The sequence below is a fragment of the Passer domesticus genome, chromosome 4 (genome assembly GCF_036417665.1).
Source record: "Passer domesticus isolate bPasDom1 chromosome 4, bPasDom1.hap1, whole genome shotgun sequence".
In the NCBI taxonomy this organism is placed as follows: domain Eukaryota; kingdom Metazoa; phylum Chordata; class Aves; order Passeriformes; family Passeridae; genus Passer; species Passer domesticus.
Window position 1 is genome coordinate 57342388 of NC_087477.1, and position 116869 is coordinate 57459256.

The following is a 116869-nucleotide window of genomic DNA, read 5'->3' on the forward strand; positions in this document are numbered from 1 at the left end:
GGAAAAAAAATACCCAAAAAACTTTCACGAAAACTCAGAGTGCTCCCAAATTTCATGAATGAGTCTTCCCTCCTCAGACCCTCCAGGACGGTGGCTCGGGCGCCGGGCTCGATGTCCACGCTTACAGTGTGAGTTTATGGATGGGGAGTTTGATTTGGAAACGAATTCGCGGCTTCCTCGTGTCCTTTGTACACCGCTGCGCTCGGGTTTGGGCTAGAAAGCTGCACGGACGGCCGTGAGCCAGCCAGGACCAGGAGGCACAGAGAGACAGGGGGAAGAGAAGAATCACTAACATTTATGAATGAAAGACACAACGAAAGGTAACCTTCGCCAGGAGCCAGCCTCCCCAAAGCCCGCAGCTCCGACGGGACCGAGAACACTCTTCTCTTCGCCTCTGCCTTCGCTTTGCCCTGCTCAAGCAGACCCCAGTAATACCCAAAGCAGGGACACGACAAGGGCCGGAGGTGGCGGCGGAGGCGCGGGCAGCGCACGTCCGAGCCCGTCCTGTTCGAACACGCTCCAGACGGAACTTTGATCCCCGCCGGGCAACCAGCGCTGGGTATCTCTGCTTTGTTGGCCGTCGCTATCGCTGGCGATAAGGGGCGGCCGAGGGAGCCGCCGGGGAGCTGCCCTCGCCGCCCTTTCGCTGCAGGCTTCGTGCGGAGCGCGGCGAGCGCGGCCGGCGGGCGCGGCGATGCGGCGGCCGCGGGAGAGGGGGCAGTGCAGCCCCAGGAACGGAGCGGAGCGGAGCGGGTCCCTGCCCGCCGCCTGCCCTCTGGGGAGGGCACCGGCCCCGCCGCTGCGTGCCGGGGCTTCTCCCGTTTCCTTCCTTCCCCAGTCCAGCACCACCACCATCCGCACCTCTTTCTCCCATTTAGTATTAAACAGAAATTTATTCTCGAAGTCAAGAGTCAGGACCCAGGTTTGTTTTGTTTTGGTTTTTTGTTCTTTTCTAAGCAAGGGAGAGTTCAGCCTCTGAGACGAAGATGCCCCGAAGAGAACGGAGGCAGAAAGGAGAACCAGCTCCCAAGGATGTGCGCTCAGGGCTGAGGTACCCCTAGCTGGGCTCTCAAGGTTCCCGGCGGCGCTCCCGGCCCCTTTGCACGCCCTCCACTAGTGCATCCTCGGCTCGGGTGAGTGCACAACCCCGCTATTGCTTCCACATGTTCCTCCAGGAAATCATCGGAGTCAGATCTATGAGCAGCCCCTGGTCGGAATGCTAACAGGATACCGTAATGCTCGTGAATAAACAACAGACTCCCAGTGAGTCAAAAAAGCATGGAAGGGAGGGAAAAAAAAAAGCCAAACCAAACAAACAAACAACACAGGAGAAAAAAAGAGCCCACACCGCACCCTGGAACTCTCCATCTGAGAGGGCGAGCACACCCAGCATCCTGAACCCCTTAATTTGTCGAGAAAATGGTTTATCATTACTTGGAACAGAGCTACAGGCTCGCAAATTTGAACCCCTCGAAGATGAGCATCAGCTGCCTGTGCGCCGGGGCGATCCTGCAGGGCTCGGGCCGCGATGTACCGGCGTGAGCGTGTCTGGTTCAAAAAGCGGGCTGATTCCTGGCAAAATACCATCAGGATGGGACGTAATTTGAGTTACTCTTTCGAAAAGAAAGGAGCAAAAGGAAAGGGGAGGAGGCGCCTTCTGGTTGCAATTACCTGCCTCATTTGAATAATGCCTTTGTCGTGATCATTATCGAGAGGTCGTTAACGGCTTCCACGTGGGATTTCACAAGACACAGTCAAAAATAAAAATTGTAAACTGGGCGACTGGCAAGGCTGCCTGCTAGGCCAGTCTGCCCTTCGGCGGGGGCCCGACGGCTCTGTGGAGACAGGGACGGAGGCGTCCCGTCGCTCAGGGACCCTTTGGGGAACGGTGACGCTTTCCCCGACGTAGCTTTCCCTTCCCCACACCAAGGGCCGCCCGAGGAGCAGCGAGCCGGCGGGAGCTGGGCTCTGCTCTTGGGCCGATCCCTCTCCGCCGGGCCGGCGGTGCCTGTGGATCGCTCCCGCGCAGAGGAGCTGGTAGTTAAAATAAACCCTCCAGGACGGCTGCTGAGCTCTGCCGCCCGCCCCGTGCGGTGCAGGGGGGTCCCGTCCAGGGAGGCGAGGGGGACGTGGGGTTAGCGAGAGGACAGGCTGGGGGTGGGGGGATTTTTTACCTCTCCCCTGTCCTCCCGCCTCCCCCTCCCCTGAAGGGCTGGAGCGTAAAGCATCCCGTTAGCTTGTGTTTATGTGGTAACAGATGGAAGCTGCACGTCTCGAACAAAGTGCGGCGCCCGGGCTAGAGCCGCTCTCGCCTGTTTATGCTCCCAACTTGCCCCTCGGCGTGGGCAGGGGTGTTGTGTCCCCCTCCCCGGGCCCGCGGCGCCGTCAGAATTCGGGCAGCGGGAGCACCGACGGCCCGGGTTATTGCGGGAGGGTCTCTCCACTCTCAGACGCTTCCAGGGGGGCTGGGAGCCTTGGAGGCTCCCTTTCCTCCCCTCTCCCGCTCAGCATCCCCCTCCCTGGGGAAATCACAATTTGTTTCAAGTAATAAATCCTTTCCTGCCGCTCTCTCCCAAGGGTGAGCCGGGGAGCGGTTAACGGGATCAGCCTATGGAACAACCTAAGGTGGCTCGTGTGGCACCGGCGGGACTGGGCAGGCCAGAGGGGTGCCCCGGGCCGGGCTCCGCTGAGGGGCCGCAGCCTTTTGGCTGCCCGGGAAGGCTTGTCTGGGTTTGATTGTCGTTACCCACGTTCCGCGATGCACGGAGCAGCAGTCACCCTTTGTACCTCTTAGAGCAGGAGTCCCTGCCTGAAGAGCAGCTACAGCCTGGAGCAGAGACCCCCTCAAACCTCTGAGGGAGGCAGAAAGCAGAGCGGCCTCGCATCTGTGTTCACATCTATCGCCTAGGGAGGAGAATACAGCGGTGAGGGCTGCCTCACCTGGGAAGGAGAACTAAGCACGGGAACGCCAAGGGCCCGAGCCCCTCTGGGAAATGTGTTCTGGTGGCGGGAGGGTCTTGTGTACATTTACAGTCCGACCAGATTTTTATTTCTTTCCATCTTTCCACGAGTACAGATTCCCTCATTTTGTTTGTTCAACAGAATTTGGCTCTGAATAGCAGGGATCCCGTGTCACTGGGAGGACAGGCAGCCAGACAAAAGAAATTAACTTTGCCCAGCCTGCCCTCCCTAGCCTTTATTTTTATTCGCCACATGGCTGTTTGAGGTAGCTCCCCGCACCCGTCGTTTTCCCTCCCCATGTCCGTTCTTTTCACACCGACGCTGCTGCTGCTGCTGCTGCCACGACGTCGAGCTGTTTTGCTTTCATTGTTGCGTTTGGCTTTCGACATTAAAAGATGCCAAAACAGCCGTGGAAGCCTGATTCTTTGAAAAACAGACTTTGTTTTTCCTTTTGCTCCCGCCCTGACTTTTTTGACTACGACAGAATAAACAGCCCGCTCCGGTCCAGAAGCAGGCTGAACGCAGTTTAGGGGCGAGGCAACGCGAGGGGAAAGGGGCTGTTCCCCGCGGGGCCCTTCGCCGCCGCCGGGCTCCGCTCCACCGCACCGACGGGCGGGGAGGCAGCGCGGGCACCTCCGGGTGCCTTCACCGCCGGCCGAGGGCGCCCGGGCAGTGCCACCGCCGCCCGCGACACTAGAGGGCACCGGAGCCCGCGGAGCAGCGGCGGAGCCCGGCAGGGGCACCGCGCCCCGCCAGCCGCTGCTGCCGGCGGGCTGCGTCCGCCACCGACCGGCCCTGGAGAATACGGAGAAGAGGGGCCGTCCCGGGAACATAATGGCTCCAAGCCCTGTTGGTCCAGCCCCGTCGGTCCAGCCCGAACCCGGCTCAGCAGCTCGGGGGATGTGGCGTGTTGCAAGTAAAGCAGAGAGATAAATTCCTCCCGTGCCACAAATGATAAGTTTTCCCTCTGAAATCAAAGGATCGTCTGCTGATTCAGCCCAGGTTTGACTTCGGTTCATAACTCCCGAGACCATTATCTGTGCCTTTGTTCTTTCGAGCTGCAGCAATTAATGGATTACAGCAGGACAAAACCACAGCCAGACCAAGCTGCTTTCGTTCTGCAGCTATTTACTATTAGTACCAGCTTTGCTCCCCTCGGGCTACTGTGCTGGGGAACCCAGCCCTGAGTTCTGCGCGGGGGAGCTGGATGGTGTGGAGGCCACCCTGGATGTCCCTGTCGTGGTCACTGTGAGATGGTGGGCATGTGCCAACATCTGTGTCAGTGTCGGTCCCCACATACTCCTGGGCTGACCGTGTCTACCATATGTGATCGTGTCTACCATGGGCACAGAAGAGCCAGGACAGGCTGAGCATCGTGAAGTGTCAGACTCAGGAGAGAAACATATCTGTTTACTGAGTACCTGGAACCACCCGTGCTCCAGGCAAGGGATGTCATTTTTCTGCTTCATCCCACAACAAGTTTTCTTCTGACGCTTAGTGATTAACACACCCCTTTGGGGTGATTTGTTGTGGAAATGCTGGAGCTACAGCCAAGGTTTATTAATTGTAATTAGGTTTCTAAAAGGATCCCTCTCCTTGCCTGATCTTTCATGCTCCAAAATACCCCTGCAAACAAAACATTGTCTCTCTTTCTATGGCCTGGAGTGTTTGTGAACATGGATCTGCTGCATCCCAAGGATTAAGAAGATGGAAGGGCATTAATGCTTCCAAAGAGCTTGCAGAATTGAGGTTTGTGTGGAGCCACCACTAGGAGCTGCAAGAGTCAGTATCCATGTTGTCACAGCAAAAAGTTCCAGACCTGGAAATGAATGTAGCCATTCCTCTTAGTCATTGAATTTGTTCAGTCATTTTACTCATATTTACCAAGATTAGGTTGGAGGTATGTCAGCAGAGGCACAAATCACATTTCATTCTTCTTTTAGCACTCTGTATCTCCTGTACTCAAGGTTCCATGGCCCTCATCAGTGATGGAAGAAATCAAGCAGGCACCAATCACACCTCAAGCAAGTCCAAGAAGTGGCCAATGCCCACGTCCTCATTTTTCTTTCTTTAGTTCAGAGACAGGAGAGACTGAAACTGAAATGTCAAGGGAAACAGTTCTTCTCTTTTTTTATTACTTCTCCAAAAGACTATTTGGCCTTTTCCCCCGAGATCACCTTGTTTTAGTCTGTACCTCATGTAATTCTGCAGAGAGCACTTTCTGCCTCACTTACATGACCACTTGCCTGTTTGTTGTTGACAGTCCTCCAGAGAACTCAGTTATATGCACTTCTCTTGAACAAGGTGGTTGTGGAGAGAGAAATGAGAGAGTGAGATGAGAGGAAAATGCAGGTAAAGGTTCCCATAGCCATGCATGTGAAGCTACAGTTCAGGCTTTGACAGAAAAGCTCCGATGTGGCTCAAGAACAGAGGATACAGCAGCATTTAGTTATATTATGATCCTTAGACTGCTGGCTTTTTTTTTTTAGTCAGATATTTTGCTTTTTAATCTAAATTATCTTTTGAGAAAGAGTCTAATGTGGAAATTGGGCCAGATTCTGCTTTGTGTAAACCTGGTGTAACTCTAACTTCAAGGGAAATATTCCAGATTGAATCTGGTATAATTAAGATTAAAAATTGGCTCTGGAAGTCTTTTCTTTGGCAATAAAGTTAGAGAAGTTCTGCAAAGAAAAATAATTAAAACCAGGACTTCATTTCAGTGCTCTTTTAAATAACATATGCTATAGACACTTTGAAGGCATTTGTTCTCTATGACAGCAGTATTTTAAAACTTTCACTTAGGTTCCACTAACCAAGTTAACCCTTGACAAGCAACTGTGCTTAAAATGTTACATACAGAAACTTTTAATTTTGCAGGATATTGTCCAAACAACAACAAAAAAAATTCCATTAAAAGGATGCAAATGCTGCTGTGGCAGTTGCAAGCTTCTGCTTGCTGTTGAAGTAATGAATTTCACTGCTCTAGCCACAACACAAGCACTGAAATAATTCTGAATTTTTACCTTAATCAACATGTTTTTGGGTTTTTGGTGATTTTTTTTTTAATTTTTATGATGCAAACCTTGTTATCTGACTGCTAAACTCAACACATTGAGAAGGAGCAATTGTCTAGCTCCTTAGTATCCCTTGGAAAGCCAACTCTGCAAGGAGTTCCTAGAGGAATGCTGAAATACTATAAATTGCTACACAATTTTCTGTGAGGAAATGAGATGACATTTAACAGTTTCTGTGTCCACTATCTCTCTGTTTGTTAGGCCCATGCCCATCGTAGAAAATATTTTTATCACCATAATTTGATTGCAATTGGTGAGAAAACGCTGATCAATTTTTGTTAGGTCTGGCTTTCAGCCCCAATGAAATCACAAGGACATTTGTCATTCTCTTGACTGGTCCCAGATTTTCATCATGGATTAATCAGATCTCTCTTTAGCGTGTGTAGGAAAAGAAGGGGTGAAGGGGAAAGAGTCAGTTATCTTTGATTCCTTGTGGGGTATGAAGAATATGTATTTGGAAAATGTATTTTGCTCTTTTTAAGTGGGATTGGCATGTAGGAGGAGTCAAATCTATTTTGTTATGTCAAAAGTACATGAGTGTCAAGCCTTGTTAACCTTCTTTTTTGATTCCTTGCTGAATCATTGAAAAAAGACACCATGGTGAAGCTGACTCTTTCACAGAACAATCTTTTAATCTCTCTGCTGAGCAGGTTTGTAGAATTAGGAAGAACCCTTAACACATCACATCACATCACACAACCTCCTGTAGCAATGAGCTGATCCACCATCCTTTCTCTGCCCTGCATGAGTGCCCTGGGAGGTTGCAGGAAGCAAACATGGGAGGAGAACCCGGACTGTAGCTTTGAAAGAACATGTACTGGAAGAGCCAGGAAGATGGAGCCCATTCTGATTTTACACATTTGAGATTTCTTTCAGAGAAAGGGAATTGTGGAGTAATACCTCACCAACCTGGCCCCTATTCCCATCCATGTTTTGTTTCCTTTGTCCCTTGTTAACAGGCTAAGTGCTGAAGGAATAGCAGTAAGGATACAAAAAAAATATGCCCAGTTCAGAACAGTTCTCTTTGTCCATCAGCCATGGACACCAAGAAGAAGAAACAGGCACAGGTCACTTCATCCCTGTTTTTTATTTCATAGTCAAAGGAAATACAAGCATGCTCTTCTTATTGTCAAGAGAGTATAGAGTATTCTCTCCCTCTCTTTGCAATAGGAGAAAACATTTGTAAAGCCAACATAAATCCAAATAAATTCTTGTAATTTCTTTCCATCACTAAACTTATATTTTTCTTTTCTTAGTTTTTTTTCTCCCAATGCTTTATATACTACTGTAGGAAAAAGGTATTATTGAAATCCACACCTCTATGAAACTTGGTTAGGAATCTCTTGCTAAGCAAGCTTCAAGCAGTCTCTGGTAGTCTGAAAGAATCTAGGAAGCCTGTTCAGATTATCCTTTTCCAAAACATTGTAGGATTTAGTCAACTTGACAAGATGAAGGGTTGAGGAAATGCTTTGCTCCAGAAACATTAGCAGCTGTACAGCTGGGGGCTGATCAAAACAGTGCTCAGAAGTATAACCATAGCCTCTGCCATTAACAGGGATGCTGGAGGCATGCAGCTCTGTTTAGGGGAGGTTAAAATATATAGGCAGTTAGAGAGTTGGAGTGGACAGAAGCCATTGTAAATATCTGAGGAGTCTAGTGCTTTTTTTTGTGGGAGACAAATGGTCCCCCAGCCCACTTAGCACCTGCCAGTGTCTCTCTGCTGCCCTTTGCCCTGTGAGGCTGCTTGTTCTGAGGGCTTCTGCAGCTCTCCTGGCTTCAAATTCTTTCTCCATGTGTTGGCCTTTTTCACTGCTGCTTATCCTAATATTGACTTAGGGAAGAAGGAGAGTTAAAAATAGCTGGCTCCCCTACTGTCTACAGACCTTCTGCCCAGCTTTGCTTTAGGCCTGTGAATCACAAACATTGGTTTAAACCATCATTAGCATCTGAATGAAGATAAAGGGACAAGGGGAGCGAGGGTAGGCAGTCACCTTGTGTAAGTATCACTCCTCAATTCTTTTGAAGAGCAGGAGAGAAGCAGCATCACAGTGGAGGATGTTTGCTTCCCATTTCAGCAGTGAGGATTATTTGGAATTAAGGATGTAGCAAACTGTCTTTCAAAAAAACATGTTGGATCCCTCAAAGCATCCACTGGAGCCTGAGTAAAACCTGCTGTCATTCTTGGGTAGCTTTGTTTCCTCCCTGCTCTCTGCCATCATTGTTTCTAAACTGCTCTGCCTGCCCAAACCCAGGAGAAGCAAGGATGAAGCCCCAGGTCACAGGGGTGTGCAGTGTGCAGGGGAATGTGTGTGACAGGGGGGAGGTGGTCATATTGCAGTGGGTGGCACAGTTTTGTGAAGGTCAGTAAACCTCAGCTCCATCAGACCACCAGAGAGAGTGGGTTTTCCAGCTGGAATCACTCAAACATGTGGCCCTGCACTGAAAAACACCCTCGCTCCAGCCTCCAGGAATGCATCTCTGCCATGGTTAGTAAAAGTGTCCCAGAATATCTCAGCGTCACAGTGTTACAAAAGAAGAGAGCCAGACTCTGAGAAAGACACATTCAAATTGGGATTGAAACCAACTGCTGGCTTCCCACCCAGAAGCAAAAATAAATGTAGCATAGACTGTAAGCACAGGCACCATGGGCTCCCTCCACCCAGCTCCATGGCTTCGCCAGCTTTGCAGCTCCTGCAGCTTCTCCAGAAACCACAACAGAAAGGAGACACCACAAAAGTCAAACCCAAAGTAGTCTGTGGTCAGGTGTCCTTTCAGGGAGAAAACCTTTCAGATCTCTACAGAGGTTAAAAAGTGCCAGGGGTGATGGTTTTTAACCTGTTCAGATAAAAAAAAATAACCCTTTCATTATGAGAGCAGGTAATGAATCCAAAATAAGGCAGCACTATGGCTTTGGTAAGGAGTCAGTGCTGAGAAATATGATGTCATCCTGATGTCAGTTTGAATGTGTCTCATGGGTATGGCAATGTAATGACCAACTCCTGTTGACCTTTGTCTCTACCATTTGCTGAGGAGGCCCAAGGATCAGTCCCACCACATCTGAGCCCATAGATGTGGCCAGAGGAACAGGAGAGTAACACACTGGAGGACAGGCTTTCTGTTGGAAAAGATCTGGATGCAATCTGTGGTCTCCTGAGGTCAGGGATTATGCTGCGACCTGGAATCAGAACAGGACCACAGTGCAAGAAACGCCACAAGCAGAGGGTACAGGCAGGGTACCTCCTGGTCTTTAAGGTGGTGTCTCCAGGCATATTGAAATGCACTGGTGCCAGTCCTCAAATCCTCCATTTGGATGGAGAGTGGTTTTGCTGATGATGAGGTGATTAGGTCCACATTAGTGGTATGAGTACGTCTCCAGCAGGGAAAATCTAGGGCAGACAGAGCAGCTAAGCCTGTGGAGAAAGCATAGGCAGAGCCCTGTGCCCTCATGCTGGCATTTATGTTAATTACACACTTAGCATTCACTAAAGCAGCTACAAGGCTACAAAGGTGAAAGTTCAGACCACCCAGTATTTCTGTTCATATTAGTTTAGAAAATTTTGGGCCCATGCATACCAACACACGAAATACCCTTTGGAGTTATGGTCCAAAAGACTGGGCTCAACCAAGTGAATGAAATGGATCAGCTCATGTTAATGCTGGTTGTATAGGGAGTAAGATCAATCACTTCACACTGATTACAGTAACTTCACTAATGTAAAAGAGGTAATAATGGTTGAAATCCACAGTTACAGTGAGAAAAGAACTGGACCAAGAGGATGTCTTTTTTCTTTGAACTCATAGTGACCATCCATGATTTTTTTCACTTTTTGAAAACTGATATGGTAAATCAGAAAATCTGTAAGGACAACATTTTATGTAATAGGCTGTACCTACAGGGATCTGTTAGAGGTCTCTCAGAAAAATCAGTATAGGGGAGGTGGGATTCTAAGAAAAGTTTTTAGTATTTCTGTCAGGAATATCACCAAAAGACTTTGTTTTGGAAACAATAAAAACCAGAGCCAACTTTCCACTTCCAGCATCTCCCATTCAGAAGGAATGTGCAGAAGACCTTGATATGATATGAATTAAAAGGATTCTGCTTTTGCCAGCCCTAAATTCCAGGAAGTGAGACACAGCATCCTCATCTGCTCTTGCAGGCAACATTTGTTTTTACTCTAGCCTAAATACCAGACTGTTTCCTAAATCTCAAGAAGCTGACCGTTCACTTAGATTCCTCAGCCTCTCACAACAGAGAGCAGGCTCTACACAGGCATTTCAAGCACTCTTGCATGCCATCCAAAATTGACTCCTGCCCCTGGAGATTTAGAGGCGCCTCTGGAAGAAACACAACGGGATTCCAGTGTGTGCAGAGCTGGTGGGACAGAAGGGCCCCAAGGCCCCTTGGTGGCAGTGCACAGGGTGATGGGGCCAGGAGATCCTTTCCTATCTGCAGCCAGACTAACACGACAGCTCACAACCCTGCAGGGGAGTAGATTTGATGAAGCAGATTCAGAGCTTATTTTTTATTTAAATCATTCCATAGCTCTGTAAGGGATGCTTTCAGATTTTGCTTCTTTCCTTCCTCTTCGTAGCGTCTTTCATTATTCTACTTTTTGTTCACAGGCAGCAGGCATCCTACTAGCTATGCACACATACTCCCAAAAATGTGCAGAAATTCTCTGGCCCCAGCTTCTGAACTGACAGATGTTACCAAGCCAGTCCTTCACTCCCTGCAGATCAGCTGGGCTGGTGCTCTCTGGGTTTGTAGTGCGCTGTGCTGGCAACATCTGACACTCTTCAAAGAGGCTGTGCACTGCATCTGGTGGAGTCACTGGATTCGCTGCTATCATGTAGAGGAAGGATGCAGATAAAGAGGCTTCTGCAGCCACCAGACAGCTATTAAATTTAGAGGTCCTGAATCTGAGGACAACGGGGTCAATAAAAGTCTTGAATTTGTTGGGATGCCTATACCTGCTATAGACTGGTAAACCACCACCCTCCTGCTTCCCTCTCCTCTCACCAAGTGGTGCCCACTCTGGTGTAAGATAGTTTAAAAAATATATAAAAAATGTGTTGTAGCATACTAAATTTTTTACTAAATACTTTCTCAAGTTCCTGAGGGATTTAAAAAGTGAGCAACATTACTCAGAGGTAGTATAGTAGATTTCATCTTGAAATGTAATTTATTAGATACAACAGAATATTTTTGCAAGCATTTCTCTTTCCCTAACATTAAAAAAAAGTTATAATAACTACATAAGAATTAATCAGGAACTCCATAACCCATACCTCTGCATATTTGTACATAAAAAATCTTTCTGCTTAGCCATAATACCTGAAGCCTGAGTTAAGATGAGGGTTCAAAAACTTCAACAAGCTGCACCAATATGTACATCTCCTCATGTCAGGGGTTCTTTTTCAGCATCACTGTGGAAGAAACTCAGCACATTGAATGTAGCTTGTCAGGACAGGATAGATATTCTATCATTAAGCAGGATATCTTCCATTCCAAATTCCTCTCTGGCAAACTGTGCAAAATCACTACTGCAATGGACTTCTGGCAGTTGTTAACATAAATTAAAAAGCTTCAATAAGCCAAAACAGATCCCTGCTTTTTGCTGGAAATTTTTAATAGACTTTTGTGGATATTTTTTCTTTTTCTCTGAAAAATTTCTTCATTTTAGACAAAATTGAGAAGATCCAAATCATAGCCTAGGGAAAAAAACCAACCAACCAACCAACCAACCAACCAACCAACCAACCAACCAACCAACAAAAAACAAACAACAACAACAACACAAAAAAACTATTTAAAACACTACCAGGTTCCCATCTTCCACATTTCTTTGAGTTTAATTTTTCCTTTTTTTTTTTTTTTTCACTCAAAGAGTATTTAAAAAAAAAAAAAAAGAGAAAGAGAGACAAGAATGGGAAACATCCCTGTGGCATGGTGACTCTCCCCAGCTTGAGAGCTGACACTGAACATTGGGGTTATCTCTGCTCCATACTCCAGCTGAACTTGTTTACTCCTTTGTGCAACGATGAAGTTTTGCTGGCTCACTTTCAAGCTCTTGCAACAGTCACATCCTGAGACTCTTCCTCCCTCTCTCTTCAGACTGCAGCACATTCCCATTTATTGCAGCAAGGACAGAGAAAAACTGGGTCAGGAGACAGACAGGTCAGTGCTTGCTCCTTTGTGGCAAAGCCAGCGCCAAGGCTTGGGCTGCGCCTGTGGCACAGGCAGAGGAGATCCCTGCTGCAGCTCTGGACTGAGCCAGCAGACCTGAGAGGGAAGGAGATTCTGGTGGATTTGGTCAACCTGAGGATGCAAGGCTTCTTAAACAATTTTGAGAACAGAGAGTGGAAAAACACAGGAACAGGATCAAAAAAAATGCACACAGTTCCTTTCCAGCCTCTTCTGCCTCCAGTGTCATCTGGTTGAAGTTGATGTGGCTTGCTATGGCTTGAACAGGCAGGGTGATTGCAATCCTAAGTGTTCCTATGGTACACAAAAAGACAGGAAATTTTGAAAAAATACATAGTTTTATGAAGATACTGATAAGTGTTTGGTATGCTGCCTCAAGAAAATGAGATATGCAGCACTTTCAGCAATGCAGGTAATATTAATTTAAAAAAATTAGGAGACTATGATTGCATATAATATTTAGGCTAATTTTTATTTTATTTGACAACTGCTTTGAACAGAAAATAGCATTTTAGAAATATTTTTCATTTCTTATACTTATATTAAAAGGATTTTGAGGTGCAAAGGTCACTCATTTTTTTCTGAAGGGTGTGGTGGCATAGATCAAAAAGTAATATCGTGGTATTAAATTTGCTTCATTACAAACTTTGATCACTATTGGGTTGTTATGATTCTTATTGGAGAAACCCTTTGAAAAAATCAAGTCCCACCAGCACAGTTTTGAAATGCTATCTCAAGCATCTCTTTTGAAATTCCTTTGAAATATTTTTGTCACATTATTTGTTCATACTAGTTTGTTTTCCTAAGCTTTGAGTTCTATATTTTCACAAGGAACCTTTTATATAAAAAAAAAAATTGAATAGCTCCTTCATAAGAGAAAAGGATTTGCCAAGTTTGCTGAGAATATTGTGTATTACTTGCCACTTTGATAGTCAATATGCAGACATGGGCATAATTTCAAGTGGGTAGTGTTACCTTATATTCTGATTTCAAGAATGCTGTTTTGTTTACATGACCTGACATATTCCCATAAACTAGCAAAGCTGTGCAATTCTTCTCCTGTGTTTTTAGCACAGATCTGTAAGTTTCAGAAGAGAAGGATATTGCACCATTTCTGGATCAATGTAGATAACTTCATAAGTCACCTCTTCCAAAGAAAGATTAAAAAAAATCTGTTATTTGATATTCTAACTAATACAGAAACTGCCAAAACCAGCTTCACTACTGTCTAGAGGGAAGAACTGAAAAAATAAAACATAGGGAACCATATGAATAAATCACATACAGAAGCAATTTATTATTGCAGCCTTCCATGTGTTTATATATGCAAGCATAATTTTACCCATCAACTTTCCTAATTTATCTACATTTTCCCTTCACACCTGGGTTTGTTTCCAGCAGTGGCTTTTTTGGAAGTTTTTTTGCAGAATGTAATCAGTCAAGATTAGTATACTTTCATAAAAGATGCTTTTTATATACATGAATGTCTATAAATGGTCTTATATAAATATAGATAAGCCTGTCCCAGAGTCTGCAGTCCCATGGCTGAGAGGCCAAGTGTGACAGTGCTTAGCTCCTGTGTCAGAGTGGTCCCAGTGGCAGCCTGCAGAGCTGAGTTCTGCAGCACTGCAGCTGCTCTGTTCTGGTTCCAGGTGAGAGGGAGATGCTGTGGAGCAGTGGGTGCTGCTGCACTGTGAGCAGCAGGGCTCTGTGCAGGGGGTGATGCTGGCTCTGCACCCTCCAGACACACAGCTGGGGTTCACAGGGGACATTTCAGTTACACACAAAGCTTCTCATACTGTTAAAGTTTAAAGGAAATCAGAAAAGTCCAGGATTTGTGGGCAGGACTGCCCACAAGAACAGCTGTACTGAGCCAGACCACAGGCCCATGGTCAATAGTAACACAGAAATAGAGGCAAATGCAGAAGGAGACATTTAATACTTTGTGTTTAATATTTCCCAATATCCATTAATTTTTCCTGTCACACATTTTACCCCATTAGAGTCTTAGTCCCTGCACATCCAGCATCAAGGTGTTCCTTGGAAAGAAGCATCATTAGAGGCTTGGGAGAGATGAGTACCACACGATGGTACAGAAACTGGCAGGGTTGGAAAGACTCAAAGTCAAAATGTGAAATCACATTTTTGAGATCCTAATAAAGAAAACATAAATTGCAGCCAGTAAATATTAGTCAGAAAATTAATAAATCATAATAAATTTCATAAAGAGAAGTATGAAAATGTTTAAAACAGACAGTAAGGTATAATTTCCCTGCGTTGGAGGGAAGATCTTAAAAAAGGACATGGGGTTTTTCTGGGTCACTAAGGATAAAAGGCAAAACTTAAAATAGACTCAATTGCCAAGAAGCTAGGTGATTTCCTTTCATTTATATTTATCATCAGAAATATACAAAGGTGTCTGCACTGAAGTTGGTCACTTCCTTTGAGAACCATTAGGCCATTTGTAGATGGAAAGGTCAGAAATAGAATTTGCAGCACAGTAAATTTCCAGTTGCAGATGTTGTATATATGTAAAGGCTGTGATGAAGCTCAAGGCTGGATTTGCTGAGCAGCCAGTAACAACATACAGTATCCTTGGTGGCTCTTCCAGGAGGCCAAAGGACTGCAAAGCCCATAGCTGCTCTTCAAAAGCTTTTCTAGAGCAGCACAGCAAGGGAGAGTCTGCCAATATGGTCTATTGGCATCAAGCTGGGAAGAATCACTAGTAGGCAAAAGGACCAGGACAGTGGGCAAAAAAGAAGTTATGGACTGAAGTGAGAGAAATAAGATGAAATCTGGCATAAGAAAGTGCAAGAACATCTTCCAATGGGGTATGAACAGCTTTTGTTGTGAAGATAAGAAAGGCTTCTAGAGTGATGGGATAATTTTGATCTCCTACACACATAATGGTCAAAATAAATTAAATAAATAAATAAATAAACAATTTTTAAAAAGCAAACAGATAACAGGATATATCAGGATAGAAATTAATATCAGAGAGATGGAAGAACAAATGCCATTCTACAAGGCACTGGGTTGACTTTGTTCAGCTGTATTCAAGAATACCCATGAAAGAGAAATCCTAGGTACAGGAGAAAAGCTACCTTGAAAGTGGGAAGATACCTGGAGAACTTGGCTACCTCAGTCTGTCAAACTGAAAACTGAAGTATAAATGTCTTGAAAATTTATCAACAGAGTAAATACCAGAAGGGAGAATACTCTTAAAAAAAAGCAAAAGGAAAATGTGCTTAAAGATATTGGTAAATAAAACATCCATAATGAAGTAAATATTGATGATGCACATGTTTAGGATGATAAATAAAGTGCTTCCATTTTGTCCTCTAAAATGGTGGGCTGGTCACCAGGAGCATTGCAGCAGTCTGAGAGGTGAAAGATCTCTCATGGCCCTAGTCTCAGACTCCATATAATCCTGAAGAGCATCTCTTTTGCCAGAAAGAAGAGACGGCAAAGGTAAGTGGGCATCAACACTCTTGTATCCCATTCCCAGCTTGCAGAACCAAGCTATGAAGCAATGGCTTCTCTTATGGGGAGGAGGCATCTCCCTCTCCAATGACCTCTGCTATATATGCACCAATTCATCCCTTGCTGGTGGCTGCAGTAACTGCAGTCTGATTTTCTAGAGCTTCAAGAGGCAGAGATTTGCTCATGCTAAGAGTTAGTGCTGAATTATGACACTTCATAAAACCCCTGTAGTGCAGATAAGTATATATCTCTTTATCAGGATTTTTAAAGGTCCTAAATAAAAGGAAATCATTAATTGCACTCATTGTTCATTGATTGGCTTGTTGGAAGTTCAGTATTTGCTCAATATTTTCTAGATTACTAGGAAGGTCGTCAGCAAGATTACACCTTTCTGAAGCTTGCAGTATTAGCTGCTAGCTGGAATTAGTATTGAATTAAACTGTTGGGACAGCAGGCAAGAAAAAGACCAGGAACGGAACCAAAGCTGCAACCTGCTAACTTCAGTGATAACTGGTACTCCCCTCTGAGAGCAGCTCAGCACACTGTTAGTGCATCAGCTTGTGAGGTTCCTTCTCAGCACACAGCCCTTCAAAAGTGGTGTGGAGGGCTCAGCATTTCACTAAATACCTCGGCTGTGTGCTGAATCATCTTGTTACAGCACCATGAGTAAAGGAATGCTGTTAAATCAGGCAAAACTGGAAGTCCTATTTACAGAATGATCTGGACCTACCTCATGTTATTTCTATCTGTAAAACAATTAGCCCTTGCACTCTTCTTTCAACACTCAATTCCATCTTCTTTTTGAAACGATAAAGGGAATTAAGTTTGCGGGTATTTCTTAAGTAACTCTGAACACAGCTGCTATCAGTGTGGTCTCAAGGATTTCCCTTTCCTTTTCAGCACTCACCATTGAAGTTTCTTCAAATAATTTTATATATAAGCTGGTGCAGTGCCAGCCTCTTCTCATTTGCTTACACTTGTTGCCTCTTTGCTGCTGACTGACAGAAAAGTAAGATTTTCCCATGGTGGAGAGAAATATTCTGTTCTGCTTGCTCAGGTTCACATGGCAAATGCCATCTTTGCTTTGTGAGTCTCCTTGTCATTTGTTCATCTCCCCTTCGTCTCTTCTGCTTCCAGAAGCACAAATATTTTGTCTTGAAATAAACTTTCTGCATTCCACTTGCTTTTTTTTGAATATGTGAGGCAAATACCTGTTTTCACTACTCTAGCAACCAGCCAGATTTTTTTCTTTTCTCAAAGCTTTGGGAATACTCAGCTGTACAGGGATGCTGATACACCTCTGTGGGTATGACTCACCCTTCCCCTCTGGGGACATCACCTGCAGCTCAGGGAGCAGAGATCTGTAATTTGAAGCTGAAGGACAATACTTCTGTTTCCATACTCACAATTCATTAAGTTTTAGGAATAATTTGTGTCAGGCCCATCCTAAGTCAGTGCCACAACTCCATGAACATACCCACAAAATCTATTAGAAAAATACACAGTTTTATTGCATTGAATGAAAATTCTGCATATTTCCTACAAAAAGTGACAAATTCCAGCATTAACCAAGGGAAAATGAGGTCTCTGTATCAGCACACATGGAGGCAGAAGGGGATTAGAGTCCTTTCAATAATTAAAAATGTATAAAGTTGAGGCTTGACTCAAAGCCTGAATCACAACCCATTGAACTTTCTGGAGTAATTCCAGAGGCTGCAGTAGGCTTTGGATCAGTTCCAGACTCCAAAAAAGAAGTAGGTGAAATTTAATAACCTGAGATATACATGAGCCCACATCAGACAAACTAATAATCTCATTTTGGGCTCCAACTCCATGCATCTTGTCAAGTCTGAGGCATTTTTAGCCTCTTAGAAACAGCTGTAGCATGAATGGACTGAAGAAAACACAAAGTAGATGTCTACACTACACAGCAGGGCATTCTGCAGAGACCCCAGAGCCACTGCTGGCTGCACATTGTCCCCTCAGCTGCGTGGCACCATGCCCAGGCTAATAAAACCTGCTGAGGGACATTGTTTGTTAACATCATAGCAGCTTGGCTCTTGAGCTCCCCAGCTCCTCGCACCCATCCCCACAAGGAAACTCCACCAGTTCCTGTGTCCACACAGCTGCTCAGAGGATTGCTCCCTGATTGGTTTCTCCTAAAATGGCTCAGGCTAGCCAAAATCACCTCGTTAAGCCAATTAAGTTTACCTGGTCTATCTCTGTTGACTATGAAAAAAAGGAATGGCTTTATGGAGGGTGCTCCATGGGCAGATGCAAGAGGGGTGGAGCTGCTTGGAGTGTAAAATGGCTGTGTCAGAACATCTGTCACCCAGCTGCCGCCATGGAGTTTACCCCAGAAATATTGCCTTGGTCTGTCATCTAAAAGTGTCTGTGTCTTTTTCTCCCTCAAAAACAGTACAGCAAGTCCTAAACCTCTCATCCCAGGCAATGCTTGCCGCCTTCCACACTGGTATAGCTGTTTTGTTCTGAAGCAAAGCTGTAGCTCAGCTTGCGGTCAGGAACTTGGGCTTCAACTTCATATTGATAAAAAAGCATCAAATGCAAATAGAGCAATTAAAAATGAAACTGGAAAAGTCCTTTACTGACTTTTTTTGTTACATTTCAGTTCTTATAGGGGAGAAAGCAAGTGTAAAAGGAAAATGGTATTGCTCCATCTGTTATGGGTTTCTAAGCAGAAAAAAATTCCTGCCATCCTAAACACACCAACACAAATGTGTTAGGGTAGTATTTTCCCCAGTTTTGGTTTTGTCAAGTCTTATTCCTTCTTGAGACTGATGATTATGTTTCTATGTGAGAAAAAAGTATATGATTGCTGGTTTCTCACTGGTGTTGCACTTTCTAAATATTAAAAAGGCAGCAGTGACAATTTTGTTCAAAGGAGTTGTGGTATGCAACATTTTCCCACCATGCTTTAAAGTTGCTTTTAAAGTGGAGTGAATCAGCACTGTTTTCCAAATTCCAAGAAGAGGCTATAACTCTTATGAACTCTAGAGGAATGGAAATAACAGTTGGTCATTTTACTGCAAAAAGCAATATTGCTCTAATGCATCATTTGAAACCTTCACACAGTTCATTATAACTATATTTTAAATCAAACTGTGAGGGAGTTAACCCCGTAAATCTGAAAATGGTCTTCTGGAAATGACAATACTTTATTGGTAGGCCAGTTTTTGCTCCACTGAAATGAAGAAAGATTTTTACTTTCCTGGGAAAAGATAGCAAACATTCATGTTGTCACAGCTCAGCCAACTACTTTAAATGACAGCAATGCCAACTGAACATGTTGAGTACTGTATTACAGGGATTTTCTCTCATCAGTCAAAATATTTTCCTGAGCAGTTCAACAAAATATTCATCAGCTCAGCATAAATAGATCCCACTCTTGCCTACGTGGTCCAAATCAGGAGGAATCCCATTGAAATAACACCATTACTGCTCTGATATATGAAAGGAGAATCAGGTAAGAGAATAAAGCAGGTGTACATTACCTGCCAGTTTATATGAACTACTCCAGCACATCACCTGAGAGACTTCCCAAACTAAGCACCTGTTAAAACTATTATTTATCTGTATAATGTGTAATTGAAAAAGAAATCTTTATACATATGTGTTTGTATTTTAAAATATAGATTCTTTCCCATTAAAAAGGTGTCATTCTTTGTTGCTCATCACAAGGAAGTTTCTTTCAACATACCAGATCCAATTACTGGTGTACAGGTGTACAGCATGGATTTCCCAAATTTGTGGTATTGCAGAAGTGCTTCATGAATTAGCATTGTTTAAGAAAAGGAAGCAGAGAATACCAAGAAATCCTCCCAGTCTGGACAATATACATGCAGCATAAATCTAGGGCCCAATACAGAAACTTACAAAGATGACCTGAAACTGAGGTCAGCATCAAAATGAAGAAACAATGTCATTAATAAAAGAGTATGCAATATTTTATGCTGTGTGTGCTCTCTCCATCTGTAACTAATCTACATCATGTGCAAAGGTGCTTCTAACTAAAACTTCACAGAAGTTAAATATTGCATAAATATGGTACTACCCTCTCTTTTTTATCTTATCAAGTTGTCAAAACAGCACAGTAGATCCAATCAGGCCTCTCAGGTTTTTGCCCAGTCTTTGCCTCTTTGCCAGGACTACATGAGCAGCATTGGCTCAGTAGCTCTTGACTTCATGCTGGTGAGACCAGAAAATCCCAGTCCCTGTCCTTTTCTGACATACATGCCATACAGCACCCAAGTGTGAGCTGCTCTGATGAGCTCACTCTGAAGCACACCCCACACTCTGACAGTCCTTGCACAGGTTGGATGGGGATGGAGGAACTGGGAGGAGTGAGGGTCTTGACCTCACTTATTCCATGTTTTCTGGCCAGTGGGTTTAATTTCTTGCCCACCAAATAACTAATGTCTAATCACTACACCAGACTGGCTATTCATCTCTGCCCAAAACTGCTATTCCTAAGTCAAATTATTCCAGATTTCATCTGTTAGATCAAAACAAAAACAAAATTTTGATCCAAAACGAAACGCCTTTGAGATGCTACTACTCACTCTAAACCTTCCCCAGAAAGATCTATAAAAAGTTCACAGAGGTGAAGATGAATATATGGAATGCAGACAGGGCAGGACTGGAAAATAGACCTCCCACCCACATAAAAAAACACCACACCTGAAAAATTCTCCCAGCTCTTTGTACTTACTACCCTGTTCCCAAAAAATATGGGAAAAATGTAGGAAAATCTCATCATAATTTCTGAGCTGGCAGGGAATGCATCCACAATTACTTTGCTCTCAAACATTAAAATTTAACATTTAGTAGTTAAAAAGCAAGTGGGAAGGTCAGCCCAGCTTGTGAGCAGAAGACACCACTGCTGCAGCCTTCAGAGCTGTAGCATAGTGAGCAGCAGGATTTGCCAAGGGAGGGTAAAGCCAGTTTGAATGAGGTTTTTATGACACCAGATAGACCTGGAGAGGAAGACACTGCCTGATGGAACTTGATATATGTGATCTGGAAATGAAAAACTTCTCCTTTTACAGTCCTATCCACCAAGAAGGAACTTAAGAGTGGCCAGCTCTAGCCTTCTACATGCAGTACCCAAGCTGAGCTGGTTGCCTCTGCACTCATGGAAAGAGAGAGGTGTCTCCAGAGAGTGATTCAGAAAAGCACTTAATCACACACTTAACCTCTGAAGTGTGCTCACACAATATTGAATTCTCCAATTAAAAGGGAACGTTTCCAGTGTATAGCCACAGTGATAAGAAATGCAATGGACATTAAATGCTAAGAGCATAAATCCCCTGCTCCCTCTAGTTAGAAACTGCTCTCAAAATTTCTCTTTAGAGCCCATGCCTTTAGCTGACCTAGTGCAGAAGTAGAAGCAGGACCAGGTCAGTAAAGAAATCATCAAATAAGAAAGTATTCTGATCCAAAGGCCTGTTGGGCTTGGTTCCCAAGGGGAAATCCCTGTACACTTACACTGATGAGTGGGATTAACAATAGCACTGTCAACTCATCTTGTAAATCCACTGCAGTACCTCTAAAATGGTTCACTTGAAACACTATAAACAAGACAGCTTTTGTGTTCACAGTGACAGAAATGTTTGCTTACAGTGAAATGTGTGTGTGTCTCTCTCTGACGCTCTGTCAGTGTTTCAAGCTGGAATCCTCTATGCAGTATAATGACTGTTTTCCAAAGACTTTGAATGCACTGCTGAATATTTAAGGCATGTTAAAAGTAAAAATATCCCCTTAACAATGTTGTATATTCTAGTTCACCAAAAAAAAAAGAAAAGAAAAGAAAAAAAGAAGGAAGTATGTGTGTAAATGTAGAGGCATACTTTACTTAACAACATTTTATAATCATTACTTAGAGCAGAGGGTGGGTGGTTGTCTTGTTTTTGACAGTTCTCACATTTTTGCAGTCTGGGGAAATGTGGAATAACAGGCAGCTCTGACACCCTGTAAAATATATAGCATCTCCAATTCTTGTATTTTGTTTTTTACTTCCTGCCAGAGAGGGTTCATTTCGTCTCACTTCAAGCATCCAGTCTAAGAGTTTATTCAAGCAGGCTGGAATACAGTCCATGAAGGAAAATAAATATGCTGAAATGGGCCAAACCTATGCTTTTTACATGTTATTTATTTTTTCTTGTGTTGTTGTGCTTTAAAAAAAAATTGGTTTCAGGTGTATGCTTAAATTATTACCATTCAATATTAACAGAAAATAACCTGCATACACATTTCCACTTGAAAGAAAAAAACAAAACCAGAAAAAAATTGTATTTCCACTGAAGGTGTCTTACTGTATGTAAACTTTTTTTGTATTTTTGGGGGGTGTTTGGATGAATGGGCACTTGCTATAGTGCCTCACCTTCTTCAGAGCAAAGGCTGCCAGTTTTCACACTGAACGTCAGAAATACACATATCTCTCAAAAATTTGTGGTAAAGCTTAGTAGGATACCTGGATCTCAAAGCCAACAGTCTGTTGCCCACAAAATGATAATAAAATCTAGTGTGTACAAGAATTACATGCAAAAATTCTCTCCCTGAGCATTTAGTAAAGCACATTCATTGTTGTTGTTGTTGTTGTTTGAAAATGTAGGGGTTGGAGGAGTAGTGTATGACGGTGCATTGAAGAATATCATGGGAATAGCTGTCCTGTGTGACATGACAATCTGGGGTTTGTATGCTCAAAGTTCTTACACACTCGGTGTTATCTCAGAAACTGGCCCTGCAGTCAATGAAATCAAAGAGTACTTTGTCACTGATTTCAGAGGAGCATGCTCTATGAGAGCAGGCATTCCTCAGAGTGAAACACTTCCTTATTCCAAATCTTCAAGGTAACCTGTAGGAAGACATAGAATACTGGAATGACAATCTGTTGAATGTAAAAAGGCAGGGTGCTCAAAGGTACAAACAAATGCTTCAGCATTCACCAGCGCTCCTTCACACTGGGCTGATCTTGAGTAGTGAGCAACACAGACAACAGCATTTGTAAAACTTGGTCTCTGGTCCTGTCTCTCATTGTCTGTACTTGGTGATGCATTGTTTTCATCCTCCACAAGCAATGTAAGAACAAGAAATGTCAGCAAGTGCTCTCTAAGACACAGAGTGGGGGAAGCTCCAACAAACAATACTTTCTGCAAGAAACTTAAAAAAAATAAAGACAATCAACTACAGCAGGGTAAAAGCAGTGACAGATTTCCACACAATTTTAGCAGAGATCTGTTTTGAATCAAGGGAAAGTTTGCTCTGCATAGCAAATGCAGCAAAGTACTTTAGTTCCTTGAGGTTTAATATTGGACTCATGAAAACTTAGAAGAATAGAAAAAGAAAGCTGATGGAAATTATCCTGCTCTCTGGGCTTTTTTTGGGGTGCCCGCAGCATTGCTGACAGGGTCATTGCTGCTTTCCTATGGATACCTACAATGCAAACATCAGCCTCTTCAGGTTTGCACTTGAATATAAACCTTCAAAGAGAAGACTTTTCACTTAGACAACACATTGAACACTCCTGCTATTTCAAAACCTGCTTATCTGGAAAATTATTTTGCCCTCATGTTGCTGAGATGCACAAATGCTTTGTGATCCATTCAAATGAACACTTGCACTTATTTCAGTGTATATCACTTCCAGTCTTCTCTTGTTCTTCAAAACTTATTCCTTTGACTCAGAATACTGAAAATAAATTTAACATGAGAGCAGTGGCTATACATACATTCCACAAAAGCAGAAGGGCAATAGGGCACTAAAAAGGAGCATTTTAGATTATTAAGTATCAGAAAGTATTGGAAAATGCAAATTAGGAAAAAATAGCTAATTCCTCTGGCATGGATAATTCAAAGAGAAGTATACAAGTACTTTTTGTGTTAGATGAAAGACCCAACTGAGGCCTAAAAGTGAAGCCATCACCCCTCCCATCTCCTTATCTGTAGTACATATCTTTCTTTAAAAAATATAATTTACATTATAAACTTAACCTAGGTATATTCCCTTCATAAGTAGACCTTAAAATTGTCATTTATTTGCTAAAGATGCATAATGCTGGGATTTCTGTGTTCTGATAATATGTGAGGTGTATATAGAGAGATACACAGACATATGTAGTAGTCACGAAATCTTTTAATCGGTTTTTAACAAATTTTGTTGACAAATTCAAATGGTCTACAAAAAAAAATACAATGAGAGTTAGAGAACCCCTAACTGGAGAGACTTGGTTTTCACCTTGGCCCACACTTAACTCTCAGTCCTGCTGCAGCCCTACTCCAAACCTGGCTTTAAGATTTAGCAGCTCTCTGCCGGTCAACAGCTCTCCAACAGTCCCAGGAGGTTTTCCAAAAGGATCTGTTTGACCCTTGCTGTAATTCACTCCTGAATTCCTGCCCCACTTTTCTTCTGGCTGTGTACAAACCCTCCAAGCTGTGCCTACAGACCAGCAAAGCCTTCTCAGCACTTTCCCAAGAGGGTGAGAAATGGCCAACAGCGTGAAGTGGCCCAGGCAAACATCATCATCCTGCTTCACTTTCTAAAATAATTAAAGCAAAACTTTCCTGCTGCTTTCTGCTCCAGCTCGTCAGTGTATGTGAGCAAACTCCCATTTACGTGCACATCCTGCTTTGCTTGTGCAAATGTATGTTTGCATGGACACTTCAAGGTTTGTTTGTAACTCCTGTTGTGTTTGCACATATCTGAGCCAGGCTCGGGGTTTTAAATGTTTGTCCCTTGACCTTTTTTGCCGAGAATACAGTTCATCTTAGCAAAAACATCCCATTTTCAGAGTGCTCTAAGTGGATGGAGTAGGCTGATACCAAAAGTATTGCTTTAGTCACTGTAACATCACTTTAATGATGCTTAGAACAATTAAAACTTTTTTTTTGATTGACATTAATGTAATTACAATGGAAGCTTCTGTTTTCCAAAGATGAAAATGTATTTGCTAATTCGCTGCTCCAGGGCTCCAAGCATGCAGACATTCTAGCAAAGAAACCAGCAAATTACACAAAATAGAGAGCCAAAGGGTGCTAGGACCACACAAGTGTACCTTGTTAGGACTGGAAAGGGTTACCTTTGTGCCGTTCCCTTTCTCATTTACAATCATTGCCCCTAGAATGGATTCATGTTGTGCCATTTTCTCTTCTAGCTACAATAACAATGAAGTTTTCAAATCCCCATCCCCTCTTTGATTTGATGGTCATTCCTGTTCCCTCTTTTATACAGTCTGGCAGCCTGAACAGTAAAATCACCAGTGAATCAAAATACTCCTTTTCTTAGGGAAAACTTTTGTTCTCCGGTTTTTTTTTTCAACTTTCACCTTTTGCTTTCACCATACCTTCCAAAGAGAGCCCAGGGGGGAACCACCCAGCTCCCCTGAACCGACCCTAAACTTCAACCTTTTCTTCTGCCGCAGTGATTGCCACTCTCCATTAGGTGGCATTAGTTCAAATTCTATCTTGGAGCAAATTTGGTCCCATGACAGTTTCCCATTAAAGTCTGTCTCCGAGCTGGCTGGACCATGTCTTCTTTCACTCCTTGTTTCAGACCTGGATGTTGCCCGTCTGTAGAGCTGTTAATTCTCTAGGTTTGCCTGTGTCCCCTGCCAAAAAATGTCTTTGCAAATGTATACTATTTTGATTAGTAAATAATCTTTTCAAATACAAAATTTCATGTTCGTTTCTATAGTTTTTTTCAGTGTGTAGAAAGAACTGTGCATGCGTATGTGCAATAGAACATATGTATATAAAACCAGCAAAAGAACAATAAACCATTGCCCAACATTATTCCCCTTGTTTCCAAAGAGTAAAGATCTTAAAAGGCGAAAGAGAAACATTTCCTTATCTCATTCCTAAATAACCTCCAAAAAAAGAAGGGAATAAAAACAAATCCAGCAAAACCATTTGTTTCTGTGTTGTTAATTCTGTGAAAGACAGCATTAGATAATAGACAGGCTGGGGTGTAATACACCCTGCTTTCTCTGAACATTTTTTTAATTATTACTGCAAAATGTGACCTAGAAGATTCATAAGTTCTCTCAAGATAAGTTGAAACCTGAATAAGATCAAATGGGAAACCCAAAGTGAAGATACAGAGAGACAGGCCAAGACTGCAGCTTTGCTGCAGAGGGTGGGGAAGTTGAAGCTGACCCTTCTAAATTAGGGTAAGACAGAAATAGTTTTCAAACATCTTTATCTCCTGTTTACCTTTTACACAAAAGTCTTTAATTTCAAATATCAAATTTTTCAAATACCCTGGAGTTTGCCTTGGTGGGAAGGGCGTCAGAGAGAACACTAATATGAAGAAAAAAATAGTGAATCTCTTCCATTTCTCTTTAGACTATGGGAAGAATTAAACACAAGACTAAAAGAAGAAAAAAATAGTTATGAAAACAACAACAGATCAGCACTGTCCTTTGCTCTAAATATGCACTATGTTTACTCTCTCCTCTTCCTGTAATTTTATGCAAGCCTTTTCTTTTTAAGTCAAAACCCCCTAGTTCTTATAGGCAAAGGACCACCAATGTCATCTTTATGGCTTCAGGCAGACCATGGTTCCTGCTGATATTCCTGTATCTCAAACACAGCAGAGGTCTTTCTCTGGAAAAAAAACTCTTTCAAAGCCTGCATTTACACTGAAGGTTTTATTTAAACCATATCAACTTTGACCTAGCAGCTATGGGAGTGCAGGTTCTGGCAGCAGATAATACTGTAAATCTCATATTCTAAAGAGGCTAAATTTATTTCAGACAATGATCTGTCTGAACCTTCATCTGTCTGTCTCTCAAGCTTGTCCCACTCACTCAGCCCCACTGTAATTTTGGGTTCTATTAGGCCATGTCAATTAGAAAAGTGTAGAAGTCATACAGATGTACTGATGCTCTCTCCTCCCATGTAGGTGCAGGGCTGTAAACAGGATGACCTGATCACGTCCTCTGATTTTGTATATTTCTCAGTAAATGGAATGAAGGCAAGGGCAGAAGTTTCCATAGAAAAGAAAAAATAGCAAAACATGGGACAGTCCAGAGAATTGTGAATGACCAGAGGCAAAGGCCATTTTTTTCAACAACAACACTGTCCTCTGTCATGAGATTCCAGCATAAACAAGGCTGACACACATCATTCTGGCAGCCTGCACTTCTCAGGATTCACTTTCATTTACTTCTACAGGACTTCCCTCAATGCAAAAAGTAAAATCACCCCCTTTGCTTGTCTGATGGGCACAATGCCTGCACCCTCAGGATGGTGAGCTCCAGCACTGCTGCTCCAATCTCAGCAGCATCAAGAGGCTCAGGTCAGCACTGTGGCAGGGGACACACGTCCTCCCACCCCATGGAGACACCTCCAATAACTGCTGGCCCTCCTATAACTGCTGATAGTATAGACAGTAAAGAAACCCTCCAAGTATAAAGGTGATGATCTCAGCCTTGTTCCTGAATATTCCCACAAATCAAGCTGTTTGAAGGACTCGGTGCCTGTTTTAGAAAAGATCTTTAGCTGGGAGTTTCTTTCCTCTCAAGCTCATCTATAATGACAGCTCACCTGCAAGGTCTGATTTGATTAGTAAATCAAATCCCTAAATCAAATTTCTAGCTTAAACTCATTCTGATAATTAGTTCTGAAGATAAAAAGGTCTGCTCATTTTATCACAAACTGGGAGACTGTCTCAAGAAGCAATCCATTGCTAAGGCAGACTGGTGTGAAGCAATACACATTTGGAACTCAATACATTTCACCTTTGAGTAAGAAAGAAAAAATAAAAAACTTGAGAGATACCCTCTGTGCACTTACTCATAATTAAGAGCAATTGGAAAAGAGAAAAAATTTTACAACTTTACTGCAATTCAACAACTTTTGCTAAAAATCCAGTGCATTGAACTGCCACAATCTATTAAATTGAACATTGCCTAAACCCACTCTGTCCTGCGCTAATTATAAAAGACAAATCAGATCTTGAAAAATGTTTTAGCAAGAGAAAATAATACCAGAACACGCAAAAACTCTTGTGATATTTTCTTAATGGCAGCAGCATTTCAATAACGATTTTAAACTGGTAATATGAAATTGGCAGGTCATGCTGAAAAACAACAACACAAACAATGAGAAAACCACCCCCCCTTACGGCTTTTCATTTGACTGTCAAAAAATATAATTTCAAAACAGAGCTATTGCAGTGGGTGAAAATGATGACAGCAAAATTAAAACTGATCTTAATGGCATTGAGTAGTGATTTTTTTTCTGTTCTCTTCTAGCTCCCCTCAGTGTTATTGCAGATTTTAGACAAGCAAGATTGACTGGCCTGTACTGTTCTCCTGTTATTCGGTGGAGGCAATCACATGTCTAATTGTGACAAATGTCTAAGACACCTTGTGGTGTCTTTATGATTACTGGTTCAAACCAAGCCAGCATAGAATCCCTGTCTATCCACTCCAGAAGATGTATCAAAAGCCAGGACTGGTCTTCCAAGGGAATGGAAACAAAAAAAAAGAAGTGTGTCTCCTCCACAGTACTAAACTTGAGATGTCTACTTGCTTTTCTGTAGCAACACTGAGGATATGAGGCCATGACTGCTCTGAAAACTGTTCTAGAATAATACAATAAGGGTGGTAGGTTAGTTAAAATCTAAACATACTGGAGAAAAAAAGGAGTACCAAGTTTTGTTCAGATGCATTTTACATGTCTTATGCTGCTTGGCTTGATGCTATTTACATTTTCTGCATGTGTGGTTGACCACATTCTGGCTTAAGCTTCATGGTATTTTGAGAAGACTGGGAGCATGGAGAGATGGAATTTTCTGTCATGTTATACTCCTACAGAAGAAAAGGGAGTGATCTGTGCTCACATGTATGCACTGGCGGTCAGGGCTGAAGACTCTGTGGTCCCAAACACAGTTCTGTGTGCAGAGGCAGATAGGTCTGAGCTAAAATTCCTCTGCTATTATAGGAGTCAGATTTTTTAGGGTAAGATGACTACAACATGTAAGCTATTTCCCAGACACTTTGGGAAATTGTGTTTTACATACCAACTACAGCTATGCATATATTATGGCCTGTTGGCTCAGGAAGGTGGAACTGGAAAGCAAATGAATAAATTAATTGTCTGGGTCAATCTTAGCGTTAGGTCTCCAGTATTTTGTCTGGATGGCCTTCAGTCCACCCTGGGGTTTCATGCCCCTCAGCCTGTGAAAGCCCCTTGGCAGCTCACAGCTGACCCCCGTTGAGTGACAATTAAGAAAGAGAGAGAGAATTCTTACAGAAAACCCCCAGCTTTGCTGTACATTAATCGACAGTCTCACAGCGCTGTCCTGCAGCCTGGCAGGCAGCTTTCCTCGCTGCTCTTTGCAAGAGGATGCTCCTGCCGCTGTGAGAGAGCCGGCCCGCCGGGGGCTCCGTGTGCGCCCCGGGCAGCCCACCCCTCCTTCTCCTACCACCCCTGCCACCAAATTACATATATAGATAACGGGAATGACACATAAAACACCAAACAAACATACCCAACACCCAGCCCAGACCCGCCGTTGTTGGTGCTTTTCACCGCCCCTTCGCATAATGAATATATTCGCGTTTCCTCCCACTCTCCCAATGGGCTACCAGCTGCAGAAGTCCTGAATAGCGAGTTTAATTGGGCTTTGTCATGCAGAATACCTCCATTTTCTATAGCAGGTTACAAAGGGGCCCTTGGCAGACGTGGCGGGCTCCTCTGGCGACGGCGGCTCCTGCCTGGCTGCGCCCAACACCTCCGCACACCGCGCAGGTAGCGCCTCCGCCACCGCCCCCGGCCAGGGCCACCTGCAGCCCCCTGCTCCCAGCACAGGGCCACCTGCATCCCACCGCTCCCAGCACAGGGCCACCTGCATCCCACCGCTCCCAGCACAGGGCCACCTGCATCCCACCGCCCCCAGCAAGGGCCACCTGCATCCCACCGCCCCCAGCAAGGGTCACCTGCATCCCACCGCCCCCAGCAAGGGCCACCTGCATCCCACCGCCCCCAGCAAGGGTCACCTGCATCCCACCGCTCCCAGCACAGGGTCACCTGCATCCCACCGCCCCCAGCACAGGATCAGCTCTAGCCCACTGCCCCCAGCACAGGGTCACCTCAGTCCCACCGCTGTCCGAAGCTGCCCGGTGCAGGATCGCAGCTGCTTTTCCTCTGCTCCCTGGGCTGCTCCCAAACACCCCCGGAACACTCCGATCCCGCCGGATCCCTTTTCCTTGGCGAACATGGCAAGAATGTCAGACAGAGTTTATCTCCGACACGACCTTTTATTAAAATTCGGACCTTACGACCAAGTGCTCCGGTTTCATAGGAAATGGTGCAGTGAGAACTAATGGGCAAAACCGGTACTCAAAAGAGATTTGCCATTATGGGCTAATCATATATTCTCTATTTGATATAAATGGTGTGGAGTACGGAGTGTCAATATTCACCGTGAATTACAGCTAATTGCCATTTGGAATCCAAGCTGCTACTTCTGCCCACTGATTGGCATTGTTTTCTTCAGACTTATCTTTCCCCCCTCTTGTTTCTTGTTTTGACAGTTTAAATCCAGGTCTATATGACATAGAAAGCTAATAAAATTCTCATTTCATTGTTAATCTGATTTCATCGCAGTATAGGTTTTACCCTCACACCTGCGTAGCAGGGTGTAATTCCATTAATAATAATGATAAAAAACCGTAAATCAACATATTCACTGCATGTCTTTTCCCTGATGATATATTGTGAGCAGTGAGAGTTGAAAAAGAGCCATTTATTCTCACCGTGAATGAGTCTGCCTGGAACTGAAGACTTCACCTGCCTCCTCAGTCAATTAGGAATGTATCGAAAATTCTACCAGAAAACGAGTTAAATTAACCGTTAGCTAATTTCCTTGTGTCCCTCCTACATAATCCCCCCTTTTCAGCTTGCCCCAGAAATTACCACATGTTGCAAGGTTCAAATAGTGCCTAATGAAACAGTGACTAAATGGTTCTCTCAAACCCACAGTGAAGCCCTTTCGCTGTGCCTTCAAAGCCTGGGGGGCTGCGGCGGTCGGGGGTCCTCATCTTAAAAAACATTTTACATCTATATATGTATATAATAATTATCGAGTTTGGCAGCTAAGTCTCCCCCAGCAGGGTTGCGACGTCTCTCCCTTCCCACCGCGGCACCCTGGCTGTCCCCAGGACACGGCGGGCAGGGCTGGGGACCTGGGGGGACACGGCCACGGAGAGGCTGCGCGTACACGCGGGACCGTGCCCCGGGCAGCGTGGGACCACGCGTGGGCTGCCTGGGGGACAGACACAGCTCCCTTTCCAACCCTCTGTGTCGGTGCTTCCTCCGGGGCTGCAGAAACCGGTTTGGGAAGAGCGCCGCTGTATTGCGGGGCTCTGCCGGGAGGAGCGTTTGTCGCCGCCGTGTCGAGGTCTCCCTTTCGCTTTCTTTACATTCACACGGAGGCGGAGCGTTTTTCCCTATTCCATACAGCGGTTCCACGTAAATTGTAAACCTCGGTTTTACCGAGGTTCCTTAATTTGGGGACGGGAAGAAAAAAAACCCTGGTCGGTAATCTTCTATGTAAAACCCTCCCGAAAAGAAGATTTGCCCCGCAGTTACGAGCTCTCATTTCTGTCTAAAGCGGCTTCACTGAAGTGTCATCTACTAAAACTCGGTGAATTCCGCAAAGAGAGTAGAGTCACTTATTTGAAACGGTAAGGCTAATACAAAGTCATCAAAGCACTATGGTTCTTGTCTTTAAGTGACAACCCTCTTTATTGAACTGTTTGAAATACGCCTCCTGCTTTTCAATGTCTCTCTATCCATCTTTGTCTGCTCTTCAGAAAAGCAGACAATATAAAGCAAAGCCTGGCGAGCTCCCCACGCTCTGGCTTGGGCAGTGCCAACGTTAGCCTTGAAATTGTCACTCCTTCATTAATCTGAAACTAGTTATTTTTCCAGAGCACACAGCACACGCTTCCGATCTCTTTGGGTTCGCTTCCAACAGCTCAAATCCCCGCGGACACGGCGGCTGGGGTCGGGGCAGGGGGCGGCGTGCGGGGGCCGAGGCCGGTTCACCGCCTTGAGCGGGGCCGGCTGGGAAGCGCGCAGGGGGGCGGAGAGGGGCGCGGAGCGGCCCCTGCGTGAAATCGGCCCTTTCACGGCGAGGCTGAGCGCGCTGCAGCGCGGACACACGCCCCGAGGTTTCCGAGTGGCACAGTGGGCTCGGGCTGTTTGTTATTCCGCTGTCATGCGGGACTCCCCGGCAGCTGCCCGGCGCACGGCGCTCCGCCACCGGCGGGGGCCCGGCGGAGCGAGGACGCCTTCCCGGGCCGGGGTCCCGCCCAGCACCCCCGGGACCGGGCTGCCAACCCTGCCCGGGGTTTCTCGCCGCGACCAGGACGCGGTTCAGCCGACGGAGGTGCGCAGAGGCTGCGGGGTGCCCTTTCCGCTATCGCAGTTAACAGGCTTTTCTAGCAGCCGCGAAAACTTATCAAAAAAAAAAAAAAAAAAAAAAGTTTTTTGGCCGGGTTTCTTTCCCGCAGGACTGCATGAGGTCATCTTTAGGCTCCGGATCCAGAATGGGAGCGCTCCCCGCCCCGTCCAAGTCCCCCGAGCTGGTGTCAGGACGCTCGCCGGGGTCCCGGAGCGGTGATAATAGGACTCGTCCCTTCCTGGCCATCTTATCCCCGTGGGCACCACAGAAGCTCCCGTGTGATCCTTTCTGGCCGTGGCCCCGTCCTGCGGCTGTACCGTGGCTGCACCGTGCAAGAGGGAAGAGCCCCGGGCAGCGGCTGAGCCGCCGGGCAGCGCTGCCGCCGGTTCGGCTGCCCCTGCCCGCAAGGGCGGCCCCAGGGAGGCTCTGGGGAGCCGCACCCCCCAACCCCCCTGTCCCATGGGCGTTAGGTCAGCGGGAAGGGCGGGAGTAGGAAATTAGGATAAACTAGGGGCGAATGCAGCGGGATTAGATAGACTGTCCCCTCTCCATCCCAGCTCCAACCGGAGGTACTGAGGAAGGAGAGTTTCACCGCAGTTCCCTGGCCTGGATCCCTGCACTGTGAGCTCTCCTCTCTGTGCGTGCTTGGGGCTTGACTGATGAGGCCCAGCCTGCCCCATATTCCCCAGGGAATGTGCAGCCACACTGGCCAGAACACTGAGCCCGTCAGTCGGGGAATGTCTGGAGTGTACCTGCCACTGTGTCCCAGCTACACCACGTGTGGAAGCAAGGAGCTGACCCAAGGGCCTCCACTTCCCCGAGGCTGGGGTAGAAGTGTGAGATGCTGGCCACAGACATTGTGGCAAGAGCTCAGACAGCAGGGAAAGGCTTCAGCAGTGCCTGTGGGGACATGAGGGCAGGGCTGGAAAGAGCAGACGAGGGAGCATGGTGTCTTCAGCACTGCAAAGTCCCAGCAGCCCACGGCCAGTGCTGCCTGTAGGCTAACACATCAGGACATGGGAGCAGGTTCAACCAGGGGATCCACAACCAGAGAAGTCAGTGTTGTGAGTCTGACCTCAGCCATGAAGACCAAGGCCAGAGAAACTCCTCAAGATGGATGTTTTCTTCTTCTGATTTTTTAAAAATTTTTATTGAAAAGAGTTAAGTAGAATTACTGTTAGTAAATAACTATCTCAATTGGAAAGCTTTTCTGGAGGGATGCTAATGCAACAGGTTACAGAAGGTCAGTAGAAAGGTCAGTCACACAAACATGATTCACACCTTTTGTGCTAACACATGCTTTAGTTGTGCAACCTTCCCCTTGCTGGGGGAGCTAGCTGACCCGGAGGGTCATGAGGAGGTGTTCCATACCTGAAATCCATCCAGGACACAGGCAACTCCTCTGCCACCAAGTTACGCCAGGAGTGGCTCCATCAGGGGCTGAACACTGCCTGTCTTAGGCATTGGATGAGTGAGGGGAAAAAATTGTTCTTCACACTTTGTGGGAGGAAAAAAAAAGAGATAGAAAGAAGGGGGGGGAGGGGCAGAAGGAAAAACCCAACATATTTTAATGTAAATTTGTCTAAATTTCAAAATGTTGAATGCTGGATGTGGAAACCCTACAAAATCTCCTGCAAATTACAGTACATTCAACTGCTGGTGGTGCTTCTGTCACACCGACTTGGACTGCCAGGTTCAAGTCAAGTTGGTTGTATCCACCTTCTGAGATGTGTCAGGGCAAACCATTGCATCATTCCTCTTTTCCAATGTTTTTTACATTAAACATTTACTTTGAAATAAAACTAAATATTGTCTCAGCTGCCCAAATGACAGTTTGTATATGATGATGATGATAATAATAATATGCCATAATTACCTCCCAACACTTGAAAGACACACACAAGCATTGATTACTACAAGATCAACTAACTTCATTTTTCTATTTTTTTAAACAAATTGCTAAATACTGTAATGAAGAGAAATCTTATTGTTCATCTTCTAGAAATGGAGGGAAATACCAATTTATTCACTGAGGTGCGTATTTCCGCAGATTTACACTACACATATACACTCTATCAAGTGTATCTTTGCAGTTTTAAAATATCTTTGAGTTTTGCAGTCTTAGATATCAGAGACTGTGACGCTTTTTCTCACTCAGCAAAGTTTTGTTTTCCCAGGCTGCTGCAGGCCTGTTGACTCCCTCCTGTTATAGTATGGGATGACATTGCTGAGGGGGTGGGCAGTACTTTCTGTGGAACTAACGCCTCCTCCCACAGCCTCAAGGCTGGAAAAGACCCACTGTGATCATAGAAGCAAGTTAGACACAGGTGAACTGAAGCAATCAACAGTTTCCAGATTCCACCTCAGCAGGTTTTACGGGAAAAGGGGACAATCCCCTCAGCCATACCCTGCATGAAGTCCCTCTGGTAAGGAGTCACAAGGACCTCAAGCTTTTGGCTCTTTGGTCTCGCCAGCCTGGCAAGTGAGAGGAATGCCACCAGGGAAACCAACATCCCCAGGCACTCAGCTGGCATGCGGGCTGCTGGCCTCTGTAGTCAGCTCAGGCAGTGAAATGGTACTGGTATGGAGCAGTGAGATTTTGTGTTTGTTTTCCAAGTCCAGGCCAGAAACATCAGTCCTACCCTTCCCTTCCTGTAAGATGTGGGTGTGCTGACTCTGCCTCTGCCCCAAGCCCTGGAGTTGGTCCAGGCTGTGGGGCAGTGCCCATGCCAGGCTCTCTCCATCCTACCCCAGCCCCACGCATGCACCTGGCTTCTCCTCCAAGACAGGCAGGCAGTGCAAGTGTCACTGTGCTGGGGCTGCCTCTCTCTCCAGCAGCCAGGGCAAGTCAAATTGAGACGCACCTCTGAGCTGAAGCTCCAAACTTAGGGACAAAACACAACAACTGTAAGGATTGTTTCGGAGGTTGGAATCAAAAGTGTATATTGGATTAGTGGAAAATCCATCCAAGGAAAAGGTGAGAGAAATAACATAATGTGCAAGAGGCACTTCTGATTTGCTTATATTGCTAGCTATATATAGACTTGCTGTCTGCCAGTACTGCAGGAACTAGAAAAAATCTTGTAAAGGGGCTCATTTGGGACTGACTACCTCCAGGTCCATCCCACTCTCATCAGCCGCCTGTAACTCTGCTGCAAGGAGCTGAGGATGGGCTGCCCAAGGCAGAGGCAGGACGGGACCCGTGGCTGAGCGCTGCCCGACGCAGATTGCAGAGAACTTCAACCATGTCTCCGCCTAATGGGTTTGCACTCAGATCTATCTATCAGACAGATAGATAGATAGATAGATAGATCTGATCTATCTATCAGATCAATCTATCTAATCCCGCCACCCGAAGCTTAGTCAAGGCCCCTAATGAAACCAACACCCAAAAAAGCTAACGCTGTTCCGACGCCTGAGGGGAAAAAAATTTTAAAAATCCCTGATCTCTGCTTAACATCGACCCATAAAATAATAAGCGGAGTTTCAGCCTGGTGAAGGGTAGACGCGCGCAGCCAGCCCCTGGGCGAGGGAAGGGCCGGAGCTGGCAGGCGGCGGGGCTGTGTGCGGGATCCCAGCCCGCACCCTTCGCTCCGGCCCCGCGCCGCGACAGGCAGCCCTGGGCCTGTGGCAGCCGCTTGTCCCCAGACGGGAGAAGGCTGTCAGTCGCCAGGAGGGCGTGCCCTGGCTCGGGCTGGGAAGGAACACAAGGCTGCCGGACTCAGGACCGGCTGTATTTGCATTCCGGCCGGAGCGGAGTCCCCCCCTTCTCCGCCCCCCAGCCGTCCCGAGTCTCAGGGGAACAGAAAACATGCTCTTGTTAGTAGCCGATGGCTTTTATTTTCACTCTTCCCGCGGATCTGACACATATACACCGATGCTTTCACCGTACGAAGGACCAGGACTGCAAATGAAAGCACCTTGCCCAGCCAGTGCACCTTCGCTGCTGCAGCTGGGCTGGCACTTCATGGGAGGAAGGGGGAGTCGGGGGAGGGGGGGTGTACGAAAAAAAAGTTAAATTCTTGTCTGATTTCATTTATTTAAATAAATATAAATATAATTTTTATATAAAACTATTCACAGACAAACAGCCGTCCCAAACCCAAACGGGCGATCATTATGTCTTTTCTTATTTGTGTTAAGAAGTCCGTCCAGTAGGTTCTCTACAGGTTTTAATTTGCTTTTCAGGTATGGTTTTTGTTTTCTTTTTTTCTTTTTTTTTTTCTTTTTTTTTAAATGTCTCGCCTTTCTGTTTCAAATGCGTTTCTTTTTTTTCCTTTAAATTGCCTGTGGGGATACAGAGCAAGACACCCTGGGCTACGCGAGCCTTGTCCCATATTACATTTTAGAAAGAGCAGGTGCCCTCTCCCGGGGTCACATAAGTAACGTTTAGGTTGACCTCCCACGACTAAAACGTTTGCATTCGGAAAAAATATATATAGATATACTTCTATTTCTATTACTGCGAGTGGATGACAACCAAACCTCCGCGGCGGCGAGGCCCAGCCCGCTGCAGGGCTGCCGTCCGTGGGGAGCGGTGCCAGGTGAGTCGCCGTGCCGCCACCTCGCTCCGGGCGCGGTCCCGGCGGCAGGAGCGGAGCAGGAGGGACCCGGAGGCAGGAGGATCTCATAACGGGGAGATCTCTTTATCCTCGGTAGCCGACGAGGGGGATAGAGACTCTTCATCCTCGGACCGGGGGTAATGCCCCTGGCTGGTGCTGCACTTGCAGCCCCCGTGCGAGTTTCGCTGGGTGCCTTTGCCTTCTTTCTTGTGCTTCACCCTCCTGTTTTGGAACCAGATTTTCACTTGCTTCTCAGATAGGTTCAGGTACGTGGCTATCTCGATCCTCCGCAGCCGGGACAGGTACATGTTGGAAGAGAATTCCCTCTCCAGCTCCAAGAGCTGGGTGCTAGTAAAGGCAGTCCTCATCCGCTTCCCATTTTGGATTTGACTGGATTCGGACCCTCCTGGACGGGAGAGAAACGCAAACTTCAGCGGGACAGGGAAAAGCGGGGGAGGGAGGCTAGAGAGAGACGCACAGACAGAGAAAAGACATTCCCCAGCAGCTTTCCGAGCCGGGACAGCCGCTCTCCCTTGGCGACACCCCTTCTCCCGCCGCCCCCCTTCCCCGGCGGCCGCAGGGCTCCTACCCATGCCGAGGCAGTGGAACCTGCGGGGGTCGCTGACGCTGTAGGTGGCGGCGGCGCAGGCGGGTGGGTGATGCGCAGGGTGTCCCAGCGCGGCGGCGGCGGCGGCGGGCACGGCGGCGGCGGGCGGCGGGGGCTGCGGCGGGTGGTGAGCGTGGCTGCTCCGCGGGCAGCACTGGGCCTCGCCCGCCGCCGTGGGGAACTGGCTCTTGAGCAGAGGGATGGCCCCGCCGGCGCCGCCGCCGCGGGACGAGTGCAGGTGCGAGGTGACACAGAGCGGGCAGACGCAGAAGGCGCCGCTCTTTCGGGACGGGCAGCCCGGGCCCGACACCGACATGACGAGGGGGGAAGGCATGCTGAGAGGGATGAAGAAGTCCTGGCCGTGATGATGCTCAGGAAGGGACGGAGCCGGCCTCGAGGAGTCTTTGATGATTAAGGAGTCGACATAGAAGGAGCGTGACATTGCGGAGGGCTGCGAGGCCGGGGGCGGCTCTCCCAAAGTCGTGTTTTCCTGCTCGGCCAAGTTGCCACTGAAGTCCTGGCGAGTCGAGAAGGTGCTTATGTTTGAGAGCTGAACAAAAGGGTCCCTGGAGAGGGCCGGTCTTAAAGTCCCCCCGCCTGGATCCCCTGCGCCGGGGTTTTATATCAAGTATTTAAACACGTGATGGCTGAAAGCCTCGCAGATCTAAATCTCCCCGGCTTCCCAGGCCGGCAGGAGAGGCTGCCGGGGGGGACCAAAGCGGGGTAGGGGAGGGGGGCAAAGTGTGCGTGCTTGCTCGTTGCCCGATGACTTCACTCCTTTGCCTCCGCCTCAAATAAATTATAGGAGCAGAGAAAGCGGGGAGGGGGCGGCTGCTCCGCGGCCCCGTCACACGTCGCGCTCGCAGGCATGTCCCTCTGTCAACACACCCGGGATGCTGGGGATAAAATTAATCGGAAGGAGTTTCTGCTCGGGGGTTTTCCCCGAGGAGAGCGCTCCGTTCCCTCGCCGGGAGGGAAGAAAAGAGAGGTGAGAGCAGGTAATGCCCTGAAACAAGCGGTTCAACTCCGCCCCCCTCGCCCCCAGTAAAAGGACATCCAAAGGGTCGTGTATCCCGCAGAGACCTGTGGCCAACACCTTTCCCCAGCCCGGTCCACTCCATGTACTCAAAACTCCTTCAGGAGGCCCCTTCTGCATCAGAGGAGCCAGGTGCACAGATGGAGCCATGGATGTAAGGTTAGGGATGGAGCGCGTTTGTGTGTCCGTGCATACATATGCGTGTAGGGTGGGTTGGGTGGCTTTTTTTTTTCTCCTCGCCCTTTTCAGCTCAAGCGAGTCTTGCCAAATTGGCAATTACTGCAACGGACAAAGCCTTCAAATATCTGGACACTTCTCAGCCAAACGGTATCAAAACGGAAAACTTCCAAGCGAACTTCCCCGGCCTCTCCAGGACCGCAGCGCGCAGCGCTAATGAAAAGCGAACATGTCAGGGAGGGATTCTTTGATCTCCACCAAGTTTGCTGAAGCAATCATTCAAAGTAAAATTGGATAAACAGCTAAATACGGTCGGTGGCTCCGAAGCATTTCAGAGTGCATTACAAAGCCAAGGTATTCGCAGCATATTACGCGATTTTCCAATGACCTGTTTTATGGGAGTTTAAGAAGAGACTTATCGTTAATAGAAGGACTATCACGTTCTTGTTTAGCAGATGTGAAGAGGCATTTAAAACACACTGCCGATCCCATCCCACTTGACACGGGAAAGGGAAGTGACAATTGTGCTCTAAAGCAGAAAACACAGACTACGCCTGATTAGCAGAGGCTGAACAGAAACTCGGGAGTGCAGCAGTAGCCGAAACGTGTTCAGAAGCAGTTATCATGCTCCAGGGCGGGCCGCGGACATCCTACCATCCCTCCCGCAAACCCAGTGTCCCACTGTTAAACCCAGCAAAATAAACCCGCCTTGTGATGGAGCCGGAATTTCCTCGCCCCTGGAACCCGCAAGGCTCGGCCATGCAACTCAAGCCTTGCTGGGAGAGGGGCCCGGTCTCGACCGGCGGTGCTGTCCCGTCCTTATCCTCATTCCCGTCCCCATCTCCATCCCGCCGCGGGCAGTGCCGCTGTGCAGGCTCCCCTGTGCAGGGGCCGGCTGTCCCCCAGCCCTGCTCCCCTTTCCCCCCGCACCTCCCCGGGCAGGCACGATGCAGCAGCGTTTTTAGGGACACTCCGCGCCCGGTGATCTGAGGATTTATGGATAGCAATTAAAGTTTTATGAATTGCAGCTGAGGTCTGTTATGTGGCTATTTGAATGTGATTAGAATTCAATTAGAAAGTGTTTACCGGCCGGCGGGGGCTCCTGAGTGTAAACAGACAGCTATTCCAGCAATGCGCTAATCCCGCGTCTTGTGACAACAATTAGGGGCTCGCGGGGTTTAGGCGGGTCGGCTCCAGCCTCACCTACTTTTCCCCAAAGTGCTGGCCAGGGCTCAGCCGAGGCCCCGCAGCCGCCAGGCCCCGGGGTCCGCGGGGATCCCGGGGGGCTCTGCCGCCTCCTGAGCTCCGGCGGGATTCTGGTCACGGGCACCGTGCACAAGCATGGCATTTTTTGGTTAGGCTCTTCCAGTTTAAAGCAAAGTACATCTGGAGAAGATTTGAACTAATATCTGCATTTAATGTTAATCTTTAATATTTTATTTTTCTTTTTGTTTTCCTTTAGGAAAGGCTATTCGGGAAAATGAAAAGATAATAGCACAGCCCCAAACCTCTGTGGAAAAAGCTGTCTGCAGTGATAGAGTGGATCTGGGGAGGGGGCTGTCGTAAGGGAAGGCAGACAGAGAAAGAGTCGGATCAAAATTGTAATTTGTAATTGTTATAATAAACCAAACGCAGTGATAAAAGAGAGGGGGAAGGAGAGAGAGAAATCACTAGGAAAAACCCACCCCTGAAAGCCAGAGCAAGAAAAGAAGTCATTTGAAAGCAAAGACATCCCAAACCAGGCGGAATGATGCAAGGCGTGCGCCCACATCACATCGGCCTCGTTACAATTTTATTTTTCAATAATTCTGTCCGATAAAATTTCATTGTCCATTAAGTAATCCCCGAAATGAGAGCTCTTATGAGCCTATAATGAGCTCTAATTGCTACGACTGGGAGAGCCACGTGGAAGGATTTAGAAGGTATTAAGCAGTTGGGTACAGAGCACAGGCTGTTACCTAGCCATTACTTTCATAATTCAAGGAGAAAATTAGTCCTTTTAAGGGAAAATCCTTTGATTCCCTTCATTCTGCTCGGGGTGACAGAGTATAGCTTTGTCTGCCTTTAGTTCAAGACAGTGTAACAAATGAGAATGTAACGAAATTGCCCCCTTTTGAAAGTGGAGCAGTTCAAAAAGAACATCAGAGCCGCTCCCCTGGTCCGCCGAGCGCAGGACTGGGTGCTGGTCCCTCTTTTCTTCCAGATGTCTCTAACACCTTTATGTAGAAGAGATTCACGGCTTAAATGACAAAAGCAACTCTTTCCCTTCCCTCCCCCAACCCCGGCAGCTCCCGGCAGAAGAAAAAGCCATGCCCGCCCGGAGAAAGCGCTGGCTTTCAGGCGCGCATCTCCGCGGAGTTCACGGGAGGAGCTGCCCCAGCGGAAAGCGCCGCAGCCCGGGGACACTTTTCAAGCAGAAAAAACAAAACAAAACAAAAAACCCAACCAAAAACTCCTAAATAAACACCCAAACCCAAAACAACACCTTTAGAGCAGCCGTGGCCGCAAACACCACACCGGGGTGACATGCGGTGGCGCTGGGCAGGCTGCGCCCCGGGCGGGGCAGTTCCCGGACGGGAAAGTCCCGCTCAAAATAAAGTCTTGCGTGGGTAAGAGAGGAGCCGGGCTCCTGCGCTATAATCGCATTTCTTCGCTACTCTAACATTGATTTCCTATTAGTTTCCAAAGTGATCGGCAATCCCGACGCTGGCCTTTCTGAAGTGAACGCAATCTTCAGGACTTGCCCCCAGCTCCCATTAAGGAGGTCATTATAAAAGCGTGAACAAGTCTATTAATGTTTTATTGAAAGCGCATCGTTAACTTGTATCCATCCTTTTCTGAAAGTGGCATTGTGATATTGCTGTCTGTGGCACATCTTACCCAATATAGCCCGAGATTTCTCCATTATCTGTAACCAAGCAACACTTTCTGAATACCAAAAATTGAAAAGAACCGCTTAGTCTTCAAGAAAGTCCTCAATAATAGTGGAAAAGAACAAAGATCCAGGAGACAACAAAATGCCACAGGGGTGACTTTTCATGAGCAATTATCTCTCATTAATCAGAAGAACAGCTGCAATATTAATTTTCTCTCTTTCTTCCTCTCTTTTCACAGTCCCCAACATTTGAATAATCATAAATTTTGATTTCATGGAGCAGCAACATTGCCAGCGACTTCCAGACACAAGCTACCTAGGCAGGGCGCACGCTTTGCACATAGCTCTTATTTTAAGGCTGCCAAAGAATAAACTGAAGAGAAGAAAAGAAAAGAAAAGAGAGGAAAAGTCTGGATTGCTTTCCCCCCTCCCTTTGCCTCAGAGCACGGATTAAACCAGCAGCCCCTTCCCTCCACCCCTGCCGCTTTCACTCATGGAAAGTAACAGGCGAAAGTACCGAGTGTCTGCGCCAGCTTCAAGCGTGGGAGTTTCTACAACCTCGCTGTCCATTTAACTTCCAAACATGAAGCCAAGCGTTGTAGATCTGTCCAAAGAGACAATCTTTGGGCGTAACACGCATTGTGAGACATCAAAAGGCCTTGGCGTTATGCGCACTGAGAAGCGTATTCAGCACGAAGGGTGCAATGCCTCTCTTTTCAGGGGCTCAGCCGCGGATTGTTTAACAAGTGACGTCGCCGCGGCAAGAAAACCGCGCTCCTCCAAAGATAAGGATGTAACATTAAATCTCGCTTTTTTGGGTTTCAAAGAATCTCATTAAGGGCAGGGGCCGGAGCCGGAGGCGGCCGAGCCGGGAACGGGAGCCGTGCCCCGGGGATGTGAGCGCTCAGTGCCGCCCGCACTCGCTGCCTGGGGGAACAGGGCAGATCGAGGCCGAGATCCCACCACTCCTCGAGCTCTGCCCATCTTCGAGCATCCGCCCTTCCCTCCTCGGCCCCGGAGGGCAGGGCGCGAAGCCTCCCTCCGGAGACCGGCTCGCAGCCAGGCAGCGGCCGGGGGCTCACCCGAGGTTTGCGGGCTGACGAGAGGGAAGGCAGCTTCTCCCCTTTCCCGCAGATGCAGAGCCCCGGTGCCCTTCCCTTCCGTGAGAGATTTCCTTTGCCTCCATCCCCGGTCATAAATTATGCCACCTAGAACTTGGCACGACAACTGCTTTCCCCTCCAGGAAATGGGGCCGTTTCCGAGGGAATGAAGGGGCACTCCTACACTCAGAAGGACAGGCCACCGGCTGCCCTGCCCGCCACTGCCAGCCCCTCTTGCCCCAGTGCCCCCTCACACCTCGTGGAGTGCGGGTGGAGGTGGATGGCGGGACACGGAGCTCCAACTGGAAGAAACCCACTACGTCTTTCAACCCCTTCCAGCCTTTGGAGAGATGATGCTACTCCACGTTGTTGGTGCTGTTCATAAAGTTACTCATTCATATGATTAGCAGCAAATTTCTACATGAGTCCTCCATGGTGACTGTGATCCCTTGTGTGCAAATGAGTCTTTCCAAAGAGCTCCAGCAGCAGCCTTCATCTACTCTCTCCCTGTCACAACCCAATTCAGTGCCTTTTGCTTTCACCTGCAGGCCCACAGAGACAACTGTCTTTCATGTAAAGAGCAGCCAGAAGGCTTAATTCTGTTATGTATTTTATTTGGAGGGGGAAATTTGTGAGGTTCTTCCTAAGTCAATCAGGTCTGCTTATATATATGCAGATGTAGGCATTAATTCTCTCCCTCTTCAACCTTCTTAAAAAGAATGATAGCACTTTGATGGGTTCCCTTCAGTGTCTGGAAGCAAAAATCTTTTGTCTGTGTCTCCTCATCAGAGTGCCCTTCTACAGGAGATCATGTGAAGGAGACAGAATAAGAAAATACCCAGTGAAATTGTTATCCACAGTCTCCTCTGATATTTCTCTGAGTCTGCCGTATTTCTAGTACTCTGCAGGTATGGGGCACCATCAGGCCAGACACTACAGGGTGTCTGGGCCCTGCTTTCATTACTGGCTATTGTTTACAGCTCTAACAGCTAAAATTGCTAGCTGTTACACATGATATGTGTGAGAGAAAGCTGTGATGGTGTGTCTTTAAAGGGGATAAAGTTAAACCACTGCAGGAGCCTCAGTGAAGTTTTATGTTGGGAGATGGAGATGAAACCCCAAGGTTATGTGAGTCAGAACAAGGATTCAAAATGTTGCTGTGGACTCTAGAACACATCAATCATGATCTGTTTTTGTTTTACAGTGATGTACCACAAATCAACACAAGAGTGATACTTTGTAGTGATACAAGCCCCAATCCAACCAAGAACATGAGATTCTGTGTAATATTAAACATCCCACTCCATTCTGTGTAATACTAAACATCCCACTCCATTTCTCTCCTTGAAATTCAGACCTCATGAATTTTTATCCTTAGGTGTCATGGTTAGGTTGAAGCATTCTGCCTAACAGTGACCAAGAAGCAGTCTTTTGAATTTTCTACCAGAGGAAGTACCACATTTTTAAAAGGCAGGTTAACAGGAATGGACATTCAATGCTGCTTCCGAGAAAAATGAAGAGGTCATCAAATATATCATCATATTGTAGGAGCTAATTATTTCACAGTAAGAAAACTGTGAATTTTGAGTTTAATTCACATAACCTAAACAAATAAAATGGTTATAATTTCTTTATTTTTCCCGTAATGAAAATATGGATCTGGTATAGTTCAAGAACTGTAGCCTGATGAAAGAATTACCTGAGGAGAGATGATACCACTCCTCCAAATGCAGAAATCAGAGAGGAATACAGTTGTGAGGGAGTTCCTCAAGGATAAGTCTCAGAAGCAGTTGAATTACTTTGTTTAGTTTGTTTTCTTACCACAGCCAATAGGACTTCACTATTCATAGGAAAGAGGTGAAGTCAGTACCTGTGGAGGCTGGAGTGCCATACTGGAAGAAGCACAGTGACAAACAAGCTAGGAGCTCCATGGCTGAACGTGACGTTAATGACTCGGACACATTAATCCATGTCTACAAAGCATCACTGTGGTGTGGTCAGGTGACAGGTAAGACAGAGTATAACAGGCAAGGCCATTGCACTAAGCAGACAGAAATACTGTGCATGTGGACTCTGGAGCATGTCAATCATACAGGGAGAAACCCATGTAGATGGTCAAAGCCCATGACACTGTGCGGGGAGAAACCGCATCAGTGATGGCAGACAGATTTCCATGTCCAACTCAGAAAAAAACTAAATCAGAGCACATCCAGTCAACTGAGCTTTAGAAGTATAGTATCAGAGGAACATGGAACCCCATGAGAAGACTCAGAGAGAGGGGACATGATTTTTGTTTATAGCAGTGAGGTAAATATCCACAAGAGAGAAGAGCTACTCCATATAAAGAAGAGTATCATTATGAAAACTGGTGGATATACTCTGGCCATGTAGAAATTTAGCATGGAAAAAAAAGCAAAAAAACCTTCTAACTATGAGAGAAATAAGGTTCTGGAACTCCTTGTGGGATTTACCAATGGGAATATAAAATAGAAGTAATTTCAAATGAAAATTTGACACATTTCTGACTGTTATGTAACAGTCCGGGATGTTATGAGATTTCTTCTGAAGACAAATACAAACTCTGCTTAACATCCATTTTGAAACAGTACTGACTTAATTTTTAATTATTCATTATTTCAAAAAATGTGTTGTCTAAAAAATATGCTGGAGTTGTACTTCTAAAAACTAAGGTCCACAGAGTACCTAGAGCAAGTGTGGAAGTAGCGCTCTGCTGCATCCTTCCTGTCCTCTACCCTATACCATTCCTGTTCATCGCCTGTTTAGTGTTCTGCCTCTGCTCCAACAGGAACTGTTGCTTTTCTTTGGGTTTTCCCCGTTTTTACACTTGTTGTTATGACATGTAATAAAAGCCATATGTACCAAAATGGTCAGGCTTTTTCGTATGTCAGAATAAACTTTGGTCTGATTTTGATACAATCTGTAAAGCTCTACAAGAAACAAACCAATCCTCTCCTTTCTTCAGTTCCATTTTCACAATATAGTCTTAGCTTTTCCTGAGCAGCTGTTATGTGAAAACAAATATCACATAATATAGCTGTAGATGGAAGTAGCCCCTTATCACACTCATCTTTTTACACAGATTTTTATCTTTAATTTAAAATACAGGAACAAACCCAAAAGTTCCAGGAAGCAGAGTCTGAGTGAAATACAGACTAGAGATATCCCACTCCTGCTTTCCTAATAAGAAAGTAACGTATTGAAGAAGGACACAATATGAGCATGCCCAAATGAAACCAAAATGAAGGTTTTTATTTAAAAAAATACAAAAAAAGTTTTGCATAGTCTGCCTCTTCTTATTTCTCATCAACTCCTTGCCCAAGCTTGTATTTGAAGCTTTCTGTTTGAAAAATTATGGAAACAAAATAATTTCACATATTTTATGATCTTGTCTAAGTATATTAGTTCAAAGCTTATTTAATATGCTATAATATTGGGGCTATGTCAAAATATAATCAAAAGAAAATGATAGAAGTCTTGAAAATAATATTATAAAGTTAGGAAAAAAAACCCAACACATTAAAATGAAAGAAACTTCCCAAAATCAACCAAATAATCTAAAACAGTATGAAGCTTCTGAAGAAGGAAGAAGTATTGGAACCTAAGCTGGTAGAAGATGTAACTATGAAGGTATAAGTTGCAAATTTATTGTTCAAAAATATTACTATGATACATTGACCAGATGAAAAAACATGAGCCAAAAAGGAGTCCAGAGTTTTATGAGTACTTCAGACACAACTGTGTGCATATTAGCAGTCTGTGTTCTCTCTTTTACACTTCAGCTGAGCCAAGGAATGAATATTCCTATGAAAATGTGTATGTGTCTAGAATACAAGTGTATAAGAGGTGTGGCTGTCTGCACTCTCAGAAGTACTAAGACAGGCTAGTTACAAGTGAGAAGATGGAAAGCTTTGGGTAAAATACTACTCATTTCAGAGCTGTAAGACAGAATAACTCTGCAGCTATTTTGAATGGTGCAGTGGGAGTAGAATTTGGCCTGGTGTTTTCAAAGGTTAGTTAAACAAAATATGACCTTTTTCAGGCTGGGGGAACAAAAGAGGTCAGCTCATTCTCCAGAGTTACAAAAGGTCTTTCAAGGATACCAAAGAAATAAAAATAAAAGCCATGATCACACTTCCTAGATGCACACATAGAAACAACACTTGTATATAAGATATTACCCAGTGGAAAAACCCCTGGGAGCGTCCCAATTAATAAAGAGTCCTGCCAGTAATTCACCCTCTGTTGGAAAGGTGTACATAATCAAACAATTTATTTTGTCCAAGGTATTAGAGCAAGACAGTTGCAGAACTGATATTTGACCCAAAATCTCCTATTTTTCAGCATCCTGCAGTATTTTACAGTGCTTCATAAGGCACCTTGAAGAATTGCAGATCTGCTGAATCTGATTGTACTTTAATAACTCATTGGGCAGAGAAAGCCTAATGCAGCTTTCCCATTCCTTTGTGTGTAAGAACTTACATAGATATTCTCCTGCTTACAAGGACATTCCAGTACAAGTTGGTCATTGTGTACAAATAGACCAGTTACCCAAACTTCACTGATTTAATTCTCTGCTGCAGGCTGGAATTGATACCCTAGTCTCTTTGAGGGGAGCAAACTTCTGCTCCAATGTCTTAAAGGAGCTGCAGTGAATCTGATCACCAAGTGCCTTTGAATCAGATGTGCAACTTTTTCCTCTGCTGCTTCTTCACGTGCACATCAAGAAACTGTAGCACTCACATAGTGATGGGATAAAGCACAGATTTTCACTGAGCTCATCAGGTGATGCTTAGGCTGGCACTGCTAGCAGTGAAAAATGAACTTGAAGGAACAGGATCCTGACGAAAGGATATTCTCTTCCAATGTCTCTCTTGCTTTGAAAGGAAAGTTTCCTTTGAGGTTGCAGATTATTCCCCTCTCTCATGCTTTACCACAGAGGTTGGAATTGTTATTTGTTCTCTACTTTCCTTGAGGAAATAATGTAATATATTCCATTATACATTCATTTTTCACACTTTAAACAACTCATAATAAGAATATATATTTTTTCATTATTTAAGGATGATGCCCAATACTATCAGAGAGAAAAAATATCTTCTTGTAAGCAGAAAGGATGTTATTTTAAAGATATTCAAAAGGAAATAAAAATTTACATTTTTGAAAGAGACTGGTGCTAGAAATTTCTCTTTGCTTATACTCAATAGGAATGAACATGTTAGCATTCCCAAACATTAGTGAATTTGAAAGTATTCAGAGGAAATCTCAATTGTTCATATTTTGATGATTTTAAATGGAAGATATCCTTCCCTGTTCTCTTTAGATCAACATTTGTCACAGTAACTAATGAGGAAGTAATTATAATGTAATTTATTAGAATAATCTGACAGGCAAAGAATTATGTTCTCAATCCTAAAGGACTACATAGTTCTAGTTTTCCAACAGATTGGGTACATGTGGGTGGCATAGCAGAGGGTATTTGTCTTTAAGCAGGATAAAAACTTCAGCACTTTCTATTCTCAAGCAAAAATGGACAAAGGCATTGTCTAATTCTCTAAAATATGTTACATGAAGGCATTTCACCTTAATACAGATTAGTAGATCTTATTTTAACAATTTCTTCATATAAAAGCTACTTCTTTTTACGGTGACTTTGAGATTTATAGTTCAGTTGCAGTAGTTAAGTAGTTACCCACTGTTTCTTTAAGACAGTGAATAAACAATTTAGTCATTCAATCATATTTACCAAGAGGAAAATAGCTGTCCTCAGAATAAATATAAACTACAAGAAGGCATTGAAGAATGGAAAAACAAAGAAACAAGAAAAAATAAAGACATTAGTTTAAAATCTGTGCTGGTATTCAGGGAGGTATGATTGCTCACTCCAACAGAGGAGGCCTGCATTTGTCATTGACCATTTTGGGTATTTTTTTTTTTTTAGAATAGAAGTTGACCACAGTTTTACCCAAGTTACAGTGTCTGTATCTCTAATATATACAGCCGAGGACTCAGCCCGCATTATTCCTTTATACTTGTTTTCAGCACTTCCAGCAGATACTGTTCTTAAAGGTGACCTTCTGAAGAAAGGATTCATATTGTACATCTGCTGTTTTATGAATGTCTTTAAAACCTAGAACTTGCTGTTCCATTTGCCTGTTTATATGATTTTGTTTATATTTTGCTTTAGTGGACTTTATGCTTTTGGTCTCCCAGCACTGAATAAAATCCCATCAGTTTCAATGCTAGATTAATCTTAAATCAAATACAAAAATTTTTGTGTGTTTCTGTTTAATTGAGGTGATTATAGGAAAAAAAAAATAACAACCTAAAAGCCAAGCAGCACATTGTATTATATTCTAATATTGATAGGAAGAGAAGAAACAAATTGCTGTGTAAATTTCATGTCAATGGGTCCTACAAGAAGAAAACAAAACCCAGAATAATGTCTAAAAACAGCCAAGAGTTTGTCCTGCGTGTAGGTTATGTGAAACACAAGTAGGTCTTTAAGTCAAGCACATCACAAATTCTTTACGGATTCAGAGATTCTGCCTTCAGAAATGTGTAGTCTTTTGGTCCTTGAAAGATCAAGAGTATCCAACTCCACCCATCCATAGTTTTATCAGACTTGAAACTACAAGGACTCTATTCTTCATATGTTAAGGGAATTTTGAAAAGGGAACATCTGCTTTTCTCTTTACATGTTTTCTGTACTTTATTTATGATATAGTCTCTTTCAGAAATACTATATTCTATATAGAGGTATCTTTTGAAATCATCTCATTAAACTCATACAATATAGGAAGGTGGACCAAAAGGAAAATAAAATAAATTGTTTGACAGAAGGCAAAAAAAAGACTAATAAAAAAGCACACGGATTGGAGCTATTCAACATACCTTTTTACTCTAAGAGCTCACTCAGTCCTGCATCATAAAGTCAGAAACAGAAATATGACTTACCATAATGGTTTAGTGCCAAGACTTTCCTTTGATTTTTGCACAGAAAATCTTGGTTAGTTTATTTGGGGTTTACAGGGATTTTGCAAAATAATCGGTTAATCAGCAAGAAATGACATAATGAAATTGGTCAGACAAACAAATACAATGTTGTGATTAACAGTAAGTTCAGTTGTGTGAGTTTTAGCTATGTACCTGTTCCTGTTCCTGTTTGCCTTTCCATGTTTCTGCAATACTGTAAATAATTTTTTAAAAACTTTATCTGATTTTGCCATTAGCAGAAACATGTACATTATCAGACACACTTTATCCAGATTTGTCAAGAGCAATGGGACATTTAAGCAGGACAGAGGAGCCAACCCAGAGGTGAGGGTTGTCAAGGGAAGGGACTGATAACCAGATCTCAGAGCAGACCAGGTCATCAAGAAAAGCACAGCCTGATGTGAGTGCTCTTGGAGGTTTGCTACATTTCTGTAGCTTTGTTAAACTCCCTATGCAGTGTACATTATTTCTATCTTCTCTTCTCTGGCTTCGGTACCATCTCTGCTTCCCCCTTCCCTTGCTATCACCACCCTCTCTTGTTTTCCCTTCTGGCTACCTCTCTTCTCTTAATTAATCAGGAAAAGAAGCTGTTCCTGCCAGCTTTGCTTTGCTATTGAGTAGTGGTAGGAGTTCAAAGAACAAGGTTACGCCTGCACCTGCTGCTTGTTCTTTGATGCCCTGTTGTGTGAAACAATTTCCTTCAGAAGTTCCAACAATGTACTAATTAACAAAGGAAAAGACAGGGAGAAACGAGACAAAGACTGTGGGAGGAATGAGGTGAGTAACAACTGAAAGATGCCAGAGGAAAGCAGGGGAAAGAAGCAATTACAAAGGGGGAGCTGGGATAGAAACACAAAAAAACAGGAGAGGGACAAACAATAAAGGAAAGGAAAGTAAAAAAAAAAAAAAAGAAGAAAAAAAAAGAGCAGCAGAAATCAGAAGATGGGGAACTGGAATAAAGAGCTGAACAAAAATAAATTATTTAAAGTCTCCTTTAGATTTACAGTCTGCAATTCTTACAGAGCAACTCTGAGGACAGTGAATACCTCTGTCAGAAAGATCTGTACATGGTATCAGTTCTCCCCTAATGCAGTAAGGAAATTCACTGGAGAGGGATGGCATTCCTATATGGAATAACAGAACAGTGCTCCCCAATCTGGACTCTAAGCCCAACATCTTTATTTAGATATAATGAGAGTTAAGTTGCTTAAAAATGCAATCAGTATGAGCCTGGCATTACTCTCACTGTTCCCAAAGAAAGGATAATGAACTGTAAGTGGGAGTCCCACAATGCCGGGTCAGAGTAGACACCAAAACAGTCACAAGCAAACTCTGTGATGTAAAGGCATGGACTTGGAAGTACACGGCTGGTGGCAGGGCTGGCACATAGCAAGGACACATCAGCAGTGGAGAAGTGACAGCTTACGGATACTTCTTGAAATAAAGGCAAGGTCTGCCTTCAGTGTGTGTGGTAGAACAAGCTGCACAAAATGAGGAGTCTCCTTGCGGCTTCTGAGGGTGGTCCAGTACTGCTGAGTCCAGTGCTGAAGGCTTCGAGCACACCAGCTGCTGTGAACACATGCTGAAGCATCATAGGCACCTTAACCTAGAAACTTAGAACTTCCACATCATACCTGCCACAGCTCTCCATCTATTAAATGCTGCTACATACTGACCACCTAGAAACTGCAGACTGTGGAACTGGCATTTGTTAGGCAAGTAATGTACACCTAAACTGAGATCGAGAGGCTTGGGACTTTCTTTCTCTTTGTCTTATCTCAAATCCATCAAGTGAGCTAAACAAGCCTGTCATGCCACACAGCACAGGGACCTGGGACCTCAAACGTTTGCTGGTCCCTCCAGCAATGCTCCAAGGGCTTAAGTGTGATGCAGGTAAGACCACCCCTTCAATGTAATTTCCAAGACTTCCAGCATGGTGCTGCTGTGCTGCACAGCATTAACCCTGATTATCCATCTGCTACTGTGAAACAGGTATCTGAAAACACTGGTTACCAAATTAATCTACAGTGAGGTTGAACAAGGAGGCATAGCTTCACTGAAACCATTGGATTTTCTTTTGCATTTGCCAGTATTAAATTTAGTCCATTTATTCAGTTTCAGGACTGTTAGTCTGAACTGAGCCATCAATCCTGCTAAATGCAATTTCTGTGTGAGACATGTAAGAAGAGTAACTAAGTAAAAACACCCTGAGTTAAGTATACTAGCATGAAAGTGCATTATTACTCAGGCAAATTCTGTGTCACTCTGTAGAATTCTGTCATTTAGAAAATGAAACCTGTTACAAGAAGCTCATGATAGAAATACTGTCACACTTTTCTAGTGGGACAGCACAAAATTTTGCTTTCTCCTTTGCAGCAAAGCCAGTGTCATGGATTCTCTCACAACCACACAGTTTCTACCCCGGTTTTACACAGAGCAGTAAGCATCATCACATCTTTGTATACACTCTAACACCTGAGAAATACACCATGAGGATTTTAATGAGTAATGGAGAGTAAGAGGCAACGTAGTCTTTCAGAAAATAAACTGATCAGTATAACAAATCCAGGGGAGGGCCACAAAGATGACGGAAGGGATCAAGCACCTCTCTGTTGAAAGTAGGTTGTTCAGCCTGGAGAAGGCTCTGCAGAGACCTCACAGCAGCCTTCCAGTACCTAAAGAGAGCTTACAAAAGGCTGGAGAGGAAGTTTTTATAGAGGTCTGTAGCGATAGGAGAAGGGGAAATGGACTTAAATTGAAATACAGTAGGTTTAGATTAGATGTTAGGAAGAAATTCTTCCCTGTGAGGGTGGTGAAGCACTGGAATGTGTTGCCCTGAGAGGTTGTGGATACTCTCTCTTTGAAAGTGTTCAAGGGCAGTTTGGATGGGTCTTTGAGTGATCTGGTCTAGTGGAAGTTTCCCTGCCCATGGCAGGAGAATTGGATGATCTTTAAGGTCCCTTTTGACTCAACCATTCTACAATTCTATGATATACTGAAACAAGCCAGGAAGAAATCCCAGCAGGTTTCAGAGGAAAAATTATAATGTGAAAAGGAGGCTATTGTAAAAAAATATATGAAGTACAAGGAAAGGAAAGGGGAATGCAGAATTCCCTTCACACTCATGAAAGTAGACAAGGGGTGTGCTACAGATGTCATTTATCTGGACTTCTGTAAAGCCTGTAAAAGCCCGCAACAGCCTTTTCTCTTAATTGGAGAGAGATAGTTTAAGGAGTAGGCTGTGAGATGGATAAGAAAGTGGTTGGATGGTTGCATCCAGAGGGTGGAGGTCAACAGCTCCCAAAGGACATCAGTGGTAAGTGGTATCCCTAAGGGGTCCATATTGGGACCAGTGCTGTTTAGTATCTTCATCAATGACATAGACAAAGGGATCTAATGCACCTCCAGCAAATTTGCAGATGACACTAAGCTGAGAAGTGTGGTTGACACACCCGGAGGATGGGATTTCATCCAGAGGGACCTGGACAAGCATGAGAAGTGGGCATATGGGAATCTCCTGATGTTTAATGAGACCAAGTACAAGGTACTGCACCTGGGTTGGGACAACTACCCCTACCAACACAGGCTGGGGATGAACAGATCCAGGGCAGCCCTGCTGGGAGGGATTTGGAGGTGTTGGTGGGTGAGAGGCTGGACATGACCCAGACATGGGCACTCACAGCCCAGAGAGCCAAATGTGTCCTGGGCTGCATCCAGAGCAGCGTGGGCAGCAGGGGAAGGAGGGGATTCTGCCCCTCTGCTCCGGTGAGACCTTGCCTGGAAGGAACACTGCATCCAGCTCTGGGGTCCCAGCACAGGAAGGACAGGGACCTGCAGGAATGAGTGCAGAGAAGGGCCAGCAAGTTAATTAGAGGGGTGGAGAACCTCTGCTAGCAGGAAATGCTGAGAGAATTGGGGCTGTTCAGCCTGAAGAAGAGAAGGCTTCCAGGTGACCTGAATACCTGGCCTTGCATACCTGAAGGAGGCTACAAGAAAGATGAAGAGGGACTTTCTACAAGGACATGTATTAGAAATTAGCAAGAAATTATTTACTGTGAGGGAAAGACACAGTTTTTGCATTTTCTGTGAGGCTGAGAAATCTTTGGAAGTGTCCAAGGCCCGGCCGGATAAGGCCTTGAACAACCTGCTGTAGTGGAATGTGTCTCTGCCCACAGCAGGGCAGGGTGGAACTGACAATCTTTAATGTCCTGTCTAACCCAAGGCATTTTATGATTCTATGATAAGCACATTTGCCTTTTTTTTTTTTTGACCATTTCAGGCTGAACCCTTTGACAATATATATTAGATACTGCTGCAAGTATATCATCCACCAGTCCCACTCTGTCAAATAAAAAAGATCTGCTCCCTTTTTTTTTAATGTCATCCTACTAGTGCTATATTCCATGTCACACTGCCTTCACAACAGCTGATGGCCTACCTGTTGCTAAGACCATTATGCTCACACTGGCAGTTTCCAGTCTTTAAGTTTTGGTTATGAAAAATACCAAAACTGCCAAGAGAGAAGAAGAATCCCTGCCATTTTTAGGGTTTTCTGTTTAGCATTCATCAGTGTAGTCCTAAAGGGGCCGTTGCTCTGCAAAATCATTGTTCATCTACTCTGCAAACAGCAGCCTTAGCATGATGCTTTCCTTGGAGGATTCAAGGCTGCCACAGGAAAGGCAGACCTAGGCACTGACAGCACCAAAGGACAGGCAGACACCTGGTCTCAGCTTTCATGTGAGCAGGTGGCCAGGGGCCACTTTCCCCACATCTCCCTGCACTAAGCCGGAGGGACCAGTGGACAACCCCTCAGCTCACAGCAGATGTCCAAACACATCACCCACACCACCCCCCCGCCCTCAGCCATGGGCTTCATGGATGCCCAAACAAGGGTTAAAATCTTGTGGTCAGGAAGGCCAATGGTATTCTAGGCTGCATTGGGAAGGGCAGGCTGAGGGAGGTGACCCTGCCCCTCTGCTCAGCCCTGCTGAGGCCACATCAGGAGTGCTGTGCCCAGCTCTGGGCTCCTCAGGGCAAGAGAGACATGGAGCTCCTGGAGCAGGTCCAGTGGAGGGCAACAAAGAGGAGAAGGGATTGGAGCATCTCTCTTGTGAGGGAGCTGGGTCTGTTCAGCACTGAGAAGAGACAGCTGAAAGGGGACCTAATCCATATCTATCAGAATCTGCAGGGAAGATGTCACGGGATGGAGTCAGGTTCTTCTCAGGGGTGCCAAGCGATAGGAAAAGGGACAACAGCCAGAAACTGATGCACAGGAACTTCCACCGCAGGGTGGAAGGAGGAAGAACTTCTGTACTGTGCAGGTGACCACACTCCAGAACAGACTGTCCAGAGAGGCTGAGGAGTCTCCATCACCGGAGACACTCAGGAACTGTCTGGACACAATCCTACGCCCTGTGCTCTAGGAAGACCGTGCTCGAGCAGGGCCTTGGACCCGATGACCACTGTGGTCGCTTCCAGTCGTTCCGTGCCCCCGGGAGCGACACCCCCCACACCCCGGCCGCCCCCAGCCCAGCCCAGCCCGGCCCGGCCCGGCGCGGCTCGGAGCGGGGCGGGGCGGCCCCGGCCGGATGTTGTTGTTGTTGTTCCTGCCCCGCCCCTCGCCCCCTCCCCCCGCGGAGGGTGACGGGCGCTTCCCCGCCCGGAGCCGCCGCCGCTGCAGCCGCTGCCGCGGCCCCGCTGCCGCCCGGCTCGGCCCGGCCCGGCCCGGCCCGGGGCGCCCCCGCCGGCCCCTCCTGTGTGTCTCCCCGGCCGGCTCCCGCCGCGTCGCCCCGGCTCCTCTGGCTCATCGGACGCCCCGGCCCGGCCATGGCGGACTTCGATGAGATCTACGAAGAGGAGGAGGACGAGGAACGGGCGCTGGAGGAGCAGCTGCTGAAGTACTCCCCCGACCCGGTGGTGGTGCGCGGCTCTGGCCATGTCACCGTGTAAGGGCCGCGCCGGGGCCTGCGCGGCCGGGGCGGGCGGTGGGGGAGGCCCGGGCGGCGGGACGGGGCGAGGGCAGCGCCGGGCTCCTGGGGACAGCTTGGGGCAGGTCGGGGGGTGGGCGTGGGGAGCCCCGGGCCGGGGCTGCTGCCCTTGCCCGGCGTCCGTGGAGCTGCGAAGGGCTCTTCTCGGCCCCACTGGGCAGCTGGGAGCCGCCTGGAAACTCGCAGGCGAGTGTAAACCTCTAACTAGGCGCTGAGGAAACAAGACTGGCTTGGGCTGTGACTGGCAGAGGAATGTGAAGTATTTGTCCAAAATGATGAGCTGTCAGGAAGTAAGGTGCCTGTGTTCCTCTGTGTAACAGGTATGTGCCAGCACATGACCGGCTGGACAATTGAACAAGGTTGTTTATGTGCCTGTTACCCACTCCCATTTAACTTGTGGCTGCTAATATTCCTCTGAGGACTTTAACAAAAAGAAGGCATCTGTTGGTCAGATAGCTACATGTAAAATTATGTTGTAATTGGTGTGTGTTGTTTCACTGTGTTTGAAATAGAAGCAGCTTTGTTTTGTGTGTGTTTGGTATCTGAGTCTAGCAGCAAGTGACCATGGGCTTGTGTAGTACTTCTCAATAATGTAAGAGATGAGGGTATCATTCCTGCCATCAGTTCTGTCAGGCTCACTCCGTTGAAGTGTAGTAGTAGTTGTCAGTTACAATTTATAGTGTCAGAAGCTGAAATACAAACCTGGAGACAAAGCGCATAGTACAGACTTTTGGTTTCTTTTGTATTCATTGTTCAGCAGAACTAGGTTTGTAGTACAGACATAAAAGCTGAAGATACTGTGGTCTGCTTCTCTGAGTTCATAAACTCTTACTGACTTGACGAGTTTTTTTGGCGCTTGGGTATATTGTTGCTTTATTATTAGGTTGACACAAATGCTAATAGCTGGGCAGTGCAGTTAGCTGTCTAGTTAAAAACAGGAAGTTATGGATAGACTGAGAGAGATTTGGAAAGTTAGAAGGATGTAGATGGGGCCGGAGGCCAAGGAGGCCCTCTGAAAGAGTAGAAGCATGTAGTCAGTGTGTTCAACTTATGACTGTTCATTGTCAACAGAAGCTGTACCAGGATTCACTGAAAATGAGCCAGTAGCCTAGTCTGTTTCTGAAAAACAGAGCAAAACCACAATTAAATAGTTTTCATATTAGCAAATGAAAAGTACAAATAACTGAAACAGAGGCAAACACTGGTTTCTTCTCCAGTACTTGAAGGTAAGTTGTGCAAGACAAGATGAGGCCCCGTTAGTGGAATGTTGGGGAAGCTTGTGAAGCACTGGCTGTGACTAGTAAAGACCTTGTGGTTGAAGGATGGCTAACTTGATAATTGTTCATTAATAGTTACTAGCTCATTATTACTTTAAGATCTTCCTTGAAGTACTTGTTCTTTAGGTTTTGAATGAGCAATGAAATACCAGTGTATGCCTCCAAAATTAGGCAATTGATCTTCATCTACTTTCTTCACTGTGTCAGGTATTAACAGTAAACTACATAGCATCAGCCACTTTTACCTTTTTACAGCCTATAACTTTTTTTGGTCGTTGATCCAGAAGCTTATTACTAAAAGTTAGATCCCTTTTAGAATATTCATTTGGTGAATATAAGGAATAGGTCTAGTCCTGTGTACATGGTGAATTAGTCTTGCCAGTATAAAAGCATGTGTGCATTTTGAAGTTCTGACAAAAATGATCAGCAGTTAAGCAGATACTGGGTTGATCTTTCCCTGGCTCTGCAGTTTGAAGAGTTGCTGACTGCTGCTGCTGTGTGTATTTAAACAGAAGCTTTCTTTTCTAGTCTATTGTCATATCCTTTCTGATCTTACATAGAAGTCGTAATGTTAAGTTTAAAATATGTCAGTTCCATGACTACATATCAACATCAGAGAGACATTTACCATTACTTGATTTCATCCAACAGAGAATGGAAGTGTGTAAGTTTTCTAAGCTGAGTAATTAAAATCAGTTAAAGTAAAGCAGTTAAATATTATCCAAATAAAACATATGAAGTCTTTGCCTTTTGAGGATGTAGAACTTTTGGTTAGTGCTAAGTTTTGTCCTTAAACTCACTGTTTAAAGCAGGTGGCCGGCAATGCTAATATATTTTTTTAACATTGTTTTTCAAATACTCAGTTAAGCTGTTTTCACACCAACAGGGTTTTGATAGCTTGGTAGACAGGAGTAACATCACCTGGTTCCTGAAAATTTAGGTTCTCTCTTGTAATGACAAAAAATTTGAAAGCACTGTGAAAATAGAGGTCCTTACTTATAACTGAACTGAAAGTCCAAGGTGTGTCATACTTGTTTCTGAAATCTGTATTATGGTAGGAATGGAGGTACATGATGTGTTTGACATTGTGAAGAGAATATTTATGATAGGTGTCTGATAGTGTTTTCCAGTCTGTTTTCCAGTGATTGTTTTCCAGTTCCTCAACCAGTTGAGACATGTAGCATGTATGTAGCAGACTGTATTAACTAGTAATACTGGATTTATTCTTGCAGTGCTGGAATGATGGCGAGCCGTTGGGATATGCTGATGAATGCCTTTCTGTGCTGTTGTTACAGCACCTTATATTTTAATGCAAGATAACTTTTTGTGGGGGGAAAAAGAACTTATAAAAGATGTATTTATCCAAGTAAGTTTCTTTAATATTAAACTGAAGTCTGCTAATATATATTTTTAACCTGACTCTGTATCAAGGACATATGAGTGAAAACAGGGTTATGTCAGAACCATGTAGCATGTTAAGATTTGTGAAATATATATTTATTTGTTAAGTGTTGGGAACATGTGGACCTGAAGAGTAGAGTTAAGGCAGTGAAAAAATGGTTTAGTGTCCCCATAAGAGAGGACAAAGAGGAAGAGGATAGCATGTGTCAATTTTTTTTGTTAGGGTGATCTGAGCTGCATGCTGGAAAAGGTTCCAAATTGTCTGTGTCCTGTACTGTAAACTTCTGTACTTTAAAGTTTCCTCCTCTCACCATTTGTTTCTCCACCGTACACAAGGGCAGGAATTTTTCTGTACCTTTGAAGTGGAGTCAGGTTCCAGAAACGCTTGTTCAGCTCCAGGAAGGGTAAAGAAAGTACTGATGGATGAGGTGAGCATGGGTCTGGTGAAGACATGATGTGAAGTGGAAAGGCATGGAGCAAGCAGAGAAGGGTGCGTGTTGCTGGAGATGCAGTATTGTACTGAAGAAAGCTAATAGGACAGCTGTCTGAGGAAATGCATCTCCAAAACATTGATTTCCAATATTTTATTTTGAGGCTTACTTTTGCTATTTTTTTGGTCAGAGCAGTTATGTATTTACATTGAACATGTAGGAGTGTTTTGTGGAGTTTCTAATACTTTAATTTCCAAATTTCAGCTTGCAGTCAAGAGTGACAATTCTGAGATCACATAACTACTTACAATGTATGGTATGCTTTTAATGTATGGAGTCACCCTTTTTTACTACGTGCATATGGTGATAAGACTCTGATGTGTCAAGCTTAAAATGATGCTGGTAACTGTTTGAGTTAGCTTCAACTTTGCTACCTCTCCATGTATTAAATATTACCACAAGCCTTGAGTACAGGCTCTCAGTCTCTTTGCTTGTAACTGCAACCAAGTGTAACTGCATTAGTTTGAAGTTTCTGTGCCTCACTCTGCCTCAGTGTTTGTAATTTCAGATAGCTGTAGAGCTTTTCCAGTGGGAGTTGCTTTTCTCAGGCATGACTTTTGTGAGCTTTTTGAATATTTGTGTTTGGTGGAGCTGTCAATATTAGAATACTTTACAAATAGTTATTTAATTAACTAATTGTATAGTAAAGTGGTGTTACCTTTTAGTTTTTTGAGACTTGTGATGGCACCTGTGTATCTTGGAGTCATTCTCCAGGCTTGGCTGCTTCTAAAACGTATGTGAATCCAAGGGTTTTTTCAGACTTTGGTTTCCACTTCAACTTACTGGCAATTTCAAGTAGGGCATGACACTTAACTGATAGGGCATGACTCTGACATTTATATAACTTTTGTCTCAGCGCTTAGTTTCACTCAGCAGTTTGAAGAAAAGGTGGTTGGTCCTCCTGTCATGGAGTATTCAGAAAGATTTTCAATGGTAGCAATGTTTCCAGTAAAGTTTTCTTTGTTCTTTGTTGAAGTAGTCAACTTGCCATATGTGTTTCTGTGTAACAATTCCCATTTGTTATTTCACCAGTTCTGAGAGACTTACAGACTTGCAGAGCTACTGAAATATGGCAGATAACTTCTGTGTAAATAAGGTCTCCTGTGAGATCTTACTGCTGCCTTTCAGTATACAAAGGAGGCTTATAAGAAAGGTGGAGAAAGAATTTTTTGTCTGGGCCTATAGTGACAGAACTATGGGGAATAGTTTTAAACTGAAAGAGCATAGGTTTAGTTTGGATATAAGGATGAAGGTGATGAGACACTGGAACAGGTTGCCCAGAGAAGGTGTGGATGTACCATCCTTGGAAGTGTTTGATGGAACACTTGGGTCATTGGAAGTGTTGGTTGGATGCAGCTTTGAGCAGCCTGATCTAGTGACAGGGAGATTAGACTAGATGATTTTTGGTTCCTTCCAACACAAATAAGTTTATATTTGTATGATTCTACTGCCTGTAATCAATGATAGGAAAATTACCTGCTTACTTTGCCTTAAGACCCTATGAAAAAGTCACCTACATCCTCAAACTATGTAGCCCAGTGTGCTGCTGCAAACTTTGGCAACAGGTATTGCTGTATATGGATTACATGTAAGTCTGGCTGTTCCTGGTGTCCACTCTTGTACTCACTGGCAGCTGCAGCTATGTGAGTGATGTATACTTCAGCATTGTCTTTGCTTTAGTGTGTTCGTTAGGGAACTTGTGTAATCTTAGTTCAAATCTTTTGGCACTGCTTGCATCAGTAATGTCAAGTGGAAACACAACCAGAACTTTATTTTTAGCTGCACTTTCTTTTAACTGTTTTAAACCAATTTCTGACTAATTTCAGTCAGCACTCTGTTGTGGGACTTGTGGATGAACACACCCCTTACCCATTGCCTTCCTGAAACTTTGCACTTTAATCATATGTCCCCCTCAGCCTTCTCTTTTCCAGCTTAATGTCAGCCTTAGTCTATTGAGGCAGCTTCTTTATTCCCTTTATTATACTAACCTTCCTTCTCTCTGCCTTTTTCTAACTCCAAATCCTTAATGAAATGTGGATACCAGAGCTGCACCCAGTAGTGAATATGTGGATTTCATGGAGGGTCAAAATGATGTTAATCACTTTGGTGGTGTCCAGTATTTTATTGCTATTTCTGATGACTGGTGCTTGCATTGAGGTGATGTTTAGGAGAATCATGAGTGGTGATAAAAAATCTGTCCTGTGAGCTGTACCTGTCAAACTTCAGGGGAGTGTCACATAAGCATAGTTTAGGAATCCCAAAATTCACCATCTTTTATATATCTACCAAGAAACTCATCTGCCACTTTCTGTCCACTGGGTTTTATGAGGTTTCTATGGTAGCTTACCACATAACTGCCTATTTGATTACTTGGACAAAGTTCTCCACTGGCATGCAGATCATTCATTTCAGTAAGAAAAGAAAAACAAGCCTAAAACTCTGGGAAGTACCTAGCTCCTCGATAGCATATTGTGAAAGCAAATTATGTGAGTGCTCAAGACTCAGGTAAGCTTTTCTGCAATACAATGCAGCAATGTGTGATAGGTGTTGCTGCTAATATTTCAAGTCTTGAGCAGTTTAGTTTCTGATTTTTGTTTGTAGTATCTGATAGAGTGCTCTGGTTTATATTCAGAATTTTTTAAGTTACAACTTAAATTTTGCACTGACTGCTGTATACCAAAATTAGTAGCCAGTCACATTACTGATTTTATAGTCTGTATAGTCTCTACTTGAAGTTACTGTCCAGCCCAGATGCCAGAAAATATTCAGATTTTCTTTGAGGTTCATCTATTTGTGAACCCAACCGAACAACTGTAAGGTAGAAAACGTTTTTAATGGATAAGATGACACTCCTCTGACCTTTAGATTAGAAACCCAGTAGATTAAATAACTCCAGCTCATTTCAAACTGTTTCATAACTTTACATTTGTAGTTATTTGTTTTTTAAGCCATGTTTTGTTACATAGCATTTTGTGTTTTGAAACTTATTATGTATTTCTTTTCTGAAAATCAAGCTGATGTTTATTCCATTTTTATGGTTAGAACATTTGTATAGCACTGGATGAGCTTTTCTTCAAGATACATTTGTACTGGTGCAGGAGAGAGGTAGTTCCAACTGTGGCCTTAAGCTGCTTCCCTTTTCCCTTAAGTGCTTCACTTACCTCACTTGCCACTATTGCTTATAGGTTTTGCTGACTTTGGGGAAGAGTCAATAGTATCAAGAGAACTGTAAGAAGATACTATGGGCAAGATGGTTTTCAATCTGTGTACAATGGTATATTTTTGTTAGTATAATTTTAAGACTTTCTCTTAATTTTCCTGTAGTTAATGCTGTTACTGGTACAGACCCTGAGAGTATTATGAGGTGCTTGTAATTTGTGGCATGGATTAGGGTTATTTGTAATTTTGCTACAATCTAAATTTTGTTTTTGCAGGTTTGGACTAAGCAACAAATTTGAAGCAGAGTTTCCTTCATCTTTAACTGGAAAGGTGAGTATCTTTGAATAGAAATTTGGAATTGGAGTTCAGATTTTATTACAAAAACAAGTGTTCCAATTATAGGGTTCTGTAAAAGTAATAAAGTACACTGTAGTACTAGTTTGTTTCTTCTTTTTCATTTCCCTTGTAGGTTGCACCTGAAGAATTCAAAGCCAGCATCAGTAGAGTCAACAGTTGTCTTAAGAAGAATCTTCCAGTTAATGTGCGATGGCTACTATGTGGATGCCTTTGCTGCTGCTGCACTTTAGGTTGTAGTATGTGGCCAGTTATCTGCCTCAGTAAAAGAGTAAGTTGAATTATTAATACAATTTTTGATAATTAGAATTGTACTGGTTTTGTTCTCATTTTGGTTTTCTTTTCATTTCTCCTCCTTCACCATTAAAACCTGTTGCTAGAACGTAGTTAAATCACTTTTTATTTTGTACATTTTGATATCAGTTGTCAGCTGTACTGGTGAAAGTTACAAGATGCCAGTCAGGACCTCGAGCTTGTAACTCAATGAGAGGTGGTGTAGCTGAATGCCTTCTATAGCCATTTGTAAAGCTACTATTGTTATTGAACCAACTTTCAATAACAATAGTATATTGTGATACCCTGAGATTATCAGAATTTGCCAGTGAATAAGTGGCAGTTTGGTTTTGAGGAGCTTCTGATTACACTGTGGCCCAATAGAACCACGTTTTTTGTTAAAAGAGGAGTTTTTAAAAAGAATAGTTGATTTTTCTTTCTGAATTTTTCTTCCAAGCTTAGATGAGTAAGATGCTTTTATTTTTGGTTTGTTTTGTTTTTACATGACGAACTTGAAAATAGCCTTTTGTCTGTGTACACTTGGCACTTAGAACATTGCTCACAACAGAAGCTCATTACACATGCCTTTTCTCAGTGCAGTTAATTAGACTATCGTCCCACTTCTTCTGTGTGTGTGAAAATTGTCTTTGGCTGGTTCTATTTCACTGCTTTGCAAGAAGTCTCATCTTACACTCATCTCCCCACTATTTAGTGCTGTTCATCTTTCCATTTTCTTGCCTTGTATATGTTTTCTCTTGTGTTATACCTCTTTATGCTACAACTTGTGTACAATTCAGTATATGGACACTGTCATGATTTTCTTTATCAAAATCATAATTTTTAGAGTTAATAAGTAGAGGCATTCTGAAAAAAGATTATGGGATGAACATTGATTATAGCAAAACTGCTATGCATTTTTGTATCATCTATCTGTGTTAAGATCGAACCAAAAGAAAAATACTGGTGCCAGTGTGCATTATATCTAAGTTTTTTTCTCTTCAAGCTGTTGTAAACGAGTAATTATCCTGTAGCATGATCGTATATCCATAGCCCAAAAATCTGCTAGAAGAAATTAGAATCTGGTGATTGCTGTAACAGATAGGCAGGTGACTTCACTGGCTTGCAGAGAAGACCTTTACCATCCAAGGCCTAGCACTGTAGGTAACAAACACAAGAGAAGCATCCATTGCTGCTGTCCATGTTTCACTTCTAAATGCGAATGCTTGTGCTGTTACAAAGTTTGACCCAGTTTTCTCACATAATGTGTTGCAGCAGGAAATGATAACAGGATGTAACTTGGTAGGGGCTGATGTCACTCTCTGATGAGAAGCTGTCATCTGCTAGACTGGGTCCTATAATCAATTTTTATATGTTGTCAAACAATGTCAGAAAAAATACAAGGGCTTCTAGCATCTGGAGTCAGAAAACAGTTTGAAACTGAAGAGAGAGGTTCTGCGTGGGAGCCTGGTCAAGCAACAGTTAGAGAAGATGTATGAGATAAGGTAAAAAGGTAAGCTCTTTCCAAAAGGATAAATCTGGAAAAAAAAGCCCCAACCACAGATACTTTTTTCAGAGGAGGCTGGAAAGAGGATAATGATGTCATTGTTGCTGTAATATAAAATGCATAACAAGAGAATAGTACTGGAAAGGATATGAGCAGCAGGAGCGTGGACCCAGATTTGTGACTCAACTTCTCGAAGTCATCCTAGAGTGTGGCCCTGACTATCAGTAAATGTTGCATTTTTCCTGTTAAAGTTGGTACTGGAAGATATTTATGGACCTTTGCATCTTTTTCTGCACTTGGGTGTCCACCATCAGAGCAACTTAGGACCCAGCTGCCTAAACAAAGTATCTTGTGCCACTGTAGATGGCACAACGGCGCTAGACACTGATGAAGTTTGATTATTCTTCCAGAGTAAAAGTAATTTAAATCAATGTGTAGATTTCAGATCAGCATCACTTGTCCATGTCAGCAGCTTGCCAAATGAATGGGTCCTTACAGGGTAGTTTCTCAGATAAAAAATTCAGAACTTGGTGTCTGTTGGACATCTGAAGAATGTATATAGAGAAATAATTAACTTGTGTTCTAAAAGACAAAGTGAAAGGGGAGAATCTGCTTTCCCAAGCTCCTAACTCTTAATCCTGGAAATGGCTGAGAAGGAACATTTTTTCTGTGATGGAGGAGTTAAGGGGGGAAACTGGAATATTTTTCAAGGACATATTTGGAAATTCTAGTGTAGGAAACAAGCATAAGAATTTTTAATTGTTCTAGTCAGGGCTACTACTTTTACTTACAGAAAAATGGTGAAAAGTTACTGCCACTTGGATTGTTTGTATAGATACTGCCACTTGGATGCTTGTTTTGTCTTGGTAGATCTGGAGCAGAAAAATATGAAGTGATATAAATCCCTTAAATCTCTCTTACCTGGAATTATGGGGTTTGAATCCTGTAATAATAATAATAATAATAATAATAATAATTCAATCAGTATTGAATTGTATCCACGAGCTTCTGCATAAAGGAAAAATCTTAGGACTTTCTTAGGTTTATGTCAAAGTGCTGTGACAAGTGCAGGAAACTAACAATACATACCTTTCTAGAAGTGTGGAAAGTAAGAGACATTGCTTCTGAAAGCATGATGGGAGTGTTCCCATCCTCAAATTTGTGCAAATCATGTTTAATTGCACAAAAAAAATACACAAGTCTTCATATTTTTGCTTTTCTATTGAAATAGAGGAGTAACAAATTAGTTTTGTTGAATTACAGATATAGTGAGCTAACAAGTGGGAGGGTTTCTCAAGGAGTTTTTTAAATGAAACAACACTTTTGATATAGAAGTGGAATTTTTCTCAGAATGACCAATTAAGAAATGTCTGTTTTAATGAGTCTGAATCAATCTACCCTGATATTGAATTGCTGGTGTAGTTTGCAGCTCTTTTTCAGAGAAAGATTTTTTTTTTTTTATGGTTCATGTAGACAAAATGTCAATTGCAGCTTCAGATTTAGAGTAATTTTCTTAGTAATTTTTCTAAGAAAAAGGCAGAAAATTTTACTGCCTTTCATTGACTTTTTAAGTTCTAACATGGGAAAGTTATCACAAATGTAAGTACAAATGGTGAAAGTATTGAAAGTTTGTGTATAATTGGAATACCTGCTTCTTTTAATGCAGTGAAAAATAAAGTAATGGTCTATCTCTTTAAATCAGGAGGTACTTCAAACTAGGAATTAAGCCACAAATGTTTGTAAGTTTAATTGTTGATTATATAATTTTAATGTGTTTCCATGCAGTGAAAGCTTTCCTTTCACTGAATTTTTCTTTTCAGTGCTGGTTTTGGAGTCTTTGCATAGTGTTGTTTCCTTTCTCCATTTGCACTGAGATATTTGGAAAAAGCCTTCTACTCTTCAGCAATAAAATAACTGTTTTATTTGATTCAGGATCTTACTGCTTCTCTCCTTTATGTGGTCTTGATTTGATTTTAATGAATAAAAGCTGCAAGAAAGTTGCAGGAAGTACAGTCCCTCATTTGCAGATCTAGATCATAAATGATCTTAAGCAGTTCTACTCTTAGAATTCACCATCTTTTCTGGGACAAATTCTAGATTGTGCAAATGACCATTAAGTCTTTAAGTAGTTGTTTAAATAAAAAGAATGGCATAGTGAATTATAATTCAAAAAGCACTGCAGGCTGAGGTGCCCATTTGAAGCCACTTTTTCAAATGAATTGGTGCTCGTTTTCAGTATTAACTAAATGCTGTAGTTCCTGATGGGTAAATAGGATATATAATTTCAACTGAAACAGTAACAATGAAAGCTATGATAGCATTGCAGTACTGCTGGATTTCTTAAAAGCTGGCATTGTACAAGTAAATTGCATGTTTCAAATGTTTCTTGGACAATCTCTTAAAATGAATAGAATTAGATATTTAACAGTGTGATCTGTGCTAATACTTTCAAGAGCGATTTGTTTGTTTGTGAATTCACACAAAACTGATGAATGCTGCTTAAGCCTCATCATTAGTTGTCACTTTCATAGCAGTTCACCTCTTCAGAGTGCTGTATAAACATAGCTAATTACAACTTCCAAAGTATAAATTAAATATGTGGTGGAGGAGCTGGAATGAATTTTCTTAAATTTTATACTCATGTTTGTCAGTGGATGACACTAATGTTAAAATATGTTAGATCGGTTTATTGAATTTATGAATGCATTACATTTATTTTCAAAACTGAAGAAAATGTATGTTTTTCTCTTATGCCCATCTGCCAGGGACTTTGCACTGGAGGTACTCTTAATGGGATAATGCTTTTCTGAGGAGTTCCACAAGGCAATTACTTAAGACAAAAGATGCCTTGTTTTTGAAGTATCTGTTTAGACAGTTTACATTATAGTTCAGTTTGGAAGAATCTTTACATTTTAATGTATTTATTATGGTTACCCTAACCAGAGCACATATAATTTCTGTGTTGGCTCTAGTCAACTTAGTATAATTTTTTTTTTTAAGTGGAACTTGCATGTATCAAATATGCATTCTTGACTGTTGTTTTCAAATGTATTGAGGGGGGTTTTTAAAAAATATTAACTATGAAAGGAAACTTCAAAAAATCAGAAGATTCAGGCCTGGTGTATTTTACTTTAGATGTTATTCACTATAATTTTGGTCAGAAGAGTCACTAAGTCATCCATATACTCAAGTAGCTCAGCTTGTAGAACAAATGTGGAATCATCATGTGTATACCTGTGTGGTTAGTTTTTTTCTATATTTGAAATCGGATTTAATTTCCTTCACAGCAACCTACAAAAACTTACCAGGTTTTCATAAAGGTTATAGTACAGAGTTGGTGCACAGTGGGTTGTAGGAGCAGCTAGTTTTACCATGTCTTTTAGTTTGCAAACTTGCTTGGTGGAGGACAGGGCAATAAGATTGGCATGAAGCATACTTATAGAGAAAAGGAGACCACAGAATACTAGTTTGATTCTTTGTAGATCAAGTACAAACCTTTCAGTAGTCCAGAAATATGTATTCTGACATTAAATTTATGATTTTGTTTTTTCTTGATTTTATACAAATACTAAATATAGTGTATCTCTGGGATGTATTGTGAATATTCTAAATGCTATTTAAAATTCAATTACATTTTTAATTAGAATTATGTCTCTGAACATTTTAACATTAATCAAAACAATCTGGGTAAAATTAACATTTCCATGTTATAGTCTCTTTTATGTTGTGATGGCTAAGGTATATAAAGGGATTGTGCAGTGATTTGGGTTTAGTGTTGCTTTTGATATTGCTCTTCCTATCCAGATTGATGTGTTCCTGAAACTACAGGCATGAGTTGGGTGAAATTTGCATAGAGCTATTTTGAAAGAGCATGCTAAAATGCTCTAGTTAGTTGTAAGATTTGGAAATCAGTTTAGAAAGGAACATTTTCAGGGTTCTGTCTTTAGCAACTTCAAGATAATCCCAAATAAGGAACATATGCAAACACTGTTGAGGAAAGAATTAGAACACAAAATTACCTGAAATTTATATGATAAAATTAAACTCAGTAGAAAGCACTTGATAGAACAATGGCTTGTTAGACTGTTACTGTAAAACAGAAAACAAGAATGGAATTCTGGCAAGTGTGAAGTAATGACACACTTCTGTGCCTCTTCTCTTGATTTTTTCTCAAGGTACCCTAGGTCTGGAAAGTATTCACTTTTCCACTTTATGAAAACAAATCACAGTAAAATATTATTTCTGCTGAAGTGTAGCATTGTCAGTAACTCAAGCACTATATAGAAAGAAAATTATTTAATGAAGAAAGCAGTAGTTCAAGGACCATTACTGCTGACAAAAGTGTTGGGAGGATGAGTGGGGTGGTTCTACAAAAGAGAACAGTGAAGGAGTTAATAAATCTTGTATATACCAAACAACCGTAAAGTGTGAAGTGACCAGGTACTTCTAATTTTGTAGCTCATAAAAATATTTTTTGCTGAATTTTGTAATAAATTACTGAATCTAGAACAATAATGATGATGGGAAATACTAAGTTGCCAGATTTATTTTTTCTAAATTGGTAGAGTGGCTACAGGATCAAATAGTATTTTTCTGATTTGGCCCTCAGATGTACAAGGGACTGTAGGAGCTGTGCCTTTAAAAGGGATCATTCTCTTCAGCATGCAGACCAATGAAGTGATGGATTTCACAGTCTTCTAGGGAGTTTTGTCAAGTCGTGCTGCTTTTCTGTCTTTCTGGCCACGAGGCTTCCCTCCCATTCTTGGCCACTGTCCTTAAACACTACTAACAGCAAGAGTCAAAGGATTCCTATGCACTAATAAACTAAACCTGGGAATGTTCCTAGGAGTTGGTGCTTTATAATTTGTACTTCTAGGAGGGCCCCTGGCAGACTCTGGGTCTGTATTGTGTAACAGTTCATAGGCATTATCAGAATGCTTCAGGCACTATGAGTGGTTTGGAGGTTATGAAAACTTACTGATAGAGATGTAAGCTGTTCCTGCCAGCTGGCTTGAAATGAATGGGAATGTTTCTGGGCACAGTTTCATTTCTTAATAGAGATGTAACCAGAGATCCTTTAGCTTTTCAACCTACACTGGTCTTGAACTATTTTCCATGCCATACTCCTGGATATTTTGGAAATAAATGACAGGGACCAAAATTAACATCTCTCTAACCTTAAAAGAGGAGACAGAGGTGGAATTTTCATTAACATTCAGTGTAAAATCTCCCACAGAGAATGGTACCTGATGAGTTACTTGGTGGAGATTTGATCCTATTTTCATCCCTGTTATGGTCAATTCCATTTTACGTGTTCATTTTCTGTGGCCTTTTCAGTGAGAATGTCCTTCAGCGGGTGGTAGATGCTTTAAATTGTTGTGGCTAGATTTTAATAATTTCCTTGGAGGGATCAGAGTTTCATGGTTTTTTTTTTTTTCATATAATGACAGAATCAGAGCTAGAATTTAATCCTAGAATGAATGAGTTACAAATCTTTGAATTAAAGTTCAAGTAAATACATGAAGTGTAGTCATGATGCTTCATGGATCACTTCAACACCAGTCTGCCTGTGAAATGTGTTTTTCACCACATTTCAAGGCCTTCTTACAGGAAGTGTGTAATTTTTGCTAAGGTCAAGACTATTTCTGCTACAAGCCTTCTCCATATTATGAAATATTCACAAATGGTTGTCTCTAGTCAGTGTTACCTCTTTATACAAAGTAGCTAGCAACACTTCGTTGGTGACTTCGCTCTTGTAGGACGCCTAAAATATCCAGTGGCTAAATTATCAGCATATTGAATCTTTTGGATTTTGTATATTTGAGAGGAAACTTATAGAAGACTTTAATCAACTTCTAGGAACTCTCTTTGATAGTTTCTCTCTGCTGAGTGTTTCTGCTGCACACCAAAATGCCTTTGGAAAATACTTGTTCAGTATATCTGTCAGTTAGTACATTGGTGATAATACAATATCCTCTCCATTTTACTCCTGGATAATATACATGGGGTGTATGTTTCTGCACACCTTCTCTATCCTGCACATGTTTAATGGCTTTACTGCTTTCTTAAACACTCCAGGAATTTGACAAACAAGGCAGCCTCGTTAAGTGAGGAATCATCTCAAGTTTAGATATTAAAAAGTGTTACATGCAGTAGTGTCAAGTAACACTGAGCTTCTCTTTATATCAGTAAATAGTTTGGTGGAAGAGACCTTTCCAGAAAGTACCTTTCCAGAAAGTAATTGGTGTGATTTGGTTCACTAAGCTTTAAATTAATCTTTGTGATGTACCAACCCACAGTTGAGACCTGTACAAATGAGTTAGTTTATGGATCGTGTGAGATCATATCCTCAGGGATGTCTTCCAGAATGTGAAGTTTCATGAAGACGACTTGATGCCATCAGTTCTCCTGCTCCAGAATTCTATTGATTGTATTTCTCTCTGTGATCTGGAGCTGTGATCTGTGCTTTAGGCTGGACTCACTTTCTGCACGAAGTAATCAATCTAGTAAGGCAAAATGCAGCAATAGCAATCTTGTTGGACAAGGCAGTTATTTCAGGATCCTGTAAAAAGCACCAGACTGCTGCATTTATTTCCAGATATTCTTCATTCTGTTTAGTGTAGATTTCACTTGGTTTCTTGAATGGATGCTGAAGTGGCTTCTGGGTTGAGCACCCTTACAATGGTCTAAAATAAGAAATATCCTAACTACTAATAGGAGAAATTATGCAAGATGTCCATGTTCACCTATGCAGTAGAAGAGACACGTTTTCAAACTACTGTGCACTAAAGCAGATAGTCCAGGATGTTAGGATCTTAAATCACCTCAGGCTTCACCTTTGTGATCTTCTCCCTTCACGAATGGAGAATTCCTTAGCAACATGGCAGTCTTACCAATTTGCAGTTTACATTGGTTTACTTGAGGTGTAGTGTTCAAGATGAGGACATCCTCAGCACAGATGTACATCATTCAGTTATGTGTGCTTTGCATGCGGCTTTGGCATTTTTATGGTACCAGTATGGGCCTCAAAATTGGTTTGGGGGATGTTCTGGTGTGTTGAAAGTGAGCATATGTGACTCAGTTATCTTCTAACTTTCACCATTTGTGGTGATAGCTGAATTACTTGGGTACAAATTTTGTAGTCAGAATGAATAGAAATTCCTGCTTCTGTCATTTGAGTGAGTGGAATATAGTGATATTATAGATCCGACCTCTCTCAGGATCCATTGACTTTTTTTCTGTGGTGTATAATACAAACTCTGGCCATGTGGGAAGCTAACAAAAATCTGCCTAGTGTTGTCTCTTTGTTTTTTGAAATTTAAGCATAAAGTGTATTTATTCAGGGTGATATTCAAAACCAATAATAGTTGATTGTGGTAAAGTTTTGTATAAAGGAGTTTGAAAATCTCATGCTATTTGTTGGGCTAATAATGCACAACATATACATATGTATGTTTTCGGATGGGAAGTCAAAGATCAAATGCACATAGGGGAGAGTCTTTGGTTTTTCCCAAACAACTACAAATACAATTGTTAGTGGAGGACTGTGCTGCTATCCATGTTGTTTCCCCACATAATAAAGACAAAGGGAGGTTCTCAAATTAGCACCATTTTGGGAGTCATGTAAGATCCTTTTGTGTAATATTGTACCAGCCATCCACTGATTTACAGCAGGGCTTGAGGGGGCCTTGGCCCATTTGCTAGTGCGATTTAGTGCAGTGTGAGTGTTCCTGACCATGCACTGCCAGAGGGGTCCTGTTGCTGCACAGCCTTCCTGTCCAGAGCATAGTTCCATCTGGAGCTAACTGGGTAGACACTGCAAAGATGTAACAGAAGTGTCTTGCAGTTGGTAATATATTCAATGCTATCCTTGTTTCTGCGTGGAAAGTTCATATTTAGGCTTAGATTTTTTCTTCCGTGTTTGAGGGAAAAACTTTATTGTACTGAATCAGGAGCGATAAGCATTAGTGGAAGTGTACTCTGTGCTAGAGTTTTTTGGTAGTCTGGTTCTTCAAAAGACACCAGTATCTTTAAAGAATCATTTCAAGAAATATTTCATTAAACATTGTATCTAGACAGTTGAAGAGGTCTGTTTCACAAAATTCTGTGGATAGTGTTGAAGATTCTGTTTATTTCTTAAAATATATTATGAAGCATATTTTCTTACCCTTGGTAAGCTGAAAAGTGTACTTGAAATGCAGGTTTTTTAGTTACTCAAATATTGGACTGGGTTTTTAAGAAAAAAAATGAAAAGCTGGATAGTATTAAATCTTCCTAATAAGCAAGTCTCTCTTCCACTTAATTTGTGCTTTTGTTGTGGCTAACAAATAATTTGCTGTATGGGTTTTTCTGTACACCATTGATAGAATATACAAGCTTGTCATCCTAGTGTGCTGGAAATGCTACACTCAAATCAAGTGTTCCTTTCTGGTTTTGTATATCCTCACCTGCTCCTCACTGTAAATCATTGAGATGTCAAGAGCAGTGATTAATTAAGCTGCACGTGCAAGTGCTTTTTTTCACCTGTCAAGTAGGAAGAAAACTTACTATAGTGAATTGTGTGATGCTGTTTAATGAATTTCTTTTTTATTCCAAGCTCTGAGGTTTGCAGAAATATTTTACAGTCTAATTTTCATTAACGTTTCTGTATTAGTAATATGGTGTGTTTGGGAGCTATGACTATTCCAGATTATACTGTAAGAAGGGTAAGTAATATTTAAGGCCCTGGGAAGATAAAGAATCATGGTCTCGAGTCTGCATGTATTTTTATCTCATGCTAGTCAAATGACTTTAAGCTATTCTCTTGTTTGAATAAACCAATTAATAGTACCTATCAATTTCTTATTTATATTTATGTATTGTAATATAGATGCAATTTTATTGGAATTTGAAAAGCTTGGATGTTTTTCAGTCTTTAGGGCAAACAATGAAATTAAATTGTATAGTGATCTTAATCTATTATTAAAAGGTCCTGGAAAGGAAGATTACAAGGTAGATTCAGGTTTTGAATCAGTTTTGCCATTGGTTTAGCAGCGGGTGGGCAGGCAGATGCCTGCTCAGAGTAGAACCTATTGCCATTTTTCACCATTGATAGAGTAGCCTTTCAGAGTCAATGAGCTCTGTCAATGTGAGCTTGTCAAGGCTACAACTTCATAGACCTGAGAGGCGGTTTGAGAGGTCAGCCCTTTTCAGGTTTGCTGTGATGCAAATGAACTTTAATGCTTAAACAACTATTGGAATTTTTATGTCTGCTCCTTGTTCTTTTTTCTTCACAAAGTCATTGACGAGACATTCAGTGCTTTTTAAATTGGAAGTTGCATTGTGCTAAAGACCTAGTACAGATTTACGGAGGGCTGAAAGCAGTTAGATCATGTTCTTTTCATGGTGCGATTAGAATCAAATCGATTTCCCTACAGCCTTCAGCATTCAGATGGCAATTTTAACAAAGCTTGGGGGCTAGACAAGGGACAAAACGACTGAACTGAATGTTAATTACACTCTGCAGCCTTATTTTCTTTTGATTTGGAGCTGACTGGCAACTAAATTAACAAAAGTGTGACCATAACTGCTGCCCTATTTTCATTTAAAAGGAGAGCAGACTCTAAAAGGCTATCTTTACAAAGAAACAAGTGAGGTCTACTGATTATTGTTAAAGGGCACTGTCTTTAAAAACATAATAATAAGAATAACCCCAAAAATACTCAATTTCCAGTTGATGTGATAAATTAGTCACTGGTTTGTCCACCTTTTGATAATTCCTTGGCTTGTGATTTTAAAATAAAACATAATAAAAAAATTGCTGTAATGAATACTGATAGATAGCAATGATCTAATTTTTAATCATGTGACCACAGTACATGCTTAGCTGTGTTTCCCCACAACTGCTTCAGTATTAAACTAGAGGATGTTTGGAAACCAAGATGTTAATATTTGTGGGGAAATGAACAATTTGTTGTCTAATTTTTATTTTACTCAGACATTTTTGTTTCTCATGGCAGCATTTAGTTTGTTTTGTTAAGGTTCATTTACTGTATTAGTATTTTGTAGTAATAACAGCAAGATGCTTTCTTATCCTTTCCCCTGACCCCTCTCTGCCTTGTAAGGAAGCTGCAGCTGCACTAAGTTGTATTTGATCCTTGTCATTGCTCCATCCTTTTGCACCTGCAGCTCTGTTGGTCTCATCTTAACACCTGGCACCATGAATTATCCTCTTTTTATTCACTGTCTGTAGCAAATCCCATTTAGAGCTAAGCAATATATATTCTGGCAGTCAAATGACCATAAATGTCAGAATGTATTTCTCCAATGTAAATATAACTGAATAATTATATTCAAAATGCTGTGAAACTTTGCAGCACAGAATGTCCTTTAATTCTAGCATGCATAATCTTAAAATGCTGTGCAGAACAGCTTTCAGTGTTCTCTATCTGAAATGTCAAGTGTGGATGACACAGGCAGTAAACCTTGCACTCAGGTTTACATTTCCTTTAGAATCCTAAATATTGGGTTTGCTCTCTATGCAGATCACAAACTTAGTAATGCTTATTTGTGGAATTTATTGTAACTTTCTGCATTTGCTTTTTTACTCTCTAAAATCTGGATGTAAATGTAACAAAAATTCCTCATTTAGAGTACTGTGTATTTGCACTTCACCTACAGCACTGCAAAATAGTTTGCAACATTTGTGAATTTATATGCTGACCTTAGAAGCAGTACATTTAAATCACTGATCCTGGGGGAGCAGTGTTCCTGCTTTTCATACTTAGATCACTTTGAAATTTCTATGATTTTAAATTTAAAACTGCCATATCAACCATGGAGCATACATATCAACAGTTTTTGTTCCAAAGTGATTGAAGGTACTTACTCAGCTATCACAAAAAGTAGTTTCTGTTCTAGATACTATTTAATACCAGACAAGTTTTGATCGTACTACAGACCACCTTGTACTCAGTCACTGTCCTGTACCTCTCTCCTTTTCACACAAAAGCAGCTGCAAAACAAAGTTTTTCTAAAACCAGTCAAGAGTAAAATTCTTTCTCATTTGTCTTCCAGACACGAAGATCGATTGAGAAGTTATTAGAATGGGAAAACAATAGGTTATACCACAAGGTGAGTGCCGCAGGGAGCAGCTTCGTACTGTTGGAGTTTGAATTGCACAGTATGGAAACAGATGCTTTTGTTGAACGAAAAATATGAAAGGTGAACAAATGGGCTAGTCTGTGTGCTGCAATAAAATACAGCTCATTTTTCTTCTTTTTCTTTCCTCCTTGTCTAGCTGTGCTTGCATTGGAGACTAAGCAAAAGGAAATGTGAAACGAATAACATGATGGAATATGTAAGTTAAAGGGCTGTTTTGTGAGTTTCTCTATTAAATGATCATTTATTTTGCTTCTGATCTTATTCTTTTCATGATTATTAATCAGTAAAGGTGTCAGGAGCTTAATCGCCTGAGTGCAAGGATTTTCTACGGTTCACAGATGCATGGTTTCATGTGCAGGACTGATTTATAAAGTTATGAATGACTTGAAAACAACGCTTCACTGTGTTCTGAAAAATAATAAATTAATTGCCAAGATAAAATAGCTTGAACATGTGCTGATGGAGTGTGAAATTTTAGATGCTGTATAAAGAATAACCACAACTTTGGTTACGCAGCAAGTCAGATATGGTTATTTTATATAATGCTAATCAAGTCCAAAAGTATGGAAGAAGACCTTTCAACTAAGCTGTTGGAGCTAAAGAAACCTTTAGCTCCTTTTTTAGATTTTAACCTTTAAACCTTTTTTAGATTTTTAACTGCCCCTTACCTCAACTATCTTGAAAGTATCTTTATCTCCAATTGGTGTCACTAAACTATTTTCAAGTCAGTCTCTGGAGTTTTAATCTACTTTAGTCTTTGGCTGAGACTCTATAAACCCGTCTTGGTAATATACAGTGAGAAGTTATGTGTGGTTTAAAATTAATGATGTCCTGTGTAGGATTTCAATTTGTTTAGCTTGCAACTTGTTCTTTTTGGTGCTGTTCTTATTTCCATTTTCAGTATATCTAGGAAGTACATAGGATGGATGAAATTAAGCAGCTGAAATGTAAACAACATTAGAATTTCCACAATTTCTTCTAATGCTTTAGTAACTAGGCTGTAGGAAGGTTAGGTTTTTAAAAATAAAGATTAGCTTTGGAGAAATATCTACTGCATTAGGTCTAGCTTATCTGTGATCTTCCATTGCGCAGCACTTTATCTGTTCTTTAAAATAACAAAGCTACAGTACCTATCAAATTTTTAAATCTGATTCAGCAGTTTAAAATTATATTAAAATTATCTTTATCTTTTAGTCTTCTCCTTTTCCCTGTCCCTCCACTAGATCTTATCTCTTGCCTGAAATACAAGATCTTCAAAAAGTATTTTTTACAGAATGGCTCTGTTAAGTTCACTGAATAAGTACTTACTGTAAAATTTAGTCTACTGAATTTTTTATATTATATATGTAGGTGAGACTGAAAATGGAATAAATAAAATTTCAGAAAATAGACTTCAGCTTTGTCTAAATTAAGCATTTGTATTTGGCTGAAAATTTTATTTTTCTACAGGAAACATTGTCAAACCCAATGTTCTGCAGATTCAGTTGGAAAAAAAATAATGTGAGTTTGTAAATACTATGGCCCAGCAACATTTACAGATGAATATTCATTCTATCAAATATATTTTCAAATCAGTTGACCTGCTTACTATAATAATATATCTGCTTACTATAATAATATATGTATGGGCATATAGTTTCACAGGATAAAGGTCAAAGATTTTATTTTCAATTTGTGACATGTCAGGTATTATCTTTGGGTATATTTGATGAGATAATTTTTACAAAACCTCAATGTGACATTTTCTCAATTTCAGTGAACTGATTTGCTCGGGTCTTTAAAAACAGCTCCTAGTATGATTGTGATTTAATTTTAAATAATAGATTCCTATCCTCAACTTTTCACTAAACAGACAATTAAAATTAGACTCTTGTACCCAAAATTTGGTGCTTCACCAAACTGAGGTTTGAAATCCGCTGTAGTAGATGTTAAATTAAATAAATAATTAATTAAATTAAGAAAGACAAGATATTCTTACACCTTTGACATAAACACAGTGCTTCAGCTTTGTTTTCTGCTCCCTTGTAAAAAACTTGCCTGAGAATCAGAAGCCCTGGTATCTCTACAGAATCCAGTGGTTGACTTGGGTCAGTGATCAGTGGATTTTGAGCAGTTTGCTTTACTTCTGAAAATAAGTCACTTCTGAATATCTCAAAAAATAAACTTGTATACCTAATTTCAGGATTTGTAATTCCAAAAGTGCTTGCCTTAGTAAGTCTCCAATCTTATTTCTTTTATTTTCTGAGGCTTTGTATGCTTCCAGAGCTAGAAGTCTTTATTTTCTAAGCAGCTAAGTTGTATTCTCCTTTACATTCACAAACATTGAGAAATAATTTTTAACTTCTTAAAAAGGTGAGTTTCCCTTACAGGTAAATAAAATCCTTATTTTTATTACCAGATGCATTTTTTTATTTATAAATCAGATCATGCTGCTGTGTTATGACTGTCTCCAAAGAATGAATGTGCACAAGTCAACATTTTCTTCAAGCTTCCTATTTAAGGAGGATAAATACTTGGATTGTGTTCTGGAGTGGACCCTATAGTGTACTTAGCTGAGAAAAATGTAGTTTAAATTTGAATTGAGACCATAAGAATAATCATGCAAAACCATTAGTCAAGTTCTTCTTAACTACTTGAACATTTGTAGATATGGGAACTTTTCAAAAGTTGATACACTTTTTTATACAGGTATTGAACTATAAACATGATTTAGAATCCTGTATTAAGTGGCAACAATTCTGAAGTAAGTTAAATTGCAATTGAAAACTAACTTTTCATGTATTGTGCATTCAGGAGGTTTGTTTATTTTTTAATGAATGCATTTATCTCTTTTGTAATTTTTTCCCGATAAATAAATTTCTGCATAATAATTCTTTAACATAATTAGCTTACATCAATTTATGTGTTTCATACCAGTAGGCAAACTTTTCCAGTTGAATTTTATTCTTTGAGTATTATTTTCCAACCCTAAACCAATTATCATACATGACTTTTCTAATGATCTCCTACCTGAGACAAATGCCATGATTTTTGTTTTTCATCACAACTTGATATACAAAAAAATCCCAAACCCATGTGAATTATAATTGTGATAGATAATAGAATTGCTGCTGTCTTTAATACATATTTGTTTTCTTTTTTTTACAGGTCATCCTTATAGAATTTTTACCAAAGACACCGATTTTTCGACCAGATTAGCATTCGATTTATTTATAGAGACTTACTCAAGTATGTTGTCTTTCCAATGGTGCCTTGCTTGGTGCTCTCCTGATAGTGACATAACTTTGGTTCTACAGAATCTTGTGGTGGTTTCATTTGGTTTTTTGTTTGTTTGTTTTGGGTTTTCATGTTTGTTTCTTTTGGTTTATTTTTGGTTGGTTAGTTGGTTTTTTTTGTGTTTTTTTAAATAAGAGTATGTTCTAAGTGTATTTGGTCAAACTCTGCAAAGTAATTTCATACAACTGTTAATTACTACTTAAGTTATTTTTACTTTTGCTACTTCTGTTTATTAATGTATCTTGATTTTCAAAGGAGTCTTTTATATGTGTGCGCGCGTGTGTACATATATATATTACTATAAATACACAGCTGAAAATGATATACAAGTGAACAGGTATTTTTTTATCCCTATATGATACAACTGGTTGACTCTACATTGTGTAAATTCCTTTAGTCATTCTGAAGTTACTGAAGTTCCTTCTAAGATACTTGGACGCTTCTGTCAGTGACTAGTCAGTTGTAAATACTTTTATTTCTTTTTGGGATATTGACTAGTCTCTTCCAGCAAAGGAGGAGACAAAGTTCTTTTTGAAACCCAAATATTGTTAGTAGAAATCTCTATGCTGTTCATGAAGAAGTCCTGTCAACTGGTTCTGAAAAAGTTTGGCTTTAAAAAATTTAAAAAATAAGGCAGCCAAGTGAAATTATTTAACTCAGACTAGAAGAATCACTGAGAGCATTGCATGCATCTGGTTAGTAGAACTCAATTTCACAAAAGTATATTATTTCATTTTATAATATAGCTGTTTTAATTCAGTCAGTTGCCATGTGCCAGCTTTATTCATGCTGTTTACCAGATCTTGTACACAGGGGTGCAGAAGGACTTGTTTTAGCAAAATTTATTTGCCCAAGGAAACCGTTCATGGTTGGTTTTGTTTATTTTAAAGCCACATACACAGGAAAAAAGTTACTGAATTCTTGAACAGTGCAGTTCCAGTTGCAAATCCATGAATTAAAGCAATCAAAGCAGGGTGCACTGGGCAACAGTGTATGCTTAAATGTGTTAGGCAATTATTTATTGTACCCTTTCTTCTGCTTATTTCAGTTTACAAAGCTTATTTTCTGTACAAGTATAAGACTTTTTTACTGGATGTATGATGTATGCTTGGGTCAGGCCAGTTGTATTTCATTTCTTCTGATTATACTTTAGTTTTACATATCTTCACACATAGCTTTTGGGGTTTTTTACTTGCAACTGTCATACTGTAAAATTTACTTAGGTATCTAAAATTACTGTACACAAAATTGATGTAAGTTAAGAACATGTTCCTTGTACAGTTGTGTTAGCAAGCAATAATGTGAATATATTAAAAAAACCCAGATATACTCTGCTTAATATTTGTATGAATGAAGAGTTGATACCACTACAAGAATAGTCTTCTCTTTTTAATCTTTTAAATACAAGTTTTATTTCAAGGTAACGTATTACAGGTACCTTGATGCTGTGAACTATTTTTCTATGTCTTCAAAATATTTATTCTCTGTAAAATATTCCCTAGTGTTATATTCCTAAATTGTTCATAGTGGGAGTGCTCTAGAAAGTTTTAAGTTTTCTTAAATGTAAGCCTTCTGTATCTGTTCCCAAAATTCATCCTTTGCCCAGCTTTCATCTGTGGATTCCTACAGTTCACTTTGAGAATGGCTCAGCTATGCTTTTCATACGAACCTACAAAGGTGTTCCTTTGACTTGATATAATATGATTTTTAATTAACAAATCCCAGTTTTGTGCTGGCCTCAGTCTTCTGAGTGCCACCCATGGTTTCTCTACAAAGTAACTGCTTATCATTTTCTAAAAATCAATTTCAACCTCTTCTTCAGTACAAATCTGGGTCTACTGCACTCCTCTCACCCAGAAGTATTAATTATAACCTCGGTCTAGTTTCAGCCTGCAGGAGGACAGAAAGCTAACATTGATGGCAGCAGAGATGGGGGAGGTTGGAGGTGCAGAGGAGAGCTTGGAATTGAACAGAAGTGATAACTGGTGATAAATACCTATGACCAGAAATATAATTTATTTAATTTATAACTGACTTTTGTGTCAGTTTTCAATAAAATGAATATTGGGTCACATGAGGCCTAGATTTTATAAAAAATTTCATTTGACAATGGAGATAATTTGTGTCATGGATGCAGCTTTCCACTGATGTGGAAACCGATCCCTCCACTCTAGTGGAGGATATGGCTTGTGATATGTTCATAGCAGCTATTTGTCTTGGTTTACTACTCAAACTTCCCATGGTGTGTTCTGTCCACTTCCACAGCTACCTTGCCAGCAGCCCCCAAACCCAGTGACAGTAGAGCTGCTTGGGGTGTGATTTGTGCTGAGACCAGAGCAGTGAACAGTGTGGCTTACAGGTTTACAGAGTATCCCATTAGTAAAGCTTCCACATCAACAGCAGTGATGCTTAAGATCTTTTCTACTTCTGGGTGCATCAGCAGTCATAGGCTTGGTTAGCAGGCATTTCTATATTGTATACTGTGACTTTCTCTTTAAGAAATAACAGACATCCAAAGTAGAGCTCTGAGCAACTAAATGTTAAATCCCTTTGTAAGGAGGCCAGACTTACACCCTCAAAAAGTATTTTGGGTATTTTATTAATACAATGCCTCTGACTTAAAATATAATCAGAAAATTTGAGAAAATGCATATATTGAGAGATGACTTTTATCTCAGAAATGGTACTCTCCTGAAGAAGTAGTACACTCACCTAGTAGGAATGTTACAAAACATTTTCATAAAATCCCTTTCAATTCATTAATTACAGTGATGGAAATTGAAGATGGCAGGAACTTTAATCAACTGTTTAATGCCTGCGGCAGTTGTCAGGATTTTCTTTTGATGTTGCTTCTGAAATACTAAATCTATTTATTTTGATTGCTAGTGAGAAGACATATATTACCTTTTTGTCACTTGGCAAAGAACAAAATTGCACAGTTTGAGCAGACCAGAAGCTATAGTAGGACTTCCAGGACACAGCATACTCTTTGCTAAAATAACTATTACATTATACTAACTTGTTTAGCTTCTTGCAACTCAGCAGTTCCTACAAATAATCTTATCTATTTAAAATTTCCTTGAACAGTTAAGTTAGGTATCAAGTTGATAATAATCAAATTATGCCTGTTTCATCCTTAGCCTACTGAACTAATGGTGAAGTCATCAATGAATCCCTATGAGAGCTAATTATTAGTTTTAGAAATAGTTGCCTTTAACTGGTGAATAAAGATTTCTTACTTACTGTAATAGAATGGAAACAAATTCTTTTAATTTTTTTAGCCATAGGTGGAAATAAGTTCTGAGGGAGAAGGGCTTTCTCTCTGACCCTATGTGAAGAATTCTGAAGAGCTCATCTGTTGTTAAATAGTTGTGACTTGAAGTTTATATTGGGATTGACAAACTTCACCAGAAATGAAAATGTTTATGGAGATACAGGAAGTCAGTAAATTTTTTGTAATAGGTCAGTAAGAGTAATTTTAATAAACTATTTATGCAAATCCAAAATTTCCCATGATATGTAAACCCAAGAAAAATAGTTTGTAAAAGCTTTTTACAGTACTTAGATATAAATTATAATCTCTAAGTGAATTTGTTAAATGATACGTTTTTGTAATTGTCAAGACCATGATATTTAAATGTAATACACTGTCTCTCAGACACAGGCTTACTTAAAAGTCAGTTTTAATTTTTTTTTTTTTTGAAAGTCATTATTTAGCCCCAAAGATTGTGGGAAGAGCTTTAAAATATAATCTATAACTGCTTAGAAGCCAGGAGCCAAGGAAAAAGAACTTGTCTTTTTTCCCTTCCCTCCAGCCCCCCACCCCAAAGTCTTAATTTTAAATTGGTCCCCTTGTTTTGGAGCCCTAGTTTATGGGTTTTGAGCAGCTGGCAATAATGCAAATTGTCCACCAAAAACCCCATTTGAATTCTGAACAGTTTAAAAAGATCACTTTAATTGAAGAGGTGAAAGACGTGTTAAGCAAAGAAAATCCGTGGTTCTTTTAAGTTCTCCCAGCACTGCTGTTGAATAATTAAAATAAGGATCATGATGACCCTACATTAGGTCAAAATCCAGATGATTTTGTGTAAAGGAAACACTCAATTAGAGAGGTCTCAGAGCCTCAAATGTCTTGGATTCATAAGTAGTGACTTATTAAGGATAAGTGGTGCTGGCTAGTTTTGTACCTGTGACTAAAATCATTTATGTTGCTGTTCAGCAACCTTGCTTATGAAAAGAAAGCATTTCAGAAATCTGTATTCATCACTGCTAATTTGCTGTAATTTCTGTGCTTCTCCCTATAGCCATGTTGCATTTCCATGACAAACAGCTAAGTGTATGATCATTATAATGCCTTTAATAGCCATATTGTAGGTAGAAATATTAACTTCTCAGGGACTAATAGGAAATACGAACTTGGAATTAATGAGCTGAATGCCTGTCTGCATGAAGGCTTACTTTGCAAATGTCACCCTAGAAACTTGATTGTAATATGCATGACCATTATGAATGTTATCAATATAAAGTTATGAGAACTTCTTTTACCCTGTATTACTAGGCTGCTGAATGTCAGTGTTGGGTAAGGATAAATGAAGGGGGTTTCTTCTGATTTGGATGGAGTGATTATTTCTAATGGTGCTACCTTCTTAATTCCTGTGTTTATTCTTTGTAAAGTTTTCTCTGTAGGCTGGGTGAATCAGGGGATACTGGTGTACTAAGGAAACAGTATCATTCTTCTTAAAAAGTAGAATAATTTCAAGGGGCGAAGTACTCTAGGAGTGAAAAAAAGTTGCTGCTTAAACCATGCATTTATTCTTTATTAGGTATCCATTTGGACTGTTTTGTTGGTAACAGTACTTTGCAGTTCATTACTTTTTGAATTTTCATCTTTCTGATGTATCAGTCAGTGTAGGCTGAATTAAAAAACATGTTTGAAAAATGAAACCCCCTGATTCCTTGCATGAAAGGTCATATGTTGACACTTGTGCTGATGTATATATGTATCCTTACCATGTAACACCTGGGTAATATACATATTTCATAAAACTGTATTTTACTGGTTTCATGGAAGTTGTCCTTTAAAAAAAGTCTTCTGGTTTGTTTAGCTCATTAATATTTCATTAATATTTATTTTCTTGAAAAAGGATTCATAAATGCTTGGCTCTTCAAAATACAACAGACCATTAGGAACAATTTAGTAAGGCAAAAGGTGAAACATAGGAATTAGGAGAAGCAGCACTCAAAGACTGGATTTGGGGATTAGGTTTAGAGTTCTGTGAGTATGGCAGAAAATAGTTTTGAACTGAATGAAATGGTATTGAATGATGCAAGTTAAGCAAGAGCTAGCAGTCCATTTTAGTAATTATGTAGACTGTGTATTAACTTCTGTTCACTTTTTTATTTTGGTGTGTGATTGATTTATTTTGGTTATGCTCTAGTTGATAGACAATTCTGCTGTCATGCAGAATAATAATACAGAAGGTAAGCTTCCTTCTAAACTCAGCATCTCTTCATTTAAAATAGCCAGACCCAAGTGGAATTGCTGATGAGAGCTGCGCTGAGTGCAGAACAGTCTTTTCCTAAACTGGAGCCTGTAATGCATGACTAATTGTTTCCAAAGAAAATTCTTGACCTGTCCAGACAGCTCCTGTCATGTGACAGTATATCTAAGGCCCACAAGTAGGATCCATTTAGTAAAATTTATGTTCAGGTAAGTACGACTTTTGTAGTTAATTTTAGTTTTATTTAGAAGGGAACCATTGACAAATGCTCTCTTTGTGAGAACAAATACATTTTTATAATATTTATTGAAACATGCCTTTTTCTTGTTTGCTCCTCATTTTATAGCTTAATAAATGAAAGTTACTTTGCCTCATGTTGAAAACTGGACTTAGTAGTCAGCTGAAGACTTTTTTTTTGTTACAGTATTTTAGGTTTATGAATACATTTTTTAAGTCATGCTTAGAAATGTTTCAAAAAGTCATATCCTGATGCAATGTAACTGATATTTTTAGTGGCTGTATGTTTAAACTGGTTTCATTGTGCTGATATAAATATCTAACTCATCCACTCCAAGTGTGTATCTCTGATCCTTTTATGCTAGCAATAGGGTTTCTGACTTGTTAGGATATGCAGTGTACCTACTGGTTAATATTGTCAATGATCAGTTTGGTTCAGTGAGATATAACAGGGAATGTGAAGTAGTTCCTGATTTGAAAAGTGGAACCCAGATCCTTGTTTTCATAAAGGATGGGGTCTGGCAATCAGAATACGAACTCATTCCAAACATAAATTTGAAAGAGAGTAGTAAACTACAAAACAGTGCCTAAATGTTGTGTGCTAAATTAGACCTGTGTAACTCATGTTGCATTAAAAAAAATTTGCAGAGAATTGCACTGGACTGTGTGTGCTTAGGAAAGACCTGTTAAATGTATGAAACAGTAATTGTCAATAGGCCACTGAAAAGACGTTGCCATCAAGAGGGAAAACTTGAAACCCAATATTTTGGAGTATGTTAAAAATCCATGTCAAACAGAAAACGTTTAAGCAATAATTTAACCTAAAACTGGAGATTAAAGAAGCTGCTACTTATAGAGAGACTTGATGTTAATTTTGCCTGTTGGCCGTCTCTCCTCTCACAAAGAGTTTAGAAAGATAGGTTTGCTGTGATTTCCACTATTGTAACATTCCTCTTCAAATATTCTAAATCCAGGTGAGAGACTCAAAGCTTAGAAGCCAGCACTGTGTTTACAGGGTGCACAGCTTTGGGAGGAGAAGATAGGAATAAAAGGACTTTTTTAAGACTGCACAATTGTATATATGCATATTTAAGAATATTTAACCATGTCTGCTAGATTACTGAGGCTAATCTGTTGTTGAATTATAGAATATTATTTAATACATCGGCATTGGTTTTTTCTGACCTGACCCAGAATTGGAAAGGATTCCAATATAACTTTTTTAAAAGCATTTCTTAAGTTGTATGTATTATACACTAATAAAATAATTGTTTAACCTATCTTCTAAGCCTTACAGTTTTTCATCTGTATTGGTGGGAGGGTGTGGTAGGGAGAGGAAGAGAAGGAAAAACTTGAGAAACTGCTGTATTGTGCAATGGTCTCATCTTACTTCCAGTTGATACTTTTGGGGGGGGAGGGGGGGGTTGGTGAGAGGGGAGAGAAAACTATTTTGGGTAATTTAGGTGACTCTAGGACTGGAGTTACTAAATTACAGGCATTGCCTGCTCTAAGTGTTTCAAACTGGTTTTTCATTAAGTCCACATTTGGAGTTCTTTAAGCTTTTCAAGCCCTAATGATAGCAGGATTTATTAAATGTACTATCATTATGGTTGAATGGGTATTTTGAAGCTGTGTCTTTTTTTGAAGCTTTTATGTTTTATTCACGTGTGCTCTCAAACAAGATAGGTTTTCCATCTAGTTGAGGCAGATGCCACCTATTCAGAAAGGAATCATTCCTATCCATGCAGTTCATGTGTTTTTCAGACCATTCAACATGAAGTGCTGGTTAACCTGAACCTTATGAACAAAAATTGAGTCTGTGCTCTCCGCCATGCTGAGGATGGCCTTGGTTCTCGTCAGCCGGCAGCTTTTCCTTGCATGGAATGTTTTAAGCTCGTTGGTTACTCTGGTATGGAAGTCTTACAATGTGCGTGTGTATAATGTCTGTAGCATGTATGAGAGGTGTGTTAGGCGTGCTCATGTCCCAACGTGCGGGTGGGGAGGGCTGCTCTGCCCGGCGCTGTGAAGCATTCCGGGCGTTGTAATGTGGGCTTGCAAAGCGGTAGATACAATGTTGCTGAGCAGAAAAGCGCACGATAGATTTAATGTAGCCAATTGTGTACTTTTGAAAAAAAGAGTAACTGTTCAGTGTGAGTTAATTTTGGATTTTTTCAGCATCTCTCTTTTAGGCTTTGTGCTGCATTCTTCTAGACAAATGCGTATTCCATGTGGGCCACTGTTCTGCTAAATGCTCTCAGTTCTCCTTTTGCAATCAAGATTATGTTGCTAAGGAGATTTTGCTTTTATTGGTGCCATTGATTTGTGTTAATACGTTTTGAATACCTCTCGGTATTCTTCCGTAGACAAGGCCAAAAGAAAAACTTCCCTGAGTTTCCCGATTTACATCACAAATGGAGCGGTGGTGTAATGAAGCCGATATAAAGTGGGCAGTTGAAAGGGAACTAAAGAAGGGCACTCAAGTGAGAAATGAAGAAATGTGCCGAGAGCGGTCTGCGGGCCGCCTCCGGCCCAGCTGCGGGAGCGGGAGCGGGCCGGGCCCGGCGCCGGGGCAGGGGGACAGCCCGCGCCTCCGGCCGCCCGGACCACCCACTCGCCGCGCCCGGCCCGCGGATTACCGGGGCTGCGCTGCTGCTTCCGCCCGCCCGCCCGGGGCACGGCGGGCACCGGCGGGACAGCGAGCACCGGCGAGCTGCAGCAGCGCCGCCTCGGCCTCCGCAGCGACGCCGCGCCGCCCGTCTTCCCCGTGCCCTCCGGCCGGACCCTGTGCGCGGCACCCCGGCTCCCCCCGGCTCTCGGGGCGGGCGCAGAGAAGCCGGGGCCCCGCTTCATCGATGCACCGCCACGGGCAGGCTGAGCTGGGAGTCTGCACTCGGGCGCTCTGGCTTTGTGGAGCCCTTGGCGAGGGGCTGGTGGCGCTCTCTGGGCGCTGCCTGCCTGTCCTTTAAAAGGAAACAAACAGAAGAACACCACCACCCTGAAAAAGCAACTCCACCAGGGGAAAAAAAAGTCTCCCAAACTAGGCCCAAGAGTTTAAAATAAAAAGATTAATTTTAAACCACCCAAAGCCTTTTAATCTCGTGTCCACAGGTGGCTCCACTGAAGCCTCAGGAGGACGTTAGGTCTCCTGCCCTCATGTGCAAGGACAAGGACCTCCATTGCCTGCTCTGGCTCTTCTGCATTACATAGATAAGTTCCTGAATGACTCAAAGTCCAGATAGTTTATTTATATGAGAAGATTATTCAGAGAACATTTACGCCAAAGAGCGTTCCCATATTCCAGGGTTTGCCATCAGAGGTGGTGTAAAACCCCTTCCCCCTGTTTGATGCCAGGACAGCAGAGAAGGTCTGTGTTGTCCACAAATAAGGTAAAGGAGCAGTGTTTATATGTGCAAAGCACAGTGGTGGTTGCACATATTCAGAAAAGAGGATTTCTCCTATGCAGCCCCCTGATGGGATGGGAGGCAGTGTGAGCGCTGTGCTGTGTGCTGGTGGATGAGCTGGGATGGTAACTGGTTTCACATACCTCACTTAGATTTTGGTCTTCACCAAGATAGAGGTGACCCAAAGTTGCAGATTCACATGGCTTCTGATCCAGAGGAGCAAAAGCAATTTAAATATAGAAAGGGTTGCTCTATCTTTTGCATCAGGACCAGCAGTCTCCTTTATGATATATATTGCTTACTGTGAAAATGTCCCAGTGCATTTATGAAGGCTCAGCTTGCTTCTTCACATTGGTCAAGGCAGAAGTCTCTATTCTTAGTGTATCGATCATGTTATATGTAGAATAAACCTGGTCTTGCGTTTTTGCTCTCTGCAGTATTAAGCCCCTGCCAGGAGCATGAAAACAGAGGCTTGCTGAATGGATGGGAGTAGAAGAATTCAGCTTCTTTACTAATTTTTGAGGGGACCTTTTGTGGACTCCAGATGTTAAGTGACTTTTTCCTGTTTGTGTGCCTTTGAAGATCTGGATCTTGTGTAATTGTTTAATAAAATGAGAGATATTAATAAGGATAACTATTCTATCTGAATTATGCAAAAATCATTTTATCAGTGAGTCTTACTTGGGATTTTATGCCATTCTGGTTTAATTTCCCAGTCTAAGCGAAATACTTCATCATGTTTCCAGAGTGTGTGCGAAAATACATCTCTAGTTTGGTTTTTTTTCATAGTTTTTGCAACATACTCTATGGAAAGGCCCTGTTTTTATATGAGATAATGAGTTTTGAGGTTAATGAGGATAAGGCCCAGGATTCGTACTGTATTGTGTGCCATTGAATATACAGTAGAAACAAATTGAGAAGCAGACACTGTTTTAAAATCCTCTTTCATTTAAGCATTTTGTTTAGCATTCAGAACACAACCACATTACATGATTAGCTGATTTTAATTACTGTCCTCTAATCAGTTAAATGGAACTATGTGAAAAACTTAAAAAGATTTTATTTATTGAGACAGCCTGTTTACATTGTTACACCTCAGCTAAAAGGATATTTGGCATGTATGATACAGCTAAGAGAAAAATGTGGAAGGCTGAAGAAACCTTGAAGACAATTGAATCCAGCCCATTCTTTCTCTCTCCACAATGCATGCTCTGATGACTTAGTATTTTAATTAATGTCAACCCTTACCGTCAGTGCTCATGGGAACAATCATTAAACCAACACAAAAACATTTTAAATGGCTGGCAGCCTACCAGATACTGAGCTAAGCATTCCCATGGTAGAGTGGATGGTTTCTTAGCCAGTTCTGCACTGGATGAAGTAAGTACTCTGACAGTACTGGCTCGAAAGGCTATTATTTTCATATTAAACAGTGCAGTATGGTTTCTAAATTCTGTTATAAAATGTTTTATATTTACTTCCCAACACCAATATCAATGTTATTTATATGGATGCGGTTGAACTTTACTCTTTGTTGTTACTAAAACTGCTTTTTTCTTTTATCTTCTGTTTCCCCCTTTTTTGGTTTTCTTGCTGCTAAACCAAATCCATATATGTTTTATTTTTTTCTCTCTTATAATGCACATGGTCAGATACAGCCTAAACAAATAAGCTGGTTTCCAATGCAGCTTAAAATATCTGCTGGCCAAGTAAATTTTAAAATTGGACAAATTGTATATTTTTGGCTTTGTGTTATGTTACTTTTGCATGGTAGGAACCGGGTCGCATCTCCAACTACCTGATAAATACTCCGTTGTCCTCACCGCTGCAATATTTGCTTGTCAAGTGTACTAAGTAGCCTGATCTTGCTTATTCCTCGAAGGTCTTTTTCCCTCCTCCCATCCTCTGTTTGCTGTTTGCTCAAATTGTTTAAACGTGGAGCTCAATGACAGGCTATTAGCGCTGACTGGAGCCACACATAATGTGGCCACATGTTGTGTAAGCTTCACAACTTGTCTGCTAATTCGCCTCAGGCCTGACCTGAAATACCCCTGCTATTCTAGCTCTTAGCCCTTCCCCAGCGCAGACAGACACTCGTGCTAACTCGTAGGACACGTTGGTGAGGTCTTTGATGTGGGGCCAAATCCTGCCTCGCTTTGTGCCAAAGGTTGTGCGGCGGCAGAGGGTGAATCTCCCCGAGGAAGAGAAGCGGGCAGAGCCAGCTGTGCCGTAAGGATACGGATGAGGATGACTCTTCCTCTTCTGGTGCAGCCCATCAGGAGTGAGAGCCCACAGCTGAAGCACATTGGGCAGGCAGTGCCTCTTGCTCTGCCCTCCTCTGCCCATGGCTCTGTGAATCCCACTTCATGGATCATTAGGGAAAATACAATTTCCATAGGAGAACAAGTCCATAGGAAAACAATTTCCACAGTCCACAAGCTGTGAGGAAGTAATATGGCAGGAGGAGCCCAGGCTGGCAAGCAGAGGGTGCTCTCTCTTTCATGCTTGTCATTAGGCTCTGATGCTACTGTGATGGGTACTAAAAGGGAGGGATATTTAGTTAAATTGGGAGAAAAAAAGGAGCAGTCCATATAGGAAGAAGATAAGGATAATGAAATACATATTGAGGAGCTCAGAGAATGTATTCATTAGAAGAGGAGCTTATTGGGCAGTAAATAGATGAACCTAGAAGGATCCAAGCCACAGAAAGTGAGAAGATTAATGCAGATGTATAGCACTGGTATCCACAAGGGGAATTAGTTGGAGAAATTGATTTCAGGTTATGATACTAACTAGGAAAAAGAGTGCTTGGTAAATTCAGCAATAGGACTGATGGGTGGATATGGCTGATTGGAAAATGCAAATATATAGAGGAAGACTTAAAAAGGCAATGGAAGCCCCAGCAACAGTATATAAACAATGTTTTAAAAGACTGTAAAGCAATAGCAGACTAGAAAAGGGGAATATGAAAGTTTTGGGAATGTGGAATTTCGGAGGACATGGAAAAAGTAAAGTTTAGTGAAAATTAGAAAACTGTGAGCAAGGAGCACTGAAAGAAAAAGAAAATTAATAAATTCAAAAATCCAGAAAAGAAGGATTTTAGAAGTGAAAAGGGGAGAATTATGTGAATTAAAGTCATGGGGAAAAAAAGTGATGTGGTCACAGAGAAAAGTGTGTGAAAGGAGCAGGACACAATGCACAGTCTGCGTTCTTCTCTTTAGAAATACCTTTAAACCTTCCAAAATGTGGACAGCTTTGAAAACTGCAAACCCCAGGATCACCAGCTCTGTTTTGGTGTATCCATCTTCATCCTATAGGATGAAAAATTGGGAAGATCTTTACCATTCCCATTTTGTGAATGCACTTCCCCACTCATGATTTTTAAATTATATGAAGAACTCTCACCCCATTTATTCTTCTTTCTGCAACCTGTCCCCCTGAAACATTTCCAGTATTCAGTCCCACGTGTATCTCAGAGACTGAGACCCACAAGATGCTGTTTTCAGATCTTTGTCGAGCTTTTCCTTGTTCACAACCTGAATTCCCTGACTCCAGGAGATACAAGTAGCAGGGGAGGCTACATTTTACCCCTAATAAGCTGCTGCAAACATCTTCCCTCATTAAACTGTGATTTTTTTTTTCCCCTGAAGATGAAGGGTTGTTCTCAGAAGCACTGTAAATGCATTCTAAGGGGGTTTTTCCCCCCCACTTTAATTCAGTTTATGACCCATATTACAAATGTGGGCTGTAAAACCTTTGGTTGTTACAATGTCCAGAAAGTTTCTGGCAAAATCATCATCTGTTTCATAAAGGTGAAATTTGCTGTGGACAGACGAATTGTTTTTGTAGCTGAGGCATATAATTAGACCAACAGAATTTTCATGTAAATTCCTCCCCTGGGAATAATGAAAAATATACAGAATGCCATGCCAGACCACGGGCTAAGGACAGATGTTCAAAAGATCTCCAAAAAATTGAAGCCAGGCATATAAAAACAATTTAAAGTTGATGTAAGCAAGTCTGTGACAAGGATTGTCTTCCCTTGAAGTGTGTGTACAGAGTGTGCAGTGCTTTAATTTACATAGCAAATAGATGTTCTCGTTTATATAATAAAGCTTAAAAGTTTGAATTAGAAAAGTAAGCTTGTTTCCCTTTGTGCTGTACAAATATGTGTGCTAGAGATGGACCTTATTTCAAAGAATGTGCAAGTAGTTAAACAAGAGAGGCAAACAGAGAAGCTGAATACAAGCAAAATATCTTGTTAGTTCCCTTAGAAATAGTGGTGCTTCTTCATCATTTTCCCCTACTCATTTCAGCCTTGCCAAAACTAGCCCTGCCTGTCACAACTGCATACCAAGCATCCTCTGTCACTCCCACAGCAAGGATTTAGTTTTGGGGGGAGGTGTGTTTTAATCAACAGGATTCTTCTGTGGTTTTTTTTTTCCCTTCTGAAGAGCAATTGTCTTTCTCAGGTCTGGTATGAATAAAAAGAAGGAGTAAAATCAGCACAGCTGACAGAAAAAAAAGACCCAAAAAAAAACAAAACAAAAAACCCACCTAGAGACAGTTTGGTTTTCTTTCCAAAATATAAGGCATCTCACCCCTGAAAAATTTTACTTCTCTCTAGCAGCATCTAGACATCTTGCTTTTCCCCATTCAGGTTAGTTGAATGTTAAAACTGATTTTCAAAGATTCTCTTTCTTTCAGCAGAGCACTGACTCAGCATCCCAACAACAATGCATTTAGAGCAGGCATTAGTTTTGAAAATGTTGTTTCAACTCTGTGAGAGACCGTGGCAACAAAGATAGGATGAAGACCTTTGAATAAACCTTTGAATACTGTTTAGAAGGAGGAGAATGGATAGGAAGAGAGAGGGAAAGAGAGTAGGATTCATTTGCTTCTTAGTGATGCTACCATTTTAAGGGGCAGTACTAATTCCTATAATAGATTTCACTCCTGGGCTAAGAATGCTATGGAATAGCCCCGAATGAGTGCCACTTCCCATTGAGATAAAGTCTAGGGTTGTACTGAGGGTTTTTTAGCCCGTGTTTGTTTTGACAAGTAGATTCTTTTGCTTTATCTCTCTTAAACAAGAGAAGTTTTAAGGCTGAAAGATTTGAGCCCTCTGAGAAATCAAAACTTCAGTCTTTGAGATTGTGCTAAGTATATTTACTCAAGATTTATGACAAATCCCACAGAAGTAAGGAGAATGCTTAATACAATTCAAATAGGCTGGAACTTACCATCTAAATAAGGACTAATCTACTGCCTGCCTGTGCTTCTCTAGGAAGGGACACCACCACTCCCAGTGTAAAACAAAAGAGGACTTTAGGGAAACAGAAAGTCTGAAAATCCTCATAGTCTATTCATGGGTTGTCTCCTTTTAACTGACATTTCAAAAGTTATGCCCGCTCATGACAAATGCACTTTTCAGGTTTTGCATTCTTTTTATGATTTTAAGTCTGTGCTAAGAAAATCCTATAATACTTTCTGTTGCTCTAGCTATAAACATGGAAGAATTTGGATCAAAGGAGACTGTTTCAACAGCTGTGTTTCAAGGCAACATGTGCAACTGTCTTGGCAGCTTCAGCTTGTAAGGTTCGAGGAAAGCAGAAGTATTTGCAAAGTCTTTGCATGTTTGAATTATCAAAAATATTGAATATATTGTCTTTGCTTGGTGCTTTGTGGGATCTCAAAGCCATAGTCAGGCAATAAAAAAGCCCTGCAGCAGGAACCCTTAATTAGTTTGAAGAAATCAGAATGATTGCTTTTGTGATTTGGGTTTTTTGTTGTTTTGGTTTTGGTTTGTTTGGGTTTTTGGTTTTTTTTTTTTTTTTTTTTAGTGAATATAATCTGCCTTATATGTCATCAGAAATAAAATTTTATTTTCTTGGATAAATGGTCTGGGATTAGTTATGAGAAAAGGAGGGACTGTTGCTCTTTTTTCCTAAACAGGGAAGAGGGACTCCCCTCCCATTACTTTTTCACAGCCAGGGAAATGAACTCTTCCATTATGCTGGACAATGTGGAGCAGAAGTAGCAGGTGGTGATTGCTACTAATCAGGAAGTTAAGTAATAGCCATACTTGAGCACTTTCTAAAGGATTAGGGTTTATGGGAAGATTTGTCCCCTATCTGGGCACCACTGGAAAGAAAACAGAGTGAGAAAGATGAATATGCCTTTTAGTTTCTGATTTTCCATCTGCTCCCCAGCTCCCCACACTCCACACACACTGTGGCTGCCTTCCCGTTACTGCCCCAACCTGTTCAAATGATTCCATCAGACAACCAATAAATCCATAAAAATGGATCCCTCACTTAATCCTGTCCCTGCTCCTCCTTTCCTGCTGAAGGAAAGCCAGCCTTTGGCACAGCATACTGGCTGGTGAGCTGTTACTTGGCTGATCAGAAGGGATATTGATTCACCTGGACTAGGCTTATAAATTGAAGTCTTCTTTTTTAACAACATGCAATGTCAGGAAAGGGAAAGGAAGCTATTAGTGCCACTTTTACTCCAGGAATTACTCCTTTATTGTCTGCCAGGTGCCGATAAGTGGCTTGGATTTGCCAAAGAGGTGTAACCCTATGTCACAAAGCCTTCACCATAAGGTACCACAGAGTTCATCCTCCAACACAGAAAAAATCATAGAATGGTTTGGGTTGTAAGGGACCTTCAGAAATCCATCCCATCCTGCATCACAGGATGGACGTGGACATTTTTCACAAGAACAGATTGCTCAAAGCCCTGTGAAATGACATTGAACAGTTCCAACGATGGGGCATCCACAGTTTCTTTGGGCAACATGTTCCAGGTCTCACCACTCTCACAAAACAAACTCTTCCTTATATTTACTTTTTTTCACACTGGTCCCACTGATCACCAAATCTTGTTATTGCAGACAGGACAAATCTTCTGAATGCTCAGATAGTTGAGAGTTTGAGTGGTGTTGTTACACACCTCTACTTTTTCTGTCTGTGATGCTTTGCTCTAACATGAACAACGACATGTCATTCAGATCCAAAAGCAGATCAAATTTGATTAACAAATTCAAGCCCCAGTACTGCAGAAGCCCTGAGCTTCTTCAATCTCCTAACACCTCACAGGTTGCGCTCAGGACCCAGGGGAGATTAGGAAGCCAAGCACTTTGCTGAGCCAGAACCCAGCAGCCATCCCATTAAGCTCACTGCTTTTCTTTCAGGAGGGGCAGTAAATGAGAGACACAGAGTGATTCAGCACTGCCCCACATCTTGCTAAGGGGAGGCTGACTAACATGTATTTTATATGCCTTCTTGAATTTGTCCACAAGTCAAAGCCACCTCAACAGTGCTTTGGTGGGGTTTGGTGTTTTGGTGTTGGGTTCCCCCCCCCCTTTTTTTTTTTTGGTGGGGGGGTGGTCTAAAGGATTGTGCTAATTAGGTCTGACATTTTAAAATTTTTGGATCAATACAGAGCATATCATTCTTCTATGCTATGAGCTGCAGATTTTCAAGTCTCCCCTCTGGACTAATACAATCTATACAAATTAGGTATGACCCCTGGACTTTGTGGTACTGCCAGCATGTCCTGGGAGCATAAAAGCATATCCTAAAGATCACCAAGTACAGAGCCCTCTGAATTTTCTATAATTCCTCCAGGACAAAACCTTCTTTAAATACTGTTTGTTCCAGTCATTTCAGTACCACTGTTTGCTTTCTTATCTGTTGACATGGAAGCTTAGCTTCCTCAGAACATTTTTGTCTGAAAGATCATTATTTTCTTTTCCAAGCATCCCATGAACAGACCAATTGTACTTCATCAATTTTAAATTTTGACTGCCTGCCAACTGCTTTCAAATCTAAAGCCAATCAAAATTTAAGGGGATTCGGAAAACACAGAAAGAGGAGTATATCCACTTCAAAAAGGTTACCCAACTGTTTGTTGTTGTTGTTACATTTTGTCTCAGGCTTTATAATGATGGCTTTCAGCATTTTGGCTCTATTTATGTGTCCTTGTTTAAAAGTCAGGGCTGTGCCTGCCCTTCCTGAGGCTGCAGACACACAGTGGGCTGCTGTGCAGTTCATCATTCAAGCCTCTGCTGACTCCAGAGTCCAGTCTGACAAATTGCCAAGAAAGATGCCTTCTGCATTTACTTGGAGGGACTTCACTTTCACAGCTGCTGTTTACCAGAAATAGTGTGTCTTGGAATCATCATCTAATGTTGGTGGGTTTTTATGGGCATCAAATTTTGCTTAACAGACTACAGATAAGCCTCATATAATTATATCTGTTGGTTACAGATACAATTATAAGTAAGACTCTAACCTAGCTGTATGTCAGGGAAATAACAATACTGTCACTACCTAGAATAACTAAGACCCAATGCTACTTATCTTCTCAGATATGAAATGATTCATGCTGTAACACCTCTGACATGAGCATGACCCCAGAAAGATGAGTTTGCTGAAAGTTGTCTCCTAAAAATTGGAAAATTATACCGATAGCATATGAAACTGTGTAAAAAGTCAGGATTTTTACTGACCACAGGGTCTATATCTTCTGAAGCCATCACCTTCAGGAGTAGGCCTGCCACCCTTCATGGTCATTGGAAAACTTTCTACCAGTAGGCAGCAGGGGCAGATGGCTTCCTGCTTTATGATGACACCTGATTGCTGTTCTACCAGATTGGCATCCTACAGAGAATTTGAAAAATTGGTGCTTGCCTGCAATGACCTGTGGTCATTTTTCATTATCCAAATTAAGACAAAAACATAGCTTATGGACAGTTTTTTGTGTTTTCAAAACCGCTGGTCTTTGTAATTTTGATTGCTTTGATATATACCAAGAATTTCAATGCTATTTACCTGAAACTGAAAACTTTAGAAAAACACTGAGTTTTGAATGTTGGAAGAGTTACTTTCCTCTTCCTGTCAATGTTAGTAATGCTTTGGAAGATATTTTGTCGGTGATAGAACAACAAAGAATAAAAGTTATCACAACTCAAGTAAATATGACAGGCTTTTTCCACATTCTTCATGTATAATAAAGGAGTATGAGAACAGACAGAAGTGTAACATCACTGGAGGTTTACTTATGAATAGTACAGAAAATGAATGCTACAGTAGTCAAAGGTGACAACACATGCTTATGGGGTTTCTTTTTGGGGCCCTAGAAAATAAAAAGTAACCAAAGCAAATGCGTTCATCCTGTGCCCCATGTATTTGGGTAGTGGCAAGGCAAAAGGAGGGCTAGGAGACAGTCTCAGATGTGGTAAATCAGGTTTTGTATGCAGGAGGCAGGCATGTATGCTGAAAGAGTGGAATTTAAGTAGAAAATTACTTTTCAGAAATTGGCTTAAGCTGTGAGACTGTATCTTGGGGAGGAAAGAAGAACCACAACCCACTGCTCTTCTTCTGCCAAACTTGAAATGAGAAATGTTGCCCAGGGGCCAGTGTCTTGAGGAGAGTTTCTGGGCTCTGAAACTCAGCCTCAGAGAGCAGAGAGTAACTCAAGCTGTAAGGAAGAGTCTGTGTCTCAGAGATGGCTGAATTACAGCCATATTTCTCTCTCTCTGATGTTCCCAGGGTGTTGAGTTCAGCTTCTCTCCAGTCAGTCTGCTCAAAGTTGCAAGTCTCATTCAGGTATTCCTAATTCTCTCTTTACAATATATTACATTATTTTCTTCTGGGACTATGGTGTTTGACTCAGGTGTTTAACTCTGGAAAACATAAGCTGAAAGTTAAGAATGACAATGAAGAATATAAGTTTTGTGGTTCAGGCTATAAGCTGATGTAGATCTGCTGTGATTGTAGACAATTCATTTTCCTAAGAAATAAGTCTAACTCTTTTAATGCATCCTTAGTGTTGAAAAGAGAAATTCTGGAAAAGTATAAAATATCTAGGAAAGTGAAGGACACATTATTTTAGTTATAAGTTAATTTTTAGTATAATAAAAGAAATTGGAATGACTGTGAAGTACCTACAAAGTAAGTATTCTTGTTTTTAAGCTGATAGTTTGTAGGATGCCATTTTGAAGTGCTGAGTTGTAAAGTGCTTAAAATAGTGATTTATAGAAATCTAAACAACACCCAGAAGGAGAGTTTTTTCCCCCTAGAATTAGTGGACTTTGTTTGGTGGTAAAGAAAGCTTCTTTCTCTTCAAGAAGCTTTGTGTAATGTGAACAGATTCTGTATAGATGAGGCAGAATGCTGGAGGAGCAGAAAAGTTTGGTTTGTTTTCTTCGGAAGTCAGCTTTAGCTTTCTTCCAAAAGAAAACCACCAGCTTGTATGGGCACTTGTTTGCTTATTTCAGTGCTGGGTTTCTATACTCTTGTCCTCCTGGGAGATTTCTTGTTCACTTCCTTATTCCTGTCTCTCAGAATTTTGGTATCAGCCTCAAATGCTGTAACATGGTTTAGATAAAAGAGCAGTGAAGCACCAATTGGAGAAAAAAAATCACATATAATTTTGTAGTGTGCAGTGCAGGGTTCTTGTCTAACTGCATGGCCAAGCTAACCAGTAAGATATAAAGTATGGCTTTTAATTTTTGAGTGCAGGGCTGCTTTAATTCAGTATATCTTTGTTAAATGATGTTTTGCATATGTACCCTCTAAAGGGTGTATTATAAACATATTAACTGTATGGGACACCTCAGCCCTGTTTTATGTTTGTGGAAGGTACAAAAAGTAACTTTACATGTGGTTTAGGCAGTTGAGAGTACAGCATATCTGATGGGGATGTGTGACAGGACAAGCTCTCTGTACTCACACATCACAAAAAAAGTGTGAAACCTACCCCTACAATCTTAATTAAAGCTAAGGTTTGCTGGCCTGCATGGACCACCAGCATCATCTAAAGAAGAAAAAAGAAACAAATGTTTAAGTCATTGAGCATCCCACCCACGCTCTGCCCATTAGTTCCACTCAGCCTGCACTAACACTGCGGTTGTGCAGCAGCAGCGTGCTCCGGCCATCTGGCTAACCCCAGAGACACATGTGGGCAGCTTATCTGCAGAGATCAATGCCAGCTTGTAGCCACAGCACTAACAGCTGTATCAAGCCAGAGAATGGAATATAGATCTCCCAAGTTCCTCTTCTTCCATAAAAGACCAAATGACCTGGGCTTGACAGTGTTAAGTGAAGACTCTTGGTCAGCTTTGCCTATACATTCCCTGTTTCTTTGTAAAATGTGTATACAGCTGATTATAGTTAAAGACCATCAACTATGGTGTGGATCTGCAGTATACATTAGCAAGTTAATATTTTTAATTTGTCTAGTGGAAGTGAGGAATACACTATAGAAATAAAAAACTGGGAAAATTACCCATCCCAATTCACATCACCTTAAGCATTCTATTCTTAGGAAATACTACTGCAAGCTGCTTGAAACTCATTATGGAGTTGTCTTGCAAGTGTACTTTTAAACTATTTTATAAAAAATTTAGGACAGTGGGACAGAGTATTTGTATTTCAAGTACCATGTAGCCCATCCAGCAATGAGAAGTGTTACATTGCTTCCTGCTTACCTGTTGTGAAACTAATGTGTACCAGAAAGGATAAAGTTCTCTGAGCATCTGAATTTCCACAAGAAACTGATCTGCTGGCAACATTCTTCCTGATGCACCCCAGCATGCCACAATTCTCCTCATGAAAATGCAGGGTATGCTGAATGCATAGCTACCAGTCACAGAGAATAAGGATCACTAAGGAATAGTCATATTTGAAACAAAAGTAAAAATGCTTCTAACTTTTTAAAGGGGAATCCCATTTAGCTGCCTGTGTGTGGCTGCAGTATCATATGAACGAATCCTGAATAGCTCACAGTGCTGTGAGTTCACAGTGGTTTTACAACCACCTGGTCAGCCTGCCTACAGAACACTATACTTGTAAATATACGTGTTCTCTCTACAAATGGTATTTCCAGTGACAAACTTAGAAATATATCATTATACAGGCAAGATCAGTCCCTGCAAATAACCAAGAAAAACAAGATGAACATAGATAATTCTTTGATAAGTGATTCTTTTCATCTTAACCCCTTCCTTTTTTTCAAAGCTCCATTTTTAGCCATACACATGGCAACTAGAGATATACGATCGTGTGCTAGGAAGATAAAGAGCAGGTAGAAAAAACTCCTGTGATCTTTTTTTTTTCCTCCCTCCATATGCAGGGTGCCCTGGAAGAAGCAGATGAAATAAACAAAGTACACAGATCCACCTCCAGATTGTCTTCCTTCAGTCATGACTACCACCAGACTCTTACTGATGTTTCCTAAAGAAACCCTGATTAACCCACACATCCACATTCAGCATGTCTACTCAGACAACACACTTTTCTTTTTAATTGAGGCTATACTCTCCCCCACACCATCAGTAACTAACCACAAGGCCCTTCAGACAGCTTGTCCCACTGCACATTAACAGGCTGTTAACCCTACACTTTCCCCAAGCATCACTTGTTCTTCCACCACTCCCAACCCACTTCATTATATAAGACCCTCCCTCTCCTTGTTTGCTTTGTAAAGATCAGGGACTGAACCCAGCTGCTTCTTGTTTCTGAGGTAATTGCCAGCATTTCCACAGCTGCTTCAGGGATGGGTTGAGGTTTTAAGTGGCTGGGGTGGTTTTTGTTTTTCCTTTGTGCTTAGTTTCTGACCTTGTACACTGGTATCTGCTGGCAAAGAGATGAGCACCTCACTGATGATGTAAAAGTGCCTTGGTCCTAAGCGAGATTTTTCACAAAGCAGGAAAGGATTCATCACATCTGCAGAAGAAAAGGTACAGGTTAAGGTTTTATTGTGAGGTGTATATGCTGACTTGTAATCAGACACACATGCCATGTTTCTTCGGCAGGTTAACTTGCAAATGTTTCAGCAGGCTTTTGGTCACCATCTGGAAACAGAGGAAGCAATCAAACTTTACCTGAATAACATTGGGGAAATTGCTCCCTGATTATCAACGCATACTGTGTGGGTTAAGTTGCATAAAATACACTAAATTTCATCAAAACTGCAAAGCCAAGCAATCCAAAGATTGACTTAAAATTGCGTAATAGGGCTTCTAAGTGCATACTTGTTCTGGTGGTCTCTAGTGATTTATTGTTACATACTGTTTATTTTTTCTTCATCCTTGCTCAGAACATGCTAAAAAATACTTTAGTCTGTTTAGCATAAAATCTTGTTTTATGTCAGAACTTTAGAGACCAAATCTGGTGTTCCCAGAAATATTCAGTACCTTCAACTGTACGACTGTCTTTGCTCTTGCACTTTTCTTGCTTCTAAGAGCTGCTTTACCATGGGACTCTGTGGCACTGCTAGAAAGGGCATCCCATGCACTAGAGGAAGGGCAGGGTCCTGTGGATTAAAAATAACGACTGCAAAAATAGATTGACTGCAGCAGGAAGATGAAAGCTTCTAAATGATTCTGTATTAGAAATGGCTTGTGCTCTGCTGATGTAGAATATGAGCAGATCTGATGTATGCCTCTGTATCCTTGCTCAGCAGACATCTTGGCTGGGACAAGGGATACTGCTGGCCAGGCTGTGTGAAAAAGCCTTTTTTACTCAGAACTGCGCTTAATGTGCAGCTGCTGGTTTTGTCTGTTTAGCTTTGGAAAAATAAAGGTAAGTTACCCTTCATCTGCAGAGACAGGAAAGACCTTCCCTGAGTCTTTAATTCTTGAAGTCTACATGCCAGGGATGTCACAGCGTAAGAGCCACAGTCAGACAAAACTTTTGTCAAGTTTTTGCACACTTGACAAAACTACAAGGGTGCCCAGTCAAAAAAAAGCAGGGCGTGTTTGGTTGTTGGTGTTAACTGTAAGGGAAGCACGCCCTGAGAAATGGTTTGAGGTTGAATACTAAAATAATGAGTTACCATGGATGGTTATGGGGAAAATTGGTAGGCCATTCTCATCACAAATGCAAAGGCTCAGAGGAAGTCAGAAAAGTGCATTGAAGACCTGCTTTCCCCCTTTTGTGTGTCAACTGAAAGTGTTTTATATACTCAGTTCTTGTGGCACTGACAGGATGAATGTGGCATGAGTTTAAATATCACAACAGGATCATCTGCCTGCTGATTCTACCAGTCTGAGAAGTAAACCCTGATAGAGAAGTACAGTGAGTTTAGTGACAAATTCTGGTAAGAGAAGGCGGAGTTTTTTTCCCATCTTTTAAAATACCTAAGTCTTTTGCCTTGTGATCTCTTTTCCCCCTCTTAACAGTTCGGTGTATTGGTTTGTCTGCTTTTGACACAGAAGGGTAAAATGCATGTTTGTAAATGTAATTTCTCTTAAACACTTCTATTGACTTTAGATTATTGTTACCAATTTTCTATGCGTGGACTTCTACGACCTTAGGAATTTTTTCTGCACATCCTTTACTTCTCAGTGGCTTGTGACTGTGCAATTTTGTTGTCTTTTCACCATAGAACACTAAATTGATATTGAACTCCTCGTATTTGTTGCACTGACTCATTGGTACCTTTTTGTACTGGAAGGTTTTCCAGTACATGCTTGTGTCAGCTTAAGCACTTCTGGAAATGATATCAATTGCCTGATTTTTTTCATTGATCCAGAAATGGTCTAACTAGCATTGTGGGCTGGTGCCTTATCCTCTATTATTCGAGGAAAAAAGAACTTTATGTACTGTCTGGTTAGAGGATGACATCTTTTCAACTTTCACATCCCTCATGGGTTTTTTCCCCTGTGGTAGCTGGGAACATTATCTAGTAGTGTCTTAGTCACTGTCTGTGAGCTTGCTGCTTTGGGATACTTTAACAGACAAAGGAAAAGGAATTTAACAGTGGGTGAATGGGTGTGCTCTATGAAGTAAATCTATGAAAAATTACTTTCAATTTTAGGTAATTTAAACAAAACTTGGTAATTTATGTGTATAATTTGGTGGGAAAATGGTAATTTCATTTTATAGATATGTAAGCAGTCTAGGTCACAGCATAATTTAGTGCTCAAGTTTCCCTTCTATTTGATTATTTTTAAAGACTCCAGCTACTTTCAGGTCTTAAAAGTTACTTTTCAAACAGTGCTTCAACAGTCTAGTTTTATACAGTTTGAAACTTTATCTAATGAGTGTCAATATTGGAAAAAGTATTGATTATGTATTAGTCTTATAAGCACAGGGTAAAGTAAATTCATAGACATATCTGGTGCAACTTGTCACCTAGTGTCCATGCATCTGTGTGAATCACTCTGCTTGAAGTCAAAGGCCTTCTTTCTCTAGACATATGCAAATTCACCACTGGGGAGAAAAGGGAATTAAACTCCAATCCCAAAACATCAGTAGATGTACTCTCAAGCACAGTGTACATCTGTCTACTGAGTAATTTTTAGGTAAATGCCTACTTGGGAATAGTGCAGAAAAAGGCCTTTCAAAAAAAAGCCCCTATGAACTGTGTAAATTTACTCAGCCTCTCCTATTTTTGAAATAAATTGCTTCCATGTGTGTTCTACCATTTCTAGGTGGACCTCCTGAAGCTATTCCAGTATAACTCACTTCCAACTTATATAATAGAGTAAAAATATCTCATCTGCTAGTATATGTCCAAACTGACCCAGAATTGCACATTCAGGACCACTTTATAAGGAAAACTTGGTTGAGCAAAGAGAAACAGATGTTTCCTGCCTAGTAGCATGAAGTGAGTTAGTGTGTTGGACGGACATCCAGGATTGCAGTTGCTATGATATTCTCTCCGAGCAGCTTCAGGACTGAAGATTTTGATTTTCAGCAGCTTTAGGAGGGTGCCAGCATCCCCTGTAGGTGCAATTGCCAAAGCAGAATGTGAGAGGGGAGGAATCAGCATCAAGTGACTGGGTACATGGAGGTTTTGGTCTCAGTGTCAGTCCCTCGGGGTGCCACCTCACCACACTGGGGTGGGCTCTTGGGTGGCACTGTAGCTTCAAGCACAGTGCTCAGGACTAAGCCACCACTCGTGGCGGTTCATCAGCTGCCAGTACCCAAGTGAAGTTACTGTAGGCTGCCTTGCATGTCTCTCCCTGACTGGAGGCATGCTGACAGTCCTTGAGAATCCAGACCAAGGCATTTTATGGCCACAGAAACAATAAAAGAAGATAAGGGGTGGAGGGGGAAGGTGTCTATGTAAATAATGCAAAGGCCCCCTGTTTCTCCAAAATGCAAGGCAGCTGTGGCTTCTTCTGTGGCTACATGTTTTTCTTGTGGATAATGGCTCCCCTTTGTAGATTACTTTTCTCCTCCCTGGGGCCACTTTTACTTCTTCTGGACTGCTGTTAATATCCCACTTTTCCAATTTCATTTTACAAGCTAGAATAAGTTTCTGGATACCAAGGTTCAAAGTTGTATGCATAGTTTAGGTTGAAATCAGGGCATCCCACTTGCACAGTGTCTATATGCCACCCCCTGTGTGTTCACTTGACAACATTTTAGACTATTCAGGGTTCCTCAGGCAATACAGGTAAAGTTCACGAGGCAACAAGACATGGAACCATGCATTTGTCCTGGAAAGTCAAAAGGCTTGTGTGTCATGCCTACTTTTATGACTATTTCTGTATTTTGTTACATGAATGATTTGAGAAAGGTGATCTTTTATTTACCATTGGATTTACTACCTAACAAAGAAGCCGGTGTAACTTTTTTTTGTGTCACAGAGGGAGTTTTTACTCCAGATTATTTCTATGTCAGAATAGTGCAGAGGAGTGATGGGTTTAGAAGAGGTAAATCTTTGCTTCATCAGCACTCTGTATGCAAACAGAGTGACTGATGCAGTCTGGAGCTCTTTCCTGGAGGCATCATGCATGAGGCTGGTTGCTGGAAATGGAAAAATGAGTAGAAAGATAGTGGGCAGATCAGCACCCTATAATCACTGTTTGAGCTGATTTCTGATGAGTTACTGTCAATCTTCCTCTTCCACAAGGTTTCTAGAGAGACACTTTACAAAGTGAAACCAAGGGAGGGGGGCAGGGCAGAAGTCACTGCCAAAACCCTACATGTGTGAGGGCTTTTATCTACTGAGTAATGGTGTGGCTCGTGGTTACCCTTTGAAAATGCTGACAAGGGAAACTGATACAGCGATTGTGTTACATGGACAACATCTGGAATAGTCACCTACATTGACTTTTTAGTATTATTTTGCTAGGAAAAAAAATTGCTTATATAGAGCATTGAGGTAATTATTATTTTTACTGATTTGTGGTTGTTTCTGGTTTTAAAGAGCGGAGCAATAGGTACCTTGAAAAAGCTGTTTATTGTAACTATGTTACATTGAAACTAAGTTTGATTTAGGAATAAAACTAGGGTTTTTTCTGTTTTATCTGTGAAGACTGGAGTGCATTTGCATTAGTCATGCTACTGCATAAAGGAAGAGGAAGCTGCAGTTGGGAGATTGCTTAGTGGAATTAAGGAACTGGGAAAGTTATTTTTAGACTCAAATTTTCTGTTTTTTCAATATTTTGTCTGGGCAAGAAAACTGGAAACAAATTGAACACTAGGGATTCATGAAGAGAAGAGTCTTCCTGTAATATCCTCATGGGACTGATGAAGTTTGAAAATTGCTGCCACTCATTTTACTTGTTTGAGTTTCCAGGGAAGGTCAATAGATGTGAAGGCACTTTTAATTGGTTGCAGCTCTCCACTGCTGTTACCCCCTCTGCACATATGACCTCAAGGTCTCCCACCCCTGTAGCAGGGAGCTGGTTCCCTCTGAGCTAGCTGATCCATGCAACTCCAGAACAGTGTTCTCTGGCAGATTTCTCTTTTCAACTATCATATAAAATAGGCAGGAGCAGATGGGGCATCTTTCAGGTTATGGATTAAAAAGAAGTCGAGAGAGCAGATGGCATAATATAGGAAAGTGCACACCTTTATTTCTAACCTCAGCTTTTCAGTAGTGCAGTGAGCAATTGGATCCAGTAGATAGTTCTTAGTTTATAGCAACAGTAAGCTTGAAATTATACAAGTACAAGAAAACTTTTACAGCTAACTTGTAAAGAAAAATAGAGGAAAGAATTGTTTGTTAATTTCCATTTTCAAACCTTGAGCTATTACTGTGATTGCACAGGCTCTGTTCTCAAAACAATCCAGTAAATAATTGTGGTAGATCTATCAGAGTCTGTTTTCTGCTTCTGATGTTCAAGTCAGTGACTGAAGATATTGGTAGCTTGTGTTAGAAAAAGCTTGTATTTTGTTAAGATGCACTGTGCTTACTCCTACCGGTTTCTCCCCAGGAATTTCTGAAATGCATAATCTCAATACTGGTGATTTAGCTGCTACCTTGACAGGTTGGTGCTGGCTCATTTTCAAAAGCGACTCTCCAGCCACAGTTGGAATAACTCTGGTGCTCTCCAGCTATCCTCTGCTACTGTATCCTAGGGTTTGACAGCTCTTCTGAATTTTGATTCCTGAAACTTCTTAAACCATTTCTCACTTCCGTCCATTAGCCTGTTGAGAAAGTGTTTCTAAAATAAGGGCAGAATGAATTTATTAACTTCTTAAATATCCCAGCGACTCTTATACTAACTTGTATCTGTTGGCATGATAAATATGTGCATAACTAAGGAAAAGTCCCCATCTGAACTGTCCTGGGCTGTCTGAGCCCCAGAGCACACTGAGGCTTGTATAATACTTCTCAGTGGACTGTGCAACAGCTTTGTTAGAAGTTCATTGACACTGGGCTGATTATGTGTCATCCATCGTGCTGTCAGAAAAGACACTTCAGGCTGTCAGTATTGCTGCTACTGCTTTTGTGGAGGTAAGGATACAAGCTGATTCCACCTAAAACCTCTGGCAGTGAGCATGAGGGTCCATGGGAATGCAGTGAAGGAGTTGCCTGGAACACAGCTTCATGTGGCAGCTGCTGTCCAGTCCTTCCCACACGGGCTGGGCACATGGGGGTGGCACTAGGCATTACCTGAACCCAGCACACATAGAGCCAGTGGCTTGTGAGAGCATGCCTGTGAAGGACAAATGCAGTGCTGGGAGGAGGAAAGGGCTGTCGAGCGGAACTTTTGCTGTTAAAAATATATTGGTGAAGGAAATGAAAGTTTTGTATTACACAGGTTCCATGAAATCATTAAGTCCTATGCACCATCTGCATTATTCATCTCTAGAGCCATTGGGGTTCTGGTCACTTAACATGGTAATAATGCTGCATTAATAAGGAACAGCTTAAACATAAAAGAGAGAGCATTATATTTATGGCAGTTTTATAAGTCCTTCAACAGATTACTGCAGTTAAATGAAAGCTACTGCCACTTAATCTAGTCACAAAACTGCATAGTAATTCTTAGATTTATCATAATTATGATGGCATTGAGTCATTTATGTTTGTTCTTTTTTTCTTTGCAAATGAGATTGAAGTATACCTTACAAAGATGGCATATGTAGCTGCATGACTTCCAGGTGCATGAATTCTGTTTGTCTGCTAATCCCTTGCTGGCTCTGAACTTTTTTGGCAGCTAAACATTTCCTGGGGTGCACTGTAATAACAGGCAGCTGTCCTGTCAGCTCCACTGAAAAAGGAGATAATATGGCAGACAGCATTTGCTTTTCCCCAGACCCATTTCTCACAGTTCCCTAAACTGATTCAAGTAACTGCTCTTAGTTGATGATGTAGTTTGTGTAGAACAAGGATGGATTTCTTGGGAACAAAGGTAAAAATTATCTGCTGCAGAGAAGGCATTGTGAGGTAGTTTCCAATCGAAACACTTGTAAGGAGTTGATGTATTTGTATGGAGGAATGGCTATTTCAATACAGCTGAATATTCCCTCTATTGTGCAAGAAGGCTCTGTGCAGTGATGAACAGCCCCTTCTGGATTTTCATCTCTGCCCCAGTTGTCTTGCCAACCTGGGGATTTAAACTAAAGAGCATGTCTAATGAGGTGTTGAGTCTTCTGGGTAACATTTGACGTAGTGTCTTGCTGAAGTCTTTGGTCTCTCCTCCGAGAGGCTGAACATCCTCAGCCACCCCTGAGAGAATTCAGCTTTCTGAGTCTGCAGTGAAAGTTAATGTTCATGCCCACAGTGGCACTGAGCACTCTGTGCTGGCACATATTTCACGTGCCAGCATTCTGGGTTGATCTTTCCTGCTTGAAGCACCCATGGGAAGTGAGAGGTGCCTAAGAAAAATTAGGCTAATTAGAGGAGTTTAATGCTTTGATATGTCTAGACAATGTGCTATGGGGAGATATTTTTTAGAATGGGTAACTTCAGGGTATTGAGCCTTTCTGGGATTGATGCTCCATGGAATCAGTCCTTCAGTTTATGGATGCTAAGTTGCTAATCCTGACTACAAAATTTCTTCCCAAGTAAATATTTTCATTAAAAAAAACAATCGTCTTATTTTTATTTTCACCCACAGACACAAACAAGCCTTCTAAGTGAAGTAATTACAATTTATTTGCAAAACATATTTCTACATTCCACATCCCAGTCCATCTAGCTTTTATGTTTCTCTCTAAATCCAACTATATTCTTTTGCATTGAAGTTGCATTATCCCCTGGGTTGGTAACCTTTGGAAAGTTATGTGTGAATCCAGTTTATCTCCAGAGCTGCAGCATAACAGCTGCATTCTTAGATCTGTACGTGGGTAAACTGTTGCTTGAAGTAATCTTGGATCACTGGGATGGAAACCATGTGATGAGCTGCTGCTCAGTGTTTATTCTTTTATCAGCTCTTTGATGCTTGCACTTTTATCCATTTACTGCTCTTTAAGTGTGGTGGGTGGGGTGGTGTTCAGTGTTGTTGTAACCTTTTGTTGTGTGGTACCTGAAATCAGTGAAGCAATGGTGTTAGCCCTGTGGCTGTTCAGTAGGAACACAGTTCTGTCCTTTGGAAATGAAGAACTATCTTGATATAAAACTAAGTGGTGCTCAAGTTTTAAAAAATAGACACCTTGTAAGCATACCTGTGGGCAGGATATGATTCCTAGAGGGAAGAGGGAGGGATTTCAGCCAGAAACTTTCAGTTTCTGAAAATGGTGGAGAAGGGGGAAGCATAGCTGACTTGCCAGCTACTGAAGTCCTTGAAGTTGATTTAATCCTGATGTCAGACGCTCTTTCCAACATGGGCAAACAGCCCATAATGTAAACTCTGGGGATGAGAATTTGGTGGTCACTCACATGTCTTGAGGCATGAGAGCAAACTTGTGGTTAAAGCATCTGTCGGGGGATTAGGAAGGTCTAAAGTTGAAAGCAGTGATTTTTCTAGGAAAGCATAACAAGCGTCCTGTGGGCAGAGAGCACGCACGGCGCTCTGCTGAGCGCTGGCTGCGCAGCCATCCCCTTACGCTGAGCGAGGTGTCTGGGGCTGGAATGGGACAATCTGGGCTTCCCTGCTGCTCATGCCACCTAAAGGCACAGTCCACGGCTAATAAATGTGGGTCTGGCATGGGCTGGGGGCAGGTTTTATCTTTCTAATAGCACTGTACCACCCTGTACCACCCTTGCTAACAGTATCCTCGTTTGATGAGAGACTGAAGGACAACATAACCCATTCTTGGATAGGAAAGGGGGTAGTGACTTCTTGTTACTCCTGAAGCAACCGATATATTGCCTCCTCCCATCACGCAGAAGAACAACTTTTGAACTCTGCTTGGAATTCTGTCCAAATTGGCTCAAATGTGAAGTGGAAATTGACTTTTTTGAGTGCTTATTTCCATTTAGTTTTATCAAGCTCATGGAGGAACTGAAAAACTTAGGGAAAAATTTACCTGAAAGTTTTGGAAATTTGGTCTCTGTGTGAAATGGGGCCAAGAAGATTCTAGATACCTCAAATTTGCTTGTAAAAAACTTCCTTAATAACATGGGCTGAAACCTCTCAGTGCTTCAGTCTTGCTCCTGCGTGAATCCGAGTTCTCTGGTCTTCAAATTTACAGTTCAAGATTCTTGGAAACCTCACAGTGAAGAGTGTGGTGCTTCTGTTACCACCTCCAACACTTTATAAGGCAAGTAGGGAAGCAGTTCAGGTGGAATTCTTGGATGTTTTTCCTCAGGAGCGTAACTGACAGCAGTGGTGACAGTGGGTTTGAGACAGAAATACAGAATAAGGATTTCCTTGCTTCTTAATTCCTTGTGGCTATTCATGCAGAGATGCTGGTCAAAATCTACCTTGTGGTTTTTTTCTTCAACTCACCATCAAGACTACATATGGTTGTTAATTTGTTGATACCATGTTGTGTGGCTCTTAGGAATTCATGAAAAAAATTATTTTGTTTGCACAGCTACTGGTGGAATTGTTAGATTTATAAAAATCCAAATGCTCTGAAGTTCATGGATCTTGTTTCAAATACCCCAGCTAAGCTTCATTATAAGAAATTTTATTTTATCCATTATGTTTTCCAGACTACTATCCCTTTAAAACATGTGTAATGGTGTGATTCCTCAGTGCGCTTTCCCAAGATGAAATTCAAATATTTTGATATCAGTTGAGTGTGACTGCCATAAGAGAAAGCAGAGATAAAAATAAATGGCTGCACCTACTGTGAGGGTTTGTTAAAGAATAGAGCTTTCTGTAGTGTATCAGAATATTGTGTGGGCATTGTAAACAATTGTGATACTGCTAACATAAAGTTTTCCCTGTTGAACAAACTATTGAAATTGAAATTCAGCCAGAAGAGAACCTAGCTCAGTGCCCTGAAGGCCAGCGGCTCACAGCCTTCAGCAATCCAAGGGTTATTTTCAGTCCAAAGGCAGCACCTTCAACAGCAGTGCCACAAGCCATTGCAGTGGGTGACTCGGTGCCAGTACCCGGTGAAGGATGCTTATCCAGGGAAATGTGGTGTTTGGCAGTGCCCACAAGCCTGCAGCAGCCTGTTCAGTTTGTGGGTGCTGAGATCGTTGTGTCAACAGCCCTGAAATGCTGGTGGGCAGCACTTGCTGGTGGTCTCTCTTGAACTGGCCCCTCTGCATGTTTCCAGATGTTAGTTGTATTAGAAACAATTGAAAATCTACGGATGCCTTCCAAATACTGCTTATCCGTGTAAGACATGGTTCTGGGTGCCAAAATGATGTACTGGGATCATGAATAAATAGAGATGTGGAAATAGGATGTGAGAATCCCATAAAACAGTTTTTTTAAATGAAGATGTTTGTTTAAACAGTATGTAATTTTGGAGAATAAACTGGGCTTAATGGACTCTAGTGCAGGAATAATATCTAGATTCAGTTGGTTGGTCATGGTGTTTGCTGTTTCTGGTTCTCACTGATTTTTATGATCCACTCTGTAGATTATCCAGTTATAGAACTACTCAAGTGCCCTCTCAATTAAAAATGCTACTTCTGCCAATGTTTTCCCTAATGCACAATGCATTTTGCCTTCTTACAATAAACAATACATTTGTATTTTTCTGTTTTCTGGGCTTTTGCAAATCATGAAGACTGCAGCACTTGCTGGAAGTTGCAAAATTGTCCTGTGTTTTTATTCAAGCCCACTTAAAAGAAGAAAACACAGACCTGCTCCTTTCTAACAGATTCAGAGATCCCTTATGCCTGGATTTAAGTATCTGCTTTTTGGAAGAAGAGATGTAGCCTTTGAAGGCTTTTTTAATGTCTTAGATCTAGTGTGAGCACTCTACAGTTTTTAGAATGGTTGACCAAGTCGTTTAAATTGCCACTATCTAAATTGCCATTTGCCAGTTGATGGAAGCCAGAAATGACACTGTGCTGAGTGAAGTTGCTGGAAAGATGCTTCACAGAAGTAACTGACTGTTTTCAGCTCTCCTGCTACTCCTCTGCAATTTGCTGGTTTCAGTATCAAAAGAAGTATGAAGATGCCAAGCCCAATTTATCTGCCTGTGTGACTCCAAATACATACAGCTGTCTGGTATCTGACACTGGGACCTCAAAGCCAGCAGCTTAAAAATGGCAGTGACAAAATGAGTATGTTGCAAGAGAATAATGGGCCTTATAACTGACTTTGAGTTCCTTTACCTCTGCACTTTTCAATAAGGACAAGGGAATGCATAATAAGAAATATTGTTGAGTGGAGCTTTGTGCAGGATGGATTTATTCTCTGTGCTGCTCCATAATTAACTCTCCAAATGCATGGATTATACTGATTGGAAGTGGTCAGAGGTGTTTTCCTCCACCACAGAATAAAGGACAAGCTAGATCTATGCAGTACCGCGTCTGATACTTGCAAATGTTCAAGATGGTTAAAAGTAGATTTTGTGCAAAAAAGGTGCTTTATAGCAAGCTGACTGCACTATTTATCTGAACTTCCCTATGCAGATAAGGCTTGTGATCCCTGATTGCAGCTTCTGAAAGCCAACTGTGTTCAAACAAACGCACCGCAAATCAGTTTGGGCTCATCTGGCTGATGTTGATGGAGCTCTGTGTGGAGAATTGATAAGATATGTCAGTCTCTTATCTCCCTGCTTTATATCTGAAAGAAACATGTGGTGAGGAGTGCTTGCATGGCTATGGAGAGCATTTGATTCTCCCTGATCCTTCACAGCAAGAGTAAAAGGGTGTAGAGGTGTTTCACACCCTCTCAGCTCTGCTGCCAAAAGCCCCCAAGAGGCCATAAACAGGTGAACTGGCCTGAGACAGCCCTGGACACAGCACTGAGGTAGAAATCTTGTGGATTTTGTGTATTTCTGGATTTTTTTACGGGTTGGGACTCATGTTTCAGACGAGTGTTCTGCACAGCAGTAATATTGCTGTGCCCCACAATTACCTGAGGTTACTGACAAGTCAGTTAAGGAGTATAAATATCACATGACTTGGTTATATCACTCCATCAACAGAGCAGAAGCTGAGATCTGGATCTGAATGTAGGAACTGTCACGTCAATGTTGGTTACACCACTGACTTGGATGAATTGCCACCTTTATTAAGTGTATGTGATATATGGCCTGCGTGCATGTATATGTTACTGAGGAGAAAGTGGAAAGAATGAACTGTATTTCCATTGCAATTAATTTTTCAGGTAGGACTGATATTATGTCCTGAAATCTAGGATCTAAAAAACAGTGACTATTGCATCAACATTTAGAGGAACAGGTAATTTTGCTGCTACAAGGAAATCTAACCATTGCAATCAAGTCTCAAAACTATACTGAACTATGGACTAAATAATATCTATTCCCTAATGATGAATTCATTTTCAGTTAATAACAAGTATTTGTGAAGTATAATGAAAAATACAGTGCCATGCATAGTAAACTGGCCTCTGTTTTCTTTGACAGCATGCCAGTTTCTCAGCTGCAGCACTACTGTACTATTCATCTCCATAAAGGGCTTTTTTGAAAGCATTATTAAACAGCAGGAAGGAATGGTGTATGACAGCTTCATTAGTCACTAGGAACCAAACCTGGCCACTTTCTGCTGGGAAATACTAGCACAATTGAAAACATCCCTGGGCTGATGGCATCCAAACATTTTTTTCCCTCAAATTTTTGGAGTATGGCCAGACCTTGGTTTGAAGACCCTGGAATGGCCGCTGTGCTATTAAGTCCTCTTTAGGTGAAGTTTGTCTTTTTCTGTGAGGAAAACATGGACTTCTCTGTCTTAAAGTCCAGAAATATTTGCAGGAGACTTTTTAATTTGAGACACACAGACAAAGGAAGTTCTCTCCAAGTGCAGTGTGATCTTGCTGAAACTGCAAATGCCCCAGTACCATAACTGCAAGCAAGCCCCTTTGTAACAGACACAATGCTTGATCATTTTGGATATTCCTCTGCAGTGTTTGCTGAAGGTGCATCCAGCTGGCAGGGTGCTCTGACATGTTAAAGATGCTCTCAGCTCCACTGAGATCAGTAAATGTGAGGTTCTGAGCTAACAGTATTTCAGGTTCTATTTGTTAGCCTGAGACTAACGGTATTTAGAGTGAGACCCTTCTGCATCTTGCTCGACAAAAGTCTAAGCTACAGGATAAACTCAAGGATAAAAATCAAGTTCCTGCATGAATCTGTTGCACGATTTATTGTTCTTTTTAAAATATAACACGCAATTTGTAAAGTGAATTACCTGTCTAAGAAAAGTAAAATCAGCAAAGCCTGCAAAAATCCCGATGAATGCTTTAGCTAGCTTTGATTCCAAGAAAACACCACCTAAAAGTCAGTTCTTTGTTCAGCAAAGCCTCAGTACCAGCGAAGTCCAGGAAACTGGTGGAAATCATATTAAAAACAATGTGCACAAAGAAGTATTTTATGGTCCAGCTGTTCTTAATTTTCTGTATATTTGTAAAAATAAAATTAGCCCTTAATACATAGTTATTTGTGCTTTTCTACCCACCTGGAATTTTCTGTGAATATTTTACAGGTAACAGCATTCATAATTAACAGTAAGCCAACAAATGCCTGGTTCTTGAGTGATGACTTAATGTACACTTGCAAGCTTAGCCAAGACCTGGTGTGACCACGCCAAATGCAGGAGGGGAGATTGTGCAAGAGTGCTTCTGCATGCTATTGGAAATCCTGATTTTTTTCTATGTCAGCCAGTGTGACCACCCCATTTGGACTCCTCTGTGGGCTCAAGCCCAAGCAACAGACTTGGCTCAGAGTCCCTGGAGGCTGCAGCTCTTGCTGAGCTGCTCTTGCAGTGTATACTGGGTCATTGTACTTGCACAAGCCTGCAGTTGTCAGCTTTGGTGTCTCCCACTGCCAGTAACAGCTGAGACCCTTCAACACAGAGATCACAGGAGGCAATTCTCTTCCAAACCTTTTTTTAAAACTTAAAGTATTTGGTGTGAGAGTCAGCTCTCATGATTCTTGGGGCTCTCCCTTGTTCAGGCTATCTCAGTGATAGCCTTGAAGCTGGCCCACAAGCCTTGTAAGGGGTTGACTGGTAACAATAGCCACAAAGCCACAACTGAAAAGCTGTGTGCTTAATCTACAGGATTAACACAAACAAGATGTCCTTGAGCAGGATAGGTTTACAGCAGTCTAGCAGGAGTCATTTTCTCCGAGAGCAGAAGACAAAACCCTTGCAGGCAGTGCCTGGGGAGCCGGGAGCAGAGCAGGCTCCCAGGGTGACTGTCAGCACTGGGACACTGGCTGTCCCCCTGCCAGCCCACACGAGCTGCTCTCCAGCTTGGCAGGGGTGTCTCTGCCTGTCTGTGATCCTCTGGTGGTGAAGCTGTTTCCAGCTCCCTGCAAGCTGGAGCCACTGCTGCAAAGAGCTTTTAGTGCCATTTTCCCTGGAGCTCTGAGGAGCTGGTGAGCAGGTCTTGGCCATGAACTGTGAGACCCCTGAATGCACATGTGCGCTTTCTGACCTCTCTTGGTGCATTAAAGCCAACCTTTGTTCAAAGGTAGGATTTGCTGATGGTGGAAATAATCCTCTGCTACCAGGGGCCTGGAGAAAAGGGTGATGTCCACTTGTGAATGGTGGCTGGGTAACTCCATCTCCTGCCACAGCTTCTAGTTGCACTCCAGCAATAACAATGCATTTCTTCCCACACCTTTGTATTCATTTCTCAGTTAATGACTCTGCAGTTCATTTTTGTACAGTGGATTTTTGTTTGTGAATCTGTACTCTTTGCCTTGGCCCACTTGTTCTTGCTGTTGGATCTCTCTGAAAGCCCTTCCCAAACATAACAGGCAGCCAAGGAGAAAAATATTTCATATTTTTTACTGTTCTCAAAACTACCAGTTGGAGTGAATTTATCTAAAAACTGGTTTAACCCTTTTCTAGTCCTCAATGTAAAGGACACCATCTCTTGTTGATGATATTCCTTGAATCTCAGCTGTCCTGATTCATACTTTTTAGGTGGTCTCTGTATCCAAGAAGACTGGAAGTTCCCTATGAAAATTGGAAATTTTTTTAGCTTAAAGAGAATCCCTAACATGCACAAATGAAAAATAATCCTGCTCTCAAAAAAAAAAAGCTTTAATTTTTTTAATGATTCTTTACCAGTTGGAGGAACTATGCTTACTAGGAAGCTCAGTATTTACTGGGATAGCGTGGGTTTATAGCAGCTTCATTGGTAGCTGATTTCTACATGAATACAAAATGCAACCCTACCCCAGAAGTTTCAGTGGACTTTGTGCCTGTGTGCTGCAGCTTTGCAGGTGTGATGGATAAATTCAGTTTCACAGCATTCCCTTGAGATGGTGCCCAGAGTAAGAATCTAAGCCTGGGGATCTGAAGCTAAATCCCTCTGAATAATTTTAAAAGCAGATTGGTGGCACTCTAGAGAACAGTGAAGTGAAGCAGGGGAGGAAGGGGCTGTAGGGGTGCTGCCCTCCAAGCAGGGCTGAATCAGAGGGTTAAGGAAGGCATACCAAAAAGGAATGGAAGGACATAGGATTCTGAGTTAACAGGTGACTTTTGCAATGGTAGGGAAAAGATTATTTGCTTTTATAATGTTAGGAACAGACTGATTGCTTCCTAATGCTTTGTGTAAAGGCAGATGGAGCAGTGGTGGGTGAAGAAGGCAAGGGAAAAGGCAGTGGTTACATCTTCCACTTTCAGAAACTGTCAAATAAATCAGCAGAATTTGTACACTCTTCTGAAAATACTTGTAGCCATACATATAATAAAGATAGCTACTTTGTACAGTGAAATAGTACATTACAAAATAATTTCAATTTCCCTCATGCCTTATGTTGCCCTTACATTTACAGCTCTCTGTACAAAATAGGTACTACCTGCCTGTGTCAGCTGAGTCTCAAGCAAAAGCAGTATAAAAACTGCTTGTGAAGAATGTGCTGACCCTGGACAGTATCAGAATATTTCACCAGCAAGACCTTAACAGGAACAGGTGAAGCTCTCCTTAACCAGAGTAGAAAGACCATATATTATATCAGTTATACAAAGTAGTTATAAGAAAAGAAATAATGTAGAAACACTGGTCAAGAAGGATCCTGCTTCAATACAGATACCTGGCAATAAGACTTCTGACCTGGGCTTATAGAAGAGAGTGAAAATCTTTCACTTATTCTGTGAAATATTTTTACCATAGTCTCTGGGAATATCTAGGTTGTTTGAATTCTGAATAATTTCTGATTAACAATTTTCCTGATTTTGTCAGTCTTGACTTATTAATATGTAATACATTACCTGACACACTGACCTGTTAACTATTCTTCTATCTGAGATACCATAAACACCCCTGCACTTTCATTTTGCAACAACTACGAATTATTTTGGAGCACACTAATTACCGAAAGAAGCATTTTGACAGTGGAAAAAAAGCAAACCACTTTGAAGGTCTTTCATCCCCTCACTTTATTTAAGAGCCACTCAGCATAGATGTGACTGTCAGCATTTTATCCAGGTTGTGTGTTCACTCTGTTGTGCCTGGTTTGGACACAGTTGCCTCAGAGCCAGCCTCAGGCACTATCACATCTCTTTCCACAGACAAAAATGATAGTGAGACACTGAAGTAGTTGTGCAAGGGATCAACACATGTCCAGCATGACCAATCCTGCTTTTG

At 41.8% G+C, this 116869-nt stretch overlaps 2 protein-coding genes and 2 long non-coding RNA genes across 6 annotated transcripts; 2 read left to right on the top strand and 2 right to left on the bottom strand.

The window, feature by feature from the left end:
- Window positions 1-36065: 36065 nt before the first annotated feature.
- Window positions 36066-39622, bottom strand: GSX2 (GS homeobox 2). The gene is made up of 3 exons (XM_064419326.1): window positions 39467-39622; window positions 37306-38924; window positions 36066-37122 (listed from the first exon to the last, which is right to left on the bottom strand). The coding sequence occupies exons 2-3, from the start codon at window positions 37763-37765 to the stop codon at window positions 36782-36784; spliced, it is 801 nt and encodes a 266-aa protein (XP_064275396.1). The 5' UTR covers window positions 37766-38924; window positions 39467-39622; the 3' UTR covers window positions 36066-36781.
- A 15537-nt stretch (window positions 39623-55159) lies between these two features.
- Window positions 55160-85407, top strand: CHIC2 (cysteine rich hydrophobic domain 2). Of its 2 annotated transcripts, XR_010361297.1 has the most exons (7): window positions 55160-55470; window positions 62116-62170; window positions 62310-62465; window positions 75027-75083; window positions 75250-75309; window positions 76563-77856; window positions 78261-85407. XR_010361297.1 is itself a non-coding variant. In XM_064418145.1 (6 exons), exons 1-6 carry the CDS (start codon window positions 55352-55354, stop codon window positions 78309-78311), a joined length of 498 nt encoding a protein of 165 aa, XP_064274215.1. In that variant the 5' UTR covers window positions 55160-55351; the 3' UTR covers window positions 78312-85407. The 2 variants fall into 2 exon arrangements, 1 of the variants encoding a protein (XP_064274215.1); XM_064418145.1 differs by lacking the exon at window positions 76563-77856.
- An 11166-nt stretch (window positions 85408-96573) lies between these two features.
- On the bottom strand, window positions 96574-99965 carry LOC135300023 (uncharacterized). 2 transcript variants are annotated; one of them, XR_010361889.1, is made up of 4 exons: window positions 99720-99965; window positions 99029-99179; window positions 98299-98355; window positions 96574-97236 (listed from the first exon to the last, which is right to left on the bottom strand). It is a non-coding gene; the product is annotated as an uncharacterized LOC135300023 (long non-coding RNA). The 2 variants fall into 2 exon arrangements; XR_010361888.1 differs by lacking the exon at window positions 98299-98355.
- Window positions 99966-100093: 128 nt separating this feature from the next.
- Window positions 100094-113701, top strand: LOC135299300 (uncharacterized). The gene is made up of 2 exons (XR_010361298.1): window positions 100094-100279; window positions 110865-113701. It is a non-coding gene; the product is annotated as an uncharacterized LOC135299300 (long non-coding RNA).
- Window positions 113702-116869: the final 3168 nt, after the last annotated feature.

Bases quoted from the DNA above. Each gene is read 5' to 3' on its own strand.
- GSX2 (XM_064419326.1), bottom strand. From the start codon at position 37,765: ATGTCACGCTCCTTCTATGTCGACTCCTTAATCATCAAAGACTCCTCG. The intron at 37,123-37,305 runs GTAGGAGCCCTG...TCTCCCGTCCAG, and splicing joins GTTCCACTGCCTCGGCATGG to GAGGGTCCGAATCCAGTCAA.
- CHIC2 (XM_064418145.1), top strand. From the start codon at position 55,352: ATGGCGGACTTCGATGAGATCTACGAAGAGGAGGAGGACGAGGAACGG. The intron at 62,171-62,309 runs GTGAGTATCTTT...TTTCCCTTGTAG, and splicing joins CTTCATCTTTAACTGGAAAG to GTTGCACCTGAAGAATTCAA. The intron at 75,084-75,249 runs GTGAGTGCCGCA...CTCCTTGTCTAG, and splicing joins ACAATAGGTTATACCACAAG to CTGTGCTTGCATTGGAGACT.